Below are 144,179 nucleotides of genomic sequence, written 5' to 3'. Positions count from 1 at the left end.
AGGAAGAAGCCACTGCTCCAAAACCGCCATAAAAAAAGCCAGACTACGGTTTGCAAAAGCACATGGGGACAAAGATTGTACTTTTTGGAGAAATGTCCTCTGGTCTTATGAAACAAAAATTGAACTGTTTGGCCATAATGACCATTGTTATGTTTGGAGGAAAAAGGGGGAGGCTTGCAAGCCGAAGAACACCATCCCAACCGTGAAGCACGGGGGTGGCAGCATCATGTTGTGGGGGTGCTTTGCTATTCACAAAATAGATGGCATCATGAGGAAGGACAATTTTGTGGATATATTGAAGCAACATCTCAAGACATCAGTCAGGAAGTTAAAGCTTGGTCACAAATGGGTCTTCGAAATGGACAATGACCCCAAGCATACTTCCAAAGTTGTGGCAAAATGGCTTAAGGACGACAAAGTCAAGGTATTGGAGTGGCCATCACAAAGCCCTGACCTCAATCCTATAGAAAATGTGTGGGCAGAACTGAAAAAGTGTATGCGAGCAAGGAGGCCTACAAATCTGACTCAGTTACACCAGCTCTGTCAGGAGGAATGGGCCAAAATTCACCCAACTTATTGTGGGAAGCTTGTGGAAGGCTACCCGAAACGTTTGACCCAAGTTAAACAATTTAAAGGCAATGCTACCAAATACTAATATGTAAACTTTTGACCCACTGGGAATGTGATGAATGAAATAAAAGCTGAAATAAATAATTCGCAATACTGTTATTCTGACATTTCACATTCTTAAAATAAAGTGGTGATCATAACTGACCTAAAACAGGGAATTTTTACTAGGATTAAATGTCAGGAATTGTGAAAAACAGTTTAAATGTATTTGGCTAAGGTGTATGTAAACTTCTGACTTCAACTGTATTTCAGGATGTTGTGTATTCCTGGAAGTAATCAGAATTCATGTAAACATAACAGTTTATAAAACATAGCTTGTCCGGGTATAGGGTACGTTTAGCCGTGGGACAAGGTAAATTAAGCCTTCTACACATTTCTGTACTGAATGAAATATTACCACTATCACAATCACTTTTTTGTCTTTTAATAATTGTAATCATATTTTAACACTGGCTTAACACCAAACAAACGCTTTGTGCTTTTTTTAACACTTTGAACATAGTCCAGTTAGTTACGTCATGTCCCAGCGATAATGCCTTGCATTACGCCTGGGAAGAAAATTTGCTCAACTTGCGATTGGCTCAACCATTGGCTCAACTTACCCCATGGCCATTGGCTCAACTTACCCCATGGCCATTGGCTCAACTTACTTAATTAGCCCACACAGGATGCACTTTCATGCTAGGTTTAAGACCTCATATTGAAGTGTATATAAACCCCAACTGATTTATAGAACAATCTTAAAAATATCTACTTTAGATACACAAATCATGAAACCTCTTAACATAATGAATTCATTTAACTTGGTGAAAATAGGTTTTTTTGACCTAACTTACCTCTTTTTGGTATAATATTTGGTCAAATGATTCATTTTGTGTATGGTTTCCTTGAAACAAGGGTGGCTTAATTTACCCCTTCGGCTCAACCCACCCCACTGTCCACTACATGAGGATTGAGGTGTTTATGAATATCAGTCAATGTTACTCTCTTGGTGGAGGTGTCATGTTGTTGTCTCACATTGGATTATTTGGACTATTTATCAAGGGCCCGCCCGATTCAGATTTAGGAAATTCCTACGGGTTTTGATTTAAGCACTTCTCAATATTTTGGTATTCAGACATATACAGGTGCGCAACAAGCTCTTTAGGAGTGGCTCACTTATGCACTGAGTATGTGACAATAAAACATAATTTTCTTCTTCTTTTTTTAACTGCTGAAAACCCTCCCACTTGCCTTCCAACAGATTTCCTCATAGAGTTTTCATTTAATGGGGTTTTCAGTACATTTATCAAAAGCCTACCTTTAATTTGAATTTTCTCGAACAGACTCACTAATATATAGAGAGAACAGGTTCAGAAGAGCGTCTGCCAGATTACCAAAATGTAAATGTAATCAATGAAAGAAAGCCATCAGAATATAGGCATATGCATATCTCTGTTTCAGCAGCAATTGGTAGATTCAAAAATTCTCTAATCTTGTAGATTATTTATGGTTACAAACGTACACTGAACAAAAATATCAACGCAACATGCAACAATTTCAAAGATTTTACTGAGCTACAGTTCATATAAGGAAATCAGTCAATTGAAATACATTCATTAGGCCCTAATCTATGGATTTCACATGACTGGGAATACAGATATGCATCTCTTGGTCACAGATACCTTAAAAAACGGTAGGGGCGTGGATCAGAAAACCAGTCAGTATCAGGTGTGACCACCATTTGCCTCATGCAGCGCAACACATAGTGTTGATTGTGGCCTGTGGAATGTTGTCTCAATCCTCATCAATGGCTGTGCAAATTTGCTGGATATTGGTGGGAACTGGAAAACGTTGTCGTACACGTCAATCCATAGCATCCCAAACATGCTCAATGGTTGACATGTCTGGTGAGTATGCAGGCTATGGAAGAACTGGGACACTTTCGGCATCCAGGAATTGTGTACAGATTTTTGCAATATGGGGCCGTGCATTATCATGCTGAAACATGAGGTGAATGGCAGCAGATGAATGGCACAACAATGGGCCTCAGGATCTCATCTCCCATCTGCCCGGTACAGTTGAAACCGGCATTTATCTATGAAGAGCACATTACTCCAGCATTCCAGTGGCCGTCGAAGGTGAGCATTTTCCCACTGCAGTAAGGTCAAGACCCTGGTGAGGATGACGAGCATGCAGATTAGCATCCCTGAGACGTTTCTGACAGTTTGTGCAGAAATTATTTAGTTGTGCAAGTTTCATCAGCTGTCCGGGTGGCTTGTCTCAGATCCCACAGGTGAAGAAGCTAGAATGGAGGTCCTGGGCTGGCGTTGTTACACGTGGTCTGCGGTTGTGAGGTCGGTTGGACGTACTGGCAAATTCTCTAAATTTATGTTGGAAGCGGCTTATGGTAGACAAATTAACATTAAATTCTCTGGCAACAGCTCTGGTGGACATTCCTGCAGTCAATATGCCAATTGCACACTCCCTCAAAACTTGAGACATCTGTGGCATTGTGTTGTGTGACAAAACTGCACATGTTAGAGTGGCCTTATATTGTCCCCAGAACAAGGTGCACCTGTGTAATAATCATGCTGTTTAATCAGCTTCTTGATATGCCACTGCTGTCAATGGTGGATGGATTATCTTGGCAAATGAGAAATGCTCACTAATAGGGTTGTAAACACATATGGAACATTTCTGGGATCTTGTATTTCAAATCATCAAATCAAATCAAATATATTTATATAGCCCTTCTTACATCAGCTGATATCTCAAAGTGCTGTACAGAAACCCAGCCTAAAACCCCAAACAGCAAGCAATGCAGGTGTAGAAGCACGGTGGCTAGGAAAAACTCCCTAGAAAGGCCAAAACCTAGGAAGAAACCTAGAGAGGAACCAGGCTATGAGGGGTGGCCAGTCCTCTTCTGGCTGTGCCGGGTGGAGATTATAACAGAACATGGCCAAGATGTTCAAATGTTCATAAATGACCAGGAAGGTCAAATAATAATAATCACAGTAGTTGTCGAGGGTGCAGCAAGTCAGCACCTCAGGAGTAAATGTCAGTTGGCTTTTCATAGCCGATCATTAAGAGTACCTCTACCGCTCCTGCGGTCTCTAGAGAGTTGAAAACAGCAGGTCTGGGACAGGCAGCACGTCCGGTGAACAGGTCAGGGTTCCATAGCCGCAGGCAGAACAGTTGCAACTGGAGCAGCAGCACGTCCGGTGAACAGGTCAGGGTTCCATAGCCGCAGGCAGAACAGTTGAAACTGGAGCAGCAGCACGTCCGGTGAACAGGTCAGGGTTCCATAGCCGTAGGCAGAACAGTTGAAACTGGAGCAGCAGCACGTCCGGTGAACAGGTCAGGGTTCCATAGCCGGAGGCAGAACAGTTGAAACTGAAGCAGCAGCACGTCCGGTGAACAGGTCAGGGTTCCATAGCCGCAGGCAGAACAGTTGAAACTGGAGCAGCAGCACGTCCGGTGAACAGGTCAGGGTTCCATAGCCGCAGGCAGAACAGTTGAAACTGGAGCAGCAGCACGTCCGGTGAACAGGTCAGGGTTCCATAGCCGCAGGCAGAACAGTTGAAACTGGAGCAGCAGCACGTCCGGTGAACAGGTCAGGGTTCCATAGCCGGAGGCAGAACAGTTGAAACTGGAGCAGCAGCACGTCCGGTGAACAGGTCAGGGTTCCATAGCCGCAGGCAGAACAGTTGAAACTGGAGCAGCAGCACGTCCGGTGAACAGGTCAGGGTTCCATAGCCGGAGGCAGAACAGTTGAAACTGGAGCAGCAGCACGTCCGGTGAACAGGTCAGGGTTCCATAGCCGCAGGCAGAACAGTTGAAACTGGAGCAGCAGCATGTCCGGTGAACAGGTCAGGGTTCCATAGCCGCAGGCAGAACAGTTGAAACTGGAGCAGCAGCACAACTTCACAACTCATGAAACAAATCTTTACATGTTGCGTTTATATTTTTGTTCAGTGTATTTAGGAATCTACCTACTTCATAAAAAACAGGTTTGGAGAGCCTTTACACACAAAATATACTGGTGAATCCAAAACACAGTGATTTGATTAATCCTGAAAGTTGCCATTCAGTTGATCAATCCATGAAATATTAGAAGTGCAACAATAAGTGTTGACCAATATTCCTATAAAATGTTAATCTTCCCTAATCCTAACTGATCATGGAACTTATATGACAATAGTCCAGTTGACTGCCAGGCTTTGTCTTTGTGGTTGAATTGTGTACAGGTGAATATATTGGTAAAAGTCACCTTGTCCTAGAGAGATTCACACGGTTATCAAAACGTCACGCCAGGGTAAACCTACACGAAACACAGCCCTTATTTTAGGTGTGGGCTACATGTCCCAAATTATTGAACAACTTGTAATATGTTAAATATTATCCACTATTGCTAGCAACCCTCAGGATCAACCACATGCACGTGACAGAGGAAAGAACGGGAACAATTGAATGGAAGGCTACAAATTGAAGGGAACTAACACTAAAGTGAGAGTTAAAAATGTGTGTGAGTATTAATGATGGTGGCTACCAATAGTGGCTAATATTTAACATGATACAAATTGTTTTAAAAAATGTGTGAAATTAAAACATAGAGTGCGCAAAGGTCAAATTTGGCTCAACTGTCACTCTGCACAATTTTGGCTTGTCGTCTAATTTGGCTTGCATCACCAAGATTCATCCCTTTAAGTTATAGGGCCATATAATTTAGATTCTGCATAAAGGCACGGCATTTAATATTTCACTCTGGAAACGGGGGACACATAACATGGTGATATGCTTCAGTTTGCTGCCATGTGACTGGTTTCACATTTGTCTCCAGCGATCATAAGGTAAAATGTATCTATAACAACTGTTATTTATTTACTATCCCCCAATGCAAACTGATTACTCATTTACCTAACTCTTATCAATAGCTCTTATGGAGAATGGTATTATTTCTATCTGAAAAGAAGATGTTTTTCCACTTGAAACCGAGAGGTTGCTCGACTTTATTTATAGTTTCCTTGCGCATAGAGGTGGTGGAATAGAGCTCCACAGTGGAGGTGTCATAATACCCATAAAACCTAGCAGAGAAACAGGGAAATGGTTAGGGAGGAAAGTGCATTAAAAGGGAATTAAGTTCTATTTACGTGCGCGTAACTCAGGTCTGAATTCCCCCTGAGTTGCACTGGGGCTAATGTTAAAATGCATGCAAACTTCTCTTAAAGTAAATCACATTTAACACATACAGTATAACACATTACAAATCTTTATATTCATTTTGATATTTATACTACAATACAATATCTGACTGAAATGTCCTACAGATGTAGGATCTTAATTTGAGCCAGTTTCCTAGAGCAGGAAAAAAAATCCTGCAGCAACAGGAAATGTGGATTATAATTCATGGACATTTTTGTAGGGGTTGATAGATTTTTTGTAAGGGAAAATCAAGTCTGAAATTTCAAAGTGGAAATTACAAACTTCAGAAGCCTTATTAAACCCCACTTATCCTGCAACAGGGTGATGAAATTAAGATCGTACTACAACAGAAGAAAATGAGAATCAAAGTTATGGAGATACAGTGCTTTTCACATCCGGATGAAAAGCGTGCCCAAAGTAAACAGTAGGGGCCTGCTACTCAGGCCCAGAAGCTAGGATATGCAGATGTGTATATATGTAGATTTGAATAGAAAACACTCTAAAGTTTCTAAAACTGTTAAAATTATGTCTGTGAGTATAATATAACTTATTTGGCAGGCAAAACCCTGAGGACAAACCATCCAGAATTTTAGTTTTTTGAGGTGACTGTGTTTTCAATTGTTTTCTATGGGAATCTAGATTTCTGAGGCATCCGGTTGCAGTTCCTAGGGCTTCCACTAGATGTCAACAGTCTTTAGAAATTGGTTGATGTTTTTCTTTTGAGTAATGAAGAAGTACGGCTGTTCAGACTGAGTGTCGAGTCTAGTGTACTGTTGTGTTTGGGGCGCACGACCTGGCACTCGCTACACATTCATTTTATCCGCTATTGAATACAGTTTATTCCGTCTTAAATTTTATCGATTATTTACGTTTTAAAATACCTAAAGTTGGATTAGGAACGTTGTTTGAAATGTTTGGACCAAGATTACAGGTAACTTACTAGATAATGTGTAGTCATGTTGGGCGAGTTGGAACCGGAGTTTTTCTAAATCAAACGCGCCAAATAAATTGACATTTTGGGGATATTATGACAGAATTAATCGAACAAAAGGACCATTTGTGATGTTTATGGGACATATTGGAGTGCCAACAGAAAAAGATCTTCAAAGGTAAGGCATGAATTATATCGTTATTTCTGAGTTTTGTGTCGCGCCTGGCGGGTTGAAATATGATTGTCATGTGTTTGTTCGATGGGGTGCTGTCCTCAGATAATAGCATGGTTTGCTTTCGCCGTAAAGCCTTTTTGAAATCTGACACGGTGGCTGGATTAACAAGGAGTTAAGCTATATTTTGGTGTATTGCGCTTGTGATTTTATGAAAGTTAAATATTTCTAATCATTTTTAATTTCGCGCTCTGTAATTTCACCGGATGTTGTCGAAACGTTCCTCTAGCGGAACACCTAGCCGTAAAAGGTTTTAACAAGTCTTTTGAATGACTACCTCATCTCTGTACCCCCCACATACAATGAATTATCTGTAAGGTCCCTCAGTCGAGCAGTGAATTTCAAACACAGATTCAACCACAAAGACCAGGGAGGTTTTCCAATGCCTCGCAAAGAAGGACACCTATTGGTAGAAAAAAAATACATATAAAGAAGCAGACATTGAATATCCCTTTGAGCATGGTGAATTAATTACACATTGGATGGTATATCAATACACCCAATCACTACGAAGATACAGGCGTCCTTCCTAAGCCAGTTGCTGGAGAGGAAGGAAACTGCTCAGGGTTTTACCGTGAGGCCAATGGTGAATTTAAAACAGTTACAGAGTTGAATGGCTGTGATAGGAGAAAACTGAGAATGGATCAACAACATTGTAGTTACTCCACAATACTAACCTACATGCTAGAGTAAAAAGTAGGAAGCTTGTATAGAATAAAAATATTCAAAAACATGCATCCTGTTTGCAATAAGGTACTAAAGTAATACTGCAAAGAAATTAACTTTAAGTCCTGAATAGAAAGCGTTATGTTTGGGGCAAATACAACACATCACTGAGTACCCTCTTCATAGCATGGTGGTGGCTGCACCATCTTATGGGTATGCTGCTTGTCATCGGCAAGTACTAAAATAGTTTTTTAGGATAAAAATAAATGGAATAGAGCTGGCAAAATTCTAGAGGAAAACCTGGTTCAGTCTGATTTCCAACAGACACTGGGAGACAAATTCACCTTTCAGCAGGACAATAACTTAAAACACAAGGCCAAATATACAGTGGAGTGTCTTACCAAGACGACATTGAATGTTCCTCAGTAGCCTAGTTACAGTTTGAAAATCTATGGCAAGACTTGAAAATGGCTGTCTAGCAATGATCAACAACCAACTTGTGCAAAGCTCCTAGAAACGAACTCATAAAGACTCACAGCTGTAATCGCTGCCAAAGCTGATTCTAACATGTATTGACTCAGGGGTGTGAATACAAATGTAAATGAGATATTTCTGTATTTCATTTTCAATAAATTGTCAAAAATGTCTAAAAACATGCCCCTTGTGGGGTATTGTGTGTATATGGATGAGAAAAAAAGTCAATTCTATCCATTTTGAATTCAGGCTGTAACACTACAAAATCTGGAATAAGTCAAGGGGTATGAATACTTTCTGAAGGCACTGTATGCCTATAAAGGATTTTATACGCCTCCAGAAGGCCCATTGGCCCAGATGACATTTGAATTCAGTTTAAGTCAGAGCAGGGTTTGCCATGGGTCATTTAATCAGTTTGATTGATTCTCAAACTGTTCAATGGCCTTCTTCTGGCAGGATGTTATATTTGGGCTTTCACTTTTGCCTAGTCCTGCAATAAACCCTTTTTTATGTGTGCGTCAATACCAAATAGGCCTAGACACAGGCAGCCGTAGCCATTGGCTGAGACGCTGGAGAGACAAGTGGGGGTGTGTTCATTAGAAGGTAACATTTTCCAACAAACGTACTGACGTACGTCCTCCTTTTTTAACATTTTATTAGAGGTCTCTGACGTCAGTCCCCTGGCCTCTCATATGATAATGAGGGTGACGGAAGCAACCGGTGACATTTACTTTACTGTTGGAAGGCCAAACAATTTGTTTGTTGGTGATTTACAGACTGTATAAGTCAATGGCCATCTAATTAATCTCAGTTTTATTGCCATTCAAAGAGCATGTTTTAATAAAGTCTATTTAGTTTTAAATTGGTATGATTGTATCCCAGTGCAATAGGCTCAGACGATGGTCTCAATTTTGACCTGAGGAATATTTAAGGACTTTGCAGCAACAGAGCAAATTTAAAAGAGATTTAAAAAAGAAATTGCTTGAATGTTGTATAGAGTAGAGAGGTCTGTAGCATGCATAAAGGAGTACAATGCGATATCCAGAGATGGCTGATGATTGTGTGAGAAACAGATGAGAAATGGTGGGAGGAAAGGCTGAGAAGAGGGTGTCACACACCACCAAAATAATTGTCTCCTTTATTTTTTATAAGGATATGGCACATTATCTGGTGCGATTCAAATGGAGGCTGGTAATAGCAAGGCTTATTTGTTAACATATTAATGGAGTAGCCTGGATACTATCAAATGTTAGACTATAGCCAATAGATCCCCTTGACACATTGCATTTATAAAGAATGCACATTCATGTTTGATGTATAACACTCCCCACACGTTGCTAAACAGTTCCCTAAATGTTGCAGTGTGGCTGACTTTTAACCTTGTCTGTTCCACAAACAACTCAGGCCACTCACTTGTCACCCATGTTGTCATCCCATGACCACAGATTGTTGTTTTTAGATCGCACCAACAGACGGCAGAAAATACCTAATTCAAATATGCATTGTTCAACTTTAATGCATAAAAATATCATTCCTAGTTTAAACTGTTAATTTGAACTTTGAATTAGAAGGGAACAATCACAAACAATTATTAAAACGATGTAGTGTCCAGTCCCAGCCACATACACAAGTCTGTATAATGCTAAAATAAAAATGATCTTGATAATAAACGCCTATATAAATATTTACAAGTGCGTGCACGAGTTTGTGAGAGAGCACAGGTTAAAAAAACGGGATCCCGCACGCTGTATATACATGGCTGCTGTCTAGTGCTACGGTCCAAGCTATCTGGAATCCATGGGACTTGCTACCCCGTTGAGGTGAAAATGTAAAATGGTTAAGGTAAATGTTACGGTTAGGGATAGGTAAGAGTTGTGGTAAAGGTAGGAGTTAAGGGTTAGAGGTTAAGGGCGTCCCAAGGATTCCGGATTGCTCCTGCCAGTGTTTAGTGCCACGAGCCAAACAACTTGACAGAGATAGTGTGCTAAGTTTGTCCCAGCTGGCTTCCCATCAAACTACCAGACTGACGGCTTTGTTTAATTGATAAGCTAAAAGGATAGTTGTATTAGGTCGAGACGCCTGGCATAGGTTTGCGAGACGTATCGGAGACTATGGCGAACATGAAAGGATAACTGCGGATAAAGTGTCTTGAAAATAAGAAACTTCGACAGAATCTCAAAGTTTAGACTTCACTGTCATGTTTATTGTTGAATCCGCTTTTGTGTGCGCGAACAAACGATATTCAGGACTGTGTGCTGCGGATACAGGTAGGTTACAACTTTAGGTTTTGTTTGTTGGCTTTTGTTTGTTTCGGTTGGGAATGTTTTTAGCGATTGATTGATGAGCTTGACAGACACGCATTAAACCATTGTTGATGTTTTTATTCATTTGACAAAGAGCACATTGTCTGTGTCGCCATTATCATAATAAACATTTCATTACAATTTTGTACATTGCCTTTGGAATGGAATTAGGTCCATCTCGTAGCGATCCTGCTGTAGAAAGCCTTTGCATTTAGGTGCGCGTTTCTCGACCTTTTCACTATTGTTCAGTAGAGTGTAAGTATTACATGGTGGTTACATTTGTAACAGTATTAAACGTTACAACATTGTCTCGAGTTTAGACTATCTTCCAACCATAACAGCTTATGTCAGTCAACAACCTTCATAATAGTTCTTGAATGTTTAACATAAACATAGGAGAGTCTATAGGAATGATGTAATGTGTGCTTCTTCAACTGAATGCCTACTGTACAGTCTTGCCTGCTGTGAAATGTGTTGTCTCTTATAAGAGTTACTACTGCAGATCAGTGTTGAACATGACTATTTTTCTGGTACTGGACTCACTTATCTTTATGATATGCCCATCATTCCCCAGGGTCTTGCTGTACTGATACTGCTGTGGGCAGCACTGAGGACAATGAGGCTGTGACTGGCCTCCTGCAGCCATGACAGAGCTGGAGATTGATCAGTCCCACCTGCCACGGGTCCAGGAAGGTAAGTAGAGAACTAGACTCACTGGCCAGGTCAACAGGTGTGTGTGGAAATAAAGGCGTAACACTTCAGGCCAGGCTACATATGCCCTGACCATACCACCTCGCCCTCACTTCAAATAATGTGCCAATGTGTGTGTGACTTTGGATTACTGTGAAACTAAAAAAAGCCAGACCCACATTATGTAAAACTCCTGAGGGATATCATGGAGGGAGGTGGGTGTTAGTTAGCTACCCAGAAGCCTGTAAATGTGTTTCGGCAAAGGGTTACGTGTTGTGGCCTTGTCCTATCTGTCCTCCACCAGTAAGGGCTTTGCTTTTTTCCCATCTGGGATAAGAGGTGCTTGTGATGTCTTAGCAAGACAGGCAGGCAGGATTGTACACTGTCAGAGCCAAGGCTGCTTTGTAGCGAGTGGCCTGTACACTGAAGATAAGAGCCTGGAATGTGATGGCCATTCCAGAAAGCCCCCCCCCCCCCCCCCCCCCCTCACTGCAGTGGAGGATGGCCCCACTGGCTAGGTGCACGTTAGATCTCTCTCTCTTTCCCCACTCTGTATTGTAAGCAAACTTTACTTTTTTAACTTGCTACTTTTTTGTTGGCACTTAATGCAGTACCGATACAAACTTACTGTTTTCAACCGATGGGTTTGCATTTTCTTACACTGTAATGACAGTAGTAGGTCATAGCTTGGGTAGTGTAACTTTTTTTTCTTTGGCATTTCTGCATAAAAGCTAACTAATGAGCAGGACAGCAATAGATGTTGAGATAATAATGTACTTGTTTCCATTGACAATGGGCACAGTGTGTAAGAGAGGGTTTTCATGCTTTGTTAAGCAGAGAAGTGGACACACAAAGCCCACTGTACACTCTATTGCACCACTACACTACTTGCTAAAACAATAGCAGCACTCAAAGATGTCTGATCACTTTAAACTTTACCATCACAATACATTTTTACCAAAATGATTTGTCAGAATGCATTCATTGTTTTAGTTTGGTTTACTCAAAAGGGTTAAGTTATTTAATTTCCTACTGCTAGTTTGTATTTTGCCTCAATTTCCTGAAGTGCTGTTCCCACTGTCCCAATTGTCCTTCCCAATTCTAGAAGCTCAGCCAAGTCAACTTGCTTTGTTTTCACTCCCCCCTTATCTGTTCCTGTTTTTTCTTCTCTGCTTTCCTGATATAGTCTGCCTCATCGGAGGAATGTAGCTCCCTAAGGAAGGCCCCCACCCCCCTCTGACCCCCATCCCAGTTACTTGGTTTCCACTATATAGCACAGCCAAAGTCAAAATTAGCTATATCCTAAAAATTCATGAAAACGAACTTGTGCTTTTTGTTTTTAATTTAAGGTTAGGGTTAGGTATACTGTTAGCAGTGTGGTTAGGTTTAAAATCACATTTTAAGGAGAGAAATTGTAGAAATGGGCGAGGGGGGTTATGACTTTGGCTGTGGCAACTAGTGACGACCCAGTTACTCTCTCTCCCAGTCCACACAGCCCTCCCTCGCTCTTCCTCTCTGCTCTGTGACAGCTCTAGCCCACACTGATATTTACCGTACAGTGTCTGAGCACACAGGAGCTGATGGTCCCAACTCTAGTTAAAACATTCAAACTTAGAGAGGGACGAAAGGCAGTGGCGCAGCGGTCTAAGGCACTGCATCGTCACTACAGTCCCTGGGTCAAATCCAGGCTGTATCACATCCGGCCGTGATTGGGAGTCCCATGGGGCAGCGCACAATTGGCCCAGCGTCGTCTGGGTTTGGCCTGGGTAGGCCGTCATTGTAAATAAGAATGTGTTCTTAACTGACTTGCCTAGTTAAATAAAGGTAAACATTTATTTTTTAAATAAAAAGAGCAGGGCCCGGTTGCATAAAACATCAAGTTAACTTCCTCATTTTTCCCCCCTTAAAGTTTCCTTGACTTAAAGTCAGTTGCACAAAACATTTAAAGGTGAATTTTCCCCTTAAATTAAATGAAAAGGTTAAGTGTGCTCATGAGGTCCCTTAAGTGCCTCATTAAGTATGGCTATCAATGTAAACAATGTTTGTGGAGCTGAAATATTGTTTTCTTCTGCTCTGTTTTCAAAAGGAAAACGTATACCAGCAAGCTAGCTGCTTAGCTCAACAATGGAAGGTGCACAATCCATGGCTACAAAGCTAGCTACTGTAGCTACCTAGTCTGTAAGTTAGTGTGACATGCTAGAAAGTAAAAGAAACAAGTTGAGGGAAAAAAGTTACTAAAAGAAACGTTATCTTCTGAATCAATTTGTTGAATGTAGAAGTTATATTTTGCGATCTCCCAAAATAAATGCATTCTCATTGACGAGACATTCATTCAGTGAATCAGGTCATCTCCATGGTAATCATAGACTCTTTCTGCCATACATGCCTTTAAACTACTGTAAAATATCTTAAATTATGCAATTACCTAAGGAAATGTTTAAGGGGCTCTATGCAACACCCTTAAACACTTAAGATGTTTTATGCAACCGGGCCCAGGAAGGGAACAGTGGTGAAGGAAGAGTGGGTGGGGGGGGGGGGGGGGAATTTGGCCTAAAATAGAACCCCTTTTCACTTTCTCCCACTCTCCCTCCTCCGCTTCTTTTGTCAACCAGCCACTTTACATCCACAGGCCAAGTGGCTGTGGAGATAAAATCCAAGTGTGTTTCACTAGTGGCTTCCTCGCACTTTAGGTTGGTTGGACAGATTTGCACTCTATTCATTGTTTTAACACCAGTCATTTTCCTCGTGCATGATTGACATCTCCGGTGGAGGAAGATTCATAAGGGAGGTTGTTTTTACCCAGAGGTCGTAAAGGTCATGGCTTCCTGCTTCTGACTCTGCACTTCATTTTACTGACTCTTCCTCTGGAGAGGCTGTAACAGCAGACTTTGGAAAACAGCTACTGTGTGGAACCCTTATCAACCTGTTTCTCTCTTCTTCATTGTTGGGTCTATCAGAAACCCTGGATGTCCTCCCTCTGACTCCCTCATCTTGACAATTTGATACCCTTGTAACCCCTACCCACCAATTCGTCCTTCCTTCAAGTGCCACTACCAATTCCACCTGACCTCTTACTCCCTATCCTCTTACGAAACATGCTTTATAAGTCAGTGCCTTTGTAAAGAAGCTAAAGATCCCCTCCCCTGTAAGATCATGTAAACAACATATTTGTGCTGAATCTATCCTCCTCGCTCTGTTTTTGTTGTCACCACAGACTACTCCCTCCCAGCCCTGTCATGCAGTGTGTGTCCCTCCCCATCCACACCCCTGGATGTGGAACTTGAGCGTAGTTTAAGTGTTGAATGAGTTCCAGAAAACAAGTTGGTTAACACACCTACCCACGTAGCCCGCCAGTCACTTCCACCTCCACTGCTCTCGGGCCTGAGTGAGCTGAGTTGAGCTGTCACTGCTCTCGGGCCTGAGTGAGCTGAGTTGAGCTGTCACTGCTCTCGGGCCTGAGTGAGCTGAGTTGAGCTGTCACTGCTCTCGGGCCTGAGTGAGCTGAGTTGAGCTGTCACTGCTCTCGGGCCTGAGTGAGCTGAGTTGAGCTGTCACTGCTCTCGGGCCTGAGTGAGCTGAGTTGAGCTGTCACTGCTCTCGGGCCTGAGTGAGCTGAGTTGAGCTGTCACTGCTCTCGGGCCTGAGTGAGCTGAGTTGAGCTGTCACTGCCTTCTGTTTCTCTTTAGCATGATGATTTTGGATTCAAATAATGCATTTCAAGATGGATGCACTTTTTCCTTGTGTGTCCCATCAATATAATTTCTCTGAGTGAGTTGAGGCCTGGAAAAAGACTTCAATTCCTGAGCTGTCCTGATTCCAAGCCAGATTAGGGCCTAATCCTACTCCTTCCGTGGCACAATGGGCAGACTGGACACAAGGGCAGTTGGTCGATCCAGTTAGTGGTAAAGTCTCTTTAGCCATATGGCAGGTGTAAGTGTGTTGTCTGTCTGGATGAGGGTTAATGCTGGCCAGACTCAGACTGGCATTCCTCCACAGTGATCGTGAAACTTAATGCATCTCGGCTTAGTGGTCAGAGAGAGTGGTCACCTTTGACCTACAGTGTTGTTGAGCACTTTTGCATGCTGCCTTCAAAAAGACTACGGCCGGTATTCAATCTGATTATGCTTTGTCGGCAATGCACGTTTTAAAGGCAATATTCACGGCAAATGCTGCAGATGTCGGTGCAATCGGAAAGGACCTTTTTAAATAAAGCAGGATCTAATTGAATCCCGGCCTAAATTGACCAACTAGAAACGTCAGTCTTTGTTGCGGAGCATGGTTTGAACCCCTGTATGAAAGGGTCGTGGGCGTGTCCTCCCTTCCCTGTTTACAGAACAAGAAGAAAGGGAGACATCCTCCATTTGACTGAACTCGGGCTGCTTGTGTAAACCCAAAATGTAACATGGCATTGTTAGAGCAGGGTGTAGTGCAGGTAACTACAGGGCAACATTTCCCTGCTACTACAGTTCACCAGAGAAACGGTGGCTTCAGTCTCAACCTATTTAGAAAGGAGAGGTCGAGACAAGCTAGAGGGATACATGGAGCCTGACAGAGACAGGTGGTTGATCATTGACCGTTAACATGGGACTCTCCCAGTCGATGATGATGAACGGGTGTTTTAATTGGAATTTCACAATCTGCTCAAAGAAATGACTCCTTTTCATGACATCGGTAGTTTAGGCTATTTGATGTGTGTGTTTGAAAAAAGGACAGTAAAAGCTCTGAGACTATCTGTTCGGTCAGAACTGAGGAACAGGAGAATGTGACTGGCTATGGGGTGGAGCCATTTGTCTGTCAAGCATGTAGTGTTTATTTTGCCAGAGTGACTTTACCATGTCAGCCCCAGATACAAATACACACTGCAGGCAGAGATGTTTAGACACTCCTTGGGCTACTGTAAACAACCCACCCACTGGTCTCTTAAAACTAGCTATTAAAACAAGATCAAAGGAGGGGAGCAACACAGTGGTCATTTTTCTACCTAAAGTTTCAAATGTTGTGTTCCACTAAAACCATTAACAGCAACCAGCCTCCTCACTAAAACCGTTAACAGCAACCAGCCTCCTCACTAAAACCGTTAACAGCAACCAGCCTCCTCACTAAAGTTCTCCTCTGCTGATCTGGTGTCTCTGTCTCTCTCTCTCTCTCCCTCTAACTTTCTGGTAGCTTATGGACTGGGGGGAATGGTTAACGATCTGGTTGTAATCTGATCTGGTGCAATACTATGTTCAGCAGGTGGCCGGTATATCTCAGTCACTGGGATGGGGGAGCTGTCGCTGTGTAACACGGCCGGGCCATAATGCAGCAGTTTGATTGAATTGGGGGGTCTTTAGATGCTGCTGTGGGGGCCCCAGCAGGCACCAGATTTAAAAATAGATCTGTACACACTGGCCTCTCCTCAGGAAGGACTCAGACATGCTGTTTAGGGCTGACCCCATTTAGCCAACTGATTGATTGTTTGGTCGATAGGCTGTTCGAGCAGTTGCAAAGAAAAAAGAAGGGGAAAGGGGATACCTAGTCAGTTGTACAACCTGAAAGAATTCAACTGAAATGTGTCTCCTGCATTTAACCCAACCCCTCTGAATCAGAGAGGTGTGGGGGGCTGGCTTAATCGACATCCACGTCTTCGGCACCCAGGGAACAGTGGGTTAACTGCTTTGCTCAGGGACAGAACGACAGATTTTTTTACTTGGCACACCAGTAGTACATTTTACCGTCTACAATGTTTGTTTGGTTACTGTCATTTCCTGTAACGCATTCAATTTATTATTATTATTGTTAGTCTTTTAAAATTCTCATTGTCAGAGTGGACACTTTGTTTACAGAGCACACAACCTAGGCTACACATGTGAGAAACAAGGTTTGGTTCATTCCATTTACGAGTTGTCAATTTATTTGTTGTGTTTTGCTGTTTATTTATTGGAGCTTAGTGGTTAGAGCGTTGGACTAGTAACCGAAAGGTTGCAAGATCGAATCCCCGAGCTGACTAGATGAAAATCTGTCGTTCTGCCCCTGAACAAGGTGGTTAACCCACTGTTCTTAGGCTGTTAGTCTTAAACTGACTTGCCTAGTTAAATAAAGGTAAAATACATTTGGTATTTTATTAGGATCCCCATTAGCTGTTGCAAAAGCAGCAGCTACTCTTCCTGGTGTCCACTCGAGTTGTCTTTATGTGGTAGACAGTCTGTAAAAAGTTACTTTACGGTTTTATATACTGAACAAAAATATAAATGCAACAATTTCAATTATTTTTACTGAGTTACAGTTCATATAAGGAAATCAGTCAATTAAAATTAATTAGACCCTAATCTATGGATTTCACATGCCTGGGCAGGGGCACCCAGCTGTTGTTGTCTCTGGGAGGGCATAGTCCTACCCACTGGGGAGCAAGGCCCAGCCAATCAGAATGAGTTTTTCCCAACAAAAGGGCTTTATTACAGACAGATACTCCTCGGTTTCATCAGCTCTCCGGGTGGCTGGTCTGACGATCCTGCAGGTGAAGAAGACGGATGTGGAGGTCCTGGGCTTGTGTGGTTACAAGTTGAGAGGCCGGTTGGACATACTGCTAACTTCTCTAAAACAACGTTGGAGGAGGCTTATGGTAGAGAAAATAAATAAATTCTCTGGCAACAGCTCTGGTGGACATTCTTGTGGTCATTATGCCAATTTCATGCTTCCTTTAAAACTTGACATCTGGCATTGTGTTGTCTGACACAACCTTACATTTGTATTGTTCCCACCCCAAGGTGCACCTGTGGAATGATCTTTTATTTCACCTCATGAAACATGGGACCAACACTTTACATGTCGCGTTTTTATATTTTTATTCAGTATGAATACACTTAAAATATCTCTTGCATGTATTTTTGTTTCTTCACTATGTATTCCAATATACTTTTTGGGTGCTTGTGTAAAAGAGTGAGTACACTGCCATGAGGCAAACCTTTTTAGTGTGTGGCTGTAGGGAGGAGTGACGGTAGAGACACAGAGGCTCAGACCCTACACACAGCACACAACAACGTCTGGTCTGGCGTGGTCTGCTCTGGTGCACAGTTACACTGCAGCTGCTGGCACAATTCCAGACTGGGTGTTCCTCTGAGACTCACTGGGCAGTCCTCCAGCTCCAGCCATGAAACTCATTGACTCTGGTCATCACACTACAATAATAGACATACCCAAACACACAGTGAGGGTTTGTTTGTATAGCCTGTTTAGATGTAGTGTATGTAATGACTTGTACCCTTTCTGTTGGCCTCTTAGTACAAAATGTGATTGGAACAGGCAGTGTAGGATGTCATGCCATGGGTGACTATTGATGTGGTCTGTGGGAGTGCTGTGCCAAAAATGCAACTGCCCACTACATTGTCTCCTTCCAGCGCAATTCAGCACCAGTCAGATATTTTGTTACTGTACCACAGTGGCAGTTGCAATTTCAGTATTATGTTTCTTTCAGTATTGAATCTACTGTACATCGAAACATAACATAGAAGTATTTGACGTCAATTGTCTTTCTCTCATTAAGGAACTAATATTTTTTCCCCCCCAAAGCTATGGCCACATTTTATGACACGGAAATAAAGACATTTACTCCTTTTTGTAAAAATAAATGTTTTTTTTTTGGTTTCTTTTGTGATTTGAAATGTTAAAATGGCTTTTGACTAACTGCCATTTTTCTTCCTTCAGTGTGCCATGTTTTTGCTGTCCTAGAGGATGGAGCGTTGGCACACAACCTACAGGAACAGGAAAGTAAGTACAACTTTATCAATCCCAGTCCCTCACAGTAATCTGAGTCGTTACAGTAGTAGTTGGTCCACTCTATCTGTTTTTGTGTAACCCTGTGTTCCCCTCTGTGCCAGTTGAGAAGTATTACACTACCAACATGCAGAAGAACCAGCTGGTGCAGAATGACATCCGCATCGCCAAGAGGCTGCAGAATGAGGAGGAGGAACAGAGCACTCAGCACAGAGCCCTCCTGAGCCAGGCATCTAGACAACTGTAAGGGCAATGTGTTGATTTAAAAAATTATTACTTACACACACGTTCTCCACCTCATACTCTCGGTGTGCATGCACACACACACGTTCTCCACCTCATACTCTCGCTGTGCATGCACACACACACGTTCTCCACCTCATACTCTCGCTGTGCATGCACACACACACGTTCTCCACCTCATACTCTCGCTGTGCATGCACACACACACACGTTCTCCACCTCATACTCTCGCTGTGCATGCACACACACACACGTTCTCCACCTCATACTCTCGCTGTGCATGCACACACACACACGTTCTCCACCTCATACTCTCGCTGTGCATGCACACACACACACGTTCTCCACCTCATACTCTCGCTGTGCATGCACACACACACACGTTCTCCACCTCATACTCTCGCTGTGCATGCACACACACACACGTTCTCCACCTCATACTCTCGCTGTGCATGCACACACACACACGTTCTCCACCTCATACTCTCGCTGTGCATGCACACACACACACGTTCTCCACCTCATACTCTCGCTGTGCATGCACACACACACGTTCTCCACCTCATACTCTCGCTGTGCATGCACACACACACACGTTCTCCACCTCATACTCTCGCTGTGCATGCACACACACACACACGTTCTCCACCTCATACTCTCGCTGTGCATGCACACACACACACACACGTTCTCCACCTCATACTCTCGCTGTGCATGCACACACACACACACGTTCTCCACCTCATACTCTCGCTGTGCATGCACACACACACACGTTCTCCACCTCATACTCTCGCTGTGCATGCACACACACACACGTTCTCCACCTCATACTCTCGCTGTGCATGCACACACACACACGTTCTCCACCTCATACTCTCGCTGTGCATGCACACACACACACGTTCTCCACCTCATACTCTCGCTGTGCATGCACACACACACACGTTCTCCACCTCATACTCTCGCTGTGCATGCACACACACACACGTTCTCCACCTCATACTCTCGCTGTGCATGCACACACACACACGTTCTCCACCTCATACTCTCGCTGTGCATGCACACACACACGTTCTCCACCTCATACTCTCGCTGTGCATGCACACACACACACACGTTCTCCACCTCATACTCTCGCTGTGCATGCACACACACACACGTTCTCCACCTCATACTCTCGCTGTGCATGCACACACACACACGTTCTCCACCTCATACTCTCGCTGTGGGGACAAACATTTATTCCCATTCAAAATACTATTTTCCCTAAATCCTAAATCTATCCCCTAACCTTAATTCTAACCCCTAAGCCTAAAATAGCCTTTTTCCTTGTGGGGACTGGTGAAATGTCCCCACTTCTCTGAATTTTCCTTGGTTTACCATCCTTGTGAGGACTTCTTGTCCCTGCAAGGATAGTAAAACGAAACCACACACACACTACCTGATACACTCCATATTACGTCTGTGCATTTATTGTACTTACCTGTCTGTCATTATCTCAAACAGTCTAGTACACCTGTATTCAAACTTTTCAGCGAGAACCCCATTTTTTTCCACCAGAATTTCTGGGGACCCTATATTTTCGTGACCCCACTCCAAATCTAATGACACAACCATAAAATATAAACACTTCTAAATTTACATCAACAAATAACCTTAAATTCATTACATTTTAATCTCTTATCAAAATAAAAATGTTCCAAAAAATAGTTTTTTTCCTAATGTATCTTTCTCAACAAACCCAAAAATAATTGTGACCCTCTGCAGTTTGACCCTGACTGATCTAGACGGTTTCCATAAACACTTCTTGCTTCTACACCTGTATTGCTTGCTGTTTGGGGTTTTAGGCTGGGTTTCTGTACAGCACTTTGAGATATCAGCTGATGTAAGAGGGCTATATAAATACATTTGATTTGATTCTTACATTTAAAATATGTGTACTCTGGCATAGTGTACATATGGCTTGCAGCATGTTGTTTCATATACTGTATATGAAACACAGGGTGGTCTGATCTCTCCGTAGTAATCCTTGCCCTCTCCCCTGTCCCTTCCGTGTACACAGTCAGGAGGAGGACTCGGAGTACGCCAGGATGATCCAGGAGGAGATCTTGAGATGTGCTGATGAGGAGGCTCAGAGAAGGGAGCAGGAGGACGAGGTAAACTGCAGATGCCTTCTAATTTGATTTGAGGAGAGACTGACGGTTCATAGTGGTTCTCTACAATACTGATTGTGTACTCACTGCTCAGTAATCCAAGTGGATTTCCACTAGCTTCCTGTATCTACTTTAGTTCTGTGGGGTCCAAGTGGCTTGATATATAATGTGGCTCTGTAATGAATAAGGTCCCAGTGGAGCTGAATGCTGCTATGGGCCCCTGGTTTACCCACTCAGATTTGAGCAGGGTCAAAGGCCACCGGAGAGACAACTTGTGCGCTTTTAGCATGAATAACAAGTTGAGCAGTTTCCTGGTAATTTACTCCAGATTATGCTCCATCCCTTTTACTGTCTCACTGAAGGATAGTATAATGACAAACAGGCTAGATGGATGCAGAGGCTTTATCTGTACAACTTTGTAAAATATCTTGTCTAAAATGTGTGCATTGCCTGCAAAGTATTCACACCCCATTACTTTTTCCACATTTTGTTGTTACTAAATTGGATTAAAATGTATTTGATTGAGTAGATCGTTGACAAAAAATGGCAATGTATGTCAAACTGTCAAAGTGAAAAATTCTAACATTTGTAAAAAATAATATTATGATAATATGAAAAATAAAACACTATTTTGATTAGGTAAGTATTCAATCCCCTGAGTAAATACATGTTAGAATCACCTTTGGCAGCGAATACAGCTGAGTGTATTTCTGGATAAGTCTCGAAGAGCTAGTGCTGAGCGATTTAACCAAAATTGTGTTTTTTGGGGAGGTTATTAATATGGCCAGGTAGGACGGTAGTGTCCCACCTGGCCAACATCCGGTGAAATTGCAGAGTGCGAAATTCAAAAATACCAAATTGAAATATTTAACTTTCTTGAAAATATGTGTTATACATGTGTTATACATCAAAATAAAGCTTAACTTCTTGTTAATCCAGCCTCTGTCAGATTTCAAAAAGGCTTTACGGCGAAAGCAAACCATGCGATTATCTGAGACAGCGCCCTGCATACAAACACATAAAAATCATATTTCAACCAGGCAGGTGCGCCACAGTCAGAAATAGCTATATAATTAATGCCTTACCTTTGAAGATCTTCTTCTGTTGGCGCACACAAGTGTCCCAGAAACATCACAAATGGTCCTTTTTGTTCGATAATGTCCTTCTTTATGTCCCAAAAATGTCCATTTATTTGGTGCGTTTGATTCAGAAATACATCGGTTTCAACTCGCTCAACATGCTTACAAAGTATCTAATAAGTTACCTGTAAACTTGGTCCAAACATTTCAAACAACATTCCTAATCCAACCTCAGGTACCCTAAAACGTAAATAATCATAAAATTTAAGGCGGAATAAACTGTTTCTAATAACGGATAAAAACAACGTGAAGCGCGCTCCAGTTCACGCGCACCAAAACAGTGGAGTCCACCTAGAGTGACACTTACAATGAATAGGACTACTTCTTCATTTCTCAAAAGAAAAACATTGAACAATTTCTAAAGACTGTTGACATCTAGTGGAAGCCATAGGAACTGCAACCAGGTTCCTAATAATAAGATTATCCCATAGAAAACAATTGGAAAATCCTATGACCTCAATTTTATTTCTTCCCTGGATGGTTTGTCCTCGGTTTCGCCTGCCATATTAGTTCTGTTATACTCACAGACATTATAAAGTTTTATAAACTTTAGAGTGTTTCCGATCCAAATCTACCAATTATATGCATATCCTAGCTTCTGGGCCTGAGTAACAGGCAGTTTACTTTATGCACACTTTTCATCCGGAGGGGAAAATACTGCCCCCTTCCCAAGAGAGGTTAAACAACTAATTGAGCGACATTGGAATTCAAGTAATTGAACGTTTCATTTCGGGATTTTTGTGAGCCCAGCACACCGTTTCTCTGGAGCGAAATCAAATCATTCACGAGAGAAAGGTCCAGAACTATATGGGAAACATGGCAGAAGGAAGTTGTAGTTTTCATTAAGCAAATATTCAACCTAGTTCAGCGCAGAAACATGGTAATTAATTAAATTACCATGATTCATTTCCAACTCGGACACAGATGGATACACTTTTATGCATGCTACGTTAGGTTAGATACACAGACCGCATATGCTCCCGCCTGAGAGAGGAATGTACACAATACGACGATGGAGACTTGATACCAGTATGATGTATTTTACATCATATGATGGCGCTTTTTGCGTCATACGATCCAAAAAGCATGATACGCGGATGTATTTATAAAGCCCTTTTGACATCAGCAGTGGGTGGAATTTTCCTTTAACGATTACAAGCATACCCATAACATGATGCAGCCACCACTATGGTTGAAACTATGGATGTGTTGTATTAGATTTTGTTGTCACATTAGTGTTATTTACCACTGTAAATCATAGGTATTAGTGGTTTGGGCTGGATTATCCCTTTTTAGATGAAGCTTAGATGCCTCAGTCTCTCATAAAGGATCCTTGTTCAGCGTGAGTGAAGTCAGAGCAGACCGTGGGTGTGTCCATCATTCTAGGGGTAGGGTGGAAATCTTTTAGTAGCTTGGCCCAGGAACAGTAGTATTGCTGTAAGTGGTGGTCTTTCATGTTGTCAGTCCTGTTTGTGTATACATATTCCAGTTCCAAGGTTATTGCAAGTCCCCAAAAGACAGCAATTTGTTAATTTTAATTAATTCTTTAAAGACTTGATGTCTGAAGGTCAATGTCTTTGCTCGTCTGTAGAATCACTTGACTAAGCTTAGTCTTTACTCCATGGACGTAATAGTGCTAAATCAATTTCAGAAGCATCAGTGTTAGCTAATTATAACGATGCGCAAACATACTCCAAGCAAATTCACCTTTATGGAAGATTGGCTGATGTAGTGTGTTGATTAAATATTAGCATCCCTGCTGACTGTTTAATTGCACAGCAGAACAGACGGCACCAGGCGGTGCAGTCAGTCTAAATGCCAGATCCCCATGGCACTTCCTGAGCTAACCTGCCATGTCAAGCTGCTAATTGTCTGCTGAGGCTGGCAACGCTGAGCTGGCGAAGTGCTCTGTGATTCAAGCTAGAGAAACAGGGCTTGTGCTCGTATGGTCTTTCTTAACACTTCACTTGTTGTGTCATTAGAGATGTTGAACTGAGAACCCTCTAAACCTGCAGCGTTTGATCTACAAGTGGTGTCGAGAGGTTATACTGACTGGGATTGTTGTCCTTTTTTGCAGACAGTAAAAAAAGTTGATCTAAAAACGCATAAACTTTTGTTTGTTTCCTATGGTGTAGCTTAGACCTTACTTTACATAATCTGTGTTGTGCCCACCATCGGTGGAGACACAACATGCTCTTGAATACAGGTGTCATTTCATTCATACAAGTAGAATGGATTTATCCCTTCAGGCCAATGAAATGGTCCACCATTTTGAAATTTACATTTTAACTAATAATTACTACCCACCGTCGAATGTCAACTTAAATGGTCCTGTCTATTCTATTATCGACATTAATATGATTTCAAAAGGTTTCCTATGGAGGATTGACAGTATAACCATCTTTGTGGTACCATTTGTAAGTCGGCATTTAAATTTTATTCCCATTTCAGTACGCTTATCAGCCAAAACATGACGCCCACCCTGACACAAGACACGAGTATTTTGTGTCTCAATCAATGGCTGGCACAACACACAAACCTCTGATGTAGGGTCTAAGCTACATCTGTGAATATGGAGAAACGCTTTTAGATAATTTACGTTTAAGGTTAAATGTAATTTTAATTCTAAAGAAATTATAAAAGTTTGACAACCCTGTTTGTAAGCGTTTAAATAATATCAATCTCAATCATTTATATTTCCCAGTGATGACGACATGGGGGGGGGGGGCATTTCTCTCCCCTTGCTGCAGACGGCTGTATCGGTCAGCTAGTACAGGCAAGGCCGGCCGACTATGGCGGCAGATTGAAGAGGTTGGCATTTTCTGAGCTAAACTGACCAAGATGCACCTCTAACAACACACACAACCTCACATAATTAAATTTCTCTCAACCAGTGGCATATGGGCTTTTTAGGTGAGTGCTGATGCCGCCCTGTGATAAGCAATGCCCACTTTGTCAAAGGCAGGGGTGCAAAATATTTAGCTTGTCCATTCCCAGCGTGCCAGGGTGCTGTTGGAGAGATGCATCGCTGCGGTGCTCCACCAATGTTCCGTCAAAAAAAACAAAAAAACAAGCCTCCCGGGTGGCGCAGTGGTCTAAGAGCGCTAGCTGTGCCACCAGAGACTCTGGGTTCGAGCCCAGGCTCTGTCGCAGCCGGCCGCGACCGGGAGGTCCATGGGGTGACGCTCAATTGGCCTAGCGTCGTCCGGGTTAGGGAGGGTTTGGCCAGTAGGGATATCCTTGTCTCATCGCTCACTAGCGACTCCTGTGGCGGGCCGGGCGCAGTGCGCGCTGACCAGGTCGCTAGGTGTACGGTGTTTCCTCCGACACATTGGTGCGGCTGGCTTCCGGGTTGGATGCGCGCTGTGTTAAGAAGCAGTGTGGCTTGGTTGGGTTGTGCTTCGGAGGACGCATGGCTCTCGACCTTCATCTCTCCCGAGCCCGTACGGGAGTTGTAGCGATGAGACAAGACAGTAACTACTAACAATTGGATACCACGAAATTGGGGAGAAAATAAATAAATAATTTTATATATAACATAAATCATGTAGCAGATATAGCATATGGTAGAAAGTGTGGCCTTTTCTGTAGCCTACAGGCTGGAGATCAAATCTATATAATGTAATGAGACAGACACGTTTTACCGCATTCCGGTTTCTCCGATCCAATAGCCTAACCTAAATGGCGCCCAATAAAAATTAAAAAACCAATATGCAGACATGTTAACATATCCTAAAAACAGGTCAAAGTAAAAGGGACAATATGGAATTGATAATCCGGCTACTCACAACTGCTGTCCAGGAGTTTCACCAGGTAGGCTAAATTGTCATGATCAGTAGTTTTAAGTTTGTATCCGTCAATTTTTTTTTTTTTTTTACGAGCTGATCATAGTGAAAAAGAGAATATTTCTACGTTTCCTCCTGTATAAACACATTGTAAATAGGCTCAGGGTAGATGATATTCAGAGCTTAAATAACCGAATTGATGAGTCACAGGAATAAGGACTAATAAAGCCAATGCAACAGCATGTTTTACAAACGGTGGACCTAACACATGGATGGGCATTCATACATTTCCATTGCAGTCCGACTAGGTAGGCTACACCACCCAGTAAGCATGGACCGATGCTGACGTCATTTTTTGGACCTGTCCGCACTAGCATTTTTTTGGTACAATCCAGACCGGCCTTGATTTCCACGTCCACGGACGTTGGTTTTTGGTCCAGTCTGGACCAGCCTTGATTTGGCCCAAACATAGACGTCTATGTTTTGTTCAGATTTGGTGTGGTCCGGACTGGCTGAGTCCAACATCCACGGACATAGATTTTAGGTCCGGTCCGGACCCAAGTCTATTATGATTGGTTCAGATGTCTGTGTTTGGTTCAGATTTTGTCTGGTCTGGACCAGCCTTGATTTGGTCCAAACATAGACGTCTATAAATGACGTCTTTTCAACTTTCATTCAGTACTGAAAATGTACACGATTTCAACGTCCGGAAAAGATGAGCATTTAACATCCGGAAAATACGTCTTTTCAACTTTCATTCAGAACCTATGTATATTTATACAGGGCTTCTTCAATACAATGGATAGATGATGTCTATGTCTTACAGGAGGGCTCTGGGGATAGAAGGCATAGCCCAGGTCTCTGGAGGTCTATTAGAGCTGCTCTTGTACAGGGTGGCTCTGGCATACCCAGTTGACAAGGTGTTGGGTGAAAGTGAAGCAGTCCTCTTAGCTCTTTTTCCAGACCAGAGCCCAGTCTCTGCCTGCCAGGTTGGTCTGTCTGTCTCTGGTCTGCTGGTCTGGTCTGCCTGGTCTATTATTTTCCATTGAGTCAGCCCCCAGGCCTTCCTGAAATAACCAGCCTCGCCAGGCCACCAGGAGCCTGGTCCTAGATCTATTTGTGTCGTCTTGCCACATTGACCATAAGAGTTGGTAAGACGGCACAAACTGAACTGGGACCATGCTAACCCAGAGCTGGTTTTGTGCTGAGCGGCCACTGTGGACCTGCCAGATCTCACTCATAATGGAGACAAGTGACCTACTGTGGCTCTGCATTCAACATACACAGCCATGTTGTTCTGTTGATGCTTCACATCACTCTCACCATTCATTCTTTGCAGATTTATTTGAAGCTTCTGTTCTTAACTGCTAGTGCCATCTTGAGTAATTGCTTTGGTCTTTGTATGGTGATTGTGGGCAATATTATACTGACATCTTGTGGTGCTAATCTGTACAGTACATATTAATAACCTCCTTCATGGGCAGGAAACAGAGGGAAATCAGTGGAAAGGGTTTTTGAATGAAGGCTAGATGGGTGGAAGCTAAATAGGAAGCAGTCATTGATGCCAACATTTGCCCACGTACTGGCAGAGGCCTAGTTAACCTCACCCGTAATACTTGGCTGACATTTTTGACTCCGTATGGCAACTGAGCTCAAACTGAGTGTGTGAAGAGTCTGTTCTGCTCTGAGTTGACCTCAAATCACTCTTATTTACTTTGATATTTGATACCTGCTGAAGACATTTGTTTCTATGATCTCAAAACTATTCATTTTATTGACACGTGCTGACTGAGTTTATTGTTCTGGTCCCATGGATGAAAAGATAGACACTTGCTGACTGAGTTTATTGTTACGGTTCTGGTCCCATGGATGAAAAGATAGACACGGGCGTTTGGCTACACTCGCAATAAAATCTGCTAACATTTACATTACATTTAAGTCATTTAGCAGATGCTCTTATCCAGAGCGACTTACATTTTTAACCTTTATTTAACTAGGCAAGTCAGTTAAGAACAAACTCTTATTTTCAATGACGGCCTAGGAACAGTGGGCTAACTGCCTTGTTCAGGGGCAGAACGACAGATTTGTACCTTGTCAGCTCGGGGATTTGAACTTGCAACCTTTCGGTTACTAGCCCAACGCTCTAACCACTAGGCTACCCTGCCGCCCCTAACCATGTGTATGTGACCATTGAAATTTGATAACATTGTTCCCACAGGAAATGGCTAAACGAATCCAGGAAGAGGAGGAGCTGAGGGTCAGACAGAGGAGTAGGCAGGAGAGCCTCAGTGACGGTACGGTCACACTTTGTTTATCTTGTTGTATAAGGGAAGCAACTGATACTGTCACTTTCCAAATATTGCTAACCATTCCAATAATGTCTTATCTAACGGTGTACTTAATGTGTAAAAGGCTCCTGTGTTGACAAGGCCATTTGTTTTAGGGTTCCTTTTTATAATCTCCTTTCTGTGGCTTCTTTTATTTCTGAAATCATGTCTAATGATTGATTGCTTTGGTTTGAATCATACTTTGGGTGTTGCGTGTTATTCTGACCGGTCCTGATAATTCTGTTACTTCGCAATGATTTTTTTCCCGCCATGATTGGGGTGTGTGCTGTTTTCTTTTATGATCACAACAAGGACAAAATGACACTGAGGAACTTGAAATCTTAATAAACTAAATAAACCCCATTGTTTCTAATTTCAAACGCCTAAAGTGACAAACCATCATGCCCTCCACACCTGGATCATTGTGACCGTGTTGTAGATGTAGATCATAGATGCTGTGTGGTAAAATCTAATGCTTGCATGGGAGGCTGGGCCCTAATCGAACTCTGCTTTGCTCTGCATGCTTGACTGCTGTCATTCCCATCTGCATCCACTTGACCCCACAGGTCTCCTGGCAGCATAGATAGTCAGCCTTATCACTTTGGCAATCACTCAGCTAGCTATCTCCTTAATAACATGTACCATGGCACTGTATGAGTTGTTTTGTCTGTCAAGCTTGTATTTGAATGTGCACTTATAGCTAAATAATCTATGATAATTTAATGACATGCCTCTGTTGGGCCCAATAGGGTTAAGAAGTGAAAAAAAAAAAAAAAAAAAATGTATTTAATTTAGAAGGCACCCTTGTATTTTGAAATGCAGCCCAAGTCTGTCTTGCACAATTTACTGCACCTGCCTAATACTACATGTAAAACACACACATTCACCTGCTTTTGTGTTTGCATGTTTGGCTTGACTAAAGACAGTGCCAGCGTCCCTGCCTCACCCTCGCCTTGCCCACACCAGCCTGCTCTCAGCACCAGCCCCATACATGGAGAAGAGCTGCACCATCAGCCTGCTACCAGCAGGTGGCAGTGTTCTATCTCTAACACACAGCCACAGTCAGACTCTACAGCTGCGCCTCTGTCTGAGCCCTACAGGACAGCAGGACAGAATAATAGAACTCTAGCATCACATGATAGACACATGGATCCCCCTAGACTCATCAGAAAATACCTCCAAATACCTCCTCCACCTGACTATCTGAGTGATGAAGGCTCAGAGAACATAGACACTTTTTTCCCTGAACACCTCCCTCCATCCTGGCCGTGTAGACTGGAGAAATGTCTCAACACTGCCACTAGTGGTTACAGGACTCCTGTGCACCAGCCACAAGATAGAAGCAGCGGGAGTCTCAGCCGCCACAACCGCTTCAGAGAGGACCATAGCAAGGTTTGGGAGAGGGACAGAGGAGAGAGGGAAGAAAGGGGGAGTCTGCATGACAGGGATAGTATTTGGGACAGGAATCCCAGGGTAGTGCATGATGGGGGTTATGACAGGGACCCCAGGTCAGACGATGGCAGAGAGCGGCACTACAGAGGAAGAATTAGTGACCCTGCCAGAGGGGTGCAGGATAGAGACCGAGATGAGGTCAGAAGGAGCTGGACCCACAGAGAGACCAGCGACAAGAAACAAGTCCGCTTCCAGGACGACACCAGCAGGCGCTGTCGTAGTTACCATGGCGACAGCAGGCGGGTGGGAAATGTCTGGGAGCTGATTGCCCATGACTTAAGAGAGCGGGGTGTGGCCTTGAGGCAAAGCTTCAACGGGGGGTCACAGGGGGCAAGGGGTAAGGGCAGAGACAGCCAGGTGCATGATGGGGGAAATACCATCGTCTGTAACAACTCTCAACCACAGAGGGCTTTTCAAATAGCCATCCGCAACAGGCCCAGTTACCATGGAGATGTCAGGGAAAGGAGTGCCTCACAAAGAGAAAGCCTCTGTCACCGTGGCCATGAGGGGAGGAGAGAAAAAATCCATGAAAACCTGACCATAGTGGAGGGTAGTGGGACTGAGGTCTATGATGAACACAGTAGAGATGATAGGCTGTTCAGCAGAGAGAGAGAGGGGAGTAGTGGAGACCCCAGACACAAGGTCAGCTCAGGTGGGGACCAGGAGAGGGAGGAGGGCAGGGGCGACAGGCACTACCATAACGAGCGCAGGGTGAGGAGTGAGAGTGAACACCAGCATGAGGAGGAGGATAAGCCGTACCACTCGGAGGAGGAGAGACCCCCACCCTCACAGAAAGTCTCCCAGCGCAGCCAAAGCTTCTGCAGCAGAGGGCCCTCCATCAGGGCCAGATCCAAGCACACCCCCAGAGCAGGTAACACCCAGAGCTACAGGCTGCAGGTACCTCAGTGCTCTGAATAGGCAGACCTGCAGGGAGGCAGCTACTGTACTCTACTATACCCAAAGCTTCCCAAACAGCCTCTCTCTGTGTACACCTACTCTTCACATCCTTCATCAATCAAATCTGGGAAAATCAACTCTTGTTTTCCTTGTGTTTAAGGGCGGGGCCTTTTTGAATAAGGGTATTTTTTCAAAAGTGTGATATTTCCTCTGTATTGTTGGTCATTCTGATGGTCTGGGAAATATCTTAACCTGGATTTCCTTTTAGAGAACAGCTGCTCTTCTTCAACCCCTCTCCAGCCTTCATCTTCTTTGTCCTCTCATCTCTTGAAATGATCTAACAGCATGTGCTGTATCGTTTCTTTCCTCTAATTACATGTCTGTCTTCATCTTCACAAGGTCTGTTATTTCATATACCTTTTATCATACCACATCACAGCATCACACCCCTTATTTCTCTAAACCTTCCTGAACCCAAGTCTCTCCTCCCACAGGAGCCGCACTGCAGCCGGAGAAGGGGGCGTGTCTGGACCTGGGGGAGCTGCAGCAGGTGCTGCTGGATGAGGAGCTGGCCAGGAGGCTGCAGGAGGAGGAGAAGCTGCTGAGGAGGGTAAGGAACAGGAAGTATACCACACCCACAGTGCCGCCTGCTGGATGTACTTTCAGCTCCGCCCTAATACTACTGTTGCTGAGTGTTAACCACTCTTCTCTGGTGTTGTCATTGCAGAGCCCTCCAGCCCATCCCACCCACTATCAACGTGATTCATACCCAGCGGGAGACTTCAGAGTTGCACAAGTGGCTCAGGATGAGGTAAGATGTTGTTTTAGAGGTAAAGCAGTAAATATAATGATTTAGTCAGAGTTTCTTTAATGGGAGTCTCTCCTCTCAAGTCTGTAGGACCTTAATTATCACCCAATCTCACTATTCATCAGATAAATAATAGGCTTAGCAAAACCATCAGAAAATGCAGCCTTCAAAGCCTAAGGTGTGATTATGACACTTTGTGGTCATTGTCTCATCTGTCAGGAAATCGCCTGCTTCATGCAGAAGCAGGAAATGAAGTCAAAGCGTCGTTCACGTGACCTTGATGGCCCGGGGTCACGGTGTGAACCGCATGACCTGGCTGACCCCTATGACAGAAGAACTGCCAGAGAGAGACGGGTAGCTGCTGCTGTTTTTTGTTTTTATCAATCGCTTTTTGGTGCCATTTTCACGTGTGTGTGTGTGTGGGGATTTTAACACTTGTAACGCAGCAGTCTCATATTAAAAAGTATTTATTGTGCATTCATTTTGAAGACATCTTTCACCATACAACCATTGATCGAAAATACAGTTGAAGTCGGAAGTTGACATACACTTAGGTTGGAGTCATTAACTCGTTTTTCAACCACTCCACAAAGTACTTGTTAACGAACTATAGTTTTGGCAAGTTGGTTAGGACATCTGCTTTGTGCATGACACAAGTCATTGTCCAACAATTGTTTACAGACAGATTATTTCACTTATAATTCACTGTATCACAATTCCAGTGGGTCAGAAGTTTACATACACTAAGTTGACTGTGCCTTTAAACAGCTTGGAAAATTCCAGAAAATGATGTAATGGCTTTAGAAGCTTCTGATAGGCTAATTGACATCATTTGAGTCAATTGGAGGTGTACCTGTGGATGTATTTCAAGGCCTACCTTCAAACCCAGTGCCTCTTTGCTTGACATCATGGGAAAATCAAAAGAAATCAGCCAAGACCGCAGAAAAAGAATTGTAGACCTCCACAAGTCTGGTTCATCCTTGGGAGCAATTTCCAAATGCCCGAAGGTACCACGTTCATCTGTACAAACAATAGTACACAAGTATAAACACCTTGGGACCACGCAGCCATCATACCGCTCAGGAAGGAAACGCGTTCTGTCTCCTAGAGATGAACGTACCTTGGAGCGAAAAGTGCAAATCAATCCCAGAACAACAGCAAAGGACCTTGTGAAGATGCTGGAGGAAACGGGTACAAAAGTATCTATATCCACAGCAAAACGGGTCCTATATCGACATAACCTGAAAGGCCGCTCAGCAAGGAAGAAGCCACTGCTCCAAAACCGCTATAAAAAAGCCAGACTACGGTTTGCAACTGCACATGGGGACAAAGCTCTTACTTTTTGGAGAAATGTCTCCTGTTCTGATGAAACAAAAATAGAACTGTTTGGCCATAATGGCCATTTATGTATGGAGGAAAAAGGGGGCCGCTTGCAAGTCGAAGAACACCATCCCAACCATGAAGCACGGGGGTAGCAGCAGCATGTTGTAGGGGTGCTTTGCTGCAGGAGGGACTGGTGCACTTCACAAAATAGATGGCAACATCAAGACATCAGTCAGGAAGTTAAATGTTGGTCGCAAATGGGTCTTCGAAATGTGGCAAAATGGATTAAGGACAACAAAGTCAAGGTATAGGGGTGGCCATCACAAAGCCCTGACCTCAATCCTATGTGTGGGCAGAACTGAAAAGGCGTGTGCGAGCAAGGAGGCCTACAAACCTGACTCAGTTACACCACCTCTGTCGGGAGGAATGGGCCAAAATTCACCCAACTTATTGTGGGCAGCTTGTGGAAGGCTACCCAAAATGTTTGACCCAAGTTAAACAATTTAAAGGCAATGCTACCAAATACTAATTGAGTGTATGTAAACTTCTGACCCACTGGGAATGTGATGAAAGATATAAAATCTGAAATAAATAATTCTCTAAGAATGTGAAATGTCAGAATAATATTAAAATAAAGTGGTGATCCTAACTGACCTAAAACAGGGAAGTTTTACTAGGATTAAATGTCAAGAATTGTGAAACTGAGTTTAAATGTGTTTGGCTAAGGTGTATGTAAACTTCCGACTTCAACTATATAAGATTATAAGAACATTGATTTAATCATCACCAACTTAATGATATCTTCTCAATGTAGTTATTTTAACAACCAGTTAATTATTTTAACAACCAGTTAATCCATTAGCAATAAATGCAAGATGCATGTTTCAAAACTGCCCCTAGGCAATACACTTGCACTACCCATTGAAATTGACTGACCATCACGTTTCCATTTCTCCCATGTTTGATCAAAGGTGTGTGATCATTGAAGACATCGTTCATAATCATGATGCAAAAAATACAAGTGGTGTTCTGAAATAAACACAACATACTGTTGTTTCTTTCACTTATGTCAATGTTTTTCATGCACTAGTTTGCAACAAGCCTGTCCTGAGTATTCGGTCATAGGTTGATATAAAACATGTTTTTTAACATAAGGAAGTGTAATGTCATCGCCTAAGCACGTTTTCACCCACTGGGCAGAGTGGGAGAACACCCTACTAATATTACAGTACTGCATTGGCCAATGCAATTTGGACACATGTTTAGAGGATGCATTTGTTACATACAGTGCCTTCGGAAAATATTCAGACCCCTTGACTTCTACATTTTGTTACGTTACAGCCTTATACCAAATTTTAAAAATTATAAAATTGATTAAAAAGAAAATCCTACAATCTACATACCCCATAATAACAAAGCTAAAACAGGTTTTTACAAATGTTTAGAAATATATTTCTACTTCAAACATCCATTTTCATTATGTAGTTCTTAAAATGTGTAGTAGACAAACCAGTTTAAAATCTATAGGTTTACCAAACCGTTACTCCGACTGCTCTTCATTGATAATCACTTAAGTCCTAGTGAAATGTATTTTTAACAAATGTGAAGAGGATCCTATCAAAAGTAATGTGAGCATTGCATTATGGAAGAATTACTTTATATGAACATGTATTGCAATGTGAAACATGTATTTCTAGATTAAACTGATTTTAAGTTTAGTGAAAAAGTGACTATGATGAGGATGTTATACTTAGTCAATTGAAAATGTGCTTAGTTTTAAAATACCTGCCTTTTTGATCTGTTTTGAGTTTAATACTAAGTTGTGAAAATGTACCACACCAAAGCGATTGGGGGAAGAATAAAACAAACTATAATGAGCCATTGCCTACGTAGTGTTAACTATTGACACTACTTTTGAATTAAGTGTCTGTCATTTCAAAACAACATTTTCAATACGAATATTATTGTTTATAATTATAACTGTAGTTTACTGTCCTGTGTCTCAGATCGAGCGGGAGAGACTGGACTCAGAGGACCTTCCATCTCCTACTGAAGACTGCTCTCCAGACTATCAGGCCCCTAGACCCACAACCCAGTGAGTCACTCTGTGTGTGTGTATATAACACTGGGAAACCCCAGGCTGGAAGTGCCCTCCTTAGCACCTGACTGATTATCATTTGCTGAAGAAGTATGGGGCTTTTGAAAAAGTAATTGCTAGAGATTGATATTCGTTGAGTGGGCTGCAATCATGTCGTGGTAGATTTGGCTATGAAAGTAGTTCTATATTTCAACCAACTACTCATATCTTTACAGACCACAACAGCCAATCAGAAACATTGCAGAGGAACTGGACCCAACCTTCAAGGCCAGTAGACAAGGCAAGGAGAGCATCAGAGCGGGACCGACAATCTCTGGTAGGAATAACAACACCGCGGATCATCATCATAACATGTAGTTTATACTGTAGAGGTAATGAGCAGTTATAGGACATCCTGTTGTTCCTTATAGGCACATCCTCCTGCCAGTCTCATCCCACTCCTCACTCCGGCTTACATGATTTTATGGAGGAGCCAACGTTCATCCCGCCCACCAAGAGGCAAAGCGACAAATCTGTACGCGCCAAATCCAAAGAGAAGAAGGAGAACTGTAAGCAGCAGTGATGTCAGTCTGAGACCATGGGCCCGGGAGTATAACAGCACACCCCTCACATTACCCTACCGGGCTGCAAGAGGATGTAAAGAAAATTATGTTTAGTTATCCCAACTAGCACTTTAACCAGTTAAAAAAAAGAATTGGGGTTTTTGTTAAAAGGACTGGTCCAGATACTTTATTTTTTACGTTTGAGTCGTTTAAGTAGTGAGTGCATACATTTTTGTACTTTTTCTTACTGTGTTCATATAACCCAATAATATTCAAAGGGAAGAATTGTACACTGAACAAAAATATAAACGCAACATGTAAAGTGTTGGTCCCATGTTTCCTGAGCTGAAATAAAAGATCCCAGAAATGTTCCATACACACAAAAAGCGTATTTCTCTCAAATGTTGTGCACACATTTGTTTACATCCCCGTTAGTGAGCATTTTATCCTTTGTCAAGATAATCCATCCGCCTGACAGGTGTGGCATATCAAGAAGCTGATTAAACAGCATGGCGCTGAAGAGTATTTCTGTGTGTAATAAAGCCCTTTTGTGGGGAAAAACTCATTCTGATTGGCTGTGCCTGGCTCCCCAGTGGGTGGCCCAACCATGGCTGCACCCCTGCCCAGTCATGTGAAATCTATAGATTAGGGCCTAATGAATTTATTTCAGTTGACTGATTTCCCTATATGAACTGTAATTCAGGAGAATATTTGAAATTGTGGCATTTATATTTTTGTTCAGTATAGTTGGCCTTGCCTATTCATATTTGCCTTCTGTGTTGATGAGAGAAGGTTAATATCAATCAGTTTGTTTTATTGTTTGACTTTTTTGTTTTCTTATTTAGTATTATTAAGGGGAGATCTGAGTAACACTCCGATTCACATGGCAACACTTCTTAAACCCTATTTTAGAGATGCTATCCCCTCTTGATATCTGTCTGAGAAAGACCTGAGGGGATCTTTGAGAACAGACTTATCATGTAATTCGCATCTAAAGTGTCAATAAGTTTCCCAATGACTGGGAAATACAATTGTCACTTAGCCCATTGGGGAAATACTGGATTGTCTAAGCCTAGGCTGTCAAGTCATATGTTTATGACCTGGAATCCCCTTGCTGTACTGTAGTCATCCTCCAACTCCACATCTTCAGTGTTTACAGTTATGCTGTGAACACTTAAGTGAACACTTAAGTTATGCTGTATGACAGGAGATCACGGCAAACCGAGCATGCTGCTGATATGAGGTAACTCCACCTTCTCCCATGAACCTAAACTTTACATTGAGTAGTTATGTAAATGCAACTACTAAACTGCATCCTTCCTCAATCTAGTTTTCCCACCAACTCTCTGCTTCTGGTCATTTTGCACCACTCAAACTGTCAATTGAGTACATTGAACAGAGTTCCATACTCTACATTTTCATTCCTTTTTATTTAAACATACTTTTTTTACACAGTAATACAGCAACTACATGTTAGACAAATCACTGCTAGAACTGTTATCTTTATAGCACTGGGATCAGTGCTCTCATAGGTTTCTCTGAAGTGTTTCTGAATAAAATGAACACCCATGATACCTCAGCTGTGACATTACTTCCTCTTAGAGAAGCTGATGCTGACGAGAGAAATGTGCTGCAGTAAATGTAGCTGATCTTTTATTTTTTCAAGGTCATCAATAAGTCATATTGATGTAAGTTACAATTTTACATTTGTCATTTAGCAGACACTTATCCAGAGTGACTTACAGTAGTGAGTGCATACATTTTTCTGTACTGGTTCACCTGTGGTAATCTAACCTATAACCTGGCATTGCAAGCGCCATGCTCTACCAACTAAGCCACACGGGGCACATTTCCTGCCACCATCTTTGTGGTAAGATGGATACAATAAGACAATCCAGTGGTATTTGCTAGTTCTTTAATTATTTAAAAAAAGAATATCAAAATATGAAACATTATTGCTTATTTAATCAACAAAATCTCTGAGCCTAAGTGAGAAGACATACAATTCATAATAAAATCCCAGGATCCGGCCAGTCCAAGTACTTAAGGATATTCACATGGACGACACTCTAAAAATCCATCAATGTGACTCATCTTTAGTGTAACTGGCTTTCTAAAAGGCCTGTCCTCGGATTACTGTGACAGTAATTTGTGGTGGTGATGACTAATTTACACTACTACTACTGTAGGCCCATTCCATGAGTGTGGGTTCACATTTTCCACCGTGTAGGCCCTAATTGTGAAATGTGAGATGTTCCATCTCAGTGGGCTACGCCTGTCAAACTAGAAAAATACAGTAACTAAGCGTGGGTGTGAACTGTGATGCACTACTCTGCTTCTCTGTAGACTCATGAAAAGTGAAGGTTACATTAGTACAGATCTGAAAGGGCAACCTGGTCTCTGAGCATTTCGTATTATTCTGTACATGAATCCGAGACACTCCATTTAGTATGATGTTTTGTATGGTATGTATTAATGTGGCTGTCCATCACCCATTTTGTATGATATGTTATTAATTGTAATTCATACGTCACAAATTTGCAAAACGTATGATATGTTACGAATTCTAGCCAGCTGGCTAACATTAGCTGGGCTAGGGGTTGTTAGGTTAGGGGGAGCATTAGCTAACATGCTATGTAGTTGCAAAGTAACTAAAAGGTAGTAAAAAGTTAAGTTGTCCGCGATGAGATTCGAACTTGTGCGAGATGTTCGCGTTAAACGGCCATCCAGCCACACCGACCAACAACCCTACTTTTGCCTTAAGTAACCGTAACATATCATACTATATAATTTGAGTATTCTGGATTTACATTTACTATGCTACGTCTGGTCAGAGACCAGGCTGCATGAAAAGTAAAGGTTACATTAGTACAGATCTGAAAGGGAAGTTTCTATAGGATCCTCTGCCTGAGATGCTCTTCCAGCGTGTTTGACACTGTTTCCCCTCTTCCCTGTGTGACTCCTATTAGTCATACAGCGTTCATGATTCTGTTAGCTTTATTTACTCCTCGTGTCATTTCCCAGCAGTGATAGTACAATGGGATTAATATGACACATTTAATCATAATCCTCTTGGCTTTCCCAGCTCTGCCTAGCAGAAAGCCCAGAGGGAGTATTTCTTTCTTTTTTACAACCAGGGCTAAGTGGGCTTGAGTTAAGCATTTCCAGCAAGCCGAAGGAACACCGATAGATAATGCTTATGATTGCAAACCTACAGTGGTGAAAGAGTTCACTCTGGTTTTGATTTTATCAGACTAGGTTAAAGGAAGCCCTTTGATCACATTCAACGCCTATTGCCTACATTGTAAATTGTGTGTCAAGTGCAATTAATATTTGTATTATTTAACAGACTTTTCCAGTTACTTTAGATACACTTCTGTGTAAAGGGGAAACCCCCACCTGAGAGGATTCTCTGACCTTAGCATTTCCCCTACATTATTTGGAATGTCCAGACCCTTTTCTAAATCTCTTACTGGAAATGTCAAGTTGGGTAGATTTTAAGCTGCCTTAATTATAACGTCATACTGTATCCTGCACACATTTCAATGTCTGTCAATGTTTATTTAACCAGGTAGGTTGACTGAAAACACATTCTCTCATTTACAGCAATGACTTGGAATGGTTACAGGGGAGGGTGGGATGAATGATCCAATTGGAATGTCCTTGACTCGATACCAGTCAACAAAAGCAGTACAGTCACACAGGAAAGTGGCTCCGAGTCACATACGGTACCACATTGGTACATTTATCATAAATCTAATTCTTAAAGTGCTGAGGCATTACCCTGCACTTGCTGTTCGTCATACCTTGCGCAATAAAACGTTCATCACACTTCGGGTTGTACAGTATATTAAGTAGGGGTATTCCCTTCAGCTTAGAAACTGTGGGCAGCTAGGTTTAGCCATTCAGGGAACTGAGAAAAAAACGTGACTATGATACTGTATAAGCCAGTGGGAGGCATGGAGGCTGCCAGTCACAACTATACAGCGCTTCCTGTCTTTTTTTTACTGCTGTACCCCCTCATTCACTGTTACATTAAGACAGGTCATGGCTCTGATACTACCTTCATACACATTTCAAGAGTAGTATTTCATATTCAGGCCATAAACTGATGGCAAATGTCCTTTATGAAACCAGAAAATGTAAATAGTTGAACTAGTCCAGCTGCAGCCAATTGCTAATGCATATGTCATATAGTGACATTGTTTTTCCCCCTAAACTTCCCCATCACTTCTGACATTTGAATATCAGTTTGCTAGCTGACATGTACATAATCTTAACATAGTGACCTAGTTTACCTTTGAATGTGCCTGTGAGATAAGAAAATGACTGGGGTATTAAAAATATCACAAATTCAAAAAATGATCTAAGCCTCAATGTCTTATTCCCAGCGACTCAGTAGCATGGTCCAGCAGAGCTGGAGTCCAACTGTATCAGCAGTAGCGTCAGCTAGCAATGTGTAGGCATCCGAGTGCCAGTGTGAAGTAGTGATCAATAGTATGACCCTGTTCCAAGTTAATTGTCACGTGCACAAGTACAGTGAAATGCCTTTCCCAACAATGCAACAATAAATATCAGTAATACATTAAAAAAATAAATTAAAAAAGTAAAGTGGAACAAAAACACATGAAGTAGAAATAAGTACACGAGAAAGTAAGTCCACTGCCACTCACACAGGCAGGAGCTTGGTCTCAAAGTCCTGGGAGCACAGGATTTCAGAGCTGCTGCCCTGCTCCTGCTGAGGGTGATGGAAACTGGTCACCACCAGGCTCCTGGGTTCATCTGAGACGGAGGGAGAGCGGAGGTGAAGATTGGCTCAATCTCAAATTATGTTGACGCTTCGTTCAGGATTACAGTTTGAAAGCTGACGAAGAATGATATTGCACTGCAGTATGATGAGTAGGAATGAATAAAATTGTATAAGCATTAATTACCTGTAGGGTGAGTTAGCTCATTAAGGGTTGGCTCCTTGGGGGCTGTCTTCTCTGGCTTCTTTTTAGTGATGATGACCAGAAACAAGATGATAAGGATGATAAAGACCCCAAATGAGGCACTTATAGCCCAAACCAGCCCTGTGCCATCAAAGAAAGAGGCTTTGTCATCTTTTTTTTAAAACAAGGTGATATAACATACATTTTGCTATGGGTTAGATTCACTGGTCTTACCCTCAGGGGCCGCCTGTGTTGAAGGTAAGGTGTTGACTTCGGGCGTTACAATGTTGGCAATGCCGCACTTGCTGTCACTAACTGCATCTCCCACTGCAACAATGTGTTCCTTGGGATGCAGACAGCTGGGACAGAGAAATAAAGATTAAGGATTGGCTCTCCAATATCAGATTACATTGAGTAGCCATGGCGGAGGATTTTAGTTCTGAGTTGCTGAGATTAAGTCAAGTGTTTTGCTGCATACGGTAATTTATGCAATGGCATTAGTACTATCGGTAATTCCAATATTGACGCAAACTCAGAGTTTAAAGGGGGGGGATTAAATCTAACCTTGTTCTCCAAGACTTGCACTTCTCATGGATTTTGTCATTGAAGGTCCCATCTGGACAATTCCGGCAGGACCCTATGGAGACAGACATGCAAAGGGTCGGACTTGGTGAACATTTTCCATGTGTCTTACTAGGCATGCCAGATAACTTCTTCGACTTTAATGTCTGCAGGTACAGATGTGTGTCTTACGTGCAGCGGGAAGAGGTTCCTGGCCTTTCCCACACTCCTCAACACAGAAGGAACAGTGGTCATCACCACATCGGAATCCTGCCCTACAGTCACATTCTGTGTCCTTGCTTTTTGTACAGGCCTTCTTAAGGAATTGGGCGCCACCTACACACACACACAAGCAAGCGAAAGAGGAGTAAAATGAATATATGTTAAAATGTCTCGGTCATCAACAATAGATATTTAAGTATAGAGGAGAATAGATTCTATCAAATGGGTAAATCTCTGGTGACATACCTACACACTGAGTACACCTGAGACAGGAGTGTGATGTACCATCAGTTGTGTAGGTCTCATTCCTACATGGAACGCAGAGCTTTTCTGGGTCTGGTCCACAGCGTGTCACCAGACGGTTCCCTACACAAAATACACAGACAACAATTGAAAACACATCTACATCCATAATAACATCACAATCGCTCCATCAGTAGCAATTGCAGTGGACGGTAAATATATTTGATAGGAAACTATTTCCAGTCCTCTTCCACATGCCAGATACAGTTGTTTGATCATTATCCATACACTCCCCTCTTGTGGTACTAATAGAAGCCACTGAAACTCAACTGGGTCACTGTGGTATACCCACTAAAGGATACATATGATTTAATTAACCTGGGATACACTAGATTGTTCATCCCCATGAAAGAGATCATTTAACCAGATAAAGCCTTGAGAATTTACTTCTCAAAATCCAAGCCCTATTACATTAATTCTTGATTATTTATAGGTTACATTTAAAGTTAAGCCATTTACAGTAGCCTAGTTTAGACATTTACCTGGATTGCACCTTTCACAGCAGACATCAGGAGAACCAGCAGAGGTTGTCCATTGTTTACAACCTATCTCACCAGTGCTACTCAGGCAACACAGTGTGAGCATAGAGATACACAGTACCCTGAGGACCAGATGCATCTTCTCTCGCTGCCCTCCAATTCACACAGAAAATTAGGAACACAGAAGGGCTATGGATGTCAGGTGACAGCAGTGCAGTTGCTTGACAGTAATAATAATCCAAATGGAATAGACAACAGCAGTACCCTACTTGAAAGCACCCTCTCATATGATGAGACTTCAAACTCTCCTGCCTTTATGTAGTTTGGGGGGGGGGGCGTGGACACATTTTTTTTTTTAACTAGGCAAATCGGTTGAGAACACATTCTTATTTACAATGAAGGGGCAGATTTTTACCTCGTCAACCCAGGGATTTAATCCAGCAACCTTTCGGTTACTGGCCCAACGCTCTAACCACTAGGCTACCTGCCGCCGACAAATCCTAACGTTTATCTATTTGTCACTTGTTGCATGCGTAAAATAAACTATTTGAGACGCAGATTAAGTGCTTGAAAGGGATATGTCAACAGAACTAATTGCAAGCAGGGAGATGTTTAATAAAAAGTTGAAATGACAAATACAAGTAACGAAACTACATTGGAGAATGAAAAGATTATCAACAGTTTGTCTTCAGTTTCCTATGATAACACGTTATCTTCTGTCCTGTAGCCTACTCATTGAAGTTGCGGTCCACGAGTGGAGACGTGATGTGCAGTTGAACGATTCGTTCTCTTTGAACGACATTTATTTTAGCCGTTCGCTCCTCCAGCTCAGCGGTTCCAGAGACGTAAACCGACCTCCAATGCGCGAAGGAAAATGGATCATGAGCATAGAAATACATGTTTAGAACGGATAATTGATCGCATTGTGCCAGAATGAGAAACTAAAACATACAGCCTGTGCTCAGCGAACTCGAGAACGAATCGTATTGCGTATTATCTTGCCTGGCTACCCAGACTCCATGCTCCCGTCAAATGCTACGCCCGTTAGTTTCTTCTTTCGTTTCCTGGTTGGGACGTCGGTTTTGGGGTAGATATTGGTGAATTATATATCCGATCTAAGGCTTATGGTCTTTTCTCAATACAAATGGCGAAAACCAAGTCCTGTTGTAGCGTACCTCTTTGTTCAAATTCAAGAAAAAAAGCTGTATCTAATGCCTCTACTTTGAAGTCAAACAGGGTTGGTCTGGTCTTGGTGGGCTAGCTCGAATTGCGTTAACACTACCTCAAGAATATGAATGATGTCATATTGACTTTTCATAGCCGATCATTCAGAGTAGACAAAACAGCAGGTCCGGGACAAGGTAGCACTTCCAGTGAACAGGTCAGGGTTCCATAGCAGCAGGCAGAACAGTTGAAACTGGAGCAGCAGCATGACCAGGTGGACTGTGGACAGCAAGGAGTCATCAGGCTAGGTAATGTAAACTCAACCCATTCAGTACAAATGTGCGCAACCGCGACATTCAAACGAGGCTACAAAGAAAACTAATGGGACTGTAGCGACTGTGTTGACTTCAAAATCTGGGGTGTAATCTACGTTTCTATTCAAGCGTTGATCGACATGGTAATGGCTCTATAGTATTGGAGAAAAGTAGAAAAAAACGGACCCTCCGTTACATCGTGATGTGTCATGCCGTAACTACAGCAAGTAAAGCAACTATTTCTGTCTTACAATCTCTCCACCAGGTGTAGCACTTCTCGCATAGTTTAAAAACAAGAAATGGACAGTGACGGGGTAAGGGGGGATACCTAGTCATTTTTGGGTCATCACTGTAAGCGATCATGAATCTCAAAGCCGCTGTTTACATCTGAAGATCACTTTAGCACCGCCCTAAAAACCCGATTCAAATTCGACACAAACCTTCAAATAGGTATGTAATGACACATTATATAAACTCTTTATAGTGTTTTATTTTCATTTTAGAGGCGATAAGGTGATAAGTTGGACAGATCGAGTGAAAAACATCTCCTCTCCTTCTCACTATCACGCATTAGTTTCGCTTCCCCACCCGCCATTTTTAAAAAGGAGGAATAATGGTCTGGAGCTGTTTTTCATGTTTCAGGCCCCTTCATTCTAGTACAGGGAAATCTTAACGCTGCAACATACATACAATGACATTCTAGATGATTCTGTGCTTCCAACTTTGTGGCAACAGTTTGGGTAAGGCCCTTTCCTGTTTTAGCGTGAAAATGTCCCTGTGCACAAAGCAAGGTCCTTACAGAAATAGTTTGTTGAGATTGGTGTGGAAGAACTTGACTGGCGTGCACAGAGCCCTGACCTCAACTCCATTGAACACCTTTGGGATGAATTGGAAAGCCGACTGCGAGGCTGAGAGTGTAGCACCAAATGGGGACCGACTCCATATTAATGCCCATGATTTTGGAATGAGATGTTCAACCGGCAGGTGTCCACATACTTTTGGTCATGTAATGTATTTATCTAGCTAGTTTTGCAAACGTTCGTCTAGCTAGCATCAAGTAGAGCCGATATAAAATTGCTGTAAAAACCACTCTAGCTTAGTTTAGAAGAAAGACTGAAGTTTATTTTTTACAGGAGAGTTACTTTTGATCCACCATAGCAAAGATTTGTATAACTAAATCCTTGTTCTATCTGTCCGTAGCAAATATTTTCATAACTAACCCAAGATTGACCAGAGCCTGTTGTTTCCAATGGGAGCAAATTAATCATAGTTGGCAGAACAAGCAAGGAGGTGGGCAGAGCCAAGCACGAGATAGTGAGATACTATTGGCGTGTTCTAAACATTTTATTTGCATATTTCTGTTAGGGAACGCCTACTCTGTGAGTTGCGCGTCTGCAATAACTCAATTCGTCCTTGCACTCCTCCTAAACAAGCCAATATTTTGAAACGTTGGCAAAGGGTAAAGTCTATAAAACACAGTCCACTCTGTTAGTTACATATTCTAGTTTTGGAAACAGAAAACTGTATGGAGATCAAATGTTTTATCAATGAGAAAATTAGCAGAACCTCTGCTCCATCAACTCCCACTGCCGGCCGTTGGGTGTCCTCTTGTCAACATTTTCGGTAGTGAATGGAACGCCAACCACATGGCCCACCCCCGTGAGAGATAGGCCTTGTGGCTAACAACAATGCACCTGAAGAATTTAGTGTAAGTCTTCAGGCTACTTATCACCCTCATGGCAGTCAAGCAATGCATTCCCCCAAGAGTCGTTCACAATCTAGTCCGGTTGCAGCCACAACTAGACCTCGTTTCAAATGTATCAATAAATAATCTTATTTGTATGCCTAGCAATCAACAAATGTACATTGTTAACAGCACACGTTTACAAGTTTCAGTCACAAATGACAGCTTTTCAGTTTCACTTTTCAGTTCGCCGGTACAATTTTTGTACCATCGGCTGCCATTTAAAAAAATGTCTGCCAGGACCCCATGGGGCCAATGGTGGCTCCATATCTATATATTTTCAGGGTATACTGTACAACATACATCTACCAATGTGCCAAATGTTGTGCTTTTATCACAGTGCACAATTTAGTAATTTTTTTGCTTAAGCTGTCACTCTCGTCTGATGAAGAAGGAGTGGACCAAAGCGCAGCGTGGTACATGTTCATGATATTTCATTAAATCTGAACACTAGAACAAAAATAACAAAGAGAAAAACGAACAGTTCTGTAAAGTAACTAAAACTATACAGAAAACAACTACCCACAAACACAGGGGTGAAAAAGGCTGCCTAAGTATGATTCCCAATCAGAGACAACGATATACAGCTGCCTCTGAGAACCACACCCGGCCAAACACAAAGAAATAGAAAACATAGAAATAAAGAAACTAGAATGCCCACCCTAGTCACACCCTGGCCTAACCAAAATAGAGAATTAAAGCCTCTCTCTGGCCAGGGCGTGACATAAGCTCCCCACTAGTATACAAAATATAATTTTATATTTTCATTCCTCCATATTAACAAAGAAATCATAGCACTCTTTATTATTTTTTGGTGACTAGTTGCTTGACAAAGTTTGAAAATGGGTCAAAGAAAGGGTTTCAAAATGATGACATTTTTGACACACTGGGGTCAGAATTGAGCCCAGTTTATGCTTTTAAGCTTGGTGAATGTCTCAAGGGAATGTGATGACATTGTACTGACAGAAGAACAAAGATAAAATATGTTATAATTATTCACACACTCACACAATGGGAAAATGGGAATGTCCTCTTAGGACAGAGAGGAAGACATTGCCAAATGTATTTCTCAGGTGAGAACAAGGCCAGACTGAGAGACAGAGAGAAAGAAGCGTCAGGGCATTACATAGTATATTGTGCAGTGCAACACCTGGTTTGGGAGAAGGCATTACACAACTTTTAAACTTTCTTTGTCATGCCCTTGTGCATATCAGCTGTTGTTTTGACTGACTCACCCATGTGACTGACTCGGGAGTTTACAACTACTATTATTACTATTATTCCACAAATAGTTGCATGTGATGGACTGACGAAGCATGGAAATTGAAAGTGAAACAAAAAGCAACTTGTTTTGTCGTGAAAGTACCAATGACTCCTTCCAAAATTTGCATGAAAAACACATTACTGCATAAAATTCCAAGCAGACAGATCAAGCCCTCTTTGAATAGTTTGAGCCGGGGTGTGGACATGAAGCTATGGTTATGGCTAGGGTTGGGGTTGAGCCGGGGTGTGGACATGAAGCTAGGGTTATGGCTAGGGTTGGGGTTGAGCCGGGGTGTGGACATGAAGCTAGGGTTGGGGTTGAGCCAGGGTTTGGACATGAAGCTAGGGTTATGGCTAGGGTTAGGGTTGAGCCGGGGTTTGGACATGAAGCTAGGGTTGGGGTTGAGCCGGGGTGTGGACATGAAGCTAGGGTTGGGGTTGAGCCAGGGTTTGGACATGAAGCTAGGGTTGGGGTTGAGCCAGGGTTTGGACATGAAGCTAGGGTTATGACTAGGGTTGGGGTTGAGCCGGGGTTTGGACATGAAGCTAGGGTTATGGCTAGGGTTGGGGTTGAGCCGGGGTGTGGACATGAAGCTAGGGTTGGGGTTGAGCCAGGGTTTGGACATGAAGCTAGGGTTATGACTAGGGTTGGGGTTGAGCCGGGGTTTGGACATGAAGCTAGGGTTATGGCTAGGGTTGGGGCTGAACCGGGGTGTCGACATGAAGCTAGGGTTGAGGTTAGGGTTATGGCTAAGGTTGGGGTTGAGCCGGGATGTGGACATGAAGCTAGGGTTAGGGTTGGGGTTGGAGCTAGTATTACAGCTGTGGAGACATTGTAATGCCATTCTAGGGTTCTTTTCTCCTGTCACTTTCTTTTCTCCTGTCACTGTCTCTTTTTTTTCATTTGCTACATTTTTCTCACCACTTCCCTATCTATTTGTGTATGCACCTTCGAAGGATGAGCTCTAACAGTAGATATCTTGTTAGATCCCATCCTTTGGGATTACTTACTCTCAAACAATTACATTGTTAGATCCCATTGGGTAACCTGGTTGAACTGTTGGGGTAAACTATTTGCACCTTTGTGTGTTGCTTCTAAGTATCTGTCTTTGATCTTCTTTCTACCTTTCACACCCCCCACTTCGTCCTACACACAGGGGCGTAGGATGTAAGGTCATGACATCAAATGTCAACACCTCATCTGCCTAAACACCTTACGTCAATAGCAAACACCCACGTCTCCCACTCTAGACAACACTTGCGTACACAGACAGAAAGCCGTAGTGTAGACCCCTAACACTACAGCTTGTTATAGTAAAAGAGAAATTGAAACACTGTATGGTAGACCAAATAAGAGCTGCTCATAGTCAGTGTTTGGGCTTAGGCGGTTTGGAATAGTTATTCACAGATAACAGAACCTTTTTATATAGTGGGTTTAGATATTTGCATCGAACAGGGTCGTACTGAGTCACTCCACATCTCTCACAAGAGATTCCACCAGCTGTGCAACACAGCCATATTAGTCACTGCGTGTTCTGATCTGTAGCCCTGGAGAACCTTGCTCTAGTGAGTCTACAGTAGAAGCTCCGCCTCTGCATCTGGGGTCGCCTCCTCGCCTCTTGGGCCACAGCAGACACATCACTTCCTGTTAGAAACACCACATCCTCCCACACATGTGACTGTGACAGATAGCATTTTAGCAGGGTCTCATGGCGTCAGAGCGGGGTCTGCTCTGGCCTGGTGTTAGCTTCCCTCAGCCTCAGACCATCAGCCCACAGGGAAAGTACAGCAGTGTTTGTACCAGTAAGTTCCACTCAGAGGCGGGTAGATTTAACATCAAAGCAGATCATTTCATCAGGGCTTTGAGGGCAAGTACAGTAAAATAAGACGTTACAGAACTTACTCCACACTTCCTTGACAGAAATAACACCACATTATCAAAACACGGTGTATAGTGTAGGCCTATGTGTATGGGCTCTTACTGCTGGTTAAATATAGTAAATGCAACTAATATGCATATTGGCTTCCTTTTAGATATGTACAGCACTTACCGTCATGTAATACAGTTAAAAGTTGTCAAACCAACCTTTTTACTTGTTTCTGCAAAAAAACTCAAATCCACAACCGAACAGCACATCAATTGCACAGTTCACAATGTTTTTTTTTTTTTTTTAAGAAATTCAGACAATCTTTGTACATATATATTTTTTATTCTTATATATAATACATTTGTATGTACAATTTATTCCTGTTTTTGTAAAGAAATAAAATGAAAGACAAAGCTTTGATTGCAAACAGTGTTTCATACTAAAGGGCCAGAGAGAGAGCAAGAGAGAGAATGAACAAGTGCTCCAATAATGATTAGAGTGCTGCGACAGAAAGGTCTTATGCATCACACCGTTTCTGTGTTGTCGATAGACTTGGGCCGGGATTCAATCCGATTGCAGGTTATAGGCATTGTGGATTTTAAAGGCAATGTTCCCACGTTTGCGGAGACTACATTCATGGTAAACATTGCATATGTCGGCTCAATCGGAAACTACCTTTACATTTCTATGGCAGAATCTGTAATCAGATCTGCTTAAGCCATCATCCGCATAGCGTTTGTTTTGGCGGTGTTGGAAGTGGAACTGCGTTAGACTTGTCAAATCCACAAGTGGCTCCTGGCATTATACCTAAATTGGACATTGCCATTGGCTGCACAGCTATCGCCAGTTAAAGCTGGATCTTAGGCCTTAAACACAGCTTAACCAATTAACCAACCTTCACAAGAAGGACTTTCAAATCAAGGGCTGGAATTTCATCAAAAATGATCTGGTGATATCACAGAAAAATACCTACACTGTACAGAACTGCACACCTCACTGTGAGAAGCATTGGTTATCACTCTGATCTCTGTTTCAGTCAACACTGATGACTGGACGGGGACATCCATCCACTTTTAAGAGACTCTGTTGACTTTAACTGATGACGATCAGATCTGTTTTAGGTAGTAGATCTGTGGTGGACGGCCACTGTTTGCAACTCTGTTTGCAGCTACACTACATGACCAGAAGTGTGGACACCTGCTCGCCGAACATCTCAATCCAAAATCATGGGCAGTAATATGCAGTTGGTCCCCCCTTTGCTGCTATAACAGCCTCCACTCTTCTGGGAAGGCTTTCCACTAGATGTTGGAACATTGCTGCGGGGACTTGCTTCCATTCAGCCACAAGCATTAGTGAGGTCGGGCACTGATGTTGGACGATTAGGCCTGGCTCGCAGTCGGCGTTCCAATTCATCCCAAAGGTTTTCGATGGGTTGAACATCTCATTCCAAAATCATGGGCATTAATATGGAGTCGGTCCCCATTTGGTGCTACACTCTCAGCCTCGCAGTCGGCTTTCCAATTCATCCCAAAGGTGTTCGATGGAGTTGAGGTCAGGGCTCTGTGCACACCAGTCAAGTTCTTCCACACCGATCTCGACAAACTATTTCTGCATGGACCTTGCTTTGTGCACAGGGACATTTTCACGCTAAAACAGGAAAGGGCTTTACCCAAACTGTTGCCACAAAGTTGGAAGCACAGAATCGTTTAGAATGCTGTAGCGTTAATGTAGCATTGTATGCTGTAGCGTTAAGATTTCCCTTCAATGGAACTAAGGGGCCTAGCCCGAATCATGAAAAACAGCCCCAGACGATTATTCCTCCTCCACCAAACTTTACAGTTAGCACTATGCATTGGGGTAGGTAGCGTTTTCCTGGCATCCACCAAACCCAGATTTGTCCGTCAGACTACCAGATGATGAAGCGTGATTCATCACTCCAGAGAACGCATTTCCACTGCTCCAGAGTCCAATGGCGGCGAGCTTTACACCACTCCAGCTGACACTTGGCATTGATCATGGTGATCTTAGGCTTGTGTGCGGCTCCTCGGCCATGGAAACTCATTTCATGAAGCTCCTGACGAACAGTTATGGTGCTGATGTTGCTTCCAGAGCCAGTTAGGAACTTGGTAGTGAGTGTTGCAACCGAGGACAGACGCACTGAATTGTTGGAAAGGTGGCATCCTATGACGGTGCCATGTTGAAAGTCACTGAGCTCTTCAGTAAGGCCATTCTACTGCCAACGTTTGTCTATAGAGATTGCATGGCTGTGTGCTCGATTTTATACACCTGTCAGCAACGGGTGTGGCTGAAATAGCCGAATCCACAAATTTGAAGGGGTGTCCACATACTTTTGCATATATAGTGTATGTAGAAACAGTAAAAAATCTAATGTGTTCACAACATGAGTCTGTTGTGGCGGTCAGGAGTCAATTGACTGCAATAATAATGATGCATTGGACAAAGCACAGCTAGGACAGTGGTCATATACTGGCCACTGAGTCACAGAGGGAAACGATGTCTGACTGAGTGTCTACGTGTGTCAGCCATAGAGCGAGACAAGGTATGACACTGACCGTCAATGCAACATCATGATCACATAAATAACATCAAACATTCTCCAGTGTATGGATTCTTCCTTTAGACCTTTGGCGAGAGGCCCAAGCCCCAATTTTCAATATTTAACAAAATTAATACGTTTTTTCCTTTTAAAGCAGTTGAGATAGTCATGAAGATAAGCAGCCTATAGTTTAAACTAACAACTGGTTACAGTCCCTTTCTTAGTTGGACAAATACAAGGGCTGTCAAATAGGCCAAGGCTAGCTTTGACTAGTTAGAATATGTCACGGTCCCCCTGCAGACCGGATAAGATAGCAGGTCAGTCAGTTAGAGCAGGAGTTTTGGTATGATTGGCCAAATAGTAGAAGTTTGTGTCAAGGGCGACATTCTAGGAGGCTGACTCAGAGTCCAGAGCCTCCAGTGAGGCTTCCCTCTTCCAGAGCTCTGTGTCCAGGTGGGTCTGGGGGATTGAGATCCAGACCCAGTCAGTTGGCTTGGACGTCTGGTTCAACAAACAGCAGGTGCTTGTACTTCACATAGAGTACTACATGCTCTCGGGACTGGACTGTCTGTGGCAGCTCACAAGGATCACCACTTTGAACACCACTCACATCGATTTCACAAACTGTTCACGTCACATCAATACAAAAGAGCTGGCTGGGGGTTCTGATCAGACACTGAGGCTCTGTGTGTTTTTGTGATAGCAGGACTCTCTTCAGTTCTGTTGTGCTCTTGTCTCCTGTCCTCCCCTGCTCCGACATCCGAGGGGCCGTTGTGATAGCATGGGGAAGGAGGGGACCAGCATCTACATTCTCAACTCAGGAATAGTCAGTAGCAAATGGGGTAAAGAAGAGAAGGTGAGGTGGGACGGACGAGCGGTAGGACGGGGGGGCTTGTTTGTGCTCAGCAAGTTTTTAAAAGGCACTGTCCTGTCTGTCACATGATGTCAACAAAGAACTCGCAGGGATTGCCCATAGCGTGCTGGAAGGACTGGCGGCTAGCCGTGAGCTCAGGGGGGACGGCTCCTAGCCCCCGTACCGGGGGAGCCCCGGGAGGGGTGCTACTGCTGACGGAGGTCTTAGAGGCCAGCCGGGACAGGCAGTATGGGGGGGGCAGGCCGGGGGGGCCGTAGGAAGAGGCGTGGCTTCGCTCGCTGTGGCCACACGAGCCGGGCCCAGGCTTGGTGAAAGGGGCGTGTTTGTAGATGAAGGATGTGTGGCTGTGGGTGTGGCTGTTCTGTGAGTGACAGTGACTCCTGTGAGACTGAGCGTGACTGAAACCAGAGCGGGCGTGGCTGTGACTTGAGTGGGCATGGCTGCTGTGATGACTGTGATGACTCTGCTGGCTGGCGGACTTATCGCAAGGGCGCCTCGCTCCTCGGATGCCCATTGGCTCGGTTTCACTGCATGTGGACCTGTGACCCTTCACTTGTGGGGAGGAGTTTTGGTCAGGGACCTTCCCTGTCCCTGCGCTGGGGTTGGATCCAGTGCTTCTGCTTCCTAGGAGAGGAGAGAGGGACACACACGTCAGCTGGGCAGCCACACACCTGGTTAAACCACACCAGGCACACAACAGCAGCTCCAAGTCACCAGCTTCTTATTACTGATTTTGAACAGTTGGCTGAATTGGCTGCCATTGCTATGATAATCATGGAGGTTGGACATTCATTATAATTCTCATCCACTTTACAGACCTAGGCCTAGATTCAATCAGTTGAAGCTTTAACCGGCGATAGCCAACCGCCGCATAGCTGTTGTTTTGGCGGTGTCGTATTTTAGGTGTAACTGCGTTGAAGCTGTCAAATCAGGGAGAAGCTTCTCTTGTGATCATTTTCAGGCAGTCACACCCGTCCCACTCCCGATAGAAGTTCAGAAGGAGAAAGTATAGGCCATATAGAAATAATGACGCTCAAATTGAAAATCATTCAATTAAATGATGAGGATTTCTATCAGCCTAATCGAGGTGTAGATTACATCTCACATTCCAGTGTTCAAATTTGTAAACAAGGCTGCATGGGATTTTTGTTAATGTGACTCCGTGCAGCCAATGGCAATATCCTCTTTAGGTACAATGCCGGGAGCTGTTGTGGATTGACAGCTCCACCTCAAACACCGTCAAAACATCAGCTATGCAGATCTGATTGAATCAGGCCCTTCATTGCCAACAGTCAAATGTAACGATACACCTGCATCAAAGACACATTTTAAAATTGGAACATACTGCATTGATAATATCAACACAAATGGTGCTTTTATGATTTGCTTTTAAAAAGAAAGAGCATTCCATTGTTGAATTGTACAGAGAAAGATCACATTGATCGTATTGATACAGGTATAAACATTACATAATTATTATCACATTATCAAACATTTCCCCCTCCTTTCAATAAGCTATGAGCACAACAGTACTGGGTAAAGTGGTTCATGACTGCCCCCTATCAGTGAGAATGATAGTGCATGATTTTGCCTGATTTGATCATCCTGAATCATGCACCTCTCATTCTGAGATTAGAGCAGCACAGGACCAAGAGAGGGAGAACAGACGGTCAGGAGAGTCACACAGACACAGCTGCAGGAGCAGAAACAGTATGGACACCAACACACTGAGAGGGAGAGGCACGGGAAAACAAAAACCTTAAGCTGTGGTATGAGGAGAATGTGGTGTATATTTATATATCAAGAGAAAGAGATATAGAGAGAGAAAGATAGGAAGAAATTGAGATGTAGAGATGGGAGAGCGCAAAGGGCAAGAATTAAGGCAAGATAAAAAATGTATAGCGATGGATTGAGAGAGATAGATAAGGAGAAGGAGAAAAAGGAGAAGGAGAGAGGTAGCAGAGAGTGGGTTAGCTGTTAGCTTACCGGTTCCCCAGAGTCCTGAGACTACCTGGTCCATCAGTCTACCGTTGCCCAACAGAAACAGAGGGAACAACAGAGTTACACACACCTCCCAGCCTAACCTGTCTAACCCAGTCTACTTACTGTCACCTCCCAGCCTAACCTGTCTAACCCAGTCTACTTACTGTCACCTCCCAGCCCAGCCTAACCTGTCTAACCCAGTCTACTTACTGTCACCTCCCAGCCCAGCCTAACCTGTCTACTGCTGTCACCTCCCAGCCCAGCCTAACCCAGTCTACTTACTGTCACCTCCCAGCCCAGCCTAACCTGTCTAACCCAGTCTACTTACTGTCACCTCCCAGCCCAGCCTAACCCAGTCTACTTACTGTCACCTCCCAGCCCAGCCTAACCCAGTCTACTTACTGTCACCTCCCAGCCCAGCCTAACCTGTCTAACCCAGTCTACTTACTGTCACCTCCCAGCCCAGCCTAACCTGTCTAACCCAGTCTACTTACTGTCACCTCCCAGCCCAGCCTAACCTGTCTACTGCTGTCACCTCCCAGCCCAGCCTAACCCAGTCTACTTACTGTCACCTCCCAGCCCAGCCTAACCTGTCTAACCCAGTCTACTTACTGTCACCTCCCAGCCCAGCCAAACCTGTCTAACCCAGTCTACTTACTGTCACCTCCCAGCCCAGCCTAACCTGTCTACTGCTGTCACCTCCCAGCCCAGCCTAACCCAGTCTACTTACTGTCACCTCCCAGCCCAGCCTAACCTGTCTAACCCAGTCTACTTACTGTCACCTCCCAGCCCAGCCAAACCTGTCTAACCCAGTCTACTTACTGTCACCTCCCAGCCCAGCCTAACCTGTCTAACCCAGTCTACTTACTGTCACCTCCCAGCCCAGCCTAACCTGTCTAACCCAGTCTACTTACTGTCACCTCCCCGCCCAGCCTAACCTGTCTAACCCAGTCTACTTACTGTCACCTCCCAGCCCAGCCTAACCTGTCTAACCCAGTCTACTTACTGTCACCTCCCAGCCCAGCCTAACCTGTCTACTGCTCTCACCTTCCAGCCCAGCCTAACCTGTCTAACCCAGTCTACTTACTGTCACCTCCCAGCCCAGCCTAACCTGTCTACTGCTGTCACCTCCCAGCCTAACCTGTCTAACCCAGTCTACTTACTGTCACCTCCCAGCCCAGCCTAACCCAGTCTACTTACTGTCACCTCCCAGCCCAGCCTAACCTGTCTAACCCAGTCTACTTACTGTCACCTCCCAGCCCAGCCTAACCCAGTCTACTTACTGTCACCTCCCAGCCCAGCCTAACCTGTCTAACCCAGTCTACTTACTGTCACCTCCCAGCCCAGCCAAACCTGTCTAACCCAGTCTACTTACTGTCACCTCCCAGCCCAGCCTAACCTGTCTAACCCAGTCTACTTACTGTCACCTCCCAGCCCAGCCTAACCTGTCTAACCCAGTCTACTTACTGTCACCTCCCAGCCCAGCCTAACCTGTCTAACCCAGTCTACTTACTGTCACCTCCCAGCCCAGCCTAACCCAGTCTACTTACTGTCACCTCCCAGCCCAGCCTAACCTGTCTAACCCAGTCTACTTACTGTCACCTCCCAGCCCAGCCTAACCCAGTCTACTTACTGTCACCTCCCAGCCCAGCCTAACCTGTCTAACCCAGTCTACTTACTGTCACCTCCCAGCCCAGCCTAACCCAGTCTACTTACTGTCACCTCCCAGCCCAGCCTAACCTGTCTAACCCAGTCTACTTACTGTCACCTCCCAGCCCAGCCTAACCTGTCTAACCCAGTCTACTTACTGTCACCTCCCAGCCCAGCCTAACCTGTCTACTGCTGTCACCTCCCAGCCCAGCCTAACCCAGTCTACTTACTGTCACCTCCCAGCCCAGCCTAACCTGTCTAACCCAGTCTACTTACTGTCACCTCCCAGCCCAGCCAAACCTGTCTAACCCAGTCTACTTACTGTCACCTCCCAGCCCAGCCTAACCTGTCTAACCCAGTCTACTTACTGTCACCTCCCAGCCCAGCCTAACCTGTCTAACCCAGTCTACTTACTGTCACCTCCCAGCCCAGCCTAACCTGTCTAACCCAGTCTACTTACTGTCACCTCCCAGCCCAGCCTAACCTGTCTAACCCAGTCTACTTACTGTCACCTCCCAGCCCAGCCTAACCTGTCTACTGCTCTCACCTTCCAGCCCAGCCTAACCTGTCTAACCCAGTCTACTTACTGTCACCTCCCAGCCCAGCCTAACCTGTCTACTGCTGTCACCTCCCAGCCTAACCTGTCTAACCCAGTCTACTTACTGTCACCTCCCAGCCCAGCCTAACCCAGTCTACTTACTGTCACCTCCCAGCCCAGCCTAACCTGTCTAACCCAGTCTACTTACTGTCACCTCCCAGCCCAGCCTAACCCAGTCTACTTACTGTCACCTCCCAGCCCAGCCTAACCTGTCTAACCCAGTCTACTTACTGTCACCTCCCAGCCCAGCCAAACCTGTCTAACCCAGTCTACTTACTGTCACCTCCCAGCCCAGCCTAACCTGTCTAACCCAGTCTACTTACTGTCACCTCCCAGCCCAGCCTAACCTGTCTAACCCAGTCTACTTACTGTCACCTCCCAGCCCAGCCTAACCTGTCTAACCCAGTCTACTTACTGTCACCTCCCAGCCCAGCCTAACCCAGTCTACTTACTGTCACCTCCCAGCCCAGCCTAACCTGTCTAACCCAGTCTACTTACTGTCACCTCCCAGCCCAGCCTAACCCAGTCTACTTACTGTCACCTCCCAGCCCAGCCTAACCTGTCTAACCCAGTCTACTTACTGTCACCTCCCAGCCCAGCCTAACCCAGTCTACTTACTGTCACCTCCCAGCCCAGCCTAACCTGTCTAACCCAGTCTACTTACTGTCACCTCCCAGCCCAGCCTAACCCAGTCTACTTACTGTCACCTCCCAGCCCAGCCTAACCTGTCTAACCCAGTCTACTTACTGTCACCTCCCAGCCCAGCCTAACCCAGTCTACTTACTGTCACCTCCCAGCCCAGCCGAACCTGTCTAACCCAGTCTACTTACTGTCACCTCCCAGCCCAGCCTAACCTGTCTAACCCAGTCTACTTACTGACACCTCCCAGCCCAGCCTAACCCAGTCTACTTACTGTCACCTCCCAGCCCAGCCTAACCTGTCTAACCCAGTCTACTTACTGTCACCTCCCAGCCCAGCCTAACCCAGTCTACTTACTGTCACCTCCCAGCCCAGCCTAACCTGTCTAACCCAGTCTACTTACTGTCACCTCCCAGCCCAGCCTAACCCAGTCTACTTACTGTCACCTCCCAGCCCAGCCTAACCTGTCTAACCCAGTCTACTTACTGTCACCTCCCAGCCCAGCCTAACATGTCTACTGCTGTCACCTCCCAGCCCAGCCTAACCTGTCTACTGCTGTCACCTCCCAGTCCAGCCTAACCTGTCTACTGCTGTCATCTCCCAGCCCAGCCTAACCTGTCTAACCCAGTCTACTTACTGTCACCTCCCAGCCTAACCTGTCTAACCCAGTCTACTGCTGTCACCTCCCAGCCCAGCCTAACCTGCCTACTGCTGTCACCTCCCAGCCCAGCCTAACCTGTCTAACCTGTCTACTGCTGTCACCTCCCAGCCCAGCCTAACCTATCTAACCCAGTCTACTTACTGTCACCTCCCAGCCCAGCCTAACCTGTCTACTGCTGTCACCTCCCAGCCCAGCCTAACCCAGTCTACTTACTGTCACCTCCCAGCCCAGCCTAACCTGTCTTACCCAGTCTACTTACTATCACTTCCCAGCCTAACCTGTCTAACCCAGTCTACTTACTGTCACCTCCCAGCCCAGCCTAACCTGTCTACTGCTGTCACCTCCCAGCCCAGCCTAACCCAGTCTACTTACTGTCACCTCCCAGCCCAGCCTAACCTGTCTAACCCAGTCTACTTACTGTCACCTCCCAGCCCAGCCTAACCCAGTCTACTTACTGTCACCTCCCAGCCCAGCCTAACCCAGTCTACTTACTGTCACCTCCCAGCCCAGCCTAACCTGTCTAACCCAGTCTACTTACTGTCACCTCCCAGCCCAGCCTAACCTGTCTAACCCAGTCTACTTACTGTCACCTCCCAGCCCAGCCTAACCTGTCTACTGCTGTCACCTCCCAGCCCAGCCTAACCCAGTCTACTTACTGTCACCTCCCAGCCCAGCCTAACCTGTCTAACCCAGTCTACTTACTGTCACCTCCCAGCCCAGCCAAACCTGTCTAACCCAGTCTACTTACTGTCACCTCCCAGCCCAGCCTAACCTGTCTAACCCAGTCTACTTACTGTCACCTCCCAGCCCAGCCTAACCTGTCTAACCCAGTCTACTTACTGTCACCTCCCAGCCCAGCCTAACCTGTCTAACCCAGTCTACTTACTGTCACCTCCCAGCCCAGCCTAACCTGTCTAACCCAGTCTACTTACTGTCACCTCCCAGCCCAGCCTAACCTGTCTACTGCTCTCACCTTCCAGCCCAGCCTAACCTGTCTAACCCAGTCTACTTACTGTCACCTCCCAGCCCAGCCTAACCTGTCTACTGCTGTCACCTCCCAGCCTAACCTGTCTAACCCAGTCTACTTACTGTCACCTCCCAGCCCAGCCTAACCCAGTCTACTTACTGTCACCTCCCAGCCCAGCCTAACCTGTCTAACCCAGTCTACTTACTGTCACCTCCCAGCCCAGCCTAACCCAGTCTACTTACTGTCACCTCCCAGCCCAGCCTAACCTGTCTAACCCAGTCTACTTACTGTCACCTCCCAGCCCAGCCAAACCTGTCTAACCCAGTCTACTTACTGTCACCTCCCAGCCCAGCCTAACCTGTCTAACCCAGTCTACTTACTGTCACCTCCCAGCCCAGCCTAACCTGTCTAACCCAGTCTACTGCTGTCACCTCCCAGCCCAGCTTAACCTGTCTTACCCAGTCTACTTACTGTCACCTCCCAGCCCAGCCTAACCTGTCTACTGCTGTCACCTCCCAGCCCAGCCTAACCTGTCTAACCCAGTCACCTCCCAGCCCAGCCTAACCTGTCTAACCCAGTCTACTTACTGTCACCTCACAGCCCAGCCTAACCTGTCTTACCCAGTCTACTGCTGTCACCTCCCAGCCCAGCCTAATCTGTCTACTTACTGTCACCTCCCAGCCCAGCCTAACCCAGTCTACTTACTGTCACCTCCCAGCCCAGCCTAATCTGTCTAACCCAGTCTACTTACTGTCACCTCCCAGCCCAGCCTAACCTGTCTACTGCTGTCACCTCCCAGCCCAGCCTAACCTGTCTACTGCTGTCACCTCCCAGTCCAGCCTAACCTGTCTACTGCTGTCACCTCCCAGTCCAGCCTAACCTGTCTACTGCTGTCATCTCCCAGCCCAGCCTAACCTGTCTAACCCAGTCTACTTACTGTCACCTCCCAGCCCAACCTGTCTAACCCCAGTCTACTGCTGTCACTTCCAAGCCCAGCCTAACCTGTCTACCTACCTCTAGTGAAGTCTATCCCCATCCTGTTCTGGTCCAACTGTGTCCTAACCTGTACAGCTCTCTCACCGAACCATGAGTTAGAAAATGTCCTCAGATACTGTTCTACTCATGGAAAACACACACACACACACACACACACACACACACACACACACACACACACACACACACACACACACACACACACACACACACACACACACACCTGGAATTGCCAAATAAAAAAACTGCAAATGTCAATCAAAACAATTTATGTAAAAGATAAATAAGAGATGTAAACATAGCCTCAGTCCTACAACTGTCCTACTGATAGTTAATCCTGATCCCTCCTCTGTATCATTACTGTATCAAACCTCTCCGCCACTCAGAACACCCCAGGACAATAAGGATGGGATGCAATGGGAATAACAATGTCTGGGTGATTGATTTCTTGGTGATTTGAACAGAAGCTGGGAAATCAGACTGAAGAGCACTATGATGACACATGTAAAACAGACGAGAAACTATCCTCCATATTGACTAATTACCACGCCAGCCTGATTCCACTCTCCCTCAGTGCAGTGCTATGTCGGCACAATTACAAACAGTGCAGCAGCAACAGAGCACTGTACTGTCTAATGTTGCTATCAAACATAGGCTCAGCCAATATTGATGGGAGGCTGTGACCTCAGTTGATATGTTCATGCTAGCAAAAATCAGCCATAAGCAGATAAGGTCCTTAGTTTACACAGCCAGTACTGAAGAGCTGTCCCCTGCATGAACCATGTTGAATCATGATCGACATTGACAATATAAGACCATTTAAAAACACACTCTATCAAATAAATATCTGTCTGTGTGCGTGGCAACTTAATTTCCCGGCAGGGCAAACAGGCTAAGGTTAACAGGCACATGCCTTATGGAATTTAAATACAATACTTTGTCAACAGTTGACATTAGCTGTCATGAATAGTAACAGCCCTAATGTCATGTGACGATTCCTCTAAAATATCAATAAAAACAAATCAAGTTTGTTTTTATTGCTAGTGTTAGTAGTCTTGCAGACTCACCCTCACTGTTGTGGCTGCCTGCACTCCCACTGTGGAAACTGTGGCAGGGGTCTGAGTAGCCTGGTGGGAAGCCTGGAGGGGCGGAGGGGAAGGGAGGGCAGGGGAACGGCTGGCCCCCCAGGGGCCATGGGTTGGTGGCAGGGGGAGGGAGGGGGGCCAGGGTGTCCTGCTCAGAGCCCCCACCACTGGAACCCTCATTCAGGTTGAGAGACGCCATGTCTGGTGAGAGAAAGAGAGAGAGAGCGAGAGAGAGAGAAAGAGAGATACAGACAGACAGCAAGAGAGAGCGACAGACAGACAGCGAGAGAGAGCGACAGACAGATAGACAGACAGAGTTAGTGACATCTATTGTGAGGTAGTCCATCTCACGACAGGTAAATAAACACTGCCATTGGTCTCTACAGTACATTTAACACAGGTATAATACACCTGTAATAATAATATACAGTACATAATATATTCTTGCCAAAGTGGCTCAGTGTCAGTACTTTGGCAGAGGTCTCCAAAGGTGTAGTAGCACTGCTCTGAGAAGGTGATCTTGTTGACGGTGTGTCTCAGGTAGCCATGTTTCAGCAGACTGCTGCCATACTTCCTGGCATCTCTCCTGTCCTTGAAGCCCTCCACCCTGGAGTAGAGCCAGTCCACCACGTCAGCACCTGACAGAGCAACAACAAACTGGTCAAGAAGACTGTAGTCTTCACTACAACAGCACACGGATCCCTCCGGAACTCTCATTACGCACACCTGTCCCCTATTCCCACTGATTAGTACTTGCATAAATGTGCCCTTAGTTTCCCCATTGGCTGTTGATTATTGTTCCCATGTCCGTTGGTCGTGTGAGTACCTATGCATTGTCTCAACCTGTGCTGCGTGTTTTGTGCATTGTGTATTACGGGTCTCGTCCTGTGTCGTTCTACGAGGTTTACCCTCGCTCTTTTGTTTGGGTACAGCCCAGTGTTTTGTGCATTGTGTATTACGGGTCTCGTCCTGTGTCGTTCTACGAGGTTTACCCTCACTCTTTTGTTTGGGTACAGCCCAGTGTTTTGTGCATTGTGTATTACGGGTCTCGTCCTGTGTCGTTCTACGAGGTTTACCCTCGCTCTTTTGTTTGGGTACAGCCCAGTGTTTTGTGCATTGTGTATTACGGGTCTCGTCCTGTGTCGTTCTACGAGGTTTACCCTCACTCTTTTGTTTGGGTACAGCCCAGTGTTTTGTGCATTGTGTATTACGGGTCTCGTCCTGTGTCGTTCTACGAGGTTTACCCTCGCTCTTTTGTTTGGGTACAGCCCAGTGTTTTGTATACGTGTTTGTTTTGGGTGTATTAAAAACACCTATTGTGTATTCCTGCACCTGTCTCCAAAATCCTTTATACCAGCGTGACAATATGATTCTATTGTACTATAATATTGATAGCACTAACCACACAACATCTACTTACATTGATTGATGTGATGTCGACAATATCAAGAAAATGTATTGCACAGACGTCACAGTTTCACTAACAGTAAGGGAAGTATTTGCTGGTTTAAGTCCAACTTAAAACCCTTAATTTAGTCATTTTAAATGGCAAATAAATCATAATCAAAGTTTATTTGTCACGTGTGCCGAATACAACAGCTGTAGACCTTACTCTGAAATGCTTATTTACAGGCCCAATCCAATAGCGCAAAAAAATGTATTAGGTGTACAATAGGTAAGTAAAGAAATAAAACAACAGTAAAAAGACAGTGAAAAATAACAGTAGCGATGCTACATACAGACACCGGTTAGTCAGGCTGATTGAGGTAGTATGGACATGAATGTATAGTTAAAGTGACTATGCATATATGATAAACGGAGAGTAGCAGCAGCGTAAAAGAGTGGTAGGGGGGGTGCACACAATGCAAATAGTCCAGGTAGCCATTTGATTACCTGTTCAGGAGTCTTATGGCTTGGGGGGTAAAAGCTGTTGAGAAGCCTTTTTGTCCTAGACTTGGCACTCCGGTACCGCTTGCCATGCTGTAGTAGAGAGAACAGTCTATGACTGGGGTGGCCAGGGTCTTTGACAATTTATAGGGCCTTCCTCTGACACTGCCTGGTGTAGAGGTCCTGGATGGCAGGCAGCTTAACCCCAGTGATGTACTGGGCCGTACGCACTACCCTCTGTAGTGCCTTGCAGTCGGAGGCCGAGCAATTGCCGTACCAGGCAGTGATACAACCAGTCAGGATGCTCTCGATGGTGCAGCTGTAGAACCTTTTGAGGATCTCAGGAACCAATGCCAAATCTTTTTAGTTTCCTGAGGGGGAATAGGCTTTGTCGTGCCCTCTTCACGACTGTCTTGGTGTGTTTGGAACAATACTAGTTTGTTGTTGATGTGGACACCAAGGAACTTGAAGCTCTCAACCTGCTCCACTACAGCCCCGTCGATGAGAATCGGGGCGTGCTCGGTTCTCCTTTTCCTGTAATCCACAATCATCTCCTTTGAGGGATAGGTTGTTATTCTGGCACCACCCGGCCAGGTCTCTGACCTCCTCCCTATAGGCTGTCTCGTCATTGTCAGTGATCAGGCCTATCACTGTTGTGTCGTCTGCAAACTTAATGATGGTGTTGGAGTCGTGCCTGGCCATGCAGTCATGGATGAACAGGGAGTACAGGAGGGGACTGAGCGCGCACCCCTGGGGAGCCAGTGTTGAGGATCAGCGTGGCAGATGTGTTGCTACCTACCCTCACCACCTGGGGGCGGCCCGTCACGAAGTCCAGGATCCAGTTGCAGAGGGAGGTGATTAGTCCCAGGATCCTTAGCTTAGTGATGAGCTTTGAAGGTACTATGGTGTTGAATGCTGAGCTGTAGTCAATGAATAGCATTCTCACATAAAAGTGTTCCTTTTGTCCAGGTGGGAAAGGGCAGTGTGGAGTGCAATAGAGATTGCATCATCTGTGGATCTGTTTGGGCGGTATGCAAATTTGAGTGGGTCTAGGGTTTCTGGGATAATGGTGTTGATGTGAGCCATTACCAGCCTTTCAAAGCACTTCATGGCTACGGACGTGATTGCTACGGGTCTGTAGTCATTTAGGCAGGTTGCCTTTGTGTTCTTGGGCACAGGGACTATGGTGGTCTGCTTGAAACATGTTGGTATTACAGACTCAATCAAGGACATGTTGAACATGTCAGTGAAGACACCTGCCAGTTGGTCAGCACATGCCCGGAGCACACGTCCTGGTAATCCGTCTGGCACCGCAGCCTTGTGTATGTTGACCTGTTTAAAGGTCTTACTCACATCGGCTACAGAGAGCATGATCACACAGTCGTCAGGAACAGCTGATGCTCTCATGCATGCCTCAGTGTTGCTTGCCTCGAAGCGAGCATAGAAGTGATTTAGCTCGTCTGGTAGGCTCGTGTCACTGGGCAGCTCGCGGCTGTGCTTCCCTTTGTAGTCTGTAATAGTTTGCAAGCCCTGCCACAAAAGACGAGCGTCGGAGCCGGTGTAGTATGAATCAATCTTAGCCCTGTATTGACGCTTTGCCTGTTTGATGGTTCGTCGCAGGGCATAGCAGGATTTCTTGTAAGCTTCCGGGTTAGAGTCCCGCACCTTGAAAGCGGCAGCTCTAACCTTTAGCTCAGTGCGAATGTTGCCTGTAATCCATGGCTTCTGGTTGGGGTATGTACGTACAGTCACTGTGGGGACGACGTCCTCAATGCACTTATTGATAAAGCCATGTGGTGTACTCCTCAATGCCATCGGAAGAATCCCGGAACATATTCCAGTCTGTGATAGCAAAACAGTCCTGTAGTTTAGCATCTGCTTCATCTGACCACTTTTTTATAGACCGAGTCACTGGTGCTTCCTGCTTAAATTTTTGCTTGAAAGCAGGAATCAGGAGGATAGAGTTGTGGTCGGATTTACCAAATGGAGGGCGAGGGAGAGCTTTGTACGCATCTCTGTGTGTGGAGTACAGGTGATCTAGATTTTTTTCTCTCTGGTTGCACATTTAACATGTTGATAGAAATTTGGTAGAACTGATTTAAGTTTCCCTGCATTAAAGTCCCTGCCTCTGGGTGAGTGGTTTCCTGTTTGCTTATTTCGTTATACAGCTGACTGAGTGCGGTCTTAGTGCCAGCATCTGTCTGTGGTGGTAAATAAACAGCCACGAAAAGTATAGCTGAAAACTCTCTAGGCAAGTAGTGTGGCCTGCAATTTATCACAATATACTCTACTTCAGGCGGGCAAAATCTAGAGAAATCCACTTCCTTAGATTTCGTGCACCAGCTGTTTACAAATATGCACAAACCGCCCCCCCCCCCCCCCTCGTCTTACCGGAGTGTGCTGTTCTATCTTGCCGATGCAGTGCATATCCCGCTAGCTGAATATCCATGTCGTCATTCAGCCACGATTCCGTGAAACATAGGATATTACAGTTTTTGATGTCATGTTGGTAGGATATTCGTGATCGTACCTCGTCTAATTTATTGTCCAATGATTGCACGTTTACGAGTAGTATTAACGGTAACGGCAGCTTTCCCACTCGCCTTCTCCGGGTCCTGACGAGGCATCCGGCTCTTTGTCCTCTGTACCTGCATCACTTCCTCCTGTGCGTCCTGCTTGTTGTAGATAACATCTTTGTCTAATCCGAGGTGAGTGATCGTTGTCCTTATATCTAGAAGCTCAGTCTAATCCGAGGTGAGTGATCGTTGTCCTTATATCTAGAAGCTCAGTCTAATCCGAGGTGAGTGATCGTTGTCCTGATATCTAGAAGCTCAGTCTAATCCGAGGTGAGTGATCGTTGTCCTGATATCTAGAAGCTCAGTCTAATCCGAGGTGAGTGATCGTTGTCCTTATATCTAGAAGCTCAGTCTAATCCGAGGTGAGTGATCGTTGTCCTTATATCTAGAAGCTCAGTCTAATCCGAGGTGAGTGATCGTTGTCCTGATATCTAGAAGCTCAGTCTAATCCGAGGTGAGTGATCGTTGTCCTTATATCTAGAAGCTCAGTCTAATCCGAGGTGAGTGATCGTTGTCCTTATATCTAGAAGCTCAGTCTAATCCGAGGTGAGTGATCGTTGTCCTTATATCTAGAAGCTCAGTCTAATCCGAGGTGAGTGATCGTTGTCCTTATATCTAGAAGCTCAGTCTAATCCGAGGTGAGTGATCGTTGTCCTTATATCTAGAAGCTCAGTCTAATCCGAGGTGAGTGATCGTTGTCCTTATATCTAGAAGCTCAGTCTAATCCGAGGTGAGTGATCGTTGTCCTTATATCTAGAAGCTCAGTCTAATCCGAGGTGAGTGATCGTTGTCCTGATATCTAGAAGCTCAGTCTAATCCGAGGTGAGTGATCGTTGTCCTGATATCTAGAAGCTCAGTCTAATCCGAGGTGAGTGATCGTTGTCCTTATATCTAGAAGCTCAGTCTAATCCGAGGTGAGTGATCGTTGTCCTTATATCTAGAAGCTCAGTCTAATCCGAGGTGAGTGATCGTTGTCCTGATATCTAGAAGCTCAGTCTAATCCGAGGTGAGTGATCGTTGTCCTTATATCTAGAAGCTCAGTCTAATCCGAGGTGAGTGATCGTTGTCCTTATATCTAGAAGCTCAGTCTAATCCGAGGTGAGTGATCGTTGTCCTTATATCTAGAAGCTCAGTCTAATCCGAGGTGAGTGATCGTTGTCCTTATATCTAGAAGCTCAGTCTAATCCGAGGTGAGTGATCGTTGTCCTTATATCTAGAAGCTCAGTCTAATCCGAGGTGAGTGATCGTTGTCCTTATATCTAGAAGCTCAGTCTAATCCGAGGTGAGTGATCGTTGTCCTTATATCTAGAAGCTCAGTCTAATCCGAGGTGAGTGATCGTTGTCCTTATATCTAGAAGCTCAGTCTAATCCGAGGTGAGTGATCGTTGTCCTTATATCTAGAAGCTCAGTCTAATCCGAGGTGAGTGATCGCTGTCCTGATATCTAGAAGCTCAGTCTAATCCGAGGTGAGTGATCGTTGTCCTTATATCTAGAAGCTCAGTCTAATCCGAGGTGAGTGATCGTTGTCCTTATATCTAGAAGCTCAGTCTAATCCGAGGTGAGTGATCGTTGTCCTTATATCTAGAAGCTCAGTCTAATCCGAGGTGAGTGATCGTTGTCCTTATATCTAGAAGCTCAGTCTAATCCGAGGTGAGTGATCGTTGTCCTTATATCTAGAAGCTCAGTCTAATCCGAGGTGAGTGATCGTTGTCCTTATATCTAGAAGCTCTTTTTTGCCGTAAGATACGGTTGCAGAAACATTATGTACAAAATAAATTACAAATAACGTGAAAACCCCCCACATATTAGCACAATTCCTTGGGCGCCCGTAAAACTGTTGCCATTTCTTCCGGCGCCATTTTACTGAAAAAAAGTAATATTAATAATACAGTATTACTGGTAGTCAGCGTCCCCTCCCTCTCACCGATGACAGCGTTGGTGATGGTGATCTTCAACCACATCCTGTCCCGGATCTCCAGACCAGAGTCAGGTAGCTGCATCACCTTGACGATGGTTGCCATGTCCGTCTTACTCGCAGATAGCGGCAAGTCGTCAAATTCTGAAGGGGAGAGGAGGTTGAGACACAGCACATTCACAGACAGTGACTGACAAAATGTTCAGTATGTGGCATTTCTAGGACTGTGAGAGTGCAGCTATGTCTAGTGATTGCAGTAGTTTGTGTGTGTGACTGTGGTGATAGTGTGGTCATACCGTAGTGTGGGTAGGGTCCGGTCAGGGCGGTTGTGTGGGAGATCCAGGCAGCAGGGTCGATGGGCCTCACTGGTTCAGCTGGACACACACAATCTCCATCATCTACTGTAAGTTTGCTAGTTTGTGCTCAAACTTCTGCTATAAGTTACAAGCACATCCAATTTGTTTTTCAAAAGGTTTTAAAAAGCGAGTTTCCAGCTGAGTTTGAGAGCCCTGTTTGTAAATGGTAATAACCTGTTGTTGGTGGAACATTGGTAAGTGTCTTACCCCGGGGGATGGTGAAGTAGCTTCGCGGAGACGGATCCCAACACTTGGCCACAGTAAGACTAATAGGACTGGAGGACACATGGGGAGACAGTCAGTCACAATACCTTCAACTCAATTCTGTAGCTCCTGTGCAGTTAAAAGCACAAGAGGAAACAATAGGAAAAATTAAGTCATGTTTGGTTGAACTAGAAGGATTGTGGAGAGAAATATTAGTCTGTATTATACAACAGTCCACAATGCAGAAGCTGCTTGAAATTCAAGCCCACTGTTTATCTAATCTAACCAGTCAGCATATCGCTGATATGCTAATACAACCCTAATGTACTGCAGAGTCTTACCATTGCTCATCTGTTAAATCCTGTATTTACCCAATAGCCATGTCCTTTGTCTGTCTGTCCTGACCTGTGACCATCTTCACATGCAACAGTTTAACATCTCTTGAAATGTTTTCTGGGTTATCTCTAACAATCCTGCACTGTAACACAGTACTGTTCTTACCCTGTTTTGGAGACGATCTCTCTCAGGATCCTCACAGCGTCATCGTTGCTCATGTTCTCAAAGTTCACATCGTTCACCTGAGGATCACAACCAAACAGTTAACGTACATTTTCACGGTTCATGCCTTTAAAATGAACAAGTAGTTGGACAAAACGGACAAGTGAATAAAGAAACATAAAATGATTTAGGACTCTGCTACTGAAATCAGCTCTCTACAAGTTCATCTCCAGGCACTGTTGTAAGGCGTTCAGACGCATATAAAAGCTAATAAATCCTACGCAGCTTTATACTGTGTGTTGAAAAGAGACATGCTGATCTACAATACATGCTGTTAAAGAGACATGCTGATCTACAATACATGCTGTTAAAGAGACATGCTGATCTACAATACATGCTGTTAAAGAGACACGCTGATCTACAATACATGCTGTTAAAGAGACACGCTGATCTACAATACATGCTGTTAAAGAGACATGCTGATCTACAATACATGCTGTTAAAGAGACACGCTGATCTACAATACATGCTGTTAAAGAGACATGCTGATCTACAATACATGCTGTTAAAGAGACATGCTGATCTACAATACATGCTGTTAAAGAGACATGCTGATCTACAATACATGCTGTTAAAGAGACATGCTGATCTACAATACATGCTGTTAAAGAGACACGCTGATCTACAATACATGCTGTTAAAGAGACATGCTGATCTACAATACATGCTGTTAAAGAGACATGCTGATCTACAATACATGCTGTTAAAGAGACATGCTGATCTACAATACATGCTGTTAAAGAGACATGCTGATCTACAATACATGCTGTTAAAGAGACATGCTGATCTACAATACATGCTGTTAAAGAGACATGCTGATCTACAATACATGCTGTTAAAGAGACATGCTGATCTACAATACATGCTGTTAAAGAGACACGCTGATCTATAATACATGCTGTTAAAGAGACACGCTGATCTACAATACATGCTGTTAAAGAGACACGCTGATCTACAATACATGCTGTTAAAGAGACATGCTGATCTACAATACATGCTGTTAAAGAGACATGCTGATCTACAATACATGCTGTTAAAGAGACACGCTGATCTACAATACATGCTGTTAAAGAGACACGCTGATCTACAATACATGCTGTTAAAGAGACACGCTGATCTACAATACATGCTGTTAAAGAGACATGCTGATCTACAATACATGCTGTTAAAGAGACATGCTGATCTACAATACATGTTGTTAAAGAGACATGATGATCTACAATACAGGTTGTTAAAGAGACATTCTGGATCTACAATAACTAGTGATCAGCCACTGTGTGTACAAGAGGAGGCGTGGCCAGAGAGGTTAGTCTGAGTCCAGCCATACAGACATCAAAGAGAACAAACAACAGGAAGGAAAAGGAGAGGCAACATGTAGGATAGAGGGCTACGGGAAGGAAGGTGACGAGGACCATTAGAGTTGGTTGTAAACAGGTCATAGTCTCAATAGGTCATAGTCTCAATAGGTCAGAGTCTCAATAGGTCAGAGTTTCAATAGGTCAGAGTTTCAATAGGTCAGAGTTTCAATAGGTCAGAGTTTCAATAGGTCATAGTCTCCAGTACATCAGGAGACGTGGAGGAGGCCGTAGGAGGGCAACAACCCAGCAGCAGGACCGCTAACTCCGCCTTTGTGCAAGGAGGAGCACTGCCAGAGCCCTGCAAAATGACCTCCAGCAGGCCACAAATGTGCATGTGTCAGCATATGGTCTCACAAGGGGTCTGAGGATCTCATCTCGGTACCTAATGGCAGTTAGGCTACCTCTGGCGAGCACATGGAGGGCTGTGCGGCCCCACAAAGAAATGCCACCCCACACCATGACTGACCCACCGCCAAACCGGTCATGCTGGAGGATGTTGCAGGCAGCAGAACGTTCTCCACGGTGTCTCCAGACTCTGTCACGTCTGTCACATGTGCTCATGTGCTCAGTGTGAACCTGCTTTCATCTGTGAAGAGCACAGGGCGCCAGTGGCGAATTTGCCAATCTTGGTGTTCTCTGGCAAATGCCAAACGTCCTGCACGGTGTTGGGCTGTAAGCACAACCCCCACCTGTGGACGTCGGGCCCTCATACCACCCTCATGGAGTCTGTTTCTGACCGTTTGAGCAGACACATGCACATTTGTGGCCTGCTGGAGGTCATTTTGCAGGGCTCTGGCAGTGCTCCTCCTGCTCCTCCTTGCACAAAGGCGGAGGTAGCGGTCCTGCTGCTGGGTTGTTGCCCTCCTACGGCCTCCTCCACGTCTCCTGATGTACTGGCCTGTCTCCTGGTAGCGCCTCCATGCTCTGGACACTACGCTGACAGACACAGCAAACCTTCTTGCCACAGCTCGCATTGATGTGCCATCCTGGATGAGCTGCACTACCTGAGCCACTTGTGTGGGTTGTAGACTCCGTCTCATGCTACCACTAGAGTGAAAGCACCGCCAGCATTCAAAAGTGACCAAAACATCAGCCAGGAAGCATAGGAACTGAGAAGTGGTCTGTGGTCACCACCTGCAGAACCACTCCTTTATTGGGGGTGTCTTGCTAATTGCCTATAATTTCCACCTTTTGTCTATTCCATTTGCACAACAGCATGTGAAATTTATTGTCAATCAGTGTTGCTTCCTAAGTGGACAGTTTGATTTCACAGAATTGTGATTGACTTGGAGTTACATTGTGTTGTTTAAGTGTTCCCTTTATTTTTTTTAGCAGTGTACTTTAAGCTTATAATAGTTCCTAGAAAATGAACCTAAGGCTCATTTGTAGTGGGTGGTCGTGTCGTATACCTGTAGGAGCATATCTCCAGGTTCTATCCTGCCGTCTGCAGCTACAGCTCCTCCCTTCATGATGGAGCCGATGTAGATCCCGCCGTCCCCCCGGTCGTTACTCTGCCCCACAATACTGATACCCAGGAAGTTATACTTCTCTGGAAGAGAGAGGGGAGAGAGGTCAGTTAAAAGTCTCATGTACAGTGCCTTCGGAAAGTATACAGACCCCTTGACTTTTTCAACATTTTGTTAGGTTACAGCCGTATTCTAAAGTTGATTCAATTGTTTTTTCCCCTCATCAATCTACACACAATACCCCATAATGACAAACCAAAAACAGGATTTAAAAAAAAATTGTTAATAATTTATTACAAATATTACATTTACATAAGTATTCAGACCCTTTACTCACTAATTTCTTGAAGCACCTTTGGCAGCAATTACAGCCTCAAGTCTTCTTGGGTATGATGCTACAAGCTTGGCACACCTGTATTTGGGAAGTTTCTCCCATTCTTCTCTGCAGATCCTCTCAAGCTCTGTCAGGTTAGATGGGGAGCATCGCTGCACAGCTATTTTCAGGTCTCTCCAGAGATGTTCGATCAGGTTCAAGCCCAGGGCTCTGGCTGGGCCACTCAAGGACATTCAGAGACTGGTCCCGAAGCCACTCCTGCATTGTCTTGGCTGTGTGCTTAGGGTTGTTGTCCTGTTGGAAGGTGAACCTTCGCCCCAGTCTGAGGTCCTGAGCAGGTTTTCATCAAGGATCTCTCTGTACTTTGCTCCGTTCATCTTTGCCTCAATTCTGACTAGTCTCCCAGTCCCTGCCGCTGAAAAACATCCCCACACCATGATGCTGCCACCACCATGCTTCACCGTAAGGATGGTGCCAGACTTCCTCCAGACGTGACGCTTGGCATTCAGGCCAAAGGGTTCAATCTTTGTTTCATCAGACCAGAGATTTGTTTCTCATGGTCTGAAAGTCTTTAGGTGGCTTTTGGCAAACTCCAAGTGGGCTGTCATGTGCCTTTTACTGAGCAGTGGGTTCCGTCTAGCCACTCTACCATTCAGGCCTGATTGGTGGAGTGCTGCAGAGATGGTTGAGCTCCCATCTCCACAGAGGAACTCTGGAGCTCTGTCAGACTGACCATCTGGTTATTGGTACCTCCCTGCCAAGGCCATTCTCCCCTGATTGATCAGTTTGGCCGGGTGGCCAGCTCTAGGATGAGTCTTGGTGGTTCCAAACGTCTTCCACTTAAGAATGATGGAGGCCACTGTGTTCTTGGGAACCTTCAATGCTGCAGACAGTTTTTGGTACCCATCCCCCGGTCTAAGCCTCGACACAATCCTGTCTAGGAGCTCTACGGACAATTCCTTCAACCTCATGGCTTGATTTTTGTTCTGACATGCACTGTCAACTGTGGGACCTTATATAGACAGGTGTGTGCCTTTCCAAATCCTCTCAAATCAATTGAATTTACCTCAGGTGGACTCCAATCAAGTTGTAGAAACATCTCAAGGATGATCAATGGAAACAGGATGCACCTGAGCTCAATTTCGAGTCTCATAGCAAAGGGTCTGAATACTTACGTAAATATGGTATTTCTGTTTTTGTTTTTTTATACATTTGTACAATTTTCTAAAAACCTGTTTTCCCTTTGTCATTATGGGGTATTGTGTGTAGATATCTGAGGATTCGTATTTATTTAATCCATTTTTAGAATAAGGCTGTAACGTAACAAAATGTGGAAAAAGTAAAGGGGTCTGAATACTTTCCCAAGGCACTGTAGTTTAAAGACTATATGGGGTTTAAAAATATTTGTCTACAAAGAAAGGCATAAATTAAAGAAAATTAGAGGAAAAGGGGAAGTCCTTACCCATGTTGAGTGTGACAGTGATGATGTTGAGGCTCATAGTGGAATCTGTGATGCTGCTGAAGGACGAAGACTGGAAAAGAGAGAGGGAGAAACTTAGTGTGTCAGACACATACTCACATAACTTTTCTTGTTCCCTTTCTCACTCACACACACGTATGTGCAACAGTACAATTTTCAAGGTGAGCTTACCCGGTCTATTTTGGCCACTTTGTGCCTCCGTCGGCGGCGTTTGTGTCTGCGCATTAGCTGAGAAGACGAGCTCTGCTCTGTGGAGCTGCTGAGTCTGAGACACAATACAATGTAATCTTTAATGGTCCATTATACAGAGACAACGGAAATTTGGTGACTTTTGCTGTCACAGTACCCAGCCCAACACACAACATACACGACTGGGGAACAGCACAGGGTCAGCTGCAGGGCAGCTCCCCTGGAGCAGGAAAAGCGGGGGGATTTGTTGATTTCAGTAAAGAACCACTGATGAAAAGAGGGAAATTATAGAAAAGACAGAGAGAGAGAGAGAAAGACCATCTACCTGCTGGCGTCCTCATCCTCCTCACTGTCGACGAAGGAGCTGGACTCCAGTTCACTGCTCATCACTGAGGCGCTGTCGTAGCCCATGGCAGAGTCCCTCACTGTGCGCTCCGACTTAGAGTGGCCATTGATACGAGGGACTGGGGAGGAGAGAACCACACAACAACAACCACAGGTAAGATATCAACACTTTGATACAAGTTCACATCATGACATAATACTGTGAAGGACAACTCAGAGCTGAATGAGTTGGAGAGATGATATGAAAAACGATGAAGGAAACATTTCCCAGCGTTATAGCAAACCACTAAGAGGAGATTGTAGTATTAAGGACAGGATCAGGACATCTAAATGGGAAATCAAGAAAAGGATTCAGAAGAGGTGAAAGGCCAGTGTAGAAAGCACCAGAGAAAGAGAAAGAGGTGAGAGATTACCAACCAGTGCACTTGGCTTCTGAAAAAGCTTGAAATATCATCAACCCAAGAGGATATCAGAAACAAATTGAGGCTGCAGGTAGATTAGCCATTAAGAGTGTTGGGCCAGTAACTGAAACGTCTTTGGTTCGAATCCCTGAGACGACTACGTGAAAAATCTGTGGATGTGCCCTTGAGCAAGGCTTCACTAGTACACAGAGGATTCACTAGTACACAGAGGATTCACTAGTATACAGAGGATTCACTAGTACACAGAGGATTCACTAGTATACAGAGGATTCACTAGTATACAGAGGATTCACTAGTATACAGAGGATTCACTAGTACAGAGGATTCACTAGTACACAGAGGATTCACTAGTATACAGAGGATTCACTAGTACACAGAGGATTCACTAGTATACAGAGGATTCACTAGTATACAGATGATTCACTAGTACACAGAGGATTCACTAGTACACAGAGGCTTCACTAGTACACAGAGGATTCACTAGTACACAGAGGATTCACTAGTATACAGAGGATTCACTAGTATACAGAGGATTCACTAGTACACAGAGGATTCACTAGTACACAGAGGATTCACTAGTACACAGAGGATTCACTATCACAGAAGATTCACTAGTACACAGAGGATTCACTATCACAGAGGATTCACAATCACAGAGGGAATTTCTGTTACAAACATGGCAAAGTACCTGTATGGCAGTTTTATGACTAACACATTTTCACTGAATGGACTTAACAGAATGAACATGATCATTTTGAATTGTGCAGTCAGTGTATCGTGACATGATTATGATACCATTATGATAGGCTTCAATTCATGTTTTATTCATGTTCTAATAAGAGACAGTGATCAACCAAAACAATAACATCTGTGTCCCAAATTCATAACACTTCTCCCCCACACCCATACGTACAGTGGAAGAGGCGGGGTCCTGTCTCAGCAGGGTGACAGCGGATTGGCTGGAAGGTTCTAGCAAAGCGCCGAGGGCGTGACTGACCCTGCGTTCTCCGCGAGCGACCAAAACATTCCAATAGTGTGGTGGTGCCCATTACTGACTGACCCCAAAGGGTGCAAACACATACTCTCTGACTCTCAAAAGAGCTGTACAATCCTCCTCCTCCCAGGATACACACACACACACACACACACACACACACACACACACACACACACACACAACTAAACAGCAGAGTTTTGTCTCAGGTGCAAAACTCAGACTGCCTGGTGTTTGTGTAGTTGTCTGTCCCTGTGCTTCTCTCTCTCAACCCCTTTGAGAGGGATCAGGATCTCTGCCCAATGACAGGCTGCTGGCAGACTCCAGTCCTTATCTACAACGAAGGCGGTGAAAAAAGACCAAAAGAAAAGAGTAAATGTGGAGAATGGTACTGTGAACTGAGGAGAGATAACACAATCACTCAATATAATATGTTCTCAGTTTTTCTCAGGTATATCACAGCAAGATATCTTGACTTATTCAAATTCTGCAAATGTCTGACTCTTACAGTCCTGGGCATTGTGGTAGGCCTACACATGATTTATCTGCTCGACAAACAATAATACAAAAATAAAACCTATTCTGTTTTGGCATATTGTGCTGTGAACTATAACACCTTTCGTGTCAAAGCTGGCTGTTATCCTCCATTAGTCAGATTGGATTTGGAGATTCCAATTTCATTATTTTTGAGCCATGAAGTAATTATCCTGAGGGATGGAAATGTCATATGTCGGCTCAAACTAAGGTATTAGCCTACGGTATTATAAGGTCATTAAGTAGGCTATAATTGATAAGTAATAAAGAATTATGACAGGAGAAAATGAATACATTAGGTTCTCCAAAAATACATTTCCTTATTCCATGAATAAATGTGTCAACCTCTTCAATCGAAGGTAGGAAGAAAACACTTTCTTAAGCATAAACAGTAGCCCATCTATATTTTCTTCTGCAGCTGAAAGACAATTAATAGTTCCTTCCACGTTCAGCCATATATAGTAGAATGCATTTCTTTACTAGTATTGCAAACATATAAAATTGTCTAAATAATCTAACACAAAATAACAGGTAATCTACAGATAGCCTTTCAATGTGTTGCTGAATAGGTGACTCACAATAACCTGCATTAACCTAAAATAAAACAAATGCTATTATTTAATTACATCACATCTATCTATAATTTAACAGCTAGTGGACTACAAACCATCCTATACAGCGATTCCATGAGTAAATTCGATTGCTTTACCTCAAACGCGGGAGAATCAGATGAGGGAGACACTGCTCTCTTGCGACGCACTGAGAAACTGAAGAAATTGGGAGCGCGCACATTTTTTACCCAGCACTCCCATCCCATGGCGCGCGACTATAGAATGTTTGATAATCCCTCTTTGACTATCAGAGAAATGCCTTCCACAGCGTGTAGAGAGAGCCCAGCAAGTGAAGGGATTTGATATTATGCACAAGCATACCTCTGACCGCCACAGGTGATTGTGCTATCAGGTCATTAACGCCAAAGCCTGGATCACAATGCACTTCGCATAATAGCAAATGTTTAAACAAAAAAATGTTGCAAAACACTAGGTTCCAAGTACATAAAAAATATAGGAATTTATCATTTGACCTCCATTACTTTTCTTATTGAACAGAAATATACTGCATTAATGTTGTCTACATTTTGATTAGGCTATTATACAGTGAATAGTAAGACTATTCCAGAATCAATACACTTATTGTAGATGTCAAAATAGTCCTGCCAAAGCCATAGCGTGATATACCCAGGCAGACAGTCATGGACGTCAGTTCACATCCTACCCCCCTCCTCTCCCAGTGCAGGTAGCAGAGCTAAAACCCCTGGTCAGATCCTCTCACATACATCCACAGTATCCTGCGGGCCCTATAGCTATGTCCACTCCTCTACCTGTCAAACACTGCATTATTCATCCATTCATTCTCACATACCTACAGCCAGAAACGAGAGAACAAGGGATATGTTAACCTCGGTTAAAACACTTTGATTCACCCTTCTCTGTTCACTGCATTCACACAGTGGCACTTAAAGAAAGAGGGGAATTCCTGCTATTCTACCGCTGCAGGGCCAGGCAGGATAACTTACACGGTGCTGCATGGGCGTGAGTCTCTAAGTCAAGGACACAGATAGAGTGGCCACCATGACATTGTATAAAGAGCCCTAAACAAATAAAGCCTAATTGAATTGGACTATATTGAGCAGTGTAGGGCAGCTTTTATGATCCATTAAGCAGTGTGTTCACCAAGAGGGACATGCCCTGTTCCCTGACACTCATTTAATTACCACTAACTAACTAGCAGGCAGGCTGGCAGGGAAACCAAATGTAGGGAGGGGAGGGAGGTAGGGGGTGAGGAGAGAGAGAGATTACTACTCCTTCAACATAGGGGCTACTAATAGCTAATATTTCTAGAGAAGGACACAGGGACATGACACACAGCCCTATTTTCTGTTTCTCAAATCAGAACTTAAGAGACTGACTATAAAAACAAAGGCTGTAGTGAAAGGAGAAGAGTCAGGTTACATGATCCCAGTTCTGTAGTTTGCCTCCCCGTAGGACAACAGATACACACACACGTACACAAACACACACAGATGCTCCTGAGTTGTACTCTCTCTTCCCTACAGCACCAACCAGCCTGATCTGTTATCATGCTCCTCCTAATTAAGCCACATAAATGAATGACTATTTGGTTAATGAGCCTGGAGCTGCAGGATCCACACAGCCAGGCTCGCTGTGAACAGCAGATCAGTGGGGGAAGAGATGGAGTGATGAGATAAAGAGATAAAGGACCGTCTCTATCTGCTGTGGGCATGGATAGAGGAGAAACAGAGGAACAGCAGGGACTGGAAGCTGACGCTTTACAGTAGAGACAAAGTCCTTCACCTTGTGTTGAATGGAAAATATAGACACCCATATCGTCACTCTTTAACCACATCCAGGAGTATTGTATAAACAGGAATAAGGGTGGAAGAATGAGTGACTATCATCATTGGAAGAACCAGGCTTGCTCGTAATATACCAATTGTCCAAACGGACATCTTAAATCTTGTCATTGTTTTTTCACACTACGCTGTTAAACACACCTTGTATTTCTTAAAGCACCACGCTGCACAAATGAATTGTGAGTGTAGAAAGAGTGTAGAAAGAGTGTAGGTATGTCCTGTGGTTAGTTACTCTCTGACAAATAAGAGTGGTGTGATGAGAGGAATGTCCCTGAAGGAGGATACAGAGAGGAAGCCTTCCTCCTCTTCAAGTAACCTTCTTAGAACTCTCGACTGAGCGCCGTGCCAAAACATGTCCATGACAGTAGCTAGGTTTCCATCCAATTGGCGACGGATTTTCACGGGAAGATTCTAAAATCTGCATAAAGAAAATATATGCATTTTCCAACAGTGGTATTTACACCAAACGGACTTGTTGTGGATAAGTGCACACAAAATGTACTTTTTCGCTTAAGTTTTCATGGACCAAATAAAAATTGAAAGTTCAATGTGTTTCCATCACATTTTCTACTCTACTGATAGTTTTGACACAGAAACTGTTGGGTAAAATAGAAAATGTGTCTACTCTGGTCTACGTACGTGCACTCTAGCCAACAGCTGGCAGATTCAGTGGGGGTAGGATAGTATGAGATTATTATGGATAAGAGAGAGAATATTTACAATTGTCAAACAGCAGTCAAGCATCAATCATCATGTCACCAGAATAAGCCACTCCATATTTATTGAAAGGTGCATCAAGCTCATCACTGTGCACTTTCACCACCCAGTGAAGATCCCCATAACTTATTTAATCTGTCGCCTAATACACTGCATGGTTTCCTGAGTCGTAGTGGGAGGACCACACAACATGTCATCGCGTGACTCCAAGTGTATTTGCGCATAAAGGCTATTATATCAATATTTGCACATAAAGACATTTCCACCACCATTTCTTGCATAATTCATTTTACAGACACAACAAGATCCCATGATGTCAAAAAAAATAAGTATATATCTGCATTTATAAAATTGTACCAAATCTACCTGTTTCCATCACAACTGTCGTGATTTTTTTATACGCAAAAAAAGAACTGTGGAAGCAAACATGGTTAATAACAACAAATACATACTGAATGACTTATTCTGAACCAAATACATACTGAATGACTTATTCTGAACCAAATACATACTGAATGACTTATTCTGAACCAAATACATACTGAATGACTTATTCTGAACCAAATACATACTGAATGACTTATTCTGAACCAAATACATACTGAATGACTTATTCTGAACCAAATACATACTGAATGACTTATTCTGAACCAATTGTCTTGTGAGTTTACTGACAGTTTACCATGTCCATTGTTTATGACATGTGTACACGCAGTAAGGATAAAATAGCCAACAATAAAGAGTTTCTTTAAATACAAACTGCAGTACTTTCCCAATAGGAAAAACATACAATGCTGGTTTCATATCTCCACGATAACCAAGAGGCAGCTATACATCATGCAGTGTCATGAGATCAACACATTCCCATAGATCCTGAGGTTAAACCATCAGGTGGAAAATAGCCTCTGACCATGAACCTGAGTCCCACTTAGGTAACACAAGATAGGTTGCTGGGAAAGACAGACAGCGCCACAAGCAATCCTGGTCAAAGTATCCCACTTACCTGCCACCAAAGGATCTATGTTGTTATTGTTCTCACACAATTCTGCACTCTGTGAACCCTCTGATTTGTTTCAGATATTGTTTACTCTCCACCCTTTTGGGATATGAGTGAACAATGTCACCAGATTGGTATATTGATACAATGATGTGTAATAATGTTGTGATTTGTGGTGTTGGTGTTACAGTACCACACGTACTGTACTTAGGTAGTTCGCCCAATCATGTGTGTATTGTTCCTCACTTTCAGTCTCTCGTGCTCTCCTCCGTGCGCGTTCTCTCTCCCTCTCCCTACGGTGGCTCAGGAGGGACTCTGTACCCGTCTCCGTGTCCAGGCCATCCCGACTGCTTACTGCGTTGGCACTGAAATACACACATTTAAACAGTTTATTTGGATCCACAATGAAACACACACAAAACACCATCATAATTCCATACCATGTCTCCAAATCTATTACATTGTCCCGAGTTCAATGCACCTCTGTCTGGCACTATCTGTACAGTGAGGAGAACCTCACAGGGATTCATCTCAAATGAAATGATGTGTTATTGTGTGTGTGTGGTATGTGTTTCACTAAGTGTCATTAATGACCAGATACCCTGAGAGGAGATGGATGCGTTCTGTCCAAAGCTGCTTGATACTAATGAGGAGGGCCATTGAAAGCCCAGATGGTGCCTGTGGAGGTGTGTGTGTGTGTGTGTGTGTGTGTGTGTGTGTGTGTGTGTGTGTGTGTGTGTGTGTGTGTGTGTGTGTGTGTGTGTGTGTGTGTGTGTGTGTGTGTGTGTGTGTGTGGTGTGTGTGTGTGTGGTGTGTGTGTGTGTGTGTGCGTGCGCGTATGGTGGACGGGTAGAGCAGGTGTGGGCTGAGCTGAGACATGTACAGGGCTGGATGGGATATGCTAGACGGCAGGTTATTCTATCAGAGGGGGTGAGAGGCTTTAGCCTCAGGGCAGCAGGGTAAGAGACACCTGGCTGATCGCCTGTGTTGGCTGATGTTGTGTGAGATTACCAAGGGAGGGGGGCTGGGTTGGGAGACAGAGATGGGTGCTTTTAATGCCTGTCCGCTAATCAGGATTACGAGGCAGAAGCGCATCAATTCTGCACGCTCTACACCACACTCAGACCAAATTCTATCCCCGTCAAATACTGGCTATTTCCAGAATGAGCCTGAAGTGTAGAGAATGAGAGAGGGGAGAGAGAGAGAGAGAGAGAGAGAGAGAGAGGGGAAGAGGGAGGATAGAGAGAGAGAGAGAGGGAGGGGAGAGAGAGGGAGGGGAGAGAGAGAGAGACAGGGGAGAAAGAGAGCGAGAGAGTGAGGGGAGAGAAAGACAGGGGGAGAGAGAGAGAGGGAGAGGGAGAGAGAGAGAGAGGGGAGAAAGACAGGAGAGAGAGAGAAAGACAGAGAGAGAGAGTGGGGGGAGAAAGACAAGGGAGAGAGACAGAGGAGAGAGAGTGAGGGGAGAGAAAGACAGGGGAGAGAGAGAGAGAGAGAGAGAGAGAGAGAGAGAGAGAGAGAGAGAGAGAGAGAGAGAGAGAGAGAGAGAGAGAGAGAGAGAGTCGGGGGAAGGGAGAGAGAGAGGGACAGAGGGAGGGGGAGAGAGAGAAGGAAGAGACAGGGAGACAGAGAGACAGAGAGACAGAGAGCTGGCTGCAACTTCAATTAGCACTGAAGTGTGACGTGAGAGGTGTGAAAATGATTTTGAGCCTAACAATGGCAGGAGAGTTTCACAGCCCCACCCACCCAAATGCAGAGGCCTTTGAAGCCCCAATAGCTTATTTCTGTCCAAAGGTCATTACAATACAGTACCCCATGGATATTAAAAATAACACTGCACGGAATAAGTACATAAAAGGCTCCTCAAGCACAATCCAGAGACACTATTTGCTGACTGCTACAAAGAAGGGAATGTAAGCAACTTCATTTTCCACACAGACCATCACCCTGGCATTGCACTGTGCTATAAGAGCACACTACCCCTATGTCAAGAGAGAGGGTATTGGCCCAGGGTGGAAACTCAGAATACTAGACATTGAGGAAATTGAAACAACCTCTGTCAACGTGTACAAGTCTAGGACAGTAATGGTGCAGGGCATCCTCATGCAGTTCCAGCAGGCCTTTTACGGGATCAAAGAGAGATTACAGCAGGAAAAGATCTCTCTCTGTGACAACTCCTCCATCCTGAGTGAGTCTGATCACACCTCTTCAAAATGTCCTGCAGACGAGGATAGTCACCCCCACCCACTTTCTTTAACTGCATTGTTGGTTAAGGGCTTGTAGGTAAGCATTTCACGGTAAGGTCTACACCTGTTGTATTCGGCGCATGTACCAAATAACATTTGATTTGATTTGGCATATTCCCCAATATTTGGAACCAAGGACTATTTGGAACCAAGGTCTGATCACCCCAAACCACAAAAGTGGAGACAAATTTGACCCCAATAACTACCATGGGATACGTGTCAACAGCAACCTTGGGAAAATCCACTGCATTATCATTAACATCAGACTCGTACATTTCCTTAGCGAAAACAATGTACTGAGCAAATGTCAAATTGGATTTTTACCAAATGACCGTATGACAGACCACGTACACTGCACACCCTAATTGACAAACAAACAAACCAAAACAAAGGCAAAGTCTTCGCATGCTTTGTTGATTTCAAAAAATCTTTTGACTAGTTTGGCATGATGACCTGCTATACAAATTGATGGAAAGTGGTGTTGCGGGAAAAACATACGACATTATAAAACCCACGTACACAAACAACAAGTGTGCGGTTAAAATAGGCAAACAACACACACATTTCTTTCCACAGGGCCGGGGGCTGTGACAGGGATGCAGCTTAAGCCCCACCCTCTTCAACATATATATCAACGAATTGGTGAGGGCACTAGAACAGTCTGCAGCACCCAGCCTCACCCTAATAGAATCTGAAGTCAAATGTCTACAGTTTTCTGATGATCTGGTGCTTCTGTCCACAACCAAGGAGGGCCTACAGCAGCACCTAGATCTTCTGCACAGATTCGGTAAGACCTGGGCCCTGACAGTAAATCTCAGTAATGGTGTTCCAAAAAGGGTCCAGTTGCCAGGACCACGAATACAAATTCCATCTAGACACCGTTGCCCTAGAGCACACAAAAAACTATACATACCTCGGCCTAAACATCAGCGCCACAGGTAACTTCCACAAAGCTGTGAACGATCTGAGAGATAAGGCAAGAAGGGCCTTCAATGCCATCAAACGGAACATAAAATTTGACATACCAGTTAGGATCTGGCTAAAAATACTTGAATCAGTTATAAAACCAATTGCCCTTTATGGTTGTGAGGTCTGGAGTCCACGCACCAATCAAGAATTCACAAAATGGGACAAACACCAAATTGATCCTCTGCATGCAGAATTCTGCAAAAATATCCTCTGTGTACAACGTAAATCACAAAATAATGCATGCAGAGCAGAATTAGGCTGATACCCGCTAATTATCAAAATCCAGAAAATAGCAGTTAAATTCTACAACCACCTAAAAGGTAGCGACTCCAAAACCTTCCATAACAAAGCCATCACCTGCAGAGAAATTAACCTGGAGAAGAGTCCCCTGAGCAAGCTGGTCCTGGGGCTCTGTTCACAAACACAAACAGACCCCACAGAGCCACAGGACAGCAACACTATTTGACCAAACCAAATCATGAGAAAACAAAAAGATAATTACTTGACACATTGGAAAGAATTTACAAAAAAACAGAGCAAACTAGAATCCTATTTGGCCCTAAACAGAGAGTACACAGTGGCAGAATACCTGACCACTGTGACTGACCCAAAATTAAGGAAATCGTTGACTATGTACAGACTATGTACAGACTCAGTGAGCATAGCCTTGCTAGAGAAGAAACTGAGCTGCACTTCCTAATCTCCTGCCAAATGTACGACCATATTAGAGACACAAATTTCCCTCAGATTACACAGACCCACAAAGAATTCCAAAACAAATCTAATTTTGATAAACTCCTGTATACCAATGACATCACAGCAGCAAGATGTGTGACTTGTTGCCACAAGAAAAGGGCAACCAGTGAAGAACAAACACCATTGTAAATACAACCCATATTCATGTTTATTTTTTTCCCCTTTTGTACTTGAACTATTTGCACATCATTACAACACTGTATATAGACATAATATGACATTTGAAATGTGTTTATTCTTTAGGAACTTTTGTGAGTAATGTTTACTGTACATTTTTTATTGTTTATTTCAATTTTGTTTATTATCTATTTCACTTGCTTTAGCAATGTAAAATATATGTTTCCCATGCCAATAAAGCCCTTAAAGTAAGCCCTTAAAGTAAGCCCTTAAAGTAAGCCCTTAAAGTAAGCCCTTAAAGTAAGCCCTTAAAGTAAGCCCTTAAAGTGACAGCAGTGTGGTGGTGAGGGAGCTGACATGTCTATGTTTGACCACAAGGTGGCACTAGATGCAGCAGAAAGAGCAGAGGCTTGAAGAATAAAATCATCAGGCAGGCTGACACCCAAGCAGCAGCGACCAGCAGGCCGCAGAGGACAAGAAAGAGCCACGACGTCAAACAGCGGATAAAGAGATACTGAAACATGACAGATTGCATGCTCTCAATACAGACTCCTGCAGTAGCTAAAACACTGCTGTAATATAATGGTAATAGCTTCAGCCCATGGGCCCACAGCCTGTCCTGCTACATTTAGCTTTGGGGCCTTCCTTTAACAAGTGCAGTGAGAATCTGTAAGTCTGTTTGAAGTCAGTCTAGTGCTTGCATTCGGGTCAAACAAGCTTTGAGAAACAGGGTCTGGCTTCCAAGCGTTTAACCCAGCTATGTAATTATGCCACACATTGTCTGTCCTCATATCTCTTTATTAACGATTAACTGCAGTATAGGTCTGGATGGGTGCTTTTAGTGGCTCTACACAATGGGAAACATTGAATAGCAGCAGTCTCTCCCTGAAGATGTTTACCCTATCATAGCTATTTCTGCCATCGCTCTGGGTGCATATTCATCATGACGACTCTTAGCTAGCTACATAGATGAGCAGACTAGCGTGTTACCACACAGATGGGTGGGCAGCCACTTCATTGGTGAGCAGTAAGTGAGAGTTAGCTAGCGTGAACCTTGGCACACATACACACCTACACACACAGAAGAACGCACAAACACACAAACCTCCACCTCCCGTATACGCTCGGCTCGGCCCCCGTGTGAGTTGAATCTCTGTGATGAGCTCTCCAGATTCTGATTAGCATATGGCTTGTGGTGAATTAGAAAGGTCACATGGTGCACATGGTGTGTGTGTGCGTATTTGTGTGTACTTGTGTGTGTAATGTGTGTAATGATGTGTGCATGGTGTTTATGTGCAGTAGGACACAGACGCAGCCAGAGCAGTGTACTCACTGGAAGGAGGGTGGGCGGGAGTCACCGATGCCCCCTGTCCTCTCCAGGGGGGGTGGCAGCTCTGGGTGGCTCTCTGTACACTGGGACCCCCCATCAGAGTGGGAGCTCTCTGCCAGGACCAGCTGCAGAGTCAGAGACAGAGAGAGAGAGAGAGAGAGAGATTGTGAGTCAGAGACAGAATACCAGAGACCAATTTGGACATAGAGATGCACAGAAAAAGAGACAGACTGAAAAAGAGCATTCATGTGTTGCTATAGTTCCCAAGTCTTGTATTGAAAGCTGGAAATCGAGGTTCGAAAAAGAGGTACAAAACAGACAAAGAGAGGTACATACATATTCAGTCACAAAAACAGACATAGAAACATACATAAGACATGCAGAGACAGATCCAGGCACAGAGACAGATCCAGGCACAGAGACAGATCCAGGCACAGAGACAGATCCAGGCACAGAGACAGATCCAGGCACAGAGACAGATCCAGGAACAGACACAGATCCAGGCACATAGACAGATCCAGGCACAGAGACAGATCCAGGCACAGAAACAGATCCAATCACAGACACAGATCCAGGCACAGAGACAGATCCAGATCCAGGCACAGAGACAGATCCAGGCACAGAGACAGATCCAGGCACAGAGACAGATCCAGGCACAGACACAGATCCACAAACATACATAGTTAAGAGAGTTATCTGACAGACATAAGAGACAAATTCCCTACTGGGCACACCATGCCATTTCAACGTGGATAATTGGGTAATATTTGGTTGAGACGCTGATCAATGACATTTCAACTTATCACTATGCTCTAAAAGCACAACCAAAATCCAATGGAAAAAGATGGAGATATAGTCGTTGTTTGTGTCAGTCTGTAAATTGTTGTTCGTATGTGTATGTTTGTATTTGGTGTGAGTAAAAATAAAACAATAAAAAATATACTGTTGTCTGATTTTTGGTTTAGTTGTCATGTAAATGTTTTATCACTGCGCTTTCAACCATTTAAAGTACAAGAAAGTTCAGATGAGAAAACAATATCAGATAACAAGTTAATGTGTTATCCCTGTGCTTCATCTAATAGCACAACCAAATGACGTTGATTGCAGTTGAGATGACATTAAAAGTACATAGTGCAAGTGACCAATGCTGTCGGAGATTCTGCACAGATATTATAGCAAGATCTCCACAGACCTGCGACCTTTGCATGATATCTTGAACATGCACAATTTCAATTTGAAGGAAATGCATCTAATGCTTGGATAGTTTCATCTGAGCCACTTAGCTTAATCCTATTCTTTAACTTTTATTTTGGGTTTAGTTAGAGACGTGAATCCAATATATCATTTGTTAACTTGTCGACAAGTTAATAGGCTGTTAATAGGTTATTATTTCTGCATTGCAAAAGTGATATTGAATTGTGTTTGGTTGTCAACACAACCAAATATTAACATTTCAAGGAGTATCTTCTGCGCACTGACTTAGTCCAGTTTGTCTACAAATTAATAATTGATAGGTTGGATTCACGTCTCCATCTCAACCAAAAATCAAAGTTAAAGAATAGGACTAAATCAAACCAAAATATATTTAAAGTGCATTTAAAATTAGCTTTGATTTGATTTAGTCCTATTCTTTAACTTTGATTTTTAGTTGAGATGGAGACGTGAATCCTACATATGAATGATTAATTTGTAGATAAACTGGAATTAAAGCCAGACTAATATAAATCAGTGGCACAGATGGAACTATCCAAGCAGAAGATACAGTATATCTCCTTCAAATGTTGATATTTGGTTGTGTTAACAACCAAACACAATTCAATATCCAGTGTGTCTACAAATGAATAATTGATATGTTGGATCTCATTTGATATTTGTCACTGACCACTACCAACGTGCTATCTTGAGAATGATTATTGCGAGATCTTCACTTACTAACTAAATAGATTCAGTGCTGCTATCGAAGTATTTCCAAAGGGAAGGTTTAACAGAGCAAATGAAACATAGCCATGCTTCAGAAGTCAAATATAATCAATGATACGATTTAGGCCAATATAACATTTGTGAAGTCAACAGCTATTGTTTCAATTCAGCCCAGGATTCAACTAATAATAGACAATACATACAGGCCTATGGGTTTCAAGCTTATGGTTGATTTCAATAATATGTTGGATTCACGTCTCCATCTCAACCAAAAATCTAAGTTAAAGAATAGGACAAAACCAAATCAAACTTTAAATGCACTTTAAATAAAGTGTGATTTCATTCTGTCCTATTCTTTAACTTTGCCTCTGGATGGGAGACCAGATGAAGGCCCAGCCTATTGGGTTTTCTGACAGTGGATACAACTTGAAAATCTGAAGTTGTTTCAAAGGTAAAAAATGTAACATATTTTATAATAAGGTTTGTCTAGGTTGAAAATTGGTTACCATGATGACATAGTCCTGTGGTTGAAATTTCACCCTCAAAACAGTTTACGTTGATGACTTTTTGCAAATCCAATGTATTTTCCGTGTAGATTCCCCGTAACAATACGTTGACAAATTACGTTGAAACTAGACGCATTAAATTAGACACATTGAAGGGTCCTGAGGAATAACTGGTTGCTATGCATAAATAACTTAGGAAACAGAGGGAACGTCACAGTGCACATTGCTTTCACTCTGGTGATTGTGTGTGTGTGAGCACAAAGGCTTATGTAAAATGTCCCATAGATACAGCTGCTCCGCTTTCATGTGAACCATAATAATGAGTGTTAAAGGAAGGAAGGAGAACTTAATAACCCAGAGACATGTTTAAGACACTGGGAAAACCTCAGGTAAAATACAGCCTTTTATCAAAATCTCAATTAGAAATTTGCAATACTTGACTTTTCATCTACCTGTTATGTTTTAGGATTGTCCGACAATCCTATTTCTTAAAAAAGGTCTCACAATTGTTTTGGCACGTTCTTACCCTACTCTCCTTGTTTCACCACTGTGCTGTGTTACAGTTGACTTGGTTTCCTGATGGTGATACAGTAAATCACCCTCTTGTTCGACAGGATGGAAGTATTCTCTCATCACAGCATGTCATCGAGATATAATCCACAGGAAGTGTATGTGAAACTGCCTGTCATGATAATGTTATGCATCACTGCTCCTAGCACCATGTACAACTATACCAAACTAACCTGTGTATGGTATCATGAAGGCCTATGTTAGCCTTGTGATAAGATGCAATTATTGTTAACTGTCATTATATGTCGATACTGTATAATATTGTTAGTAAAACTGTCAAGCCTGGTCAGGTGTGATGTCGTTGTGCAACCATGCCTTGGTTCATCTCCCATTGGCTGAGCTCACACCTGTATAAGGCTCATAGCATAGAAGCTCAACAACGAGTGAATCCCTCTCTACTGTAGAGTCTTGAGTGCTGTACTGTGGAGGCGTGACAGTGTGATCTCTCTAGGTAGATACACTATACGGGCCGTTACACTACACGTATCTTTATCTACACGCTGAGCCAGCGAGCCGCAGCGAGGAGGAGAGGAGAGCAACAGGAGCGGGGGCTACTGGACAGGGGGAAACGACGCGCCATCCGTCTCACTTACCCAGGACACCACTCTCCCGTTGAAGCAGGGCAACTTGGCGTTGTCATCGGAAATCTCCTCTTTGACAACCCTGTGGAACGGACAGACAAACACACAAGCACACATGTGCAACGCACACACACAAAGAGAGAGAAAGAGAGAGAATGAGTCAACACTAGGCACACAGCTGTTAGCCTAACACCCAGGAATCATCTCTACTAGCCTGCCCTGCACAGCTGTTAGCCTAACACCCAGGAATCATCTCTACTAGCCTGCCCTGCACAGCTGTTAGCCTAACACCCAGGAATCATCTCTACTAGCCTGCCCTGCACAGCTGTTAGCCTAACACCCAGGAATCATCTCTACTAGCCTGCCCTGCACAGCTGTTAGCCTAACACCCAGGAATCATCTCTACTAGCCTGCCCTGCACAGCTGTTAGCCTAACACCCAGGAATCATCTCTACTAGCCTGCCCTGCACAGCTGTTAGCCTAACACCCAGGAATCATCTCTACTAGCCTGCCCTGCACAGCTAAAGCATATCGCAAGTGATTCATGCTTAATAAGTTGAATTTCCACTTTTTAACCGTAACGAGCTTCACCACATTGTTACGGTTGACTTAGTCCATTGAATGCAGATAGATGTTGAGCCTCATCCTCCATAAGTGATCTGCTGGCCCTGACTAAGCACAACAACATGATAATGGTGCAGAAACATGACATGTACAAGCACACCGCTCAACAGCATGTGCATTGTGCTGGTGTGTATATGTGACAGGTCTGGGCATTGGGGAAATACATTGAATTTGTATTTATCTTGCGCACAATATATACCGATCAAAAATATAAACGCAACACGCAACACGCAACAATTTCAACGATTTTACTGACTTACATTTCATATAAGGAAATCAGTCAATTGAAATAAATTCTTTACGCTCTAATCTATGGATTTCACGACGCAGCCATGGGTGGGCCCAGTCAATCAGAATTAGTTTTTCCCCACAAAAGGGCTTTATTACAGACAGAAAAACTCATTAGTTTCTTCAGCTGTCCAGGTGACTTCTCTCAGACGATCTCGCAGGTAAAGAAGCCGGATGTGGAGGTCCTGGGCTGGCGTGGTTACACATGGTCTGCAGTTGTGAGGCCGGTTGGACGTACTGGCAAATTCTCTAAAACGACTTTGGAGGCGGCTTATGGTAGAGAAATTAACATTCAATTCTCTGGCAACAGCTCTGGTGGACATTCCTGCAGTCAGCATGCCAAATGCATGCTCCCTCAAAACTTGAGACATCTGTGGCATTGTGTTGTGTGACAAAACTGCACGTTTTAGAGCAGGGGTGTCAAACTCATTCCACGGAGGGCCTAGTGTCTGCAGGTTTTTGGTTTTTCCTTTCAATAAAGCCCTAGACAACCAGGTGTGGGGAGTTCCTAACTAATTAGTGATGTTAATTCATCAATCAAGTACAAGGGAGGAGCGAAAACCCGCAGACACTCGGCCCCCCGTGGAATGAGTTTGACACCTGTGTTTTAGAGTGTCCTTCTATATTCCCCAGCACAAGGTGCACCTGTGTAATGATCATGCTGTTTAATCAGCTTCTTGATGTACCACACCTGTCAGGTGGATGGATTATCTTGGCAAAGGGGAAAGGCTCACTAACAGGGATGTAAACAAATTTGTGCACAACATTTTAGAGAAATAATCTTTTTGTGCATATGGAACATTTCTGGGATCTTTTATTTCAGCTCATGAAACATGGGACCAACACTTTAAATATTGCGCTCATATTTTTTCAGTATACATTATCGTCATAATATATCCACATTCCAAATAGGCTATACCCTACCTCTTCACCCAGGGACAGGGTAGTATCTGCCAGGTTGTCAGGAGTCAGAGGGGTATTAATAGAGGGATTGAGTGTGAGTCTACTTCAGTGTGTACATCTCAGATCGTAAATTCCCCACAAAAATACCTCCTAGTTACCCTCTGACCCCTGGGACAGCGTTTAGAATTAACCAGCCACACCTGCTGGGCTCCTGTCACAGAGTACAGACTACAGACTCAGAGCAGGCCTGGTCTGGAGGCCTGGGATACACACAAACACATAGACACAGTCTGTATCCTGGGCTACAGGGCTGCAGTTATGCCTATTTTAGAGGTGGGAAACTAATAGCTAATAATTAGCTAATATAGGTGTGAATTCTGAAAAGATCAGTTCAGTTTATCTAACCAATATAGTTCACCCAACAACATCTCACTGTCTCCCAGAGAGTCCTGGAACATGAACAGGACAAAGACACTACTTCAAAGAAAAGCAAAAAAGTCTCTGATGAAAACTTTACACAGGGTTTCTCTGAAACTGCTGCTCTATTGATTTACAGTTTTTCCCCTTCACTTTTCCAGGAGTTCCTACTCACATGACGACAGCGAGTGACTGTGTGTGCTGCTGTGGTTGTATTATACTGTATTGTGGGAGTGGAAGAGAGAGATAACGTAGTCTTGTGGCTGGAACTGACTAACACAGAGAGAGAATGCTTCTGTGTGTGTGGCCTGTTCTGTTCCACCACAGAGAGGAAGAGGGGGTGTGATTCACATCATTAGGTAGGAAGTGTTTGCATCCTCGCTGTAGAGCCACATGACCAACTGTAGGTAACTTGGGAGGATGTGGGAGCGGTCAATACAAACAAATAGCCTACAGTCAAAATCAACAGTTTTTAACTCTTAAGGTCTTGGGATGGGCCTCTTATATATTGTTAGAAGTGAGTGCTAATTGAATCCTGTTCCAAATTTAACAACATCATATTGATCAATTAATGGTAAAGTATCCTGCGTTTGTGATATAAGTTGATCAAATAGGATACCTATAACATGAATCATCTCTCTCTCTCTCACACACACTTTCTGTTAAAAGCATTAAAACCAAAGGAATCCAGACACACATCCAAAGTAAACAAAATGACGTGCACTCTGTAAACCATGACCTTTCTTCATGCATACTTTCATATTCAAACAGAATTCAGGAGCAGAATTTGCTACACCGAGTTCCCCAATGCCTAAATACATCCAGAAGCTGTCTCAGTAGGTGACACACACACAGGAGGGCTGCGTTTAAAAAGGGACATGGTGTCAGACTCTTGGTTATCCCGTCCTCACAACTCTCACTTCTCAAAGCCGGCAGCTTAAACGAGTCTTAACAGATTTATTTTACAGGATAATGACAGAAGATTTACAGGGAGATTGCTACATATTCTAGTGGTGGGCCAGCTGTGTGTGTGTGTCTGTGTGCGTGTGTGTGTTGTTGGGATTAGAGTTGTTTATTTATATCCAGGACAGGAGGAAAGCTGGTTATAGTCTGGACCAACAGCACAGGGGCAGGAGGGGCGACCAACCAGCCGGCTGGTTATAGTCTGGACCAACAGCACAGGGTCAGGAGGGACAACCAACCAGCCGGCTGGTTATAGTCTGGGCCAACAGCACAGGGTCAGGAGGGACGACCAACCAGCCGGCTGGTTATAGTCTGGACCAACAGCACAGGGTCAGGAGGGACAACCAACCAGCCGGCTGGTTATAGTCTGGACCAACAGCACAGGGTCAGGAGGGACGACCAACCAGCCGGCTGGTTATAGTATGGACCAACAGCACAGGGTCAGGAGGGACAACCAACCAGCCGGCTGGTTATAGTATGGACCAACAGCACAGGGTCAGGAGGGACAACCAACCAGCCGGCTGGTTATAGTCTGGACCAACAGCACAGGGTCAGGAGGGACAACCAACCAGCCGGCTGGTTATAGTCTGGACCAACAGCACAGGGTCAGGAGGGACGACCAACCAGCCGGCTGGTTATAGTCTGGGCCAACAGCACAGGGTCAGGAGGGACAACCAACCAGCCGGCTGGTTATAGTCTGGACCAACAGCACAGGGTCAGGAGGGACAACCAACCAGCCGGCTGGTTATAGTATGGACCAACAGCACAGGGTCAGGAGGGACGACCAACCAGCCGGCTGGTTATAGTCTGGACCAACAGCACAGGGTCAGGAGGGACAACCAACCAGCCGGCTGGTTATAGTCTGGGCCAACAGCACAGGGTCAGGAGGGACAACCAACCAGCCGGCTGGTTATAGTATGGACCAACAGCACAGGGTCAGGAGGGACAACCAACCAGCCGGCTGGTTATAGTCTGGGCCAACAGCACAGGGTCAGGAGGGACGACCAACCAGCCGGCTGGTTATAGTCTGGGCCAACAGCACAGGGTCAGGAGGGACAACCAACCAGCCGGCTGGTTATAGTCTGGACCAACAGCACAGGGTCAGGAGGGACAACCAACCAGCCGGCTGGTTATAGTCTGGACCAACAGCACAGGGTCAGGAGGGACGACTAACCAGCCGGCTGGTTATAGTCTGGACCAACAGCACAGGGTCAGGAGGGACGACCAACCAGCCGGCTGGTTATAGTCTGGACCAACAGCACAGGGTCAGGAGGGACAACCAACCAGCCGGCTGGTTATAGTCTGGGCCAACAGCACAGGGTCAGGAGGGACAACCAACCAGCCGGCTGGTTATAGTCTGGGCCAACAGCACAGGGTCAGGAGGGACGACCAACCAGCCGGCTGGTTATAGTCTGGACCAACAGCACAGGGTCAGGAGGGGCGACCAACCAGCCGGCTGGTTATAGTCTGGACCAACAGCACAGGGTCAGGAGGGACGACCAACCAGCCGGCTGGTTATAGTCTGGACCAACAGCACAGGGTCAGGAGGGACGACCAACCAGCCGGCTGGTTATAGTCTGGGCCAACAGCACAGGGTCAGGAGGGACGACCAACCAGCCGGCTAGTTATAGTCTGGGCCAACAGCACAGGGTCAGGAGGGGCGACCAACCAGCCGGCTGGTTATAGTCTGGACCAACAGCACAGGGTCAGGAGGGACGACCAACCAGCCGGCTGGTTATAGTCTGGGCCAACAGCACAGGGTCAGGAGGGACGACCAACCAGCCGGCTGGTTATAGTCTGGACCAACAGCACAGGGTCAGGAGGGACGACCAACCAGCCGGCTGGTTATAGTCTGGACCAACAGCACAGGGTCAGGAGGGACGACCAACCAGCCGGCTGGTTATAGTCTGGACCAACAGCACAGGGTCAGGAGGGACGACCAACCAGCCGGCTGGTTATAGTCTGGACCAACAGCACAGGGTCAGGAGGGACGACCAACCAGCCGGCTGGTTATAGTCTGGGCCAACAGCACAGGGTCAGGAGGGGCGACCAACCAGCCGGCTGGTTATAGTCTGGGCCAACAGCACAGGGTCAGGAGGGACAACCAACCAGCCGGCTGGTTATAGTCTGGACCAACAGCACAGGGTCAGGAGGGACGACCAACCAGCCGGCTGGTTATAGTCTGGACCAACAGCACAGGGTCAGGAGGGACGACCAACCAGCCGGCTGGTTATAGTCTGGACCAACAGCACAGGGTCAGGAGGGACGACCAACCAGCCGGCTGGTTATAGTCTGGGCCAACAGCACAGGGTCAGGAGGGACAACCAACCAGCCGGCTGTACACTGGCCCATAGTCCAAGGCTTTCACTCACCATAACAGTCAGAGTACACAAAATATGTGTGATTCAAATGAGGATGAAAATGTCTTTAATAATTGAAGAGGATCAGTTCCTCAACCCTCCCTCCTCTTCCTGAAACTTCAGGTTCTCAAAAGTATCCATCAAGTTACTGTACAGTAATAATAACAACATGAATATTTTAAGTGAGGTAAATGAGAAGAGCATGTGCAAAGCCAGCAGATTTGACCCTCCATATGGAGCTGAGTATTCATCATACCAAGAGCACTGACGTCCTTTCCTTATATCATTAGCTTCAGTGAGCCTCTATGACAAAGATTTTTACTAAGGTCTCAAACAAACATCTCAACCGTTGCCACGGCAAAACAGCATATTATCAACATCAAAGCTATCAAATGATACTGAGACTGTAAGGCTATTTTACTACATGGGTTGAATGAATTGTCCATTTACTGTACATTTGCTGTAAAAATACAAATCACTACTAATTTGTGTGGTGGAACAACATTACAGTATAATGTAGTATTTTACCAGGCAGTTGTGGGATAAAAACTCAACAGCAACCCAGATTTAAATTCTATGCTACACAAATCTATGCTTTAACTGCTAATTACAGACACACAACACGTCAAGAGATATAAGCTAATCATTCTATGCATAATCATACACAGACGGACTTCATACATTTTCTGGGCAAACAATTCCTAAAAAATAAGGTGTTGCACATTCACTAATCCTGATATCATTAGCACAAAACTAATATTTCATTACAATTAAATAAAACATGGTCTTCCTCCCCTTCACAACAGGGGGTCTACTATGTAAGACTTTGCAATGACTGAACATTTACAAATCAAACACCGTCTATAACTGCAAGGGATTCCTTGTGTTTCCTCTCTATTGGAGTCTTATTATTCCCCAGTTATTTTCTCTAACAGCCATACAGTACTGTCTGCAACTCTATGGCTGCGTTTACATAGGCAGCTCAATTCTGATCTTTTTCCTCACTAATTGGTCTTTTGACCAATAACATCAGATCTTTTCACATCAGATCTTTATCTGACCTGATCTGATTGGTCAAAAGACCAATTAGTGTCTAAAGGCAACCTATGCAGTCTATGTGATACCAGCCATATTATCCTTTGTGTGTCCCTGACCATCAGTGTTGTTTCCATACTGTGCCAGTTGTACAGCCAGTACAACACTGCCTGCTCAAGGATTTCACTTTCACATGTGATGTTCAGTGTGTGAAACAATCTAACAATGATATCCTAGTACAGATACCAATAGATAGAATTTGTTGATTGACATGACAAGACACATAGCACCAGCTCTTGTGAACGATTGAATAGGCCTAAAACACTGTACTGTAGCCCGTTCAACAACCCCAAACCCTAACTTTAACTCTTTAGAGCAAACATGTTGTGTTTGCTTTCCTAATCAGGTGGTGGATCATCTCTCCTGGGGCCCCATGGAGCAGTCTGCCCCGGCCCTGCACTAGGACTGACTGGAGGGAGAGGGACAGGACAGAAGGCCCTGCTGAGGCCACAGTATAGACCCAACTAGCTAACCTGCTACCAGAAAAAACCAGTTCCCTCACAAGGTCGTGCTGCCTGCTGTGGGAAACGTCCGAGGTAGTGACGTTTCTAGCCTGTGTGTGTTTGACAAAGGACTGCCTGTCTCTCTGTGTGTGGGTTTCATCTTTTGATGTTTGTGATAACCTGGTACTAAAAACAGCTTGGCTCGCCAATCGCCTCTAAACATCTTCAATAGCAGAATAACTGGAACAATAGTCCAGTAGCACAATAACCTATTGGTAAAAGGAATTAAGTGTACCTTACTGGCTACTGGATAGCTGCTGACTGCATTCAGTATAAAGTCACCAGCTAATACATCAGTCAATGTGATGACTCAATGTGATGACTCAATCCAAATAAGGATAGTACAATCATATTCACACCAGATGGAGAGTTAGGGCTTCTATAGAACTATGACTTTGTGTGTGTGCGTGCGTGCCTGCCTGCCTGCGTGCGTGGTGCTTGGCAACATGCTTGTGATGGTGTGAGCTTGTCAGAGGAGAAACAGACATTGACACAAATATGTCATCCTCCAAGGAGAACTCTATAACAAGTGGACCTCTGACCTCCTACTACTGGAGGTGTCCATGTTGTCTGAATGTATGGGAGCAGGGGGCGGGTGGGGAACGAGAGGTCAAACACCTTCTATTAACAGGCACATAACAAGAAACGTTACCATCTCTATAGGCCTGTATGACTGGGGGAGTATCGGTCTGTGTAGAAAGACTGAGTGATGACAACATAATAATGAGCGCAAAGAAAAGGTTGAGAGGATATACTACTTATAATAAAAAGTAACTACAATCATTCATACTTATATTTAGCATGTATGATGAATTACTCATGAACATTTCCTGTATTAATTCTGAACTAATACTAGTAAATACCGTTTGGAAAAAAAGAGGGTATATCCCCTCTACAATAAATAAAACAATCTGTGAATAGACCATAGGTTATAATAAAAACATCTCTATTCAACATCTAATCAGTCAGTCAGTCAGTTATATACCAACCTATTTGATGTCAGTGATAATTCATTAAATGTCTGATGACATGCCACCATGTCACAAAGAATAAAGTTATATTGCTATCACTGGAAATCTATTGGCCAATATAGTCCACTGTACACTGTCCATTCACAGGACAATAGGCATAACTATAAAAGCAGTGACATGGGCAATTAAAACGCGCGTTATTTATTAAATAGAGTATTAGTGTTAGGAAGGTTGTTCGGCACATTTACGTGAGGTATGTCAAGCAAATTCTTGCGCTATATTAGACGATTAAGGCAGGCCGTCAGTCCACGACACTCGCTTCTTTCTGGGGGTGCTCTTCTGCCGGGCAGCCATGTTTCTACTCGGAGCATTTTCAGCTGATTTGCGGCCTACAGTCCCATGGCAAAATGACAAAAATGGTCAAATCCAAACAACGAAGAGTAAGTTTTTAAATCAATGAGGTGATGTTTAACCCATTCGTTGTAACATGTATGACGAGCATATGTCGCGTTTTTCCATGTTCGCTTGATTCACCTTCTGCCTAGCATCGGAGGACATTACCTTTGTATGTAAACGATGTGTGTGTGTGTGTGTGTGTGTTCGTGCGCGTGCTCGTGCCTGTAAAACAGAGGGCCATGAGAGGGATACATGATCCCTACTGTGACCATTCAGTCAATTGGAATATTTAAGAAGCTTATTTGACGCATCGGATGAAATGTAATAGCCTATTTTATTACATTAAGTAAGATTAACAAACCATATATATGTCAAAGTTGTCATCATATAGTCATGCAGTCACGTTTGATGAATCTCCGTTCTACTTTTTCTGTTCTTCTCTCTCTTTATTCCCTATTCACATACGTGCTACATAGTCATAAGCACACAAGAGAAACCTGTCTGGCAATAATTAATTTGGAATCGATACCGAGTTAATGCCAAACACCGAACATGTGGAGGCTTTGTCAACGTAACATATCATATTAGATATGCTTATTACATGATGATGACAACACAGCGCCGCCTTATAAACGTCTAGTCTACAGTAACCTCTCAACCAACATCGACTAAAATATAAGCGGATCATGTTAAATGTCATCATGGGATATTGGTGTGACGGGTCCGAACTTCAAAGGATGATCTATTCTATTGCGCATTGGATACAGTGAATGAACAGGTGCCAACAGCAGATTAGACACCGCACAGTCCTGCGCGAATGTTACAATGTTGCAACCTTTGTTGTGAAATTGGACACATGGTTGTCAGTGTAACCAACCAGGGCTGGGCTACATGTTTACTTCTATGATAAAAAATAACAAGACTAAAACATACACGGCGAAGAAATTGTAAGCTTTCATGGTGGCTACTTACCCAAAATCCTGGTCCATGGATTTGAAAAAGAATTTGTAGCTATTGACCGGACGATTGTTAAGGACATTTTTAAAATCCGCTAAAGTGACTTTCTCAGGAGAAACGGATAATTTCACTAGATAAGGAGTCTCCTCCTCGTCAATGTGATATATTATTTTAGTCTCCGCCATGAGAGTGAGGGTAGGACAATCATTGACACAGGAAAGGAACAAGGGTTGGCAGTGCAATAATAAATAGGTTTATGAGGCTATCTGTCTATCTATCTGTCTAAGACGAAATGCTACCGTGACAGCATGAATAAATATAACTGTAGACCTCACGCTGGAAAATAAATAACCTTGTCTTTGATAAATTAAGTAGAAATCTAGACATAATCGAGTTCTAAATGACTGTATTCCAGCTCCAATGTGTCTCGGTACGGTGGCTCTCTCGGTACTAAAACAGGAAGGGACGGTCCACATCCTTGCGATATCGAGTTGGGAATATTTCAATTTTTCCCAGTAATTCGTTAGATAGTGCTGTCATCTAGTGGTGTGTTGAGGCTAGACTGCTTAATGTTCTCCATTATACGGTACTAGTCACAGATAGTACTGCAGTCTGCACCATAAAGAAAGAAGGGTTTGGAGAACACATTTTATTCAGTAAACCTTTGGTGGTGATTTTCAGTAATAGTTTTAACTGTTGATAATATTGATAATTATATTGATTACTAAAATTATATATATCTAAATATATTAAATTATCTTCGTTATTATTAGCCTTCTTTACAGTCATCTAATTATTACAACCTAGATACAATATATCCAATACCCGATATCACTGTAAATCAATGTAATAATTACTAATTCATTACAATAATTATGATAATTATTATCAATATTATCATCAAGGTGTACAAATTTTCTTGATCACCTTTCCGTCCAATTTGTCAGTAGGTGGTAGTCTTGTGCTGCTGTACAGTGGCAGCAGCGTCTATCTACAGCAACTTGCTTGAAAGATATGGAATGAATGGTGGTTTCTAACCTCTACCAGCAAATACTCTTGACCATTAATGCCAAAAGTTATTTTCTTGAATAAGGTTAATTTCAATTTTTCTTGATAAGCTCTCTTTTCAAGAAAATCTTATTTAACCAATCATTTAAAGCTATGGGCTTGGCTTTATATTTTCTTCCTATTCATACAATAGTAACACAATGTACACATTGTAATACAATTATTAAATAATGGCCAACCCAGTATTGTTTTTTTATTCATCTTTATTAGAGCGAAGATAATGAACCAGATGCTACTGCACAGATAACTTGCTTGCAAGTAAAGCTTCCAAACTGAAAGTGTCAGGACCCCTTTATCCAATTACAGTAATTGAAACATATGACATCTTCTACAAACTTACTTAGTCCTCTTCGTTCCCGTTTCTACACGAATCCTAATAACCCAGATTGCAAGATTCTTTGTCTTGTCAACTTGACAGCTCCAAACTTTACAGTGTATTGCAAGCCTGCATTACACAATTAGACAATCACTCACATACAAACATATCCTAACATACATTCTTAAAAAACACATCTGGATTCTGTTCAAGGCTTGTTTTCCTGAGTTCCATTACATGTATAGCCTTCTTTGTGGTCCATGATCATCAATCACAAATGGACTTGGTAAGGATACAGTTATAACGGCTTATTACTCATTTATAAGCAATCTACCAATGAATAATTAAAAGCCTGGCTATAAACTACTTATGACTCTTTACAGAAAGGATACGTTGGCTAAATGTAATGTGTTAACAGTAAATTACAGCAAGGTTTGTGCAAATATTTTAATAAACATACTCAACGTGTTATGAGCTTGCTGCACTCAAATCATACATGGAGCATGACAGTTTTCCCACACACAATAAAAGACAACATGCATTCTGAAAATGAAAAGTTTGAAGAGTGAATTAAAGGAATACAGTGATAGAAAGTGTTTTGTTACATACAAAAAGGAAGGTTGTACAGTACACTGTGTTTTTGTTATATAAAATACTTGACATCAAATATCTGTGTAATATAAAATTGAAGACATATCTAGCCATGTTGAAATCACAGCAGATCAGAATACAGACTTTACCAGTATGAAAATATAAAACAAAAAAACATTGACTGGCGCAGCAATAGAAAAGTTTTGGTAAGAGAGTTTGGTAAGGGGGTGTCTATAAAAAGAGAAAGCACCCCCCCCCCCCCCCCCCCCCCTCCTCCTGTCCTCTGCTTTGAATTCCACCATTATAATCCTTTACTTCCTTATCCTGTATGTCTGCCCTGGACCAGCCAGCAGCATATCAGCTATTTCTGTCTCACTTCCACAACTTTCCATCCATTTCTAGAGAGATATGGAGGAAGAGAATAATAGGAAAGAAATGAGAAGTGACATTAACAAAAAGAAAGCCATTCAATTAGGCATGAAATTGTTGTTTGGAACCCATAATGTCACATATATTTACCTTTATTGCGGTCTTTGGACATATCTCTCTCTTTCAGTAAGTTGTTTTTGTAATCTAAGGATAGAAATGCAAAAGGGTTGGTCATTCAATTTGACATGTCATGATATACGGTATGAGCTCTGTGCAGCAACAGCCATTATTGATACCAGTCGCCCTGTTCAAACTCTCTAGTCTATATGAGGTAGGGCCTACAGGCAGCATGAGAGCCTTACCTGAATTCAGGTGTTCCTGGTTGCAGACCTTCAGCTCTGTGGCGTCCAATGCAATGTCCTCATGGCCAGTCACATGACCCCTCCTGTTTACCAGTAAGAGAGGGAGGTGGTTAGTCGTCAAAGTTCAGTGAGTTCAGGTCCTCCTTAAAATGAGTAATATTCTCATTATCAAGTGTGACCGCTGACCACCTTTACTAAATCGGTTCTCACCGTTTAGATCTTTGCAAGTCATACTCCAGCCCTAAAACAAGATTAACACACCTTTAACATACCATTTACAGGTCACAAAATCACACAGCCATTCAACTGATTTAAATATTAAATCAAGGACATTTATACAAATATAAAGTGTGTAAATTGAGGACATTCAAAGTGTGTCTGTGTGTGATAGAGACATGCAGAGATACATACAGTAGAGACACCCACACACACGCTACCTCTCTTTCTGCGTCGTGTGGTAAGCACAATGACTATTGTGATGATGAAGGCTAGGAGGAAGAAGGTAGCCAGGATGTAACCCAGCTGCTGGAAGAAGTGCCCTCGGTGCTCAGGGAGGATGACGTTGACTACTCGTGGCCTCTCAAGTTCAACCACGTTGTGGCCTGAAGGTGTAAGGACAACACTGTGGGTTCACTGGTCTGCTATTAACACTCATTGTGTTATAAACACAGGCTGGTGGTGGAACATTAGTCACATTAAGAACACCTTCCTAATATTGAGTTGGGTACCCCCCCCCCCCCCAACTTGTCTCAAGGCTTAAAAATCCTTCTTTCATCGGTCTCCTCCCCTTCATCAACACTGACTGAAGCAGATTTAACAGGTGACAATCAATAATGGGATCATAGATTTCACCCAGTCAGTCTCATTGGAAGAGCAGGTGTTCATAATGTTTTGTACACTCAGTGTTTGCCATTGATATTGCATTTTGAACGACAATTACATGTTTTTTCTGCATCATTGAAAAACAATTGTTAGGCTGGTTTTCATTTCTTTCAGAAACCGTGAGTAAAGGAAGAGTTGACCTGGTTCAGCTGTAACGACTTGCATACCTTAAAAAGAGAAATACCTATTACCCAAGAAAGAGGAGAGGGAGGAAAGGAAGGACAGAGGGGAGGAATTCTGTTGTGTGCGGTCAGCCTGTCCGAATTAGTTTTCCAGATATTTACCTTTTCTCATAAACACAGACAATGTTTTGCAAAGTATAAAGAATTAACCCTAGCTGTTGCTGTCTCTCTCAGTCACTGAAACTCCACCAGTCCGACTGGTCAGTGTAAGCAGACATTTGACAACACTCACCTCACAGTCATGCTCTGTGCAACACAAACACCACTTCTGCCAGGTTTCAGACAATTAATTAAGCTAAATAACAGACGGGGGAGAACCGGATTTGCTAACTGTGAAAACCATGTGATTTAAATCAATGAAAATAGCTATTACAAATTGGCATATCAAATTGTTACTTCCCTCACTGAGGTGTTTCTTCCACTGGCTAGGATCTACTCAAACCGTCTGCACACAATAACATGTACCATACCTTCCCATTACACATTTATTGCACCATAACCATCAATCACCTTGCCACTGTTACACAGGTCTCTCTCACCTGCTGGGTGAGAACAGAAATTATAGTCATTGGGGATAATGATGGTGGAGACCTGTATTAACCAAGCCTGGGAAGGCTGATGACACTAAAATACTTTTGCTTTCCATCACCTAGAGGCATTTGTTTCTTTTAAATCTGTTCTCCTTGGCCCATCCGCAGATACAGTACCAGTCAAAAGTTTGGACACACCTACTCATTCAAGGGTTTTTCTACAGAATAGAATAATAGTGAAGACATCAAAACTATGAAATAACGCATATGGAATCACGTAGTAACCAAAAAAGTGTTAAACAAATCAAAATATATTTTAGATTCTTCAAAGTAGCCACCCTTTGCCTTGATGATAGCTTTGCACACTCTTGGCATTCTCTCAACCAGCTTCATGAGGAAGTCACCTGGAATGCTTTTCCAACAGTCTTGAAGGAGTTCCCACATATGCTGAGCACTTGTTGGCTGCTTTTCCTTCACTCTGCGGTCCACCTCTACCAAAACCATCTCAATTGGCTTGAGGTTGGATGATTGTGGAGGCTAGGTCATCTGACGCAGCACTTCATCACTCTCCTTCTTGGTCAAATAGCCCTTACACAGCCTGGAGGTGTGTTGGGTCATTGTCCTGTTGAAAAACAAATGATAGCACCACTAAGCGCAAACCAGATGGGATGGTGTATCGATGCAGAATGCTGTGGTAGCAATGCTGGTTAAGTGTGCCTTGAATTCTAAATAAATCACAGACAGTGTCACCAGCAAAGCACTTACCACACCACCTCCTCCATGCTTCACAGAGTTAATCTGTTCACCTACTCTGCATCTCACAAAGACACGGTGGTTGGAACCAAAAATCTAAAGTTTCCACCGCCCTGATGTCCATTGCTCGTGTTTCTTGGCCTAAGCAAGTCTCTTCTTATTATTGGTGTCCTTTAGTAGTGTTTTTTTTGTATCAATCTGACCATGAAGGCCTTATTCACGCAGTCTCCTCAACAGTTGATGCTGAAATGCGTCTGTTACTTGAACTCTGTGAAGCATTTATTCAGGCTGCAATCTGAGGTGCAGTTTACTCTAATGACCTTATCTAATGTCCATTGATCGTGTTTCTTGGCCCAAGCAAGTCTCTTCTTGGTGTCCTTTAGTAGTGGTTTCTTTGCAGCAATTCAACCATAAAGGCTTGCTTCACACAGTCTCCTCTGAACAGTGGAACTCTGTAGCATTTATTTGGGCTGCAATCGGAAGTGCAGTTAACTCTAATGAACTTATCCTCTGCAGCAGAGGTAACTCTGGGTCTTCCTTTCCTGTGGCGGTCCTCATGAGGGCCAGTTTCATCATAGCGCTTCATGGTTTTTGCGACTGCACTTGAAGAAACTTTCAAAGTTCTTGACATTTTCCTTATTGACTGACCTTCATGTCTTAAAGTAATGATGAACTGTCATTTCTCTTTGCTTATTTGAGCTGTTCTTACCATAATATGGACTTGGTCTTTTACCAAATAGGGCTATCTTCTATATACCACCCCTACCTTGTCACAACACAACTGATTGGCTCAAACGCACAAACGCAGAAATTCCACACATTTTTAACAAGGCACACCTGTTAACTTGCATTCCAGGTGACTACCTCATGAAGCTGGTTGAGAGAATGCCAAGAGTGTGCAAAGCTGTCATCAAGGCAAAGGGTGGCTACTTTGAAGAATCTCAAATTTAAAATATATTTTGATTTGTTTAACACTTTTTTGGTTACTACATGATTCCATGTGTGTTCTCATAGTAGAATAATAGTGAAGACATCAAAACTATGTAGAAAATAGTAAAAATATAGAAAAACCCTTGAATAAGTAGGTGCGTCCAAACTTTTGACTGGTACTGTATGTTATGACACATCATGACTGATTAAACTAGCCTGATGATAGGTATTAGCTTGAGGCAGGCTTCAAATAAGAAATGAGCAGAGGACAGATACCATCCCTGGGTGGATCTTGCAAACTGCACCAGTCTTACAGAACAAATTGTATTGAATTAATCTAATTTAACACTTCCCAAGTGGCATCAGAGTTGCTAATTATCTCGTCTGTTTTGAATGTTGTTAATATGCATGAAACTGCAGTGTCATGGTCAAGGTCAACTATCTCTGGAGAACAATTAGTCTTGCCTCAGTTCTCTCTCCGTATCTCAGCTGTTGCCTGTTCCCATTCCCCTGGCAGATCAGACAAGAACTTACACGCAGAAACACAATGTGCCATGTGCTGTGCAGAGGTCACACAGCTAGTGGTTTTAGTCTTGTTGAAAGACTGTGGTTAATTAGCAAGCCAATGAGCTGAAGGAATCCGACCTGGTCTGCATTTCTGGTTATTTTCTATTCTAAATGCTTTGGCTGCCTTATCCAGGTTCTGGCGCTCACAACAACACCGAGCTCTACTTTAGCTTGCCATAAATGATTACAGTGTAACAAAAAAGTGGGACAATGGCTGTTGCAATTGCAGAGGACGCAGATAAGAGTTGGCTGGACTGAACAAAGGAAAAAGCACAACTAAGTAGAAGAAAGCTGAAGTCAAAAAGTAAAAATCAAAGCAAAGAACTCAAGACATGTCTGCATTGATCCACGTGAATTTCTTCCCTGCATACTTTACAATGCTGTTAAATGGATCAACCCATCTTAAAAGGACAAAGGGGGATCCACATCTAACACTGAACCCCTGCCAACACCTCCCCCACTGTTCCCTTTCATGTCCCAGCTGGTCCAGGTGCGGAACAGATGTAGCACATTTCCTCCTTTTGCTGATAAACACGCCCCAACCAGAGGGCCAGAGAGAAGGAGAGAATCAGACTAGTGATGGAGAGAGACTGCTCTGTAGACAGGTTACTGTCGAGAGATAATGAAACTTAAAGAGACTAACAGAAATCCCAATTCACCAGTTGCAAAGCCTCACCATGCTCCATCCTTCCCCTGGAGTCTGGCTTTACTGCCCCTGTTGAGCTATAATGGCTCCTCCTGTAAACTAAGCCATTTGCTCAACTACAGAAAAATGAAAAAGGTCTCCAATGAAAATGAGAGCACTTCCGTTTTGGCCAATTAGTGGCCTTTCAGACAGACTTTCAGACAGGCTGCCTGCAGCCAGATTCCCCAAACAAAACCCCCTCCCTTTCTCAACACTCCAGAGCTCTCAATGCTCTCTCGCTCCCCCCCCCTCGCTGTCAGCTCATCTGTGGCCAAATGCATTCTTTCATTCTTTTTTTCTCACCCTCTTTTTCTCCATCTGTTTCTTTTGTTGCCTCTTTAGCCCACTCCTTCATTCATTCTTTCTCTCCCCCTTCCTCTTGTGCAGACAGAGAAAAGGTTTGAGAAGAGATCTGGCACAAAGATGCACTGACATAACTGACCAAAAATGCCTATAAATATGACCTATAAATATACCCCAGGAACAGTGTTCTCAGTTACACACAGGCTGCTGTAAAGACAGGCAGACACACACACCAATCAGATTAGAGAAAACGAAGCTCAGGGAAAATGTGAAAGAGAATATAGAGAGAAGATATAATGATTTATAGTTGAAACGAAAGGAGAAAGGGCTTTATTCTAACTATGTTCTAATGAAGTTTAAAAATGGTTCACACTTCCAATCAGAGAATAAATCCTAAGAGAAAGGGATATGCCGAGTGTCTTACTTGGGTCGTCATTGGGGAGTGCGTGGGGGACAGCAGGAGCTGCAGTGAGGACCAGAGGAGGTGGGGGGAGTGGAGGCCCCACCATGAGTCTGAAGATGCGTCTCTCGTGCAGGCCACAGTAGTGGTGGTGCAGGTGGCAGGAGTACAGGCCCTTGTCGATGGGCTGCAGGTTAGAGATGGTCAGAGAGAAGTCCCCTACAGAGAAGGCATCCTCAGAAACACTCATCTTATCCACGGGGAAGAGCGGTCCATACTGTCTGCGCTCTCCGGAAGCGTACAGGTCCACCAGGCGGTCAGCCAAATCAGGTCTCACCCCAGGGGGCTGCCAGTCCCAGTGGGCTACCTGCTGCTGGTCCTCCTGCTGGCCCTCCGTCCACAGGGGCCGCCGGTTCACACACGGCAACACCACTGAGCTCCCCAGCAACACCACAAACACTGTCTTGTCCCCGTCCCAGTACCGCTTCTCCTTACGGGCTGAGATGGAACAGGGTGAATAGCGTTTTTGATTTAAGCATAATAGATACTGTATGGAAGACTATTCAAATCATCATGATTCAGATACATATTGTGGATAGTCACCTGACTTGGTGGTGTTGAGTTGTATCTTGATGGATTGGTGCAGCTGGCAGTAGTGGTGGTGCAGGTTACAACTATAAACACCTCGGTCAGCTGCTCCCACATCTGGCATAACACACATTCCAATGACATTTTCTTGAGTAATATAAATTAGTGTAATATTATATACAGTCATGAGCATACAGTATACCACGGGCCCAACTCACTGTTGATGACGAGGGAGAAGTTCCCGTCAGTGAAGGCGGTTTTGGGGATGGTTATGCGGCCCTTGTTGAACCCATTGTAGACTCTCTCTTTGACCCCGGGGGACATGTCCAGTATCCTCTCCACAGAGTACTCTGGTATGCTCCGGACAAGATCCCAGTGGACCACCCTCTGGCGGTCCTTCAGGCGGTCCCGGGTCCACACCATGCGGGGGCTGTTGCAGGGCAGTACCGCCTGTGTCCCGGCTGGGAGGGTGATGTTGCGGGCCTCCACCACCACACCTAGACTGCTGCTGCTCTGGCCCCATGCTAATGCAACACACACAGGACTTATTTGTACATTTTGCAGCAGAAAAAAGTACACAAAATTAAAACATTTCTCAACAAGATCATGGAAAAAACCCATAACCCTAAAAATCACACACTTATACTAAATGTAAACAGCAAATAGATGCATAAATGTTGTAGATAAACATGTGTAATACAATGAAGGTTACATGTTATGGGGACTTACCACTGGGCATGAAGAAGACAGCAGAAACTGAAACAAATAACAGAAAATGCCATTGTCATCATAGGAACCATAACTATCCATCTGGCAGGGTTGGACCTGAGCTGACCACAGAGTTGTGGTCACTGCGCTGTTGTGAACGGATAGCTTATACAGTAGTTAAGGCTGACTGGTATAACAGCTGCTTCAATGAGACAACTGGGTGGAGGAAGAGTGAAAAATAGGTCAAGAGAAAAACAACAAGGGGGAAGAATGAAACAGGGAGAAGTATATACACTTCTCTATATTTCAATGTTTCGCCTTTTGGGACTGAAGGCATTCCTGTAGCAAGTCTGCTATTTCTAACCCAGATTTTCACTAAGCGCTATTACATCTGCTGTTTACCTAGGGGCCGGCTGCAGAGAGAAGCATACAGCCCAGGCAGCAACACAGAGGCTCTATTCATTCCCCTGCTAAAAACTGTCAAGGCCAAAGTCCTGGGGGTAAACACAGCCAGCCAGCCCTCACCAGTCAACGTGCCCAATGCCACAGCCCAGTGCTACAACTGGGTGACCATTACTTAGATCATAGATGCCTATTGTACTTCATACACCAATGTTAGGGGAGCTATTCTCGTTCAATCCTAGATGTTTAGCAGGCAGGCTTATGTTTTGTTTAAATTAACACCATAGAAATGGAAAGTCAAGTTATCCTAACAGTTGAGTAGGCCTATGCTGTTTTTAAGGGGTAGTTGTGGGGTTTTCAGAGACAGTAGGTGTTTTGTTCATCTGCTGATATGACAGAATCCCCTCACATAAGGAAAAGTGATATGACTCAAGGACACTCGTCAAATCAAGTGGTTAAAAACCTCTCCAGGATTGGTGGGTCCCCTGCGGGATGGTTGAACTAACGTAGGCTAATACAATTAACATGAGGTTGTAAGATACAAGAACATTTCCCAGGACATAGACGTATCTGATATTGGCAGAAAGCTTAAATTCTTGTTAATGTAACTGCACTGTCCAATTTACAGTAGCTATTAGTGAAAGAATACTATGCTATTGTTTGAGGATAGTGCACAGTTATGAACTTGAAAATGTATTAATAAACCAATTAGGCACATTTGGGCAGTCTTGAAATAAAATTAACAGAAATGCAATGGTTTATTGGATCAGTCTAAAACGTTGCACATACACTGCTGCCATCTAGTGGCCAAAATATAAACTGCGCCTGGTCTTTCATAATACATTATGGCCTCTCTTGCATTTCAAAGATTGTACAAAAAAAATACAAAAATAAAATGCATGTTTTTTTTTCTTTGTATTATGTTTTACCAGATCTAATGTGTTATATTCTCCTACATTCATTTAACATTTCAACGTTTCCTTTCAAATGGTATCAAGAATATGCATATCCTTGCTCCAAGTCCTGAGCTACCGGCAGTTAGATTTGGGTGTCATTTTAGGCAAAAATTGAAAAGGGGCGGATCCTTAAGGTGTTTTAAGAGCGTTGGGCCAGTAACCGAAAGGTCGCTGTTTCGAATCACCGAGCCCAGAAGGTGAAAAATCTGTCAATTTGCCCTTAAACAAGGCACTTAACCCAAATTGCTCCTGTAAGTTGCTCTGGATAAGAGTGTCTGCTAAATGACTAATATGTCAAATGTCACATGCTCCAAATACAACTGGTGTAGACTAACAGGAAATGCTTGCTCATCTCCTCTGATGCACTCCAATACAGTCCTGTCATGGTTTCACATCAACTGTGGTTTTTACTTATTTACGGTCAGTAAACTTACTCCCTATGTGATTAGTTGCTGGTCTCTATAAATAACATTTCTTTCAAAGGTTCTCCTACGATTAAAATTACTATTTCTTGTTTGGTGAAGTCATTGAACTTGAGATGCTGATGTTTCTTATGATATAACCATCTAGACGAGGCAATGTCTCATCTCTATGATCAACATGTTTATGCGAGTCCATGAGCTCATAATAGTCCAAGGTTGGTTATGTGCGCCACCATACTGGACAACTGTGGTATGAGCAGCACTGAAGGATATAAACTATTCTGTGGACAGAAAAAATAAATAATAATCAAACCCTGTGAATGTCTCCTTGGTCTCTAGTGCAGACATACAAAGCTAACACTTAAAGATTTAACTACCTGCTACTGAATTGCCATGTTAAATGACTGCCACTTTCACAATAACTTCAATCTGAAGGTGAATCGCTACAGCAATGATACACATTACTGAATGTGGAAAAATAATTGAAGTAAAAAAACATGTACATGCTGTATTATTTTGCTCAGGAGGGTAATGCATAGTTTAGTTGCACAGAGACAGTTTGTAAACAAAAAAAAATGTAAACTATGTGCAGGAATTTCTTTCTCCCCCAATGACACTGTAGTTTGATGAGCACACAGCACAGCTCAGTAATAACTCAACCAAGCTGCAGATTCAGCTATATATACACAAGGGTCAACTCAGAGACACTCTTTGCTCTAGAAGGCACATCCTGCCTGATAAGCATCATTTTGTTGACATTATGCTGAGACTGGAATCAGTCAATTTCTGAATCTGTAAACCGTCCCTAACAGGAGGGTGTGAATTTCCTGTCCATTCCTGTAATCGCAGTTTGCCTCTAGGCTAGGGCATGCATGGACGCTTGATACGCAGAATAAGTTGGTTTCCTTCCTACCAATTTCTGCAACAACCACGATATTGGTAAATCATTCAATGAACATTGTCATTCTAATTACAATTTTAAGTAAGAATTCATGAAAATCGGTGACTCTACATTTTGATAGCCTCCTATGTTGAATAACATTGTCTAAGGCCCTAAATTGAGTTTAAGTGGTAATCCCTGTATCTTGAGTAACTCCAGCCCATTTATGGTGAGACACTCCCTCATTTACTGGCACATATAATGACAGGCTACAGGGATTGTGCTGACTCTCCCACTCTGACCGCAGTTAACTCAAAACAGATTGGAGTGAACCCATAAGAAAAGCACCCAACCGCCACCAAATACCCGAGGCAGACATGATTGCCCATTCTTCTTTACCTATTTAACATAAGAATTTAGTGATATACAGAGAGTACATTTAACAGATCATTGATGCAGGGGTACAAGGTATTTGAGGTAGATACTGTCTGTACCCAAAGGCAGGGTAAAGTGACTAGGCATCAGGATAGATAAATACTATACTAAATACATTTAAATTAATCTGCATTGACTGCATTGATGCAGGGTCGTCTAACGTTATAATTTTGGCGCAGGGTCAACTAGCGTTATCACTTTGGCGCAGGGTCGACAAACATTGAAGCTTTTGTTCCATTACAGTAAAAACAGAAATTGGAACTTACTCAGAAACAGCAGCAACATGTCTTTGTTTTTCTTTTTCAACTTCTCCTCAAAAGATGGGAGAAAAGATGGTAGGCTGCAACACGGTGGCGCATCAACGGACAGAAGAAAGCAACACCTGAAGAAAGTTCATCAACAACAAAACGACAGACTTCTCCAGAGTCTAGACCAGCAGTGTATGCCCCTCCTACACGTGCCTGTGAAACCCTACACCTTCTGACACTGCGACAGAGTGAACAGACGGAGTGCATCTTCTAGTCTCCTGCTTCACATTGGCATCTTTGAAAGTGACCAATTCTTCTGACCTAATATCACGTGATACCTTACCGGAATATTGTTTTATCATTTTGTCACTCACTGAACAGCAATGGACTATAATCAGCTTAACATCTTTCAGACTCCCAAGTTCAATGAAACAGAGGTTGTACAATACTGCCACTCAGTTTTTCTCACGGAATAGCAAAGGAAAAGGTATAAAATAACATAGCAGCCTATGCTAAGCAGGTATGAACATACTGGTATGATATATTAAATAAGATGAGTAGATACAATTATAAGGATGGGAAACAAAGCTTTATTGTTTATTTTCACTTACTTACAATGAACATCACACTCAACAGGAGAGAACATCACTGAAAATGTCCACATCACTGACAAGTAGCAAAGGAGAGCAGGCTGCTCTGCTGTGTTTGAGGAAAAGCGTACGTGTCCTGTTATGACCCAGTATGTGGATCAGTCAGCGGTGTGCCAGAAGGCTCTCAGCCTTGCATGTACTCTTCTTCATCCCCTCTTGGACTTGTACTGTTTAATGAAGATTTTGGGTGTGTTCCATCCCTCTGGGGCTTTCTTCAGTCCAGCTCTCATCCAGATCCTCTGCAGATCCTTCTCGAAGCGTTTCTGCACACAAGTACAGAAAATACACTATTAGAGCTCTCACAGGGACTGTAATAAGTGTTACAATCTGTTCAAAGCAGTGGGGACATAATTACTGAGGTAACATAAGCTGTGAGTGATGAGCAGTTAAAGGGATACTTCAGGATTTTGTCATTTTTAATTTTACCTTTATTTAACTAGGCAAGTCAGAAAAAATTCTTATTTACAATGACGGCCTACCGGGAAAAAGTGGGTTAACTGCCTTGTTCAGGGGCAGATCGACAGATTTTTACCATGTCAGTTCTGGGATTCGATTAGCAACTTTTCCGTTACTGGCCCAACGCTCTAACCACTAGGCTACCTGCCACCCGTTATCCATTTCCCCAGAGTCAGATGAACTCGTGGATACCATTTTTATGTCTCTGAATGCAGTTTGAAGGAAGTTAAAGGTAGCATCCAACAGATACCGATGGACTTCCAGTCATTGGAAGTCCATCGGAGGTCACTACCTCTAACTTCCTTCATAATGGACAATTCCCCAGAGACTCTGGGGAAGTAGATAAAGGGCCTCATTGCCAAAATCCCAGAGTATCCCTTTAAGAGTTTATACTCATAAGAACAACAATTAAGAGCACAACATTCTCCTTCCATCTCCAACCAAAACACTGACCTGCTTCTTTTTCCTCCTGCCCTCCAACACTCTCCTCCGCAGGAACTTGGTGCGTTTCAGCAGCTTCTTGTACTTGTGCCTGTTCATCTTCCGCCGCCGGATCTCCAGCACGTTCTTACAGCTGAGGGGCGTGACGGCGCCATCACCCTCCTCCAGTAGAGGGACTGCAAATGGGGGCAACACCTTGGTGTCCACCATCACATCTCCTTCCTCCAGGGGCTGAGGAGCCTCTAGCAGGGGAGGGAGGGAGTAGTGCAGGGAGAGCCAGCTCTCCAGTGGGGACACTGATAGATTACGAGGGACGAGGAACTCTTCCAGCTCTGGCTCCAGTGCCACCCATGGTTGAGGAGGCTGCGAGTTATCTGCTGCTGTTCCATAGTTTCTAGGTTTTCCATTTAGAGAAGAGCAGCAAGCAGGGAAGACGGGCAGTAGAGATCCACGCAATGACTGTACTGGAGTCTGAAGTGCACCTGAGCGTTGAAGGAGAATAAACAGAATGGTATCAGTGTACCGTTTAAGTGATAGTGACACATTTTAAAGTGGAACTGACAGCATTTTAGCAACATAAAATGGTATTTAAATCTGTTCATATAGACCCCCAGGAAGAATATGACACTTTTAAAACATTTTCTGACAAGCAAGCACTTAGATATGGTCATTTTGATCAATTCTTAAAATGTTTGGGAATTGCTTTTACTAAGGCATTTGGGGAAATTCTATAGCAATATAGAGTGGGAAATCAGCCATGCGTTTGGACAATTAATAGACACTGCAGTAAATAAAACGGAATAAAAACATGTCTCATCCAGGACCGGAGACTACACAGACCGGTTTACCAAAGCCAATCAGAGCTACAGTATGCCTTTATACAAACAAGCCATTTTCCACACAGGCCTGCAATCATTCACTTTGAACTGGACTGTGTGTTTACAGGCAGTAGGGCCTACCATCATTCACTTTGAACTGGACTGTGTTTACCTAATTTGCCAGAATTTTCCATAATTATGATATAGCATTGAAGGTTGTGCAATGTAACAGGAATATTTAGACTTATGGATGCCACCCGTTAGATAAAATATGGAAGGGTTCCGTATTTCACTGAAATAATAAATGTTTTGTTTTTGAGATGATAGTTTCCGGATCCCATATTAATGACCTAAGGCTCGTATTTCTGTGTGTTATGTTATAATTAAGTCTATGATTTGATTGAGCAGTCTGACTGAGCGATGGTAGGCACCAGCAGGCTCGTAAGCATTCTTTCAAACAGCAATTTTGTGCGTTTTGCCAGCAGCTCTTCGCAATGCGTCAAGCATTGCGCTGTTTATGACTTCAAGCCTATCAACTCCTGAGATTAGCTGGTGTAACCGATGTGAAATGGCTAGCTAGTTAGCGGGGTGCCCGCTAATAGCGTTTCAAACGTCACTCGCTCTGAGACTTGGAGTAGTTGTTCCCCTTGCTCTGCATGGGTAACGCTGCTTCGAGGGTGGCGGTTGTCGATGTGTTCCTGGTTCGAGCCCGGGTAGCGGCGAGGAGAAGGATGGAAGCTATACTGTTACACTGGTAATACTAAAGTGCCTATAAGACCATCCAATAGTCAAAGGTATATGAAATACAAATGGTATAGAGAAATAGTCCTATAATTCCTATAATAACTACAACCTAAAACTTCTTACCTGGGAATATTGAAGACTCATGTTAAAAGGAACCACCAGCTTTCATATGTTCTCATGTTCTGAGCAAGGAACTTAAACGTTAGCTTTTTTACATGGCACATATTGCACTTTTACTTTCTTCTCCAACACTTTGTCTTTGCATTATTTAAACCAAATTGAACATGTTTCATTATTTATTTGAGGCTAAATTGATTTGATTTATGTATTATATTAAGTTAAAATAAAAGTGTTCATTCAGTATTATTGTTGTAATTGTCATTATTACAAATTTAAAAAATGGAATATATATATATTTTTTTATATCGGCCGATTAATCGGTATAGGCTTTTTATGGTCGTCCAATAATCGGTATCGGCATTGAAAAATCATAATCGGTCGACCTCTAGAAGGAACAATAGATAAACCCTCTCAAAATGTTTCAGCTAGTTGGCCGTCAAAATTCCACTGATAAAATATGGGGAATTGTAGCCTACTCATCCTTCTGCAGCTTGCCTGCAACCAAGATAAGCGGCTAAAGTTGGCAAGCAAGCTACTTCGACACAAATGAGAGAACACCTCCCTCTGACCTTTTTACTCGCCCTAGCAGAGCTGGTTACATGTTATCTAGAGCTTTTGTGACTAACTTATTTGTTTTGCCTACGTTTACTGACATCGGTCATATTTCAACCGCTGTTCGCGTTCGAAAATTCATCAGTTATTCTGCGCTCTGGCACACAGACGAAAGTGCTCCGAAATCGAGTTGAGTGAAGTTGCGATCGCAAGAGATATGCTAACTGGATAAGTCGTTCAAGTTCTTGCTAGCTAACCAAATGACACTTGGATCTCTAGCTATGTATAGCCACCAAAAACACGATATGAGGAGAAAGTGACATGACATCCTCCCAGCTAGCTAGCGTTAGGCGCTGTGTTTTTAGCTTGCTACATAAATAGATATGCAAGCCTATGACTGGCTAGTGATCATTGCCCATGCTAGTTTGATTGTATTGACATTCCCAGCCTTAGTTACATTGTTTGTTTTTGTCATGGAAAACGAAACAACCGAATGGAGGCAGCAAACAATGCACCAGGCCAGCTGTGAATTACAACCCGATAGCAATATTTTTGGGACTACCAAGGAATTTAGTGGTGAATTATATTAATCATGCATTGACCTGCATCCATCTATTCTGCCAACAATGCTTTAGTGTACGTCATGGAATGTTGAGTCAAATTTAACCTATTTTTAAAACCTCTTATAAAGTTGGTTTTGTAGCATAAACTGGTCATTTGATATTTTTTACTGATATTATGATTGTCTGTTTCACATCTGCAAAGTAGTTAAAACATTGTCAGTTCCACTTTAAGCTAGCTATAGATCTGATGTGTGTCTTGACAAACTTACCAGCTGCTCTGCAAAGCAGACTGAGGCGAGGGGCCACCCTTGAGATAAACATATCTACGATTATTCAAGTGGAGTCATCAGGAATTAATGAGTCTGTAGGCTGCTCCAGTGCGTGCCCTATGGAAAAATGTTAGAGACCATTCATATCAATTGTAAAAACCTTCAAGTTCCTTGGTGTCCACATCACCAACAAACTAACATGGTCCAAGCACACCATGACAGTCGTGAAGAGGGCACGACAAAACCTTTTCCCCCTGAGGAGACTGAAAGGATTTGGCATGGGTCCTTAGATCCTCAAAAGGTTCTACAGCTGCACCATCGAGAGCATCCTGACTGGCTGCATCACTGCCTGGTATGAAAACTGCTCGGCATCCAACCGCAAGTCACTACAGAGGGTAGTGCGTACGGCCCAGTACATCACTGGGGCCAAGCTTCCTGCCATCCAGGACCTCTATACCAGGCGGTGTCAGAGGAAGGCCCTAAAAATTGTCATAGACTCCAGCCATCCTAGTATTAGACTGTGCGCTCTGCTACTGGACAGCAAGCGGCACCTGAGCGTCAAGTCTGGGTCCAAGTGGCTTCAAAACAGCTTCTACCCCCAAGACATAAGACTCCTGAACATCTAATCAAATGTCTACCCAGACTACTTGCACCCCCCCCCCCCCCCCTCCTCCTCCTCTACACTGCTCTCTGTTATGATCTATGCAGTCACTTTAATAACTCTACCCACATGTATAGATTATCTCAATTACCTTGACTAACCGGTACCCCCTGTATATAGCCTCGCTATTGTTATTTCACTGCTGCTCTTTAATTATTTGTTACTTTATTTATTTTCTTTTTTAAAGGTATTTTTTCTTAAAACCGCATTGTTGGTTAAGGGCGTGTAAGTAAGCATTTCACTGTAAGGTCTACATTTGATTTGAAGTGTATTGCTGGTCCATAGTTTACACTTCAGGTAGTAGCCCCTTTGATATAGCTACGAACCGCTTTGATACAAGGTAATTTTCGTAGCAGGGTAGGAAAGTATTCTCGCTAAACTTAACCTACTATGTTCTAACGTTAACCTTCGTCTCCTAACCTGCTACGTTAATTATTATAACATGCTGCGTAAATTATCCTAACCTGCTACGAAAAAGTCACTATCGTAACTGAAAATAGTATTTCTCTTAACTAATTTAGCTGAGACACAATCTTTTCATACCGCTTTGATACAAGGTAATTTTCGTAGTACGTTATGAAAGCATTTTTGCTACCACCCAAGTCTCCTGACCTTCTACGTTAATTATCCTAATTCTACTGCGTAAATTCTCCCAACCTGCTACGAAATAGTCACTTCGACATCAAAGTGGCGTAAAAATAGTAGCTAGCTGCTGACACGTTAGCTTAGAGATTCTGTTGATTTCTATGACTGGTTGTTAGCTCTCTTGCTAACTAGCTAACACTATCATGGAGTACTCGTCTCAGGGAATAATCCCAAACAGTTTTCACACGTATAAAAAGTTATGCTGTGTACTAACAACACAAGATTAAATCGGTAATTAAATTCATATTTTCGCAATGACTTACTTGACACTAGCTACACGCGTAGCTAACGTTATCAATGATTTTCGTTTTTCAATGTGACTCTGGGAGACAACTTCCGGTCCACCTAAAACACTCTTCCTCTTTTCTTGTTACAAAATCTCCCTCGACATGGTTCCGCTTCAGTAACGACCTGAATGTGCTCAATATTTGAAAATACACGGTATATATTTGGTTTATTATGGTAACCCTGAACAAAGGCTTTATGACCTAAATAAGTTCAATAACTTATTTCGTATAATTCGGCCTCTTGTAGGATTGTCTAAAATCTCATTCTTGAAGGAGGGAGGCATGTTCTGATGGGAAGCATCTGCTGTTGCTAGCCCCAATTCTGACTTGTGCTCTGATATCTGCTTCACTGATTTCTGCACCCGTAAAAGCCTGGGTTTTCTGCACGTTAACACTAGAAGCTTATTACCTAAAATGGATCAATTGAAATTGTGGGTTCAGATCTCCAATCCAGATGTGTTGGTCATTACTGAGACGTGGTTAAGGAAGAGTGTTTTGAATACTGATGTTAACCTTTCTGGTTATAACCTTTATCAGCAAGACAGATCTTCCAAAGGTGGGAGAGTGGCAATCTTTACCAAGGATCACCTTCAGTGTTGATTGTCTCCACCAAGTCTGCCCCCAAACAATTAGATTTTCTGGTCTTAAGTATTAAACTTTCAAATAACTCTTTGTTGACTGTTGCTGGGTGCTATCGTCCTCCATCAGCACCGGCCTGTACCCTACCTGCCCTAAGCTCTCTCCTGGCCCCTTACACCAAGTCTGAATTTGTCCTGCTAGGTGACCTAAACTGGGACATGCTTAAACCACCTGACCAAGTTCTAAAGTAATGGGACTCCCTAAATATTTCTCAGATTATTACCAATCCCACAACATATGACTCCAAACACCTAGAAAAGGCTACTCTTCTTGATGTTATCCTCACAAATAATCCTGATAGGTATCAGTCTGGTGTTTTCTGTAATGACCTTAGTGATCACTGTTTTACAGACTGTGTTCGTAATGGCTGCTCAGTGAAACGACCTGTCCTGATTTGTCATAGACGCTTGCTAAAAAACTTTAATGAGCAAGCCTTCCTTCATGAACTGGCTGCTGTAAAATGGTATAAAATCAGCTTGATCCCCTCTGTCGAAGACCTTATTTTTTGATATTTTCATTGGTATTGTTAACAAACACGCCCCCATAAAGAAAATTAGAATTAAAAACAGGTTCAGCCCTTGGTTCGACTGTGATCTTGCAGAGTTACTCCACCTCAAGAATTGCATTTGGCGAAGGCTCGGCACACGCATACTCAGGCTGACTGGCTCTCGTTCAGGCAAATGAGGAATAAGTGCACTCAGGCTATCCGGAAGGCCAAAGTTAGTTACTTTAAGGAGCAGTTCTCTCTCTGTGGGTCTAACCCAAAGAAGTTCTGGAAAACGGTTAAAGACCTGTTAAAGAATAAACCCTCCTCACAGCTGCCCATGTCCCTTAAAGTTGATGATGTGGTTGTTACTGACAAGATGCACATGGCTGAGCTCTTTAACCACCACTTCCTTAAGTCAGAAATCTTATTTGACTCAGCCATGCCTCCTTGCCCGTCCAACATCTCCCACCCCTTCTAATGCGACTATCCCTGATGATTCTCCCTCTTTTTCCCCCTCCCCCATTACAAAGTTTCTCCCTTCAGGCAGTCACTGAGTCCGAGGTGCTAGAGGAGCTCCTGAAACTTGACCCCCAAAAAACATCTGGGCCAGATGGTTTAGACCCTTTCTTCTTTAAGGTTGCTGACCCTATCATTGCCAAGCCTATCTCCAACCTTTTTAACCTGTCTTTCCTTTCTGGGGAGGTTCCCATTGCTTGGAAGGCAGCCACGGTTCGTCCTTTATTTAAAGGGGGAGATCAAGCTGATCCTAACTGTTACAGGCCTATTTCTATTTTGCCCTGTTTATCAAAAGTGTTGGAACAATTTGTCAATAATCAACTGACTGGCTTTGTTGATGTGTATTGTATTCTCTCTGGTATGCAATCTGGTTTCCGCTCAGGTTATGGATGTGTCACTGCAACCTTAAAGGTCCTCAATGATGTCACCATTGCCCTTGATTCTAAGCAATGTTGTGCTGCTATTTTTATTGACTAGGCCAAAGCTTTTGATATAGTAGACCATTCAATTCTTGTGGGCCGGCTAAGGAATATTGGTGTCTCTGAGGGGTCTTTGGGCTGGTTTGCTAACTACCTCTCTCAAAGAGTGCAGTGTATAAGTGTAACGGATGTGAAATGGCTAGCTAGTTAGCGGGTACGCGCTACTAGCGTTTCAATCAGTTACGTCACTTGCTCTGAAACCTAGAAGTAGTGTTGCCCCTTGCTCTGCAAGGGCCGCGGCTTTTGTGGAGCGATGGGTAACGACGCTTCGAGGGTGACTGTTGTTGATGTGTGCAGAAGGTCCCTGGTTCGCGCCCGTGTCGGGGCGAGGGGACGGTTTAAAGTTATACTGTTACATTGATGCTGTTGACCCGGATCACTGGTTGCTGCGGAAAAGCAGGAGGTTGAAAGGGGGGTGAGTGTAACGGATGTGAAATGGCTAGCTAGTTAGCGGGTACGCGCTAGTAGTGTTTCAATCAGTTATGTCACTTGCTCTGAAACCTAGAAGTAGTGTTGCCCCTTGCTCTGCAAGAGCCGTGGCCTTTGTGGAGCGATGGGTAACGATGCTTCGTGGGCGACCGTTGTTGATGTGTGCAGAGGGTCCCTGGTTCGCGCCCGTGTCGGGGCGAGGGGACGGTTTAAAGTTATACTGTTACATTGATGCTGTTGACCCGGATCACTGGTTGCTGCGGAAAAGGAGGAGGTTGAAAGGGGGGTGAGTGTAACGGATGTGAAATGGCTAGCTAGTTAGCGGGTACGCGCTACTAGCGTTTCAATCAGTTACGCCACTTGCTCTGAAACCTAGAAGTAGTGTTGCCCCTTGCTCTGCAAGGGCTGCGGCTTTTGTGGAGCGATGGGTAACGACGCTTCGAGGGTGACTGTTGTTGATGTGTGCAGAAGGTCCCTGGTTCGCGCCCGTGTCGGGGCGAGGGGACGGTTTAAAGTTATACTGTTACATAAAGTCAGAAAATCTGCTGTCTCAGCCATTGCCTGTCATCAAGGGAGTACCCCAAGGCTCAATCCTAGGCCCCACACTCTCAATTTACATCAATAGCATAGCTCAGGCAGTAGGAAGCTCTCTCATCCATTTATATGCAGATGATACAGTCTTATACTCAGCTGGCCCCTCCCCGGATTTTGTGTTAAATGCTCTACAACAAAGCTTTCTTAGTGTCCAACAAGCTTTCTCTACCTTTAACTTTGTTCTGAACACCTCCAAAACAAAGGTCATGTGGTTTGGTAAGAATAATGCCCCTCTCCCTACAGGTGTGATTAATACCTCTGAGGGTTTAGTGCTTGATGTAGTCACCTCATACAAGTACTTGGGAGTATGGCTAGACGTTATACTGTCCTTCTCTCAGCACATATCAAAGCTGCAGGCTAAAGTTAAATCTAGACTTGGTTTCCTCTATCGTAATCGCTCCTCTTTCACCCCAGCTGCCAAACTAACCCTGAAATCAGCAGGTAAGGGTGCTCTCAAGCGGCTAAATGTTCTTTACCATTTGGCCATCAGATTTGCCACCAATGCTCCTTATAGGACACATCACTGCACTCTATACTCTTCTGTAAACTGGTCATCTCTGTATAACCGTCGCAAGACCCACTGGTTGATGCTTATTTATAAAACACTCTTAGGCCTCACTCCCCCCTATCTGAGATATCTACTGCAGCCCTCATCCTCCACATACAACACCCGTTCTGCCAGTCACATTCTGTTAAAGGTCTGCAAAGCACACACATCCCTGGGTTGCTCATCTTTTCAGTTCGCTGCAGCTAGCGACTATAACGAGCTGCAACAAACACTCAAACAGAACAGTTTTATCTCAATCTCTTCATTCAAAGACTCAATCATGGACACTCTTACTGACAGTTGTGACTGCTTTGTGTGATGTATTGTTGTCTCTACCTTATTGCCCTTTGTGCTGTTGTCTGTGCCAAATAATGTTTGTACCATGATTTGTGCTGCTACCATGTTGTGTTGCTACCATGTTGTCATGTTGTGTTGCTACCATGCTGTGTTGTCATGTGTTGCTGCCTTGCTATGTTGTTGTCTTAGGTCTCTCTTTATGTAGTATTGTGTTGCCTCTCTTGCCGTGATGTGTGTTTTGTCCTATATTTATATGTTATTTATGTATTTTAATCCCAGCCCCTGTCCCCACAGGAAGTCTTTTGCCTTTTGGTAGGAGGTCATTGTAAATAAGAATTTGTTCTTAACTGACTTGCCTAGTTAAATAAAGGTTAATTAAATAAATAAATGGAACGGATCCATCAAACTATGCCTCCCATAAAACCAGGTCATGGCTAGAAGGGATGCAGCTTTTGTCAAATTAACGTAACATTTTAGCTAACCCTAACCCTTTTCCTAACCTTAACCTAATTCTCCTAATTCTGACGTTAATTTAACCAAAGCTGGATCCATTCTAGCCATGACCATAAAACCTTTATAAACAGACAACTTTAGGATACAGTAGTGAGTTAAACATAAAACAATTCTCTGCAGAAAGCTCAGTAAGACATCTGAATGAATCCAGGCTCTTTATTTCATATTTTGGCTATATTTACAAATGAAGGAAAACATATTTACAAGTTAATTTCTTACAGGAATGCACTAATAAAACAGAACACAAATACAATCTGTTGAATAGATCACACTGAAGCAGTGTTCATACATTTTCTAAATAATTAATCATTTAAATTCCAGTAACCTGATGTGACAGTGCGGCATTGTGTTTTACTAGATCCCCATCTCCAATGTGACTATCCCATAAGCACAGCAACTCGCATAAAACAATAATATGCACATATAAGTAAGTGTACACCACTGGAGGGCACCATCACTCTGTTGAGTTATTGGAAATGTAGCTTTTTCTGTCTACACTGGACTAATGTGAAGACCGAAGAGTATAGTCTAACATAAAGACATAGGTAAGGTTAGAAGTTGCGAGTAGTACCAGTATATCATTTATATTTGTAAAAAACTGCATCCGTCTCAGTCCTTTTCACGCATTGATACCATTTCTTCCCGCCTTGATGATGATGAGTTACTGACTCAGTCATATTTTATGCTGATCTGGTACATGTGGCACAGTTATGTAAGAGGAGAGGAGAGAAGCCTCAACTTTTACAGCGCTCTACTTTTAGAGACTGGTGGTGGTTAGCCACATCAAATAACTTATTTATAGGACATTCCTTCAACGGTTTCATTCAGTTCAGGAAAATGATAAAGAGCTAAACAGTAGGCAACACACTTTTCATTGTTTAACTGTCACAAATGTTATGATGGCGTCTTTAAGTCATCTCTAAACAGGGATCTAGGGCAAGAGGTGAATGTGTACAGTAACATTATTCACAAACTAAAGATCTAAGAATGAAATCATATCCAAAAGGCAGTTGAATATAAAAGCTATCAGGGCAATTTTAGTTAGATAGACATATACAGTATCTGTTCAATATGTTCTACATTCAAACTCTTTAGCTCAGATACCTTTCTTCACACATTTGTCAGCTCTGTCATGATAATGCGTTGTTCTCTTTTATTGAGCAGACAGTGTGGGATAGTTTTTGTTTATTTTAAAACATACTTTTCAAATTGTACATGCCACACACTGTGTTCATTTGGCAGTGCTCAACAGAAGAAACAGAGTTGTATGTAAATGTATAATGTAGAACCCCATCATGATTTTCACAAAAATAAATGTCATTGTCAGGTTACATTAGATTTGGCATGGAGTGGAGGGTAGGATTATACTGTATAACATGCACAAACTGTAGTATTCATCTCTGTACATCTCTCCCATAATATACTAGAAATATATCAACAGCAAATATACTGTATAATAATACAGTAGTCCCCCATCCCCAAATAAATAAATACAAACATATTTATCCGCGGGTACTGATGGCAACACTTAGGTTGCAGGGTTTGTAATGTAGATTAGACCGGCAAACTAGCTGATTGGATGAACTAATACAGTACGTTATTCAATTCAGTTATGAATTACCCCTGTAGTCATCAACACATCTCTACATACCTGACCTCAGTAACCTGCTTGATACACAACAAAATAGACAACTATTTCTGTGGACAGAAAGTGCAAAGCTAAAATTGCCTGTTAGGTTACAATTACACAAAATGACGGTGGTTCACAATAATAATAATAATAAATCGGTAGCAGTTAGCAATGAGCATCCTGTGTGCAAAAACAGTGTGATCATATAACATATAATCTGAAACCATGCATTGTCCAATTACTGTCTGCTTCTGACCATGTTGATAAGGGTATAAATGAATAATGAAGCTATAGAAAAACTGCATTTTAAAGGTTCAAGGCTATATTTCCATTCTTTCTTGTTAGATTTGCAGATTTGCAGTATGAGCAGGTGAGGCTTGAAGTACATTGTATATTGTGATGACAATATCCCAGTTATTGTATATTGAGAAGAAAATATTCACTCTGTCAGAGCAACTGTTTTTGGCTCTACAGTTCTATACAGTAAGTTAAAGCTATGGCTAACAGACACATTACAATCACTTTACCTGAAAAATCACTAACACATTCAACTGTATTCAACATAACCAATAATGGACATTTAATTAAAAAGCACACATCTTTGTTGTTGGATATTTGGTATGTGAGATTGAATGGGTTCAATCAAATTGTCACTATAATGTACAATCCATACGACAACACCAACATGCCCCTAACAAAGTCACTGGCAAAGTCACCTAACAAAGTCACTGAGTTCAATGGCACTGTGGCTACACTGTGTGATCTGCATGGCTATATACAGCTGGCCTCAACAAAACTGAACCACAGGTACCATTTGTTCACTGGGACAAATAAACCTATTTACTTAATGGGTAACAAAAAGAGTGCTTCTGAAACACAAAGCCAGGCAGAAGATGTGTGTACAGACAGACAGGTAAGGGAGTGAGCAGAAATAAACAACACTGACTTCCTCCCCTGGCATGCCAGCCGCCGCCCACGCCACCGCCGGGGCTTCTGGGAAGGGGTGGTCTGGCCTCACTGACCAGCAGGCTGGCCAGGGTCCACCTCCTCATCGTCGTCATTGGTTACGGCGAAAGCCTGCGCTCGTCTCATCTCCCAGAAGGATTGTGTCTTATGGGAATGCTTTAGGGATAGGAGACATCAGACTCTTACTAAAGGCTGACAGCAAAATATAGAAATACATGTGAAAACATCATACAATGTTTTATGAGAATAAGCAATGCAGGTCTTGTTTCTTCTTTGGAGTAACCTTTAAAATATCATTGACAAACTTGTTCTATGTGCACTTACGGGTACTTATTGGAGAGAGAGACTCAAGACAGTATGAAGAAAGTGCTAACCTGCAGATGGACATCCAGGAAACAATCAGGTGGGAGAGGCTAACAGTTCTGTACAGGAAGGGCACACAGACAGAGATGCATAGAGAGAGCAAGGAAGAATTACACAAAAACAGTGGTAACCACAGCACACAGCACTGATAGAACAGCAGATCAACTACAGTACAACTGCTTCAGAAGTACAACGACATCAGAAGTTACAATACCAATGCATACAACACACAACAGAAGAATAATTCATGCAAAGGCAGAGAGCAGACATCCATTTAAAGTGTCAGGCCCAGACTCGGGATGGAAGATTTCATACCGATGAGGACTGATGATCCTGTGGCCGGTCCAGTTTGATACGGATTTCTGACCCTTTACCCCCATCAGGTTTACCAGGACCTGGGTAATAAAACACATGACCTGAATAGTGAAACTCCAGGATCAGGCTGCACTTTGTGAGACATATAGCCTTCTCTGACTCAATACGGCTAGAAATCAGATATTCCTACATCATCAAACTGCCAAATGCTGACCTTAATTTAACCAGGTAGGTCATTTATTTGGATCTATTAGGATCCCCATTAGCCGACGCCAATGGGGAAGATCTTCTCTTTTACAAACACGACCTGGCAAGCAACTGTAATTGACTAACCTCATATGTACCTTATGCTCTCTTTTATGTATATTCTCAATCTCCACCCTGCCCCCTAGTCCCCACTGCCATCTCTCTCTCTCTCTCTCCTCTCACCTGGCGAGCAGCCTCGGCTGGTGGTGCTCGTGCTGCTCATACTGTCCTCCAGCCATGTGCTGTAGGTTAACGAGTCCCGCTTGTGGGGCATCCCCGCTGAAGACAGGCTCTCCTGGGGAACACATACATGCTGGCAGTTAGATGCATGGCAAAACACACACAAACATTAGCATACACACACACGCACGCACGCACACTCACCATGCCAGTGTCGTAGTCCTCAATGGCCTCTGTCTCATTCTCCTCCACCACACTGGCAAAGCTGCTGGCGTTGGAGGAGGAGCGGGAAAGGTCGTGACCCTCAGGGATAGACTGGGCCCTGTTGTTACAAAGAGCAAACCTACACCCTGAGTCAGCCTGCAACACTATGACAGAACCATGACTGGGTTATTGATACACCAATAGAACTATACAATGAGTTACACATACACTGTCTAGAGAAGATGTACATATTTGATTGGCGCAATGTACGACTGACGTGTTTTTTGTTTGATCCCGCAGTATCCTTAAAGTTTGTGAATTTTGCAGCAAAACCGTATTTATTTTCAAATATTAGTTTGGTGATTCCTTTCCGTAATAACCAAGACCCGGAGACTAGCACTTTACCTGGGGGTGCGGCTTTGCCTGGTGGAGCTGAAATTAACATTCTCGAGGCCATCAAGCTACTAACGTTACACTCGGAGATAGTTGAAATGAAAACAGAGGTAGCTGCTATGATTGAGGTTTGAATACAATAGGTTTCTGATACTTTAAAAGCATATTTAACTCTCCTGCGAAACGAGACGGTGCCAGCAATCACATCACTCAAAACAACAACAGAGTTGCACACTATGACGATTGCAGCACTGGAGACCTCCACTACCAGTGTCTCTGACCTAACTACCTCCCTGGAGGCTGACGTCAAACGCCTGACTGCGGATCTGAAAAAGGTACAGGAGAGCTGTGTGAACTTAGAAGGATTTTCTCCCGGCAGTAACCGGAGACTGGAATCAGTCCCAGAGTCAGCGGAAATGCCTCGCGCCACGGATTTCGTCTCCGGGCTACTGAAATAGGTTCTCGCCATGGATGAGAAGTCCCTGATTGATCGTGCCCACTGGTCGCTGCGCCCAATGCCCCGGGACGGTGAGAGGCCCTGTGACATCATTCTTTCCATGAGAAGATGTAGATTCTCTGACGAGCCCGCAATACCACTCTGAGCTTTCAAGGACAGAGCTTCTCCATCTACCAGGACTACTCCCCCACTGTGTCCAGGCAGCGCACAGCTTTCGGGCAGGCCAAACAACTACTACGGGACCATCCAGGTGTGAAGTACAGACTGCGATTCCCAGTCCGTCTATGGCTTTCTCATGATGGTAAAGACTACACCTTTCGATTTTCCAGAGGAGGCTATGGCTCACATTCAACGTCACATCAAGAAGTCTTGAATATGCTCATAGATCAGAAACTGTTGCTCGCTAACTGTTGATAGTAAGTAAGTAGCCCACCTGTGGTATTCTTATGTTTAGTTATACTTGGACTATTCCTGTATAGTTCGGGAGTTGACGAACCCACTCAGGTTTATTTGACGTGATTTAATATTTTGGTCCAGTGTGCTTGCCTTAAAAGCATTCAGTCATTTTTATTTCATTTTATTAAGGGTTTACGTAATTCCTTTTTCCCATGCTGTCTCATTGACCTATTGAGTTAGTTTATGAATGGATGGGGGGAGGAAGGAGGTTGAATTGTTCAGTTCTAATGTTGTCACTGTCTTCTTTTTAGTTTATTTTTCTGTCATTTTTTACAAATATCTTACACTGTACATTATTACTCTGAGACAAGTCCTGGGGCTTTTGGGTATTCATTGCTTTTCCACTCTACGCTCTAATGACAGGGTTGTATAACGGGAATGCTCAGGGTGGGCAAAATAATACCATCAAGTACATTTCGTGGAACATCAAAGGGGCTAACAACCCTGTGAAACGTAAGAGGGTGCTGACACATTTAAAGGGTTTGAAGGCACATTTTGCATTTCTACAAGAGACTCACTTGAGGACTGGTGAGCAATGTAGGATTCGCAGGGACTGGGTTGGCCAACTGTTCCACTCAGACTTTCATAGTAAATCAAGAGGTGCTGACATTGTGGATGACAAATGTCCTCCCCCCAAGAAACACAAAGAAATGCTCCTCCAACCAGTAAGTTGGAGGAACCTCACTCTGTGAGTGGTTGCATTACTCCACCCCTAATAGGCTGCTGGAAATCTGTCCTTTGGTCTGGAGTCCAAATTGGAGACGTTTGGTTCCAACCGCCGTGTCTTTGTGAGACACAGTGTAGGTGAACGGATGATCTCTGCATGTGTATTTCCCACTGTAAAGCATGGAGGAGGAGGTGTTATGGTGTGGGGGTGCTTTGCTGGTGACACGGTCTGTGATTTAACCAGCATGGCTACCACAGCATTCTGCAGCGATACGCCATCCCATCTGGTTTGGGCTTAGTGGGAGTATCATTTGTTTTTCAACAGGACAATGACCCAACACACCTCCAGGCTGTGTAAGGGCTATTTTACCAAGAAGGAGAGTGATGGAGTGCTGCGTCAGATGACCTGGCCTCCTTAATCCCCCAAACCTCAACGAAATTGAGATGGTTTGGGATGAGTTGGACCGCAGAGTGAAGGAAAAGCAGCCAATAAGTGCTCAGCATATGTGGGAACTCCTTCAAGACTAATGGAAAAGCATTCCAGGTGAAGCTGGTGCCAAGCGTGTGCAAAGCTGTCATCAAGGCAAAGGGTGGCTATTTGAAGAATCTCAAATATAAAATATATTTTGATTTGTTTAACACTTTTTTGGTTACTACATGACTCCATATGTGTTATTTCATTGTGTTGATGTCTTTACTATTATTCTACAAAGTAGAAAATAGTAAAAATAAAGAAAACCCTTGAATGAGTACAGTAGGTGTTCTAAAACTTTTGACCAGTAGTGTAGTTATTTCTTATTTTTTGGGTTTTCAAGTTGAGTATATTATTTATATTGTTTATTGTGTTGTCTCATTATGTGTGTAAAACTGAATAAACTGAGTTAATTTTTTTTTTACATATTTGAGGTTACTTTGGGGTACCTAAATCACATTGTCCTGGTGATGTTGAACTTTCATGTTGATATGACGATTACATTTGAATGTGAATCATCATATTGGCCTATATCTGGAATTGCATCTACTCACATGTTCTTTGTGGTGAGCACCTCTGGTGAGCTCTGATTGGAGGAGTTCTCAGACTTGGGGTCCTGAGTCGCGTGGCCACTGTCAGGTGTCTTCTGTGTTCCAGGTAAACACTCCCTACTGCTGTGGCTGCTGCTGAGAGGGGAGGGAACAATGCTGAATAAGAAGGGCAGGAGGGTACATACCAACAAAGCGACAGGGCATTGGACACAAATACAGGGACGGGGTATCAGAGAGAAACACAGAGGCATAGTCACTAACATATCAACATCATGTTTACAATATTCATGTCTCTGAGTTCTGAGTTCACACTCACATTTTCTCATGGACTTCCTGGATGTTCTCGATGCCGATGGCACTGCTGCGCCTGGAGCTGAAGGGACCAGACTTCTTCCTGGTTGGACTCTTCCCAGGGATGATCAGAGACTGAGAGGGCAGGGGTAAGAACAACCAGTGAGAACCATGACATCCCTTCTATCACAATAACAGCCTATCAATAGCCCAACATGGCATCTGTGTCTACTGTCAACGCTAAGGTTATTGCATCATTATGCGCTGTTCCTTTTTCTGTTAATGCTATTATGTTAGGTGCTATTATATATCATCACTTGTATTTTCAAAATGCCGTAGCTTTTAAGGTACAGGATCATCGTTGAAGTAAATAGTGAGAGTATAGACCATCTACACAGGACAAATACAAGAGAGTTCATCATTATTATCAGACTACAGAGTAATGGTACTCGTGGCTTGGAGTTGAAGCTAACACAGATAAGAAGACGTTAGAATATTAGGTTTAGCGCCAAGCCCCAGTGCGACTCAGCTAGACTAGTGAGAGCAGAGCAGAGCATGAGATGAAAGATGGATTCTAGCACTCCAGGGCTTACCACTAAAATGTGCTTTCTGACTGAACGCTTTGTTCACTCAATCTCCCTTTGTAAGCTTTCAAAATAAGGACTTGAAAAAGAGCTTTTATCTAATGTGAGCTTCAAAGAGCTTGAGGATCATTTCAGTTCTCTTTTTTTTGGGGGGGGGGGGGTTCTCTAAACCATAAATATTCATAGTTTTAAACAAATGGAGAATTAGCTAAGCAAGAATTACATGTTGAGTGATACGTGTGGAGAGTACAGAGGGGGAACACACAATACAATGTAACGTCAAAACAAGGAAATATGCAAGACAACACAGACTAGTGAGGTGAGGGCCAAGGGGAGGTGCTACAGCATCAAACTGACCACGTGTCTTTATGCAGTGATACGAAACATTATTTGTGCTAGCGTTGTGTCTTCATCTGATGTTACGTGGATCAAAGACTAATGTAAAGTGTGTGATGTGGTTCAAACAGTTGAGAGAGACAAGAAACTTCACTTGTTTCAGTAAAACTACAGCTTAAAAATACTGTATGTGTACAATACTTTATAGATGCAACCTCCTCCTCAGAAAGTCATACATTTCACTAGACGAGGAGTTGTCCTTTTGCATTGATGGAGTGTTTGCCCTGGAATCCTAATGTTATGGTTCACTGATCAACCACAGGAAAAGTGTTTGGTCACGATGCGGTGGAGTCAAGTAGAAAAAAAAGAGACAGAGGGGAAGAGTAGTAAGGAGGAAGTAGTTAGAATTAGATATGAACCTCTTCTACTGTTCCTATCCCTATGGCACTGCCTCGACGGCCATATTTACTGGGACTTTTCCCTGGGACAAGCAATGACTGAGTCAGAGAGAGAGAGAGAGAGAAAGAGAGAGAGAGAGAGAAAGAGAGAGAGAGAGAAAGAGAGAGAGAGCGGGAGAGAGAGAGAGAGAAAGAGAGAGCGGGAGAGAGAGGAGATAAAAACCCCATGAGACTTCATGCAGCAAGTTATGTTAATAAAACAAAATACATTAAAGCACATGTTACAGCTGGAGGTTACAAATCAAAGCGCAGTAATAAAACAGAGACCGAGAAAGAGACTTTGGGCACCGTGGGTGCGACACAGGCAGTGAAACGAAGAGAAGGACAGAAAGGGGATAGAAGAACACAGCAGTACATACGTTACAGGGTAAGAGAGTACAACAGACAGGAACATGAAGAAAGCCTCCAGTGCTGTCAGATACACGTTTGAAAAGCACTTGATGTTTGTGTTATGCTTTGAATGATCAATAAGTCATATTGGGTATCATTGAGTCTGTCCTTTTGATGTGAAATCTTGGACTAACATTTGTGTGGCTTCAAGAGGCTATATAGTAGACAATGATCTTGTGAGTGAACAAATTAGCTTCCTCTTAGATTTGTTATAGAGGTGTTATAATGAATAAAATAATATCCTACATTTCATTAACAAAGTTAGTGTCAGTGAAATACTACACCCCACATATACAGAATTTCACATACATTATTGAGACAATCATAAACCAGAAACCCCCCTTTGATAATGTTACTGGAGTGTCAGACATATCATTCAATCTGTCTGACAAATGCCTCAGAAATACTCACCATGTATGCACTAAACATCACGTACACACTACATACTCCCCTTGAACTCTTATAACAAGCAGGCGTGTTCTTGATATAAACATCACAGAGCATCAAGCACAAGCTGGAGCTGGCATGTACACAGAGCACACAGTGCAGGGAGCGTTTCAGATGCAATGCATAGGCAGGAGATTTTAAAAATGAAAACAATTTTAGAATGCATTCAATGTTAAAAGCACCTTTGATCCAAGGTAACTCACCGGACCACAAATATCAACGCAAGGCTCAGTTGTGAGTGTCTAGTAACTCTAGCTTATAGAGGTTGTGTGAGTGAAGACTTATCTATTTCTATTGTGTGAGAGGTTAGTGAGTTAGGCAGGCGTGTGAAGAGGCAAGGAATGGGCTCTATCAAGGGTTTCTCAGGGAAGGTAGAGAGAGCGTCGCTCATCTCACTCAAGACCAGAGCTGTCAGTGGGACTGTTACTTTAGTGTACTTACTATCCCTGGGAATTTGGGACTCTCAGGTGGGTTGTGGGTAAAGTTGACGCTGAGACTAGTGGAGACAGTGAGTGGCTTCTTGAAATTGAGACCCATGGCATCCATAGACTGGCTTCTGCTGCGAATCACCCGCTACAGAGACAGACGAGGAGGAGACACGTTGAGCTGGGTCTAACACTGACTCTAACTAACTAACCACTTCAGAGAGAGAGAGAGACAAGGAGGAGACACGTTGAGCTGGGTCTAACACTGACTCTAACTAACTAACCACTTCAGAGAGAGAGACCAGGAGGAGACATGTTGAGCTGGGTCTAACACTGACTAATTCTAACTAACCACTTCAGTCAGAGTGAGAAGGACAAGCGAGGAGAAAGACACTGGAACTACAAGATACATAACCCAGTAAGTTCCCATCAAGCACTAAGGTAGTTGCAAGGAGAAACACTAAGCTTGTAACCCCCAAGGGGACTCAGGGGCTGAGTCAGTGTGGGTGGGCGGGTGGGATGAGAAGGCGGGGTTGTAGAGCAGTGAGGGAGATATCTGCCTGCTTATGTGTCCACACTAAACACCAGTCGGCGAGCATCCAAAACCAATGAACCCAGAGTAGCCCTGTGAAGAGACCTGGCTGGAGGTAGAGACAGAGAAGCAGAGATAGAGCATCTGATGGAGAGAGAGATACATGACTGTATTCCCATTGTCAGAACTAGTATTGTATGTCTCTGGAAGGGTGAAACAGAGAAGGAGATAAAGCCAGCGTTGTCACAAACACAGGACATGCTGCAGAAAGAACACACTACAACATATGAAGCCTGACATTGAGAAGCTGGTGAGCCATTCATTCAGTAAGCCCACAAAACAGAGCAGCAGAGCACAGAGACAGAGCTGTTCCCCAGACAGACTAATGGAGATTGATCAAGCATTTTACTCCAGTGTCCTGTATTATTTATGGACACCACCAGACAGACAACAACCTGTACAACCAAGAGGGAACAGCAGAGAAATAGTGAAACAACTGTCACTATAAGATAGTAAAGGTTCTCTGTTTTAGTTTCAGTTTCACATTCAATTCAAACTGATTTGAAACTGCATTATGTGCATCTATAACTAACTATTGTGTCACAAGTGACATATTCAGGAACAAGTGTTGATGTGTAAAATCACATTAGTCAGTGTATACTAAGCCTACTGCCCCAAGCCTTTTCCCAGCTGTGCCAGGTTACCTTAAAGGACTCAAAGAAGCCCCCTCCTCCTCCGGACCCGTTCTCCATCTTATCCTCGTCTCCTCCCAGACCCATCATGGCCTGGCTGTTGATGTGTAACTCCTCATACAGCGTCTCCAGCAAGGCGGACCGCGTACGCTCCTGATCACACACACACACACACACACACACACACACACACACACACACACACACACACACACACACACACACACACACACACACACACACACACACACACACACACACACACACACACACACACACACACACACACACACACACACACACACACACCTAGTTAAAGTTACAAATTCCCAGAAAAGCATTCACAGATGATAAGTAATGGTATGTGTCATACCTTGGCAGAGAAACACTGAAAACACTGTCTGCCAAAAAAAACTGTCTGACATTGAAAACCATGTCTGAGAAGGAGAATAACTCACCTCCAGTTTGGCAAATTTCTCAGCTTTGTAGCAGGCATACTCAGCGTTGATGAGCTTAGTGAAGAGGAACTCCTGGAATTCTGGACCCTGGGATAAAAGAGGAAATGGACTGAATGACAGACAAGATGATGGAGAGGGGAGAAAACACTGAAGCTGACCAAAGTCCACCGGAGTTGGGATTGTAGTTGGACCAACTCACTTTTCTAAAGACGGCCGGGTCTGGCAGGGGAGGTCCAAAGAAAGGTACGTCATCTCGAGCTGTCACTGACACCTAACAGGTGACAATCACATGTGCCATGAATGGTGATAATATGTGTGTGGTATGATAGTTTGGTGGGCGACATGAGACCGTCTATGTGTGTATTAATGAAGATCAGGGACAGATACAGCACCTTGTACAGTACGTTGTCAGTACAGGCGTTCTCCACCTGCACCACCACGTAGGCATGGAGGAAGTTGGAGGCGATCATATCTGGTACGAAGGGTGTACTCTCCTCCTGGAACACTATGGCCACGATGTCGTTCCCTATGTGCCTCTTTCTCTGCAACTGCAACACAACACAGCAACTTGTTTAAAAAAAACTCTGCATTCATATCACATGCAATTGTCAAGAACATGTCTCTCTCTGTCTCTCTCTGTCTCTCTCTGTCTCTCTCTGTCTCTCTCTGTGTCTCTCTGTGTCTCTCTGTGTCTCTCTGTGTCTCTCTGTGTCTCTCTGTGTCTGTGTCTGTGTCTGTGTCTGTGTCTGTGTGTCTGTCTGTCTGTCTGTCTGTCTGTCTGTCTGTTCTCTCACTCGCTCTCCCCTCTCCGTCCCTCTCTCTCACAGCAGATGAGCCAGGACAAACAAACACCTGGGGAAATGTTGCTGCTCCACCATATCAACTTGGACAACAGCTCTGATTGGCTTTACTCTCAATCGGCTGCAGTGGCTTAAGACATTGTTTGTGTATGAGTCCGGATAAGGTGTCTGTCTGTGTTTGAGTTGTGACACTTCCCCTGATGAGCGAAGACTGAGAAAGTGACTCATGTAAGACTGGACTGAAATATATATACGCTGCATGAATGTTTCCATGATGTTTCCAATCATAATGGATCATATGAATACCAATACTCATGTCCTACAGCCATCTTTAAAACGTGATCCATGACAGAAACTCAGTGTGATGATGACAGTCTGCATCAAATGTATAGAGCAGGAGAGGTAGAGCAGGGGAGGCTGGTACAGTACCTGTTGTGTGTCCCCCTCGGTGTAAGGCAGCTTGGTAGACACATGAAACATGATCTCCTTGTTGCGGTAGTTGTGGTAGACGGACTGAGAGCCTGTCTGGCCGTGGGTCACGTCCAACCCACCACGAAACCTAGACCAATAGATAGGACCATTCAGAGAAACCTGCCTCTTTCTCCAATACACTGTTCAGGATATCCATACAAGATCCTGGTTGTTTGATATTGAATGAGTATATTAACAAGTTCTTACCCTTTAAAGTCATGCAGCTCGACCTTCTCCCCCAGAAACTCTAGGAATTCAACAAAGGCAGGACTTTCGGCACTGTTTCCAAACAACTCTACTTCTGATGTCTGCAAACAAGGATTTTGTAGAGGTTAACGGCAGTCATACATTTGAAGAAAAACACTGCCATTGACCAAAGCACTATGAGGATTACATAACCTATTATCATGTCATATATATGAAGGTCTCATGATGACATACTTGAGAAGATGTAAGTTATTGTATTGTGAATACTATCATTATTATGGCTAATACAAAACTAGAATAATGAGTGAATAACAATAACACTTTTGTCCCTGATCCCAGAATACACAGAAAATAGGGAGCTGTGTAAAAATCGAACTATACTTCAGGACCCGTCAACAAACATCAAGACAAAACACTGTCAACAACACTTGCATTAGAAAATCTATAGTGGCGTCTGACAGAAGTACCCTTAGCATCCATCAGCATAATGTATGATTAACATTGGGCTTAACTACAAACATACAGTACAGGGAGCATGGTCAATCATAATATCACACCGTTCTCATTTAACACAGTTAGATCTCTAAGGTGCCTGGAGGAAGGAAGACCAAGCTTTCAATAAACGTATAGAGGATGCGAAGATCATGAGGTGAGGGTTAGTTTATCACTCCTGGCTGTCAATTACACAGCTCTGTGAGATGAGAAGACAGGAGAGGCCCTTCACTTTGACGGACGAGAGAGAGTGCTTTTGTCTCTCTAGTGAGTTTGTTTGTGCTGTGACTGGAGTGGCTCTGTGTGTGTGCACACATCTATGAGTGAGGTTGAGAGGGACCACTCAGATCTTTGTTTGCCTTCTCTCCCTCCCACTATTCAATCCCCAGTGTTTCTCCTGCATGTTAATGTCTCTCTGGGTTCTGAGGAGATGGTTATTGAGGCCCCTGGAGCCTCTGTGAGATGGAACCTATATCTGCTGAGTGTGGTCCTCTCCTTTAGAGTTTAAAGGTCAAGGATGTGGAGCTCCACTCCCTAGGCTCCATGAAAAGATACAAGGGCCCTCTACTGAGGCTCCAGTAGCTTATCAGTAAACAATAGTGTTGTGATTGTAATGAGAAGGAATACTGAAGAGAAACATATAGTTGACTTAGGCTTAGAGAGACTATATGAATGTAATGGGGGAGGAGTATAAGCATTAAAGGGAAACTCCACTAAAAACATGTTTTTTTAATTAGTCCACTGTTGATACAGTCACAAAATGTTGCTTAATCACCCTTTAAGCATATTAATTTTCTTATGAGAATTGCAAGAGAGGGTACTCATGTTAATGAACTAACTTCAGGACTCAGTCAGTACTTGAGTTCGGCCTGATGATGATTTGATGTGCTCTGTATTTAGTGTTACCAATAGTTTTAACTGGTCTTGATGTACCAAGGCTCACCTGTCCAAACTTCTGGTAGATGACTCCAAACTTGAAGTTGTTGCTAATGACATGTTCATCAAAAGTGACGATGAGTCTTGAAGCCTATTGACAGATCACAGATTGAATGAATAGTCAGTATCAGATGTTAACTATCCATGTAAACGGTAGATTTCTGTTGTTAAATATCTCAGAAGTAGAACACTTCAAAACACAAGGCTTACTTTTGGGTAAAGGGCAGGAAAAAAGCGATCCACATTCACTTCTTCACAGACAAGCTGTCAAAAAGAACACATGAAATCATGGACGCTTTCATCAAGTGTCATTATGATACTATTATGACACTGCAACTTTTGAACATGTGTTTTGATAAACTGTTCCTAACCATGCTCTCACCTTGGCCATCTGCACCACGTTAGGGAACTCCGTGAGACAGGATATGGGGATCACATCATGATAGGTCTTCAGCTTGGTCCTGGTGATGACAATCATAACAACATGTTCTCACGATGATCATAGTGATGCAACACTTCTGTCCCTGCGTCCGTATCCCTCCACCCACCCACTGACCTAAATAGTCCATCTGTCACATCATGCGGATGAGGAAATGACAGTGCGGTGTTTTCACTCTCCCTCTGGCTTCATGACTCCTATGACAGGACTATCAGTTGGAGAATGGGATTATATAAACACCAGGGAACGACTTATATAAACACTGGAAGTGAATGGAAATTCTAATTTGAGCAGCTTTCCATTGATTACAGCAGAGCTACAACTGTGCATTACCCAGCTGTAGAGATACAGACTTGTAAACAGAATCCGTATGTTTACAGTCTAGTACTGTATGTACTGTATGTATACACAGTGTCCTGATAAAGGAGAACGTGGGGATGTTTACAGTCTAGTACTGTATGTACTGTATGTATACACAGTGTCCTGATAAAGGAGAACGTGGGGATGTTTACAGTCTAGTACTGTATGTACTGTATGTATACACAGTGTCCTGATAAAGGAGAACGTGGGGATGTTTACAGTCTAGTACTGTATGTACTGTATGTATACACAGTGTCCTGATAAAGGAGAACGTGGGGATGTTTACAGTCTAGTAATGTATGTACTGTATGTATACACAGTGTCCTGATAAAGGAGAAAGTGGGGATGGAAGGGGAGGAGGGGAGAGGGATGAGAGCCAGCAGAAAGAAGGATGTGATGATGATGATGCTGGTGGTGGCGGTGGTGATGATGGCGGCGGTGGTGATGATGATGGTGGTGGGAGGCTAAGGTTGTTTTACCTGAGCATGAGGCGAAGGTGTTCCTGGTCTCCGATCTCGTCATACTTCAGGGAGAACACCAGATGTCCCAGAGCGCCGTCCACTGAGTAGTAATTAAAGTGCTCCTGGTGACGCAGCACAAGCACACAGTCAGCCGAAGAGACCATTTTCATTTTCTCTCTCAAATTGCACACACAGGCGCGGTTATACACACACACACACACACACACACACACACACACACACACACACACACACACACACACACACACACACACACACACACACACACACACACACACACACAAACACACACACACACACACACACACACACACACACACACACACACACACACACACACACACACACACACACACACACACACACACACACTTTTAATTAGTTCATTCATTAACAGTAGGCTTTCTGTGCCAGGCAACTGCTGCTATTCCATTCAGAATCTTTCCACACCTCTATGAGCAGACTAAATTTGTTTCCTATTACTCTGGCTGGTGTAAAACATGTGGCAAAGCCTAATGCATCTTCATTATCTTCATTAGCACCAGTCTCTGAAGTGTCAACCGGCACGATAAGTTGCTCTTATTAGGTTACCAGGTGGGATTGTTCTAACCCTCATTCACTTTCATTACTGTAATGAATAGCAAGGGACATTGATTGTAAAACACTTACCTATATGAGTTATGGTCTCTCCATACTAGTAGAATGCCCTTTGGGCTGCTTGTTTTTGTCATATTATTGTAGGGGCAGTTGGAAGTGATTGGAAGGACAGGGGGGATGAAGGAGAAGACAAAGTACAGAAATGCTGAAATGAAAACTCCTTCACAACAGTCCCAGTGTTCAGGCTCACCTTGCCCAGAAAGTGCTTTCTGTAGATCTTGGCGGTGCAGTTACTCTCCAGCTTGTTGCGTGTGGTGGGGGACAGAGGCTGGATCTGGTCTGGGTCAGTACTATCACTCAGCTCATGGTTGTTCCCCTCGATCCAGTAACCCCCAAACTGAGGTAGCAGAATCAGGGGGAACCCGCTCTTTCTCTCTAACACCTGGTTCACAACATGGAGATGAGCACAGAGAGGTTGGGGGCTTTTTGCCCAAGCAGTGTGATAGTGATTTCTAATGAATTCTGAAATATCAACCATGAACCACAAATACCCCAAATCCATGTTACTGGTGAAATGACTGCATTTAAGTTGAGTCTGTACATACCTCATGGACACTGGGGTAAGGAATGTAGTCCTCCTCAGTCTGCAGAGAGAACAACACAGACACACCAAGTAAGACATTTGTCTCTCAGTAGTCTTCAGTGATACTACTAATTGAATGATGTGATGCTGTGTGACCATTAAATCCAAGCCAAAGTGCCTATCAGCTTTGATACAGACAATGAGGCTGCGGGGATGTGATGATTATATTACTCTGTAACATTTATTATATCCTTATAACCATGTTAGTTTATACATTATTAGATATGGAGGGCTGCTAGATTTGAGCATTTGGAGTGCTGTGGACTGTAAGCATGGACAACATGTTTCTCTTGTCAGCAGTCAGATACAGAGAGATATGAGGAGCAGTAAGACAATGGAGGTACTGTGTGTCAGTGTGAGAGAGGTCTTGAGAGCCAGCGTACTTTGAGTGGGGGAGGAAAGGTGCATCGCTGCTCCTCCATTCTTTTGCCCTGAGAGAGAGAGAGAGAGAGAGAGAGAGAGAGAGAGAGAGAGAGAGAGAGAGAGAGAGAGAGAGAGAGAAGAAGAAGAGAATGCTAGTTACACATGATAGCTGATGTTACAGTCCAAACCCAGGTCATCAGAGGTCCAGAGACGTTCATCATTATTACTGATTCACAACCGTGTCGTACATCTTATCTGACAGATTAGTTACATTTGAATCCACAGTTCCAGAGGGAGTAACAAAGTACAGGGAGGACTAATCATATTATCAACAGACTAAGAGGTAACACAGCCATCCATGTGTGTAATACAGAAAGTGGGCAAAAGAGCAAAGGGATGCAGAGTGAAGAGTTGGAGAGAGATAGAGAGATAGGTAAGGAGATGCATAGAATTAATTATTCTTTGAAAAGAGCAGCCAGTTAACCTGAAAGACAAAGGCATGGATGCAGTAATAAGACCTTTGGGACTGTGTCACTTATAAAGACTTGGCATACGGACAGTATGAGGCCTGAATACCCCTAAAACACAAGTGGAATGTTTGTTCCTCAGTCCATGAGTGTGTTCAGATACTGGCTACAGACATGTGGGTAAAGGACTGACCATGTGAGGGCTGTGAGTCTGTCTGATATGATGGAGCTGATAGGTGCTGCTGTCTGTTTGATATGCTGTCTGAGATAGAGGAGAGGAGGGATTCCTGGAGCACTTGGCAAACAAACTGATTATCTTCTGTTCAAAGACATGCCTTTACACATAACTCTGTCAACAGAGCATAAAAACCCCTTTTCTTCAAGTCCATATTTGGTTTCCTTTTCTCATAATAATCTTGAAGTAAAACATCATAAATAGAGATGAACATCACATATTAATGTTGATGCTGTTACAGTAAGTACTATAAAGTCATCTGTTAAAGTAAAAATGTACTTTCAGACAGTGTAAAAAGGACACCCTGTTCCCCAATTTTTAGTAGTGTATCAAACACGGTCTTATCTTGTGTTGTAGTAGCGCAAAGGCTGTCATGTTAACCTATATTCCTCTATTTCGGGGAGGGAGGATGGTAATGGCTTTCAAAGGACAGAGGGTTATCGGGTGTTCTTTGAAGCAAGATAATTAGCAGCGCGGGAGGCTGGGTAGAAGTATCATAAGTATCATCTGTCCAGACATATCACCCCTGACATCTTTCCTTTAACACGGTCTTACCCAGCCCTGCTGACCCTGAGTACAGAGGTAAGACAAGCCATTGTTACTGAAATGCAAAGCCAACAGAGCATCTCATAGATACTAATTCACTGGTTAGTGACACTGCCTTGCTTGGAAAGTTTAGGTTAGATTTTTAAAAAGCAACAAAAATAAATCCAATATACCTTACCTGCATCTTCTCAATCATTTCAAATAAATCTGTGGTCTGGAGAGAGGAGAAAGTGGACATGAATTAAACTCTATGATAGTTGCTGTATCAGTGTTAGAGAGGGACATGTTCCAATGTCTGAATACTGACTGTGTGAACTCTGTACTATAACATACGCTTTCATAGCACCGTCACACAATTCATTTGTTATGCATTAGTTCTCCACGGCATTACACATCTGGCCCTGTTGAAACACACACTCGCCTAAGTTTTTTTCCCTCAGAAGTGAGACTCCTCTTTTACTGGAATATTCCTTTTAAAAGGGTGTTTACATCTCAGAGAGCAACACATACGTAAAATCACCAGCGTGGTACTCATCAATTGATAAAGTATATTAAAGGGCCTGGGCTGTGAGCCTGAATGGAGGGACTCACCCCATCTCACAGAGAGAGTCAGTCCAAGCCACATCTTTCTCCCACTGATGACACCAGTTAAGACAATGTTCCATGACAATAACAACAAGAACATGACACTCTACTGTATGTCTGAGATATACTGTATTGCCAAGAGGTACAGTATATAGTCTGACACAAAAAGCTTCTAAGACAGATGCCTGTCATGTTGTCATGTTGGGTTGTAAAGCTATACGTTAGGAGTCGGTCTGCATCATGCTCGCTCAGTCGGTCTGCATCAGTCTTCGGCAGTCTTCGGCAGGTACACCATTCATCAACATCAAAAAAACTACAGTTTGGAAAATGCAGCATCTTCCATGTACTGTATGATACAGCCACATGTTATGTAGGACTAAAACGTCCCAGTAGAATTTAGTCATCCTCCATTTCTTATCAACACTTTTACTGGACCTTTTGACAGATTCCATCTGTGTGAACTAATCCACCCCTCCCTGGTTGAAGTTGACCGTGTTCCATACTCAACACTGACTGACCTGTTTTTCAAAACTAAAACACGCTCATCCATGTTTCAACTGATTAACCACAACAATGAATGTGTCTCCATGTAACAACATTCCCTCACCATTTCGCTGAGAAGTTAGGACAAGTTGCGATTTATTTCTTTTAAATTGTAACGTTTTATTTCTTTTAAATTGTAGCGTTGATTAAGGTTGTTACTCAGTATCTAAAGAGTATGATAATTCCAGTCTCAAATGTGTTGTTTGTCAAAAGAAGCTGTCCAGCCAAAAGGCACACTCCCTCAAGGCTGACCAAACCGTTTGTGTACAGTACTACATGGTCTGAGTGTTCAGGGTGAGTATGAGTAAAGTCCTCCGCTATACGCAAACAACAAATGTCTACAGTACAAACTAGTACAAACCCTACAGACAAACATCACTGGTCTGGAAAACACACTGTCGAAAACAATGACATTCACAAAACAGTTTGGCCAGCTGAACGGTTTAGAGAGCACATGACGTCCTTATGGTCTACATACTAAATACAGAACTGTTAGCTACTACTACATACAGAACTGTCAGCTGCTACTACATACAGAACTGTCAGCTGCTACTACATACAGAACTGTCAGCTGCTACTACATACAGAACTGTCAGCTGCTACTACATACAGAACTGTCAGCTGCTACTACATACAGAACTGTCAGCTGCTACTACATACAGAACTGTCAGCTGCTACTACATACAGAACTGTCAGCTGCTACTACATACAGAACTGTCAGGTGCTACTACATTCAGAACTGTTAGCTGCTACAGAACTGTTAGCTGCTACTACATACAGAACTGTTAGCTGCTACTACATACAGAACTGTTAGCTGCTACTACATACAGAACTGTCAGCTGCTACTACATACAGAACTGTCAGCTGCTACTACATACAGAACTGTCAGCTGCTACTACATACAGAATTGTTAGTTGCTACTACATACAGAATTGTTAGCTGCTACTACATACAGAACTGTCAGCTGCTACTACATACAGAACTGTTAGCTGCTAATACATACAGGACTGTTAGCTGCTACTACATACAGGACTGTTAGCTGCTACTGCATACAGAACTGTTAGCTATTACTGCATACAGAACTGTCAGCTGCTACTGCATACAGAACTGTCAGCTGCTACTACATACATAACTGTCAGCTGCTACAGAACTGTCAGCTGCTACTTCATACAGACTTGTTAGCTGCTACTACATACACAACTGTCAGCTTCTACTACATACAGAACTGTTAGCTGCTACTACATACAGGACTGTCAGCTGCTACTACATACAGAACTGTCAGGTGCTACTACATTCAGAACTGTTAGCTGCTACTACATACAGAATTGTTAGTTGCTACTACATACATACCTGTCAGCTGCTACTACATACAGAATTGTTAGCTGCTACTACATACAGAACTGTCAGCTGCTACTACATACAGAACTGTCAGCTGCTACTGCATACAGGACTGTTAGCTGCTACTGCATACAGAACTGTTAGCTGCTACTGCATACAGAACTGTCAGCTGCTACTACATACATAACTGTCAGCTGCTACTACATACATAACTGTCAGCTGCTACAGAACTGTCAGCTGCTACTACATACAGACTTGTTAGCTGCTACTACATACACAACTGTCAGCTGCTACTACATACAGACTTGTTAGCTGCTACTACATACAGAACTGTTAGCTGCTACTACATACAGAACTGTTAGCTGCTACTACATACAGAACTGTCAGCTGCTACTACATCCAGAACTGTCAGCTACTACAGAACTGTTAGCTGCTACTACATACATAACTGTTAGCTGCAACTATATATAATTGTTAGCTGCTACTACATAAAGAACTGTCAGGTGCTACTACATACAGAACTGTCAGCTGCTACTTCATACAGAGCTGTCAGCTGCTACTACATACAGAACTGTCAGGTGCTACTACATTCAGAACTGTTAGCTGCTACAGAGCTGTAAACTGCTACTACATACAGAACTGTCAGCTGCTACTACATACAGAACTGTCAGGTGCTACTACATTCAGAACTGTTAGCTGCTACAGAACTGTAAACTGCTACTACATACAGAACTGTCAGCTGCTACTACATATAGAACTGTAAACTGCTACTACATACAGAACTGTCAGCTGCTACTACATACAGAACTGTTAGCTGCTACTACATACAGAACTGTTAGCTGCTACTACATACAGAACTGTCAGCTGCTACTACATACAGAACTGTTAGCTGCTACTACATACAGAACTGTTAGCTGCTACTACATACAGAACTGTTAGCTGCTACTACATACAGAACTGTTAGCTGCTACTACATACAGAACTGTCAGCTGCTACTACATACAGAACTGTCAGCTGCTACAGAACTGTTAGCTGCAACTATATATAATTGTTAGCTGTTACTACATACAGAACTGTTAGCTGCTACTACATACAGAACTGTCAGCTGCTACAGAACTGTTAGCTGCAACTATATATCATTGTTAGCTGCTACTACATACAGAACTGTTAGCTGCTACTACATACATAACTGTCAGCTGCTACTACATACAGAACTGTCAGCTGCTACTACATACAGAACTGTCAGCTGCTACTTCATACAGAACTGTCTGCTGCTACTACATACAGAACTGTCAGCTGTTACTACATACAGAACTGTCAGCTGCTACTACATACAGAACTGTCAGCTGCTACTACATACAGAACTGTCAGCTGCTACTACATACAGAACTGTCAGCTGCTACTACATACAGAATTGTTAGTTGCTACTACATACAGAATTGTTAGCTGCTACTACATACAGAACTGTCAGCTGCTACTACATACAGAACTGTTAGCTGCTAATACATACAGGACTGTTAGCTGCTACTACATACAGGACTGTTAGCTGCTACTGCATACAGAACTGTTAGCTATTACTGCATACAGAACTGTCAGCTGCTACAGCATACAGAACTGTCAGCTGCTACTACATACATAACTGTCAGCTGCTACAGAACTGTCAGCTGCTACTTCATACAGACTTGTTAGCTGCTACTACATACACAACTGTCAGCTTCTACTACATACAGAACTGTTAGCTGCTACTACATACAGGACTGTCAGCTGCTACTACATACAGAACTGTCAGGTGCTACTACATTCAGAACTGTTAGCTGCTACTACATACAGAATTGTTAGTTGCTACTACATACATACCTGTCAGCTGCTACTACATACAGAATTGTTAGCTGCTACTACATACAGAACTGTCAGCTGCTACTACATACAGAACTGTCAGCTGCTACTGCATACAGGACTGTTAGCTGCTACTGCATACAGAACTGTTAGCTGCTACTGCATACAGAACTGTCAGCTGCTACTACATACATAACTGTCAGCTGCTACTACATACATAACTGTCAGCTGCTACAGAACTGTCAGCTGCTACTACATACAGACTTGTTAGCTGCTACTACATACACAACTGTCAGCTGCTACTACATACAGACTTG

At 43.5% G+C, this 144,179-nt stretch overlaps 6 protein-coding genes and 1 long non-coding RNA gene across 17 annotated transcripts; 1 reads left to right on the top strand and 6 right to left on the bottom strand.

Annotated features, from left to right (window-relative positions):
- The first annotated feature begins 9,862 nt into the window (after window positions 1-9,862).
- On the top strand, window positions 9,863-36,017 carry LOC120061328 (coiled-coil domain-containing protein 50-like). 4 transcript variants are annotated; one of them, XM_039011068.1, is made up of 13 exons: window positions 9,863-9,959; window positions 10,995-11,113; window positions 18,794-18,856; window positions 18,967-19,105; window positions 21,171-21,264; window positions 28,404-28,479; window positions 29,435-30,835; window positions 31,356-31,471; window positions 31,589-31,672; window positions 31,889-32,023; window positions 34,999-35,087; window positions 35,306-35,406; window positions 35,501-36,017. In XM_039011068.1, exons 2-13 carry the CDS (start codon window positions 11,065-11,067, stop codon window positions 35,650-35,652), a joined length of 2,499 nt encoding a protein of 832 aa, XP_038866996.1. In that variant the 5' UTR covers window positions 9,863-9,959; window positions 10,995-11,064; the 3' UTR covers window positions 35,653-36,017. The 4 variants fall into 4 exon arrangements, with proteins under 4 accessions (XP_038866996.1, XP_038866995.1, XP_038866997.1 ...); XM_039011067.1 differs by lacking the exon at window positions 9,863-9,959 and adding an exon at window positions 9,987-10,384; XM_039011069.1 differs by lacking the exons at window positions 9,863-9,959; window positions 31,889-32,023 and adding an exon at window positions 9,987-10,384.
- A 1,017-nt stretch (window positions 36,018-37,034) lies between these two features.
- Window positions 37,035-42,443, bottom strand: LOC120061327 (tumor necrosis factor receptor superfamily member 9-like). Its single transcript, XM_039011066.1, has 7 exons — window positions 42,132-42,443; window positions 41,593-41,712; window positions 41,317-41,460; window positions 41,128-41,200; window positions 40,798-40,922; window positions 40,567-40,704; window positions 37,035-40,414 (listed from the first exon to the last, which is right to left on the bottom strand). Exons 1-7 carry the CDS (start codon window positions 42,265-42,267, stop codon window positions 40,302-40,304), a joined length of 849 nt encoding a protein of 282 aa, XP_038866994.1. The 5' UTR covers window positions 42,268-42,443; the 3' UTR covers window positions 37,035-40,301.
- An 8,308-nt stretch (window positions 42,444-50,751) lies between these two features.
- LOC120061325 (segment polarity protein dishevelled homolog DVL-1-like) lies at window positions 50,752-98,170 on the bottom strand. Of its 2 annotated transcripts, XM_039011064.1 has the most exons (16): window positions 97,742-98,170; window positions 88,262-88,331; window positions 84,676-84,797; window positions 79,504-79,622; window positions 73,140-73,278; window positions 72,797-72,890; window positions 72,608-72,677; window positions 70,755-70,894; window positions 67,931-68,007; window positions 67,433-67,500; window positions 67,166-67,243; window positions 66,879-67,013; window positions 60,962-61,129; window positions 60,474-60,692; window positions 53,899-53,936; window positions 52,429-52,536 (listed from the first exon to the last, which is right to left on the bottom strand). In XM_039011064.1, the coding sequence occupies exons 1-15, from the start codon at window positions 97,909-97,911 to the stop codon at window positions 53,932-53,934; spliced, it is 1,674 nt and encodes a 557-aa protein (XP_038866992.1). In that variant the 5' UTR covers window positions 97,912-98,170; the 3' UTR covers window positions 52,429-52,536; window positions 53,899-53,931. The 2 variants fall into 2 exon arrangements, with proteins under 2 accessions (XP_038866991.1, XP_038866992.1); XM_039011063.1 differs by lacking the exon at window positions 53,899-53,936 and having other exon boundaries at window positions 50,752-52,536.
- On the bottom strand, window positions 57,614-59,064 carry LOC120061326. The gene is made up of 3 exons (XR_005478317.1): window positions 58,976-59,064; window positions 58,354-58,480; window positions 57,614-57,767 (listed from the first exon to the last, which is right to left on the bottom strand). It is a non-coding gene; the product is annotated as an uncharacterized LOC120061326 (long non-coding RNA).
- Window positions 98,171-98,987: 817 nt separating the features above from the next.
- On the bottom strand, window positions 98,988-110,527 carry LOC120061324 (matrix remodeling-associated protein 8-like). Its single transcript, XM_039011062.1, has 10 exons — window positions 110,322-110,527; window positions 106,982-107,008; window positions 106,471-106,776; window positions 106,268-106,369; window positions 105,689-106,162; window positions 100,870-101,034; window positions 100,643-100,673; window positions 100,433-100,515; window positions 100,221-100,274; window positions 98,988-100,099 (listed from the first exon to the last, which is right to left on the bottom strand). The coding sequence occupies exons 1-10, from the start codon at window positions 110,338-110,340 to the stop codon at window positions 100,074-100,076; spliced, it is 1,287 nt and encodes a 428-aa protein (XP_038866990.1). The 5' UTR covers window positions 110,341-110,527; the 3' UTR covers window positions 98,988-100,073.
- A 342-nt stretch (window positions 110,528-110,869) lies between these two features.
- On the bottom strand, window positions 110,870-116,599 carry aurkaip1 (aurora kinase A interacting protein 1). The gene is made up of 4 exons (XM_039010183.1): window positions 116,486-116,599; window positions 114,917-115,033; window positions 111,863-112,332; window positions 110,870-111,216 (listed from the first exon to the last, which is right to left on the bottom strand). Exons 2-4 carry the CDS (start codon window positions 114,966-114,968, stop codon window positions 111,100-111,102), a joined length of 639 nt encoding a protein of 212 aa, XP_038866111.1. The 5' UTR covers window positions 114,969-115,033; window positions 116,486-116,599; the 3' UTR covers window positions 110,870-111,099.
- A 4,551-nt stretch (window positions 116,600-121,150) lies between these two features.
- On the bottom strand, window positions 121,151-140,900 carry LOC120061322 (rap1 GTPase-activating protein 1-like). Of its 7 annotated transcripts, none has more exons than XM_039011056.1 (24): window positions 140,753-140,900; window positions 139,739-139,774; window positions 138,333-138,380; window positions 137,912-137,950; window positions 137,557-137,748; window positions 136,707-136,810; window positions 135,811-135,889; window positions 135,639-135,692; window positions 135,436-135,519; window positions 134,001-134,101; window positions 133,752-133,881; window positions 132,915-133,070; window positions 132,722-132,793; window positions 132,523-132,609; window positions 132,077-132,217; window positions 130,857-130,988; window positions 129,540-129,617; window positions 128,226-128,335; window positions 127,913-128,044; window positions 124,915-125,053; window positions 124,714-124,825; window positions 124,285-124,364; window positions 123,981-124,028; window positions 121,151-123,762 (listed from the first exon to the last, which is right to left on the bottom strand). In XM_039011056.1, the coding sequence occupies exons 1-23, from the start codon at window positions 140,753-140,755 to the stop codon at window positions 124,020-124,022; spliced, it is 2,118 nt and encodes a 705-aa protein (XP_038866984.1). In that variant the 5' UTR covers window positions 140,756-140,900; the 3' UTR covers window positions 121,151-123,762; window positions 123,981-124,019. The 7 variants fall into 7 exon arrangements, with proteins under 7 accessions (XP_038866984.1, XP_038866986.1, XP_038866985.1 ...); XM_039011058.1 differs by lacking the exon at window positions 140,753-140,900 and adding an exon at window positions 140,152-140,169; XM_039011057.1 differs by lacking the exon at window positions 140,753-140,900 and having other exon boundaries at window positions 124,915-125,032; window positions 139,739-139,958.
- Window positions 140,901-144,179: the final 3,279 nt, after the last annotated feature.

The sequence above is a fragment of the Salvelinus namaycush genome, chromosome 16 (assembly GCF_016432855.1).
Source record: "Salvelinus namaycush isolate Seneca chromosome 16, SaNama_1.0, whole genome shotgun sequence".
In the NCBI taxonomy this organism is placed as follows: Eukaryota; Metazoa; Chordata; class Actinopteri; order Salmoniformes; family Salmonidae; genus Salvelinus; species Salvelinus namaycush.
This window is presented reverse-complemented; position numbering and strand designations above follow the sequence as displayed.

Excerpts from the sequence above, each read along its gene's own strand:
- LOC120061328 (XM_039011068.1), top strand. The coding sequence starts at position 11,065 with ATGACAGAGCTGGAGATTGATCAGTCCCACCTGCCACGGGTCCAGGAA. Across the intron at positions 31,673-31,888 it reads CACAAGTGGCTCAGGATGAG|GAAATCGCCTGCTTCATGCA; the intron begins GTAAGATGTTGT and ends CTCATCTGTCAG. Across the intron at positions 35,088-35,305 it reads GCCCCTAGACCCACAACCCA|ACCACAACAGCCAATCAGAA; the intron begins GTGAGTCACTCT and ends ATATCTTTACAG.
- LOC120061327 (XM_039011066.1), bottom strand. The coding sequence starts at position 42,267 with ATGCATCTGGTCCTCAGGGTACTGTGTATCTCTATGCTCACACTGTGT. Across the intron at positions 41,461-41,592 it reads CAGGTGTACTCAGTGTGTAG|GTGGCGCCCAATTCCTTAAG; the intron begins GTATGTCACCAG and ends GTGTGTGTGTAG. Across the intron at positions 41,201-41,316 it reads GGAACCTCTTCCCGCTGCAC|GGTCCTGCCGGAATTGTCCA; the intron begins GTAAGACACACA and ends CTGTCTCCATAG.
- LOC120061325 (XM_039011063.1), bottom strand. The coding sequence starts at position 97,911 with ATGGCGGAGACTAAAATAATATATCACATTGACGAGGAGGAGACTCCT. Across the intron at positions 70,895-72,607 it reads CACTGTCACACTCAACATGG|AGAAGTATAACTTCCTGGGT; the intron begins GTAAGGACTTCC and ends TCTCTCTTCCAG. Across the intron at positions 67,501-67,930 it reads GAGATCGTCTCCAAAACAGG|TCCTATTAGTCTTACTGTGG; the intron begins GTAAGAACAGTA and ends TGTGTCCTCCAG.
- LOC120061324 (XM_039011062.1), bottom strand. Across the intron at positions 106,370-106,470 it reads CTTCTCCCTCGTCATCAACA|ATGTGGGAGCAGCTGACCGA; the intron begins GTGAGTTGGGCC and ends GTGTTATGCCAG. Across the intron at positions 100,674-100,869 it reads CACACGACGCAGAAAGAGAG|GGCTGGAGTATGACTTGCAA; the intron begins GTAGCGTGTGTG and ends ATCTTGTTTTAG.
- aurkaip1 (XM_039010183.1), bottom strand. The coding sequence starts at position 114,968 with ATGTTTATCTCAAGGGTGGCCCCTCGCCTCAGTCTGCTTTGCAGAGCA. Across the intron at positions 112,333-114,916 it reads TCTGCTTTGCAGAGCAGCTG|GTGCACTTCAGACTCCAGTA; the intron begins GTAAGTTTGTCA and ends TTCAACGCTCAG. Across the intron at positions 111,217-111,862 it reads GCAGGAGGAAAAAGAAGCAG|AAACGCTTCGAGAAGGATCT; the intron begins GTCAGTGTTTTG and ends ACTTGTGTGCAG.
- LOC120061322 (XM_039011054.1), bottom strand. The coding sequence starts at position 139,798 with ATGTCCACTTTCTCCTCTCTCCAGACCACAGATTTATTTGAAATGATT. Across the intron at positions 132,610-132,721 it reads ACCCGGCCGTCTTTAGAAAA|GGTCCAGAATTCCAGGAGTT; the intron begins GTGAGTTGGTCC and ends CTTTTATCCCAG. Across the intron at positions 128,336-129,539 it reads GGATAGGAACAGTAGAAGAG|TCTCTGATCATCCCTGGGAA; the intron begins GTTCATATCTAA and ends CTGCCCTCTCAG.